The 144,179-nt window shown below is 36.5% G+C and overlaps 2 protein-coding genes across 4 annotated transcripts; both read left to right on the forward strand.

The window, feature by feature from the left end:
- Positions 1-11,277: 11,277 nt before the first annotated feature.
- Positions 11,278-79,934, forward strand: LOC114261296 (formin-like protein 18). 3 transcript variants are annotated; one of them, XM_028201529.2, is made up of 19 exons: positions 11,278-11,701; positions 11,798-11,915; positions 16,359-17,059; positions 18,260-18,481; positions 18,593-20,052; positions 20,164-20,296; positions 21,363-21,434; positions 22,425-22,523; positions 22,674-22,715; positions 22,849-22,929; positions 23,014-23,064; positions 23,161-23,242; positions 46,524-46,618; positions 48,750-48,896; positions 48,998-49,114; positions 61,701-61,769; positions 61,869-61,935; positions 79,291-79,690; positions 79,858-79,934. In XM_028201529.2, exons 2-14 carry the CDS (start codon positions 11,843-11,845, stop codon positions 48,759-48,761), a joined length of 3,123 nt encoding a protein of 1,040 aa, XP_028057330.2. In that variant the 5' UTR covers positions 11,278-11,701; positions 11,798-11,842; the 3' UTR covers positions 48,762-48,896; positions 48,998-49,114; positions 61,701-61,769; positions 61,869-61,935; positions 79,291-79,690; positions 79,858-79,934. The 3 variants fall into 3 exon arrangements, with proteins under 3 accessions (XP_028057330.2, XP_082781083.1, XP_082781084.1); XM_082924957.1 differs by having other exon boundaries at positions 48,825-48,896; XM_082924958.1 differs by lacking the exons at positions 79,291-79,690; positions 79,858-79,934 and adding an exon at positions 71,151-71,377 and having other exon boundaries at positions 48,825-48,896.
- Positions 79,935-131,698: 51,764 nt separating this feature from the next.
- On the forward strand, positions 131,699-141,447 carry LOC114261295 (uncharacterized). The gene is made up of 9 exons (XM_028201526.2): positions 131,699-133,527; positions 133,637-133,726; positions 133,865-133,967; positions 134,222-134,296; positions 134,418-134,568; positions 134,697-134,766; positions 136,299-136,364; positions 139,279-139,401; positions 140,974-141,447. Exons 1-9 carry the CDS (start codon positions 132,294-132,296, stop codon positions 141,153-141,155), a joined length of 2,094 nt encoding a protein of 697 aa, XP_028057327.2. The 5' UTR covers positions 131,699-132,293; the 3' UTR covers positions 141,156-141,447.
- The last annotated feature ends 2,732 nt before the right edge of the window (positions 141,448-144,179 follow it).

The raw sequence follows: 144,179 nt of genomic DNA on the forward strand, positions 1-144,179 counted from the left end.
AAAGTCGTTTTTGCCCCGAACTGCCATCGATGGCCGACAGATGGCTGGCGAGGCTCACTGGTGGCCAGCATGTACCTGGCAGCCTCCTCCTGTGGCCAGTAGGTAGCCGGTGGCCTTCCTTTGAGTCTTGATGTTGTTTTGTGTCTTTGTTTCTCAAGCGATTTTTCTTGTATCTTAGGACGCGTGAAACGCGGTCCTGGGCGGGTTTCACCTCGGGACACATGAAACACAACCCCGAGTGGTTTTATCTCAAGATGCGCGAAGCGCAACCTTGGGCGGGTTTCATTTTGGGACGCGTGAAACGCAAGCCCGAACGATTTTTTTCTCAAGACGCGTGACGCGTGGCCTTGAGTGGGTTTTATCTCGGGAGGCGTAAAATGCAAGCCTAAGCTATTTTTATCCCAGGATGTGTGACGCATGACCCTAGGTGGGTTTCATCTCGAGACGTGCGAAGCACGACCCCGAGGCAGTTTTATCTCAGAACATGTGAAACGTGACCCTAGGCAAGTTTTATCTCGGGACGCGTGAAACGCAAGTCCAAGCGATTTTCTTTGATCTTAGGACGTGCGAAGCACGACCCCAGGCAATTTTATCTCAGGACGCGTAAAACGCGACCCCGATCAGTTTTCGTTTTTTGTTCCTCGGGACGTGTGAAACACGACCCCGAGCAATTTTTGTTCTCAGTTTCTTAGGATGTGTGAAACGCAACCCTGGGCGGTGTTTTCTTTCCTCATCTCTTATTTTGACGTGGTTAGAGTGTGGTTTTATCTTTTGCATGGAACCTGTGTTGGTTTAAGCTTGAAGCTGCTCATTCATGTGTTGTTATCTCGTTATTTTGCTTATCGCATTTTTATTTATTGCTTAGTGCATCGTCTCGCATGATCATGAGTTTTCAAAATAGCCGGCTTCGCAGAGCATGTGAGTCCAACTTTCAAAGTTGCATAGTGCATATCATTTGCATTTTGTCCCAAAACTACGCTGGTTTGATTCCTTGTAAAGGGATACGTAGGCAACGTGCGGGCGCAACCATTTGTTTTTGTCTTGATTGATTGTCCAAGTCTTACAGCCTTGTCAAAATGGGTCGTCTTCGGGCTTTGACATTCATTCATGTCATTTCATGACTCTAAGTTCTGTCAAAGAGGGGCAACTATAGACATCCTATTTTTGACGACCCTTACAACTTGGACGCCATTGTATGCACGCCCGATGATGAGTTTATATGCTCATCCAGTGCTCAAAGTCCTCAGTGGAATACCACAACTTTGAGCCTTTCAAACCCTATACCCCTGTGACCTCATTTTTTTACCAAGCCTTGGTTCTTCAAGCCTGCAACTTCTGGTGGCCTGTCGGCCACCCTTATGGGTTGCCGACCACTGATGTGGCTTGCCGGTTACCAATGACGGCCGGCCGGCCACCAGTGACGGCCGACCGGCCATCAGTTTCTTTTGTAGATATTTTATACCAGCTGTGCCAGCCATTTGCATAAATGTATGCATCTTCCCTACATGTAGGGCTGCATATCCTTGTAGAGAATTCTATATATAGGAGACCTTTTTCTCATGTTTTAAGGTTAGAAAATTTTGGGATCAAAATTTTTCCTCTCTCTCTACAATTCTCTCTCTCTCAAGCAAATCTCTACACTTTTTCCTACAAATCCTTAACCTTTGCCATACACCCTTAACCAAATCTTCTCATCTTTGAGCTGAGGCACTTTTGAGCTTGATTTGAGCTCTTGAAGGGTGTTTTGTCTTGATTTGTTGTTTGAATTGCTTCCTCTCTTCAAAAGATATAAGGCTTTGTCCCTTTACTTGCTTTCTCTACTATTATTCTTGTTGTTTTTCAACTGATTTTGGGCTGTAAAACTTCTGTAATTTTTGCCTGAAATTTGGGTTCTAAGGCCATTAAAGGTTGAGGGGTGTTCTACCATTTTTTGTACCTTGTTTTGAAGACCTTTGTCCTTGTGTTTTCCACCCTTTTACAATCTTTTTCTAAAGTTTTAAACACTAATTTTCAAAGCTTTTTCAATGGCCAAAATCATGTTTTGAAATCCAAATTTAGAGGGATTAGCCTCCCTTTCTTGTGTCTTGCTTACTAGCCTAGTTTGTGCCATGTTTTAGCATATTAAACTAGCTATTTTTAGCTTAATTCCAGCATGTTTTAGGACTGTATTAAAACTGTTTTAGTATTGTTTTTGAGTGATAGTTGCATTTGAGCTTTGTTTTGCATGCTTATATTGTAATGGTCCTCATGAGTTTGGTGTTCTAGGCCTTAGACACCATTTTCTTTGAGTTGATAGCATTTATTTATGCTTTTCTCACTTATTTTCAGCACTAATAATCTCTGCAACCTCCCTCCTTTCTTGGCTTTTTGTTTTGCTTTGAAAGTGGTTCAAATAACTTGTTTGTTTAAGCATGAGATTGAGATGTCATGCTTAATGGTTTAATCCCTTTGGGGGTTCATTACCAATGGTATGGTGTCTCTTTCATGCCTAAAACAACTTTTGGTTTGAGCCTTCTTTCCATTTAGAGGACTTAAACTCACTATTTGAACTCAATTCATTAACGAATGGTTGGTAATTTAAAATGGAGTAAAATTAAGGCTAAAAAATGGAGAAAGATAATAAATTGGTTGTGTTCAATTGGATATTAATTGAACACATGGAAACTTGAACCATTTCATACTCATTAGTGATGAAATGATTCAGTCTCCAAGGTCACTACTTCCCTTGGTCTTCCATGAAAGAGAGGTGGTTTTGAGAGTCTCATTTCATTGTATTTATTGAACTTGCACACATGGTTTCATGAGCCATCATGCATTGAAATTACATCCATTGATGGTTTGTGAACCAAACTTGCTGCTCCTTTGATTTGTTCATGAAAAAGAGGGATGAGTGGTGCAAACAAACCCTTAAAAATACCTTGCATATGCTCTATTTGTCCTTTGTTACAGCAAGGAGAACTAGGCAGCAGTGGCCAGTAGACTACCTTTGATGGCCGACCGGCCATCACTGGTGGCTGGCAATCCTCATCATTGGCCGGTTGACTACTGATGCAAAATTTGGCAGTTTGTTCTTCCGGCAGAGCAGAGTTATTCTAGAAGTGAGCAACAATGTTGATGTTCTATTGTGCAACAGAGGCTCTCCAAAAGCAAAACAGTGGCTTTTCGGGTGGAAACCGAGCACGTGTATGATCATTCCTTACATTTCGAGCTTATTTTAAGTTTAAAGACTTAGCTTAGCCATTCGTTGTAATTATTTAGTTATAGCTAATTAATTTTGTAATGTGTTGTAATAATTAGTTAAGTAGTTTAGCTAATTTCCTTTGTTTTGTAATAAGTAGCTTAGCTTTAATTAGTTAGTTAATGAGCTTAGCTTATTCGGACTTTTCTTTGTGAGAGCGTAATGTTGTGATAATGTGTATGTTTTCCAAACCCACGTTTTTCTTCTTTTTATTTACTAGCTTATGATGGTTAGATTGGGGACATCATGATTCAATTATTATATTTCATGTTTGCATCCATTTGTATTGCATGCACCGAGGCTCGGTTCATCATTCTAACTGTATTGTTAATTCAATACTTCTTTGTATACGTGCTTAGGCCACATGCTATTTAATTGATTCATATGCCACATTAGTAGCCGAGCCTATTAATTGCATATTGCATGTGTTGCATTAGTCATATTGTATAAGGATTGTGCATTTCTCTAACTCTTTTGTTTATTTTGGCTTGGAGTACTAGGTAAGCCTTTACTTGCTTTAGCATAATCGCATGAATGTGATTGTTGCCATGTCTAGCATGCTTGCCATGAGGCTAATTGCTTGAAAGATAAATTGTTTGAATGCCTGTGGATGAAGGTTTGTTGCTTGAATTGGAATAATTTGAGTCATGTTCATATGCGACCACTTTTTCAAGCGGTACATATTCCAAACAATTTTCAAAACAAATCGAAATGTTCCAATTCTTGCAAGTTAGTTTATAGTTGTGTGTGTATCACATAGTAAATACTAGCTTAATAAACCGGAACGAGAGCATATAATGTAAATAAGATGCATATCATGATTAGTAGAGGTCGATCTTTGATTGGGCAAGCGGGAGTGCTCAATTGATGACCATTCCCTCTCGTACCCAAGTTCCCGAGCTAAGACAATCTTGGTGATGACGGCCATGTAGCCTTTGGCACGAGTCATGGGTTTTGTTAAATTTTTCCAAAATAAAATATTTAGGTGGTGATTCTGTATCTGGCAAAGCAGTCCATTTTTGACAATTTGATTCAAAATCGATTTTTCAAAAGATTTGTTGGATTTTGACTCTTTGGTGTTTATCAATTTCACATTGCACTTGTAAGATTAGATTAAGAACCGCGGGAGTCCGAACTGTAGGACTTATTTTGAACTTTCGAAAGGGGGCGCGAAAAAGCTGAGCTATAACAGGATTTTCTCCCCTGCCTGGCTGCACGTATGGCTTGTACAACCGCTCGAGTGGTTTGGCTCCACTTGTATGAAAGTGCGAGCCACTTGAGCGTGCAGAATGGAACTCACCAAAATTGTTTATGTTCTGCTCGTACGGAGCTCGTGGCCGCACGAGTAGTCTAGGCACACATAGATAGTCTGAAAATGACACAAAAATGCAAACTTCCCAAACTAATTTCCAAGTCCAAATCAAAGCAAAACTCATTCGAAAACATGATATACTAGCATGATATAAGTGTAATTTCACTTTAAACATATCAATCTTGCTTCAACATCAAATTCATGGTCTCATCTTTTTCATATCTTCATAAATTACATCATCAAGCTCTAAACACATACAAACATGGTGAACCTTCCAACAAATCTTGGTTATATAAACCATCAAGAGTTTATTTCATGCATAAATCACAAGATTAAGCTCAAACCACACAAAGTTGAAGAGATTTCTTTATTTTATTTCAAACCATTACACAACTCAAAACCCTAGCTCTAAATTCCCAATTTCTTCTTGATTTCATGTCAAAGATGAGCTAAAGACAAAGATTGTAAGTAAATTTCCATACCTTAGCTTCAATCTAGGGTTTGCCCCTTGAATCTCTTGCAAAATTATAGCTTATCCTCTTCCTCTTTCTCTAATTCACTCTCTAGCAAATCTCTCAACATATATGATGAACACAAGAAGCTAGGGATATATAAATTAAGCTATTAAAACATCATTAATCATAATTTTACAAAATTTCACTGTAGGTTCTAAAAATCATGCTAATCACAGATATGAAGTTGGTTTTAGTTTATCGCGCCTTTAAGGCTTTTAATTTCAGTTCAAAGTTGTGATTGTAATAGATATTCCTATATTCAACAGATATTATTTCAAATTCACATAATTCACATACTCAAACTTGCAAATTCATATCAAACACATAATTACATGCGTAATTAAGCATAGTACGGGTTGGGTTATCACAACCACTATCGCCATGCCGTCCACTTACCACCACCATCGCCATTGTTTGGCCGCTAACCGCCGTCATCATTTGGCTGCCAACCGCCATCATCGTTTGGTCACTACCACTGTTGATCAATCATTTCCATTGTTGTCAATCTATACTCTAACATCACTGATCTACACACCACCACCTTCCTCTGTCGCTGTCAATGGCATACACTTCTTACCAATGTCTTTTTCTTTTCTTGCCATCACTAGTAGGGGTCATCAAATGGCTCGCGGACAAAAAATCCGATATTACCCAACTTGACCCACCCAACCCATGGCCCATCCCAGTTCGCTTGAGTACCAAGCCCATCTCAACCTAAAAAAAATGATTTAGGATTTTGGACAAAAATTTGTAACTCGAGCCCACCCATGAACCCGACTCATAAGAGCTCGCATGGGTAAGCCCAACCCAACCATCCCATTAGCTTGACTCAAACTATTCTATACAACTTTTTTTTTTTTATATAAATATGTATCCAAAAAAATAAGCACTGTTCAATTCAAATTTAATCTATTAAAATCCATTAATAATTATATATATATGTGTACATATGTAATGTGCACCCCTCCACACACAATCAATATTTTTTAAAACCCTATTTAGTGATATTATGTGCTGGATTCACAAAAAAAAAAAAAAAAATCAAATGAAATGAAATACAAAGCTATTGAACCATAAATTCATTCATTCCATCTAATTCTATTAAATTCAACCAAACAAACTCTCTTTTTGTCTCTCTTTATATTAAATTCAACCAAACAAACTCTCTTTTTGTCTCTCTTTATATCTAATTGCTCTCTTTCTCTCTCAAATTCTTCTTGAGATATTTTCCCATATATCAAATTCAACAATCATGGTTATTGATTCGATGACCAATGCTTTGATTCCCATGGAGTCCAAGGATTTCGAAAGAGAGACAAAATTTTACTTGAATTATGTCAGAAAGTAAAAAATAAAAATAACAAATAAAAATATTAAAAATACATGAATGAAATGTGTAGAACTTAACAATATAAATCGAATAAAAAATATGTAACTCAGTTCGGTTTGATTTTGGCCTATAAGATTTGGGTTTATGGGTGAGATATGTTTTAATTTTTCAAATAGACCCGACCAGTACCAGCCTGTTAACTGGTCAAAATCCGAAAAATCTAGTTAACATATGAGATTTTGACAAATAATTACAAACTAGATAAACCCAACTCGTCCTAGTGATAACCCTTACACAACATAACTAAGGCTCGTGCTTCTTCGATGACAAATCACTCAAAAATCTAGACGTAGAGGTCATTACTACAAGGAAAAGGTAGTTGACCACTCTCGTAGCCTATGAACTCCCTTGAATGTCAATCTCATCTCTTCTGTACAAGTAACTAACTAAACCGTTGAAGTGAGTGCCTTCCAACCTTCCAATCACTGGTCACGCAATACTAACAATATATGAATTTTTGCAGGAGCTAGAAGGTTTGTGAAAGCTCTTTTACAATCTCTGCAATCTGAGGATTTTCCCTTGCAGAATAATATTTAATCATCACAAGATCTGTTTCCCCCCCCCCCCCCCCCCCCTCCCTCCCTCCCTCCCTCCCTCCCTCCCTCCCTCCTTTCCCCTTCTTTTTATAGTTTAATTAATAAGATTGCGTTTGTGAGAGAAATATAGGTGTATTTGGCATACAATTAAAAAGTCACATTTTAAAATCTTTTTTGTCTTTAGAAATTTTTTTTAAAATTATGTCAAAAAATTTATTTTTCATGTCCATCTTGTGTAAAAAAATCTAAAAATTAATTTTTAAAAAAATCTTAAAAAATGTCATTAAAGATAAAAAGAAAAAGACAAAAAAGCATTTGGTTTTCATTTTTGTCCTTTTTGAACTATTTTTCAACATAAAAAAAAAATAATGTGTGTGTTTGGTTTGAGTTTTTTGAATTAAGTTTTTTAAAAACTGAGTTTTTTTATATTTTTTTTAGTGAATATTTTTAAAATTTTAAGCATTTTTTTTTAAAAAATTTTTAGATGCACCTTACTTAGATATATCTAAAAAGTAAAAAAAATTATGAAAAATTATTTTAAAAAATTAATAAATACATAAAAATATGAAAAATATACTGAATTCTCGTTTTTTTTTTGTATTTTTGGTATTTAGTGAATTTTTAAAAGATTTTTTTCACAAAAATTATACTTTTTATGTGTATTTATGTTAGGTGTGTCTAAAATTAAAAAAATTGCTTAAAATATTAAAACAATTCAGTAAAAATAAAAAACACATGAAAATATAAAAAAGTAGAATTATCTAAAAAGTGTTTTTGAAAAACAAAAAACAAGCAAGTTGATTCGTTTGTCTAGTTGAATATCTTCTACTATTATAAAATTGTGAAAAATTTGTCATATTTTCTACTTTTTTTAAATCTCAATTTTACTCTATCAAATCTATTATATTTTCTAAAAGTTATGAAAAGTCCTATATAAACCAACTATTTCTTTATTTTTAGAGTTGAATACTAAAAAATGATATATCTGCTTTCAAGAGTTCTATATAAATATAAACAATTCGTCTTCCTTCTTATCAAAAATAAATAAATAAAAAAGTCGTTTATTTATTTTTTTACATTGATGATGATTGAAGAATAAAAAATAAATACTCTTTCTTATTTCCTATGTTTGTTTCTATATTAATATACATAATATTTACAATTGTCCATCATAGATCAAATCATTGTGAATCATTTTAGTTGAATTTTAAAGTTGTATGCATACACTTGAATCTAAACAGAGGAAAGCGCATGTGTTTCTAAAACAGAGATTTGTTCTGCATCCCAAAAATTCGCAGGTTATCTTCATGCACTTTTTTTTTTAAATTGTATTTTATGAACTGTAATATTTTACATTGTACTTTAATAATCAATGTATGATGTCAAAATTCTAAATAAAAACCATTTTTGTTGATTTTATTTTTTAATTATGTTTTTTAGTTTTTTATTTTTCATATTTTCTTATTTTGATGATTAAAGATATTAAAATTTCTTCATATATTTTATATTTAAATTATACTTTTATATGAAAATCTAATATCTAATAATCCAAATAGAATTAAAAAGTAAAATATTGGTAAAAAAATTATAAATTCATGCATGTACTATTTTTTTAAAATTATTTTTGTTATTATTATTATTATTTAATATTAACAAAAAAAAAATTCCAAAAAGAATACATGACAAATTATTTTCTAAGTGTATTTAGATTAAGTAAATCTAAATCTAAATCTAAAAGTAAAATTAAAAAATAAAAAGGTATTAAATTAAGTGAATTTAAAAAGAAAATAAAAGGTTATTAAAAAAAAATAGTGTCAAAGACAAAAAAACATGAAAACAAAAAAAATTCAAAACAAAAGTTTGAAAAAACAAACCAAACCAAACGCTCTAAATTTCTTTATATATATATTTGTAAATCTTTCTTCACTAATTTATAATTTTACACAAATTCCTTTCAATTTTTATGTGAATTTGATAATCTAATTAAAAAATGGTACATACACACAAAAATATAACACTAAACATATATTATATTGTTACAAGAGATTTCACATATTACTTTTGTGATATCTTATATTCAATACCTACATATATAAATATATAAAAAAAATATAAATATAAATTTATATATATTACTGTATTCATGCATTGTTAATCTGGAATGCTATATTACAACCGGATACTTTGATTTTCTAACACGTATCGGTTTAGTAATATAGTTATATTTGCTAGGAAAAACTGTGAAATTGTGTATTATTCTCATGCCAACTTATATTCAATACATATATACATACTTGTCATACAAATAAGTGTTCATAACAAACACTTTCAATAACAAACTAAGATTTTACAAAACACCTTTATCACAACAACAATTATACTTTTTTTCCCACAAAAAATCACATTATTGAGAGAAAATGGATTTTGAAATTCATAACAATATGATATCACCTCAAATTCTGACTCATCAAAATATTTTTATTACAATGAATTATAATTGTAAGCAAGAAAAAAAACAAGAAGATGGTGAAACAAACACTACAAAAGATTTATTGCAATATACTCTCCAAGCAAAGTTAGGTGAGCTAAAGCAGAAATTGTCCTATCTGTTGTGAAATTCAAGAAAATAATGTGCCTCATGCACACAATTTAGTCAAATTATAAGGAAAACAAATCAAATAATGTCCAAATATTATCGCAGCAATTCAATGATGTAGAAAGTAAGTATATCAAATAAAAAGTTTCGATCAATTTTTGTCATATATTGATTGCTTACAAATGACATAAAAAAATTATGTAACTTGATAGTTTCATGAAAGTGACTACGCAAGCACTTATAAGTATAGATAAATATCGTGAAAACAATTTATATCGATCGAGATATTAAGTTATAATATCATTCAATTTTTTTTAAAAAACTATTCTACATTTTCTATATAAATGAAAATATATTAATGACTAATGTTATATTTTTCATTATGTAAGATATTTGTGGCACATGAAACGAGATTCAACAACTCTTGATGTATAAAAATATATTATATATTGATATTAATGCATTCTTACACCAATGGTATGCAAATAATATATAATAGTGAGTTCAATGAATTTATATTATGAGATGAACGATAAACAAAATTATGTAATTGTGTAATTAATTTCATACCTTCAATTGTATTATAGGTACAGATTATGAAAATTTGAAGTGAAAAGTTGATAGAAAAAGATTTGTATAATACTATATATGTAAAGAATCAGTTTATTGTTTATTATATAAGATAAGATTGTGATATCAACAATCTAACTATAAATTAATATTTATATTTATAAAATTTATCATTTATCATTTAAATTCTTTAGTCAAGTATGTATTTATTTATTGCTTAGTTGTATTTTATATACAGATTAATTTGCCCATACAAGTCTCCATACTTTGTATACATATCACATACTAATTTAAGAGACACACATAATTACAGCACTAATAGTTGATAAAAAATCACATATCACATGTAACGCAGATGCCCAACCACTAGTAGAATCCAAAAGTGTAAAGTTTTTCAATTTTGTTTTTCAAAATTTGTACTTAAAAACAAAAACAACAACAAAAAAAATTTGAGGGATAAATGGTTTTAATTTTGGCTCAAGCTTCTCTCATTTTAGGTCTCAAAAAAAAAAAAAAAAAAAACAAAAAAAAAACTGGAGTGTACGGTTGGGCTCCGTGGACCCACCATGAAATTCACATCGATGATTAAAATTGTTCAATATTTAAGTCTCATCTAGTTCTTTATCCTTGCAAAAAATTATGTTGATGGGATATATTGGATATTGATATTCATTGACACAAATTTGATCTCATCAAGTGACTATTGATATCCAATCAACATTATTTTTTACAGAGATAAAATACTCAACAAACTCTATACATCGAACGATTTGAATAAACAATATATATTCTATGGTGGAGCCACGGAAGCCTAATAACATGCTTCAATTGATTCCTGAATTTTTATCTTATCCATTTTGAGAACCAAAAAATTGCCCCATAACAATGATAACATTACTCATTTTAGATGATCAATCAAAAGAAGTGGACTCATTAATATGAGGTCACCCTCGTACTACAATCTCTCTCAATATGTAATATATAGTATATATATTGGTGAATAACCAATCTGTTTGTAATATAGTATATAGTATATATTATATATATTGGTGAATAACTAATTTGTTTGTGACTTACACTACAATCTCTCTCAATATATATATATATATATATAGTGTACAGTGTATATATTGGTGAATAACTAATCTGTTTTGTGACGTACACGTCGTCGCTGACGTGGCTTTGAAAGTCAGTCTGTAAATCTGAGTCTGAGCTAATTGTGAGAGACAAAAGAAGTGTTTTGGGCTTCCCTTCACCAAAAAAACCTTGGAAATGAAACGTACAAAACAAATCTCATACTCCTCATCATCCTCAGCAAACGCATAATAATCAACACAACAAACACCACCACCACCATCACCATCACCATCACCATCACCATCACCATCACAGTTTGTTTTTTAGACAGAGAGAGAGAGAGAGAGAAAATCTAGAGAGAGAAGCTCCCCAATTTCACCACCTTCTCTAGCATCTCCGTCAACCGAAAGCCAACTCTAAACTCTAAAATACATACATATATATACATACATCTTTCTTATTTCCAGGTGACGATACTTGTATATGCATACATTGATTTGTCGTGTGGCTTTGAATTGGAGGAAAAAAACCTGACTATTAAATTCTGTGTTTTGGTGTTCTAGGGTTTCGTAAATTGATTTGACTGTGTGGATCACTAGTTCTATTACATGGCATTGTTTCGCAAGTTGTTCTTTCGGAAGCCCCCTGATGGCCTTCTTGAGATCTCTGAAAGAGTTTACGGTATGTTCGTTTTTTTTTTTTTTTTTTTTTAATTTTTTTTTTTTTGGGATTCTCTTTTGGTGTGAAATTGTCTAATACCGCGGATTATCTGTGAAATTTATACATTACTGTCAAATTACTTGTATAATTCTGAATTATACTATACAAATGATAATGGATTTTTGCCTAAAAATTTCAGTAACATTAATATAATTGGGTGCACTTGTGGTAGTGTTTGGTTCACTTGAATGAAATGGAATGGAATGGAATAGAATAATTATTCTATTAAAATGTTCCTTCATATATTTGGTTAGACTCAAACAAATAAAGATGAATGAATTACAAATGAAATCATCTATCACCATATTTAGGGAATGATTGTTCCATAGGAAACCCTAAGAAATTTCCATTCCTTCTTATTCCAATGAACCAAATAGAGTATCAGGGACATCGCAGATCTGCAGGTGAGTGGGGTTCAAATGGGCCGAATTTGATCTCGTCTCAAGCTTGAGTTGAGCTTGATATATTCGGAAGCCTGACTCATTTCTGTTGCTTTTGTGATTATTACTGTATTTGAATTCATTTAAACGAACTCAGGCTAGGTTTTAGCCCACAATAACAACAGCATTAACAATTGAAAAATCTTAGTCCCATGATCTTGTCATTATTAATTTAAAAAGTCCAAAACAAGCATGATCAACTATTAAAGAGAAGATAAAGAAGAAACACAACCACAAAGATTTTTTCATGGAAAACCTATAGTTGGAATCCATCAACATGTGATAAAAACCACGGGCCCTTAGCCATAAGAATAATCCACTATGAAGAAGAGTAGTACAAGAGATTTCTTACAAAGACCAATCCAAGCACACTAGTTTGCTCGAGATCTTCAAGTAGCTCCACCTCTATCCTTCATCTTGTGGATATCCACCTCTGTTATTGAATCCACAACAACGGTGTCGAGTCCACAACAATAACCCACTCACAAAATATTTAAATGATTTTACAACTTGATGATAACTTGAAAGATCTAAAGATACAAACGTATCATCAAGTAAATATGAGAGAAGAATACAAAATAACCTCACTATAGCATTCTCTCAGAAAAGTCAGTCTTTCGAATTAGAATCGCTTGTTGACAAAACAGAATAAGCTCGATATATATAGAGAATCCACCATCGCGGGTGCAAATGTGTCTTTTGTGGGCTGCACAGAAAAAGTTCTAGGAGCTCATTTTGGTCGCGGCCTGCTTGCTGCCTTCTCGCGGCTGCCATTCTTGTTCATTGCGGGCACGAGTCTCTGTTTGTGTGCACAGAGACAGATCCTGAGAAGATACGGGGCACATGTTTTGATTGTGGGCGGTATCGCGGCTTATTCGCGAGCACGATGTCTACACATCGTGGGCACGATGGTCACTGTCGCGGCGCGATGGTGAATGATGACTCCATGGTTATCAGAATTTCGATCAAGATCTTACAATCCTACGGTCCATTTGGGCACAATCGATCCGGATCGTATAAAAAATTCTTTATAGGTAGAATCTTTTGATCTTGGTATTAGGATCTTATAGGACGGTGGAATCCCAATCCAAATCCGATCTTATCTAATCCAATTTACAAGCCTTGTTTTATATTGTATGGCATATTTTATTGTAAATTTTATGTTTATTGTCTAAATACCAATTTATGTGGTCAAAATAAATAATAAAAATTAAGTAGTATTGAATCAAATACACTAAGAAAAACAAACTAGAAAACAAATATTTAAATATTACGGTGATTTAAAAAAACTAACTAGTCGGAAAAATAAACTTAGTTTTAACGGAGTCTGAGGATGGCAAGATGATTGCAACTTTACCCCAATTTTTGGAGAGACTATTTTTGTGACTTGAATTCGCTCTACCAGGGATGCCAAGGACAAACCTTATTATTCAGTTAAACCGCTCTTTTGAGTTCTTAATCTATTTTCATATCTAACTTTGTTAAATATTTTTTCTTCACTTTTTATCCATTATTATAGATTGTACAGTGTTTTGTTATAGAATTCTTCTTATTCACTTTCTTTTTTGATGAAATACAAAGCTTTTACCATTGAGTTTTCTATTGTATAATATTATATGTACATTTTACATGGAGTATTATATTTTTCACAATATCTTCACTTGTTTTTAATAGAATATAGGCTCATTTTGTCTATACTTTTTAAGAAATGTTTATTTAAATTAAATTATTACGTAATTTGTCTTTTTCGGTTGGATCTTACAATCCTTGATCCTATTCTACAATCTGATCCCGTAAACACCTCCAACGATCCAGTGTACGATTCCGATTTTGACAACCTTGGATGACTCAGCTGTTCCTGCAGACTTTTGCCCTAAGCGCACTGCAATACTAGCCCAATCCGTTAGGGAGAAACTCTAGAGTCCGCAAATACCACATCAAGGCTCAATATACATTATTTAGAACTCATACCCACTTAAAAGCTTAAGCCTGTAAGTGGAGAGCCTGTCTAATGTATATTAAGATTCATCACTTTTACTCTTTATCCGATGTAGGACTCTACCTTCACACATGTTCCAACAGTCTCCCTCTCATGTGTGAACCAAACATTAGGCCTCTCTATGCTCTCCCTCGAGTCTTGATCTATCATCAACAAGTTCATTGTAGATCATGACACACTCCCCCTTAATCTTGATCTATAATTCTCCAACATCGAGTCTAGCTTAGGCCACCTGCACACACTCCATCGTGAGCCACCTTACTCCATTAAGAGTCACCTTGTCGCGGTCTAGCCTTGCCATGTGCACCAGAAATTTTCTTTGCTCCATCAAGAGTTGTTATGGATTTTTCTTGCTCTATTGAGAGTCTCCGTGCAAACCCAAGGCTAACAACATCAATGCTCCAGGAGAGCCCACCCATAGATCGTCTACCATCGGCTTTGATACTAGTTGTTAGGGAATTAGGGAGCCCACAAGAGCACAACAATATCGGCCGAATCCATTAAGGAGAAACTCTAGAGTCCACAAATACCACATCAAAGCCCAACATACATTATATGAAACTCATACTCACTTAAAAGCTTAAGCCTATTAGTGGAGAGCCCATCTAATGTATATTGAGGCTCATTTCTTTTACTCTTTCTCCGATGTGGGACTCTACCTTCACACATGCTTCAACAATGATTTCTTTCATCTCTTCAACCCATGCCCTACAACAATAATCACACGACAAACAACCACCTTTAGCCACCTTTCATCCAATCTTGAACCAATACTTTTAGTCAATCTTTCCAAAGACAAACAGCCCCCTTTTTGCATAACTCTGAAAATTCAACTCTGAATTTACAACACTGAATTTGCAATTTCTGAAAAACAACATCATACCTAAAAATAAATCTTGTCAAAAGGTTTCTAATAAGATACATCAAATCTCTTGAATCATTTAATCAAAATAAAAGAACAATTGTTTTGTCAAGAAAGGGATTGCCAAAATATAAACGTTTATTAGGATAAAATCCTAACAGCAATGTTAATAAGAGTAATGAAGAGATAGTCATCCCATCCCACAAGTCATGCTGCACATCATTCAGAACTACTGCCGACTTATGAAACTCATCTGATATATTTGGAAAACCCTATTACAATCCTAAACAACTATTCTATTTTGTTCAAGACTGAAAAAGTTAACAATAGTTGCATTAAACCAGGGTTTTTAAAAATCCTATGAATACACTCTAGGTTATACCCAGGGTTTTTTCAAATTTTTCTTTAAGGGTAAAATGATGTTTGCAAACTAACATAGAGCATTTTACACATAAAATAGGAGTATTAATAGTTATATTGTGAACTCAACCACTTGGGCATTTTGATGGGTGCATGGCCAATTAAGTATGCCGGAGACACATGTTCCATACCTTTACTCAAATATTGAGTATCCTATATGGGTACTAAATAAATTTTAAAAAGTCCATGTAAAATAGTTTATTATTATAGGTTGATTGGACATCAACACATTATTAGGTGTATTATTGGCCACTAGATGATTCTACTCGTATGCTAATAAAATTCAGGGTAAATTACATTGACACCTCCTGAGGTTTATGTTTATTATAGTTTCCCCCCTCACCTTTTGGAAATTACATCCCTCTCCTTAAGGTTTAAAGTTTCATTACAGATTGCCCCCTGAGGTTTAAAGTTGCATAACAGTTCCCTCCCTCATCGTAATGACTATCATACATAAAATTAAATTAATAGGGGGGTCAGTGTAATTTTCCAAATGTGAGAGGGAGAACTGTAATAAACATAAACCTCAAGGGGTGTTAGTGTAATTTACCCTTAAATTCAGATTGATTTTTCTGGCAAGGAACTATTGTGTTAGATTGCAGGCCTTGCATTTCTTTTAGTCAACAAGTACAAAAGAAATTTTTGATTTTTGACTAACAGTTTCATCTTGTGTGTGCTTCTAGTATTTGATAGTTGTTTCACAACTGATGCTTGGGGAGAAGAAGATTATAAAGTCTATGTTGGAGCCATTATTGGTCAACTTCGAGAAAACTATCCTGATGCTTCAATCCTGGTGTTCAATTTCCGTGAGAGCGGGACTGATAGCCTGATTGCTAATGTTTTATCTGAGTATGATATAACCATAATGGACTACCCTCGACACTATGAGGGTTGCCCGTTGCTCACAATGGAGGTGATCCACCATTTTCTAAGGTCAAGTGAAAGTTGGCTTTCCCTTGGGCAGCAAAATGTACTTCTAATGCACTGTGAACGAGGTGGTTGGCCAGTTTTGGCTTTCATGTTAGCTTCTCTCTTGATTTATAGGAAGCAGTATACAGGGGAGCAGAGGACCTTGGACATGATTTATAAGCAGGCCCCACGTGAGCTTTTGCATTTGCTGTCACCTTTGAATCCACTCCCTTCTCAAATAAGGTATTTGCAGTATGTATCAAGGAGAAATGTGGCCTCAGAATGGCCCCCTCTGGATAGGGCTCTCACCTTGGACTGTGTTATTATTAGACTTATTCCTAACTTTGATGGGGAGGGTGGTTGCCGCCCAATATTTCGAATATATGGACAGGATCCTTTCCTTGTTTCTGATCGAACTCCCAAAGTTCTGTTCTCAACTCCAAAAAGGAGCAAAACCGTCCGGCACTACAAGCAGGTATTTATCCCATAATTCTGAATTCTTTAATTCAAATTTTTTTAAAATTCTTGTTAAATCTGGGGGTGGAGGCATAGTTCTTGTTCACCCCCCTCATGTGCATCCTTTGTTTGATATCTTTACACTCCTTACGTAAGACCTTCATAGTTCTTCCTAAGTAGAAGAATCATCATCTGTTGTCCTCATATTTATAGTGGAAAATTTTCAACCTATTCACTCTTGGAGTGGTGATGATGCTGCAGGCTGTTTTACTTGGGCTCGTGGACAGGTGTCATACTTGTATAAATTAGTTGATGTTTCTTATTCATTAACCTTGGCTCTAGAAATATGAGAAAATTGATAAGTGATTGGGGTTTGAAGCTTTCTTTTGTTTAGCTATCTTGTTCCAAAGGTTTTATAGTTCACAACTTTATACAAACCTCAAGTTATTTTTGTTGTCATTTTGCCTTCACTGATACTCTGCACCTCTAAAATGTCATGGTATTTGTTGTTTGTTTCAGAGATCTGTTGTCCATTAATGCTTTGAACCTATTTACTATGTATAGGCCCTTAAAATGTGTTAGTAATTATGCTTGCAATGGAGAGGAAAGGAAAGGATTACATGGTTTGTACTGTTCAATATATACAAATTCTCTCAAAGGGTAGCTGTTCTATTGGAAATTGATTTTAAAAGTTGCATGCTGGGACCATTCTCTCTGTATTTTGTAAAAGAAAATTCACTCTATTTTTTCTTCTTTTAACGTATCAAGGAAATCTGATCCTTTTGCCAATCAATTGTCATTTTGGAGATCTTTTACTTTGGGCTTCAGCAATAAATGGGGATGGTTGAATTAAAATCGATCTCAGGTGCGGATATGAATCCATACAGATAGACACAAATTAGTGTATCATGAGCCTGATTTGTTGGTAAATTAACCCCAGGGCAGAAAAAGCAAAACAAAGAGGTTTGTGTGGTTGACTCTGCTAAGTTTAAACTGAAACTTGGACTACAAACTGAGGTTGCTCCATTTATTACTTTGAGTTTTCAGTTCTGTGGCACCACACCTTTGGAAAAATCTAATTCTCTGTTTTTGTTTTTTCTTCAATTTTTTTATTTGTTTTTTTCTTATGTTCTGTTAGATAAAACACAATTAGTCAATTTCATTTTGGCAACTTCAATATCATGCTGATTGTCTGGAGCTCAATACTGTGTTGTTGCAGGCAGAATGTGAACTAGTTAAGATTGATATCAATTGTCATATTCAAGGTGATGTTGTGCTTGAGTGTATCAGTTTACATGATGACGTGGAACGGGAAGAGATGGTGTTCCGAGTAATGTTCAACACAGCTTTCATCAGGTCAAATATTCTAATTATTAGTCGTGATGAAATCGACATGTTATGGGATGCTAAAGATCAATTTCCAAGAGATTTCAGGGCAGAGGTATGCTTATGTTGTGTTTGAATGACATAACCTTTTGGTAGTATTGTTCCCCCTAACAAGGACCATTTTATTCATTTTTTTTTTCTTTTTTAAATTATCATTTGGATGAAGGTTCTTTTCTCAGACACGGATGCTGCCAATTCTAGAGTTCCCATAGATTTGTCTTGTTTTGAGGAGAAGGATGGCCTTCCAGTGGAGGCATTTGCTAAAGTTCAGGAGATCTTTAGCAGTGTTGACTGGTTAGTTCCGAAGACAGATGCTGCAGTAAATGTTCTCCACCAAATAGCTGCATCAAATGCTGTCCAAGAAAAGTTAGACACACTCAGAGCATTTGGAAGTGATACCGAGAGCTCCACAAACTGGGTCTTAGGTGATCAGTGTGTGCCCTTGCCTGAACCTTCTCCACATGCAGATGGGGCTAGACAGAAGGCTGAGCCTGAACCTGTGTCAATTTCACCCTCAACACCACCTCCATTGCGACCTTATGCTAGGGAACCAGTTGCTTCTCCTCTATCTCCAACTCCACTGCCACTTCATCTTTCAACCTCACAACCTACGCATGATTCACATGGCAAACAGTCTGAGACCTTTCCCGAAGCAGGGCATTCTTCTTTGGTTCCTCAACCTGCTGTTGAAACTCCGCCTTCAGGAACCATTTCCAGTAATTTGTTATCTACTCATTCTCCATCTACAGCCCCTCCAATTGCTTCATCAACTCCACCTCTTCCAGCACTGCCTTTGAAGGAGGATGTAGCTACTGGAACTAAGCCGCCTCCACCACCTCCACCTCCACCTCCATCTGCAAACCCCCCTCCAACTATGCCTTTGAAGGATTCATCTATTGACATTGGGCAGCAAGTAGCCCCATGTCCTTCCCCAACTCCACCTCCTCCAAGTGAGCCTTTGAAGGATAAAACTACTGCTAGAACTGGACCCTGTCCACCCCCACCTCCTCCCCCAAATCTGCCACTGCCGCCTCCTCCTTCGGCTATGTCTTTGAGAGGTAACCAAGCTGTGAGAATTGGATCTCCTTCACCCCCAACTCCACCTCCTCCTCCAACCCCACCTTTAAAGGACAATTCAACTATCAGAACTGCACCACCTCCACCCCCACCTCCTCCTGCAACCCCACCTTTGAAGGAAAATTCAACCATCAGAGCTGGACCTCCTCCGCCTCCGCCTCCTCTTCCTTCTAGGCAAGCTTCAGGGCCTGCAATTTCTGCTTCAGTGCCCCCACCGCCACCTCCACTTGCCCCCAGTTCTTCATCCAAGCTTCTTCAAACTGCACCAGATAGTGCTTCATGCGTCCCATCTGCACCACCCCCTCCTTATCCTTCCGTTAAGGGAAGTATTGGAGATCAGAGTTTGTCCAAGTCTCCCTCTCCTGCACCTCCAACTCCTGCTCCTCCTTTTAGTTCCCCATCTGGTACAAAGGGACGAGGTTTGTCACGTCCTGTAAGTTCAAGAAATAATCAAACGAAGAAGTTGAAGCCATTGCATTGGTTGAAGTTGACAAGAGCAGTGCAAGGAAGTCTGTGGGCTGAGGCACAAAAATCTGGCGAAGCTTCCAAGTGCGTATTGGCAATTATTTATTGGTTTAGGGAGGAAGATTCCTTAATTTTTCTTGCTTTCCAATCCCGTTCAGTTTCATGCATTATATGATTGTCATCTGTGCACATTAGGGCACCAGAGATTGATATGTCAGAACTCGAGAGTCTTTTCTCAGCAGCTGTTCCAAATTCAGATCAAGGGGGAGCAGGCCGCAGATCAGGTTCTCGTTCTTCACTTGGGCAGAAGCCTGATAAAGTGCAACTGGTAATCTAGTTTTCACCTCAGGTGGTGTTGTATATATTGCTAATTATTTTTTATTTCATCTTGTCAACTTTTTAAATCTTGACTTAATTTTGTGATATGGTACATGCAGGCTTATACTTTTATCAATTGAGATGTTTATTATTAGGATAGGTTGTCAGAAGAAATTGTCTAATGTTAACACTTTCTAACACCATGTATGGGGAGCAACACTTGAGTTTTGTATCGCATTGTCTATTATGGGTGTCATATCTTTTTTTAACTTCATTTTGAACTGAATTTTGGCCTGAAGTCCCGATTCAACTATTAATATATCAACACAAATTTGACAGTGCACTTAGTTGGTTCTTGGTTCTTTTTTTTTTTTTTTCTTCTGAGATTAGCATAATTGAATAAAACACCTACCTACTTGCATTCTACAGAAATTTTACAAGCCGGACTATTTCCTATCATTCATAGCATAACAATCTTGATTTCATTCACTTCTCAAAAGCAAACTAAGAAATCCTTCTTTGCTTCTAAATAATGATAACTACGATTCTTCCACTATGCATGCATAATTTACCAATATATGTATATTTCTGTAATATGTGGAATGGGTTTAGGGTTTAGGGTTTATGAAGATTAATTAGATAAAAAAGTGAGAACTCTTCACAAAAATTTGCTTGTAATTTACTGCTATTTGAATATTGCGTAATATTTAAGTGTCTAATGAAGTCCATTAACTTTCTAAAAAAAAATAAAATATGAAGTCCATTAACTAATTTTCAATGTAACAATCATGAGGGATGTGTTTGGATATAAATGTACAAAAGCAATATTTAAACATCATGGGATCATTGTAGTGATTGTTAATATCAAACTATGTAAAGTGTTAATGCCTCATAGACAAGATATAATGGACTTACTTTTTAGTCATTTTCTCTGTAATGGAAGTTTGAAATATTTGTTCATTTAGCACCTCCATCTGGACTGATATTCTGTTTATTGAATGGCTTGCTGATACTGCTGGGTGAAAGAGTCTCATGACCATTAAAACCTGTATTCAGTTTATTCTTTCTTCTTGCAGATTGAACACAGGCGGGCATATAATTGTGAAATTATGCTTTCAAAGGTCAAAGTACCATTGCCCCAGTTGATGGTAAGCTAATAATACTGTCTTCCATTTTCAAATTGTTAAGCTGTACTTTCATTCACTTTAAATCTGTTTAGAATTCGACTCAATAAAATCCTTGCCCCAAGCTTGAGTTGGCTGTATAAATCCCATTCCAATTTCAACACTCCATATGGGGACATATATTTTATTTAGGCATAGTCAATATGTCCCATCATATTGCTCTCACCCTCTGCCCATATGTCATCCTTCATTCTAACAGTATCTTGTAGACATTTTCACTTTCATTGGTCCATTATCTCGTATCCTATCCTTTCTATTACAACTCCATAAAAAAATTTCTCACTGTATTTATCTCGCTATAGAAACATTTCTACTTTGTACATTGTCAATGATTGAACCATGGAATTGAGAATGGATCATCTTTTGGGCATATACTGAACTTATCAACTGAATCTACATTTTTGTCAATTGAATTGAGAAGTAGACCCGTCATTTTATCTGTCTTTCTGTTTATCCGGAATAAAAATTAAACAGCATGTACTGGATGTTGCGTCCAGATGGAAACCTACTACAAGTAACATACAATTATCTCTCCTATTTATTTTATGATAAGAACCTTTATTTTGTCGACTTCTTGTCTAAAATCCAAGGCACTATCTTGTAAGGGAGTTAATTGTATATTTTATTTGACTTCATTTATGCTTCCTTGCAATACTTTTTAAGAGGTTTTTGAAATATTTGAGATTCTGTTTCTTTTCTATTAAGTAAGCATTTAAGTTTTCTTGCAGTTTTGAGGTGGCTATGAAATTATTGAGTCTATTTCCTTAGCTTTTTGTCTCATACTTTTATCCTGAATTAATTCCTGTTGTTCCTCATTATTTTAAGACATTTTTCCAGTTTGTGTAATGTTTGTTTGTATAATTTGTTTTGTACGGTCTTGCTATTTCAGATTATACAATAATGGGTTATTTTCTGATCAGCTATCAGTTATGTAATCTTGTGGAAATGTGACAGAGTTCAGTGCTTGCCTTGGAGGATTCAGCATTAGATGTTGACCAGGTGGATAACCTCATAAAGTTCTGTCCAACAAAAGAGGAGATGGAGCTGCTTAAGGTATGGAGATAGGGTATGGGTTCAATTATAAAGTTGGACTATAATGCTACTCTGCTTAGGTGTGTACCTTCTCTAGAGTCACAGGTAGATCTGGAAAATACAGGTTGCAATTCCTTTTAGTTGTAATTAGACTTATGTTTCCATTTTCAGGGCTACAATGGAGAAAAGGAAAAGCTAGGAAAATGTGAACAGGTTTGTGGGCTTTCACTTCTCCATCTTTAACTGAGTGCTGTAGTCTACTTCTTTTGTTTCAGTTCAGTCATAATTCATTGCCATTCAACGTGACATGACATGGGTTGAGCTTTTTTCTGATTCTTTCAAACAGTTTTTTTTGGAGTTAATGCAAGTACCACGAATAGAATCTAAGCTAAGAGTTTTTTCATTTAAGATGCAGTTCCGTACCCAGGTTAGAAGAAACATTCATCCACCGTCTTGCTTCCAATTTTGGTTTTGTTTTATTATTTGAATGACATATTTTTTAACAATTCAGGTTTCTGACCTTAGAAATAGCCTGAATGTTGTCAATTCAGCAGCAGATCAGGCGAGTTATCCATTTCTACTCAATCATCATTTGTGCTATCTCATATATTCAACTGAAAATTGACATTCCATCACATGTTAATGATGTTCTTACCAGATCAGGTGCTCTGTCAAATTCAAAAGAGTTATGCAGACAATCCTTTCATTAGGAAATGCTTTGAATCAGGGAACTGCCAGGGGTGAGTTCAAGTTTAATTAGTCGGGTTTATTGAAAGTTGCTTGCTATGTACTTATTTGATATGCACTCACATGGCTTCAATATTTTCTGCTGCTACCGGCTGAAATATATCTTGAAATTTAAATGATGCAAAGAGAGAACTTTTGTATCTGTGAGATAGTTAGGGAAGTCCACAAACAAACGTTAAGTGAACCTTTTCTTCCTAAAGGTGGCAAAGAGTTACATGAGGGTGAAAGTTGGAGCATTGTGGGGAGTCACGGGCAAAAACACATAAGAATGCACCTATGAAGCAATGCATGTACTATATGAGTCCATATGATATAATACTTAAGAACAAGGGAAGGTGAAATAATAAAGTTCCTAAAATAAGGGAGAAGGAGATACTCGTGCATGATGACAAGTTTGCACTACTTTTCGTAGAGCAAAACCAATATATAAAATAAGTTAATTTTCACTTCCCAGTTTGATGGTGTAATGCCCCGAAATAATAATGTTAAAATCCACCTACTCTCCACCTACTTCACCCACTTAAACCTACTCCACTAAACCTAACCCACTACACCACTACCACCTCACCTACTCCACTAAACCTAACCCACTACACCACTACCACCTCCACTTCACCTACTCCTTACCTACTACACACTCACCCTCTTCTATATATAGGAATCATGAATCATTGTAATACAACATATCAACAACAATCAATAATAACATACAATTTATCATCTCTCTATCAATTTATCTTACATGGTATCAGAGCTATAGGTTAAACTCTTGGTGTTCTTCGTCTTCCGGCGGGCGGCAACCTTGCCTTGACCGTCCGCCGGGCCTCAACCTATTCTCCTTTTGAACTTGTTGACAGTCGTATCGACAACAACTCTATAATATTGACGCTTGAGTTCACTACTGGGCATGTCTCAAGCCCATGCACCATCATCTTGCTTCTGCACACCAACATTACTGGTTACTCCGTGATCTCCGGCTTAGCCATGGGCATGGAACTCATCTGTTGGGTTTCTCAGTTTGATTTTTGGGTTCTCTCAATGCCAAGATTTGTGCTGCTTCCACCACGTATTGTCGGGCACCTCCATTGTAAAACCCATCTGCGAAAATGCAAATTACAACACTCCTTAGCACTACAAATGAATCAAGTGCCTCTGGGTGTTGACACTCTTCTATGTATGTCCAGCTTCGACATCCTTAGCGTCGCAGACTTCATTTTCATCTACAGGCGAGTCCTCGACCCTACGAAAACCTAGCCCTTAGAGGCCTCACCGAGCTTCCAAGAATGGGGATCGGCCTTGTCATAGCCATCGTGCTGGAACATTTCCACAGCCTTCTCAGCTTCTTCAACAGCCAGCAAACACACACACACACAAAAGAAAAAAAAAAAAAAAAAAAAAAAAAAAAAGAAGGCCAAGTATAACATTTTCATAGCTAATCACAAGCCTGATTGGCCAAAGAGAAACGCTGGGATTGAATAGCAGCAGCTTTTTCAGAGACCAAAGCTTGACTGAGCAGAGTCTTGACCTCCCATGCCGAGTAAGGAAAGCCCTTCCTGGCATACGAGTTGAGCAGAGCAGCACTCGATTCCTTCACAAGACTCGCGAACACGTTCTCAACGTCGTCGTTTCTCGTCGTGGCCTCCAACAGAGTGAGATCGTATCTGTACCGCTCGAACGCTCTCGACCCAAACACCTTCGACACCGTCGATCCCTCTGGCACCATCATAGGCCATGCTTCTCTCCTGCTGCTCCAAAACTGGGGGGTACACCTTCCTCTGTTTCTGGTGTAGAGAAACCCAGGCCTAGAAGATGCTTCTGTTGCAGCTGAGAAGCAAACAAGGAACGGAAGAAGAATAAGGAGTGGACTCAGTGGTAGGGAAGAAGAAACTTGTTTTCTTTAATCTGGGTGGGTACTCTTGTTTTCTTTAATCACCCTCTTTCCAATACTCTGACCAAACCCCACTCGGCTCCCCACTACCCAATTTTAATTTTTAGCTTATTTTATGTATCTCCATATTCTTTTTTTTATTATAAAACCAACACATCCACCGACCCATCCCTCACTTTCTTTAAGCCCCTCTTTCCCTCACATGGGTTTGTCCCCATTCTCCCCTCATATTTTCAACTTTTCTTTCACTTTTTCCCAAAGTCTTTGCTCTGCTAAAGACGTGGCCTCAAACATATACCCAACACCCTATTTCCACTACACTTTTCTTTCCACTCATCTTCTCCATTCCCCACTTTTATTTTCTTATATAATCAACATACCCATCCTTCTTTTCCCCACTCAACTATATTATACTAGCCTTCATTGATTCCACTGGCTTCCAACATTTCATTTTATTTATTTTTTATTATTATTATTATTATTATTTTTACCAAAAAAAAAAAAAAAAAAAAAAAACTACATTCATTCCAGTTGCTTTTTCTGCATTACCACACCTCCCATTCGAGTTTGCACAACAACACAAAATAACACCACAAATATTCCACACCCTTGTCATTTCTTCATGCCGGGGATCAACCCCGATCACCATTTTACACCACAAAACACAAAAAAAAAAATAAAAAATAAAAAAAAAATAAAAATAAAAAAAAATAAAAAAAACACAAACAAAACCCAAACAACCACATCCACAGGCGGGATTTTTCTTCTCTACTCTACTGCAGGTCTCTTCTTCTTACTTTTATCTTGGGTGTCCCGTGCCAGTCCGGTCTCCGTGCTTCCTAGACCACCAAGCAAGTTGCCTCCTCCTGCTCCTCCACTGCAGCATATGGCGGACCTCCGAATCGGAACATCACGGTGGCCTTCCGCATCAGCTCCTTGTTTTCTGCCTTTAGCACACTTATCTCTGCTCGCGCATCCTTATACATGCGTTGGAGCAGAGCCAGCTGGGAGTTTAACTGTTGCACCTCATTTGTCCTGCTCTGCAGCCGGTGCGACAAGTTTGTGACCGCAGTCATGGTTTCCACACATGACTTCAGAGTATACTGATTGGCCTCAATATCAGTTTGCACCGCCATTTTTTGCTCCACCGACCGCATCGGAAAGTTCAACGGAGCAAACACAGAGGTGTTTGGTTGAGGTTCACTGGCCACCGCACCAGTTCTCTCTCTTGTTGACTCATTGAGGTCGGGAAAGAGAGTGAGTAGACCACGGGATGAAGAGGCCATATTCTGGGTAGCTGAACGGGAAGAAGAGGCCATGTTTTTTGGGTTGCTGAGTGTTTTCGAGAAGGGTTGGATACAGAGTATTTACAGATTGTTTCAGAATAACAAGTTCAGAGGTTTCAGTCTGGTTTGGTTTCCTCCGCCTCCGCATTGGTTTATATTGACACAGACGACGCGGCTGACACGCCGCTCTGTCGCTCACGTGCCTCGCCGCGTCTGCGGCTCACCTTTTGATGGCTCGACGCTTTCTGTCGGGCACGACTTTTGATGAAGTGGGCGCGCCTTTTGAGGGCGCAACTTTTGATGGCACGCCTTTTTATGGATTGGGCACGCATTTTGATGGCACGTCTTTTTATGGATTGGGCACGCCTTTTGATGGCACGCCTTTTGAAAGATTGGGCACACATTTTGAGGGTGCAACTTTTCAAGGGTCCGACAAGACTCTGTAAACTGTCTCGACATTGATTCCGGTTAGCTCCTTTAAGGGTCCGACAAGACTCTGTAAACTGTCCCGACATTGATTCCGGTTAGCTTCTTCAAGGGTCCGACAAGACTCTGTAAACTGTCCCGACATTGATTCCGGTTAGTTTCTACAAGGGTCCAGCAAGACTCCGTAAACTGTCACAACAACTGTCACAACAGTGTCTGTTACAACGGTCCGACATGACCCCGTAAACTGTCTTCTACATCGGTCCGACATGACCCCATAAACTGTCTTCTACATCGGTCTGACACGACCACACAGTGTCTGCTACAACGGTCCGACATGACCCCATAAACTGTCTTCTACATCGGTCTGACACCGCCATCCAGTGTCCTCTACACCGTTATGACACCACCATACAGTGTCCTCTACATGGTTATGACACCCCCATACAGTGTCCTCTACAACGTTATGACACCACCATCCAGTGTCTTCACCAATGGTCTGACACGACCATACAGTGTCTCTTATCCTCTTTTATTTTTATGTATTTTCTTGTTTTGTTACTCTCTCCAAACTCAAGTTGGTTAGTTCCTATCCCCCTTGAGTTTGCGGGGGGTTGTTAAAATCCACCTACTCTCCACCTACTTCACCCACTTAAACCTACTCCACTAAACCTAACCCACTACACCACTACCACCTCACCTACTCCACTAAACCTAACCCACTACACCACTACCACCTCCACTTCACCTACTTCTTACCTACTACACACTCACCCTCTTCTATATATAGGAATCATGAATCATTGTAATACAACATATCAACAACAATCAATAATAACATACAATTTATCATCTCTCTATCAATTTATCTTACAAATAACAACAATCCACATCATAATATACCATAGAATGTATCACTAGCATTATATTTAACATTTCATTGATACTCCTCAATCATACAAAAGATGACGTATGCATGTATACATTCATAAATTCTAGATTCTAAATCTATAGCGTATGACATGTGTACACGAATGGGAATAAAAGGAGATACATATAAGCTTATGCTCTAATGGCTTCATCTTTCCAAGTCAATGCTTGGGTACAACATAAATGAGTTCAACTCAATACAGTTAAAGCCCATAGCTTGTACAAAAATAATTACATCAAAAGAAACAAAAGAAGCTCTTGGTTCCAAGTCCTCACAAGCTATGTCCTTGGTGAAGGTATATCATCAGCACCTGAAAGTTATTTTCCACACAGGGTGAGTTAAAGCCCAGTAGAGATACTTCAACACAATGTATAAAACTTGATGAAGTCATAAGGTGAATGCATATGCATGCCATTTGTCAAACGTTTTACATTTCTATCTCAAACAATGCAATGCCAAGATTATATATATATCAATTCATGAAAAAAATATCCTTTTATATCAGAAAACTAGGCAGTGGATACAAACACTAAGAATCTCTAGGTATGTGTCTGCCCGTAAACTATACAAGCACTACTAAAGCCATTTTACTGGTACTAACCGGAAGGATCGGCACCTAACTGCGTGAGTTTCTGGACTTTCACTAAGGACACACATGCCAACATAATAACCACAACCACACCCACACCCACACCCACACCCACACCCACACCCCCTAACAAAATTCACCAGGGTATTCATCAATTTTTCTTAAAACAATGCATTTTCAATGCTTAAGTATGAAACAATGCTCAACGCAAAATGTATGAGTAATTAGTTTCAATTAACATAATCCTCATACAATTTTTACAATAATCAAAACTATCCTTCACCGATAGCCCAAAACAGATATTTCTACTTAATAGATAATTTCCCAACAACAGGTATAATCTCATCATTTTTCGAAATGAGAGTGATACATATATCCAACTCCATCCTCATCATCAACATATACATTCATTTCATTCTTTCAAAAATCCAACATCATTTCTTTTTCCTTCATAAATCAAACATTTGTGATTTTCAAATCACATACCCTTTTCTTCCAAATATATTTCCAAAGAAGATATTTCCAATGTTTCAACATAACTCAACAATAAGCACCTCCCCATAGCCTTTCTCAAGAACCCATTTGAAAACCCCTCTTTTACATTTCAAAATCAAACCCTAGGTTTAACCCAAAATCTCCAAATCACTAAACCTTTTCAATGAGCAAATAAATAGGCTAAGAATCATACCAAAGGTTGAAGAAATCCCTACCTCAAGAGTAGAAAAGGAAGAGAGCAACAGTAAAACTTTGACGAAGCCAAAAACAAGATCCTCTCCGATTAGAATGAAGCTTTTGACGATCTCTACCTTTTCTCCAAAGATCAATAGTGGAGAAATCAATAGGTAAGGGTGTATTTGGGGTTTTAAGGTAAGAACTAGAGAGAGAGAGAGAGAAAGAAGAAATTAGGGTTTGAAATGTTTTAGAGAGAAAGTGAAAAAGTGATAAAATTTCTCTTTTTCAGATTTGATATACGCACAGACCGCTCGAACAACCAAACTACCGCTCAAGCGTCAGACACAATAAGTGACATCGCTCGAGCGCACAATGTCCCCCTTCCAGAAGTTCAGATCTGTAAAAGACTGTTCGAGTACAAGAAATACCGCTGGAGCGAAGATCACCCTACTCCCAGAAGTTTTGCAGACTTGCAAAATACTGGGAGATCTCAAAGACCGCTCGAGCGACCAAAACACTACTCGAGCAAACAAGAAGAAAACTGGACAATAACTCTATTGAAAAACTAACTCCCAACCTAATGCTTTATTCACTTGACTTTTATTGATTTATGGTTTGCATTGACTATTACTTCATGGGGGTCACCATCTGAATTTGTTTGAAGCAGTTTCAATTTCTTTTACTTTGTTAAACAAGTAAAGCCCATGTGTACTCGGTACCATGAGAGTTTACAGGGGAAAAGTTCAGAACTGAGGATTGAGCAGAAGATTATCATCATTTAGATTGATGAGGAGTCAAGAGGGGGGTTTGTAGAGATCATTGAGAGAAATCGGTTACGAAGCTTTTCCTTGAAGATTGACTTGGGAGGAGTTTTTTGGGCAATGCAAACTTTGAGAGAAGCATGGGGAAAGATTAGTGAAGGCAGACTTTTTAGCAAATATAGTAGTAGTTCAGCAGTTTTCTGTTTACAAAGATTCAACAATAAGAAAGGGTTCTTTATTGAGATATATCCAAATGGGTGGTGTTGGAATGTATCCCACATCGCCTGGAGTTGCCCCATCTGTGCTAGTTATAAGGTTTCAGTTTCCCTTTCCTTAATACTTGGGTTTTAAGGAGAAGTGTGGGCTGTGCTTTTCAATTTGGTATTAGAGCTTGGTTGGGCCTATGATTGGTGTGCCATTTGTCCGGCTAGTATATGTTGTGCTGGAAATTGTGTTCATGCATATAATATGATAGTGGTGTTGGTGGTAGATAGTGGCATGTATAGAATATGATAGTGGTGTTGGTGGTAGATAGTGGTATGTATAGAATATGATAGTGGTGTTGGTTGTAGATAGTGGCATGTATAGAATATGATAGTGGTGTTGGTGGTAGATAGTGGCATGTATATAATATGATAGTGGTAGATAGTGGTAATATATAATATGTAAGTGGCATATAATGGGTTATGATGATGTTTGTAATATCTCCTATATAAGGAGTGTCATTTGGTCTTGTAAGATAAGAAGTTTTGAATATAACTGAAATATATTCCTTCTTCCTCATATTTTTCGGAGTTCTTCTTCTTCATATTTTCTAAGTTGGTATCAGAGCAACAAAAAACACAGCAGCCCTAAAACCGTCATAGCCATGTCGGAAGTCACGTCCGGAACCACTTCAACCCCTGCCGCTGCCATTCCGGTGAAAACGTCCAACTCTCACTCTGTCCAAATCACCACCATCCGCCTAAATGGTGATAATTTTCTCCGCTGGTCACAATCTGTCCGGATGTATATCCGTGGGCAAGGAAAGATCGGTTACATCACTGGTGACAAGAAGGCTCCTGCTGTTAATGATCCGTTGTTCGACAATTGGGACGCTGAAAACTCCATGGTTATGACATGGTTGGTCAATTCCATGGAGGAGGATATAAGCTCTAATTACATGTGCTATACTACTGCACAAGAATTGTGGGATAATGTTAGTCAGATGTATTCTGACCTAAGAAATCAATCTCAAGTTTTCGAATTAACTTTGAAGTTGGGAGAGATTCGTCAAGGAGATGATTCCGTCACCAAATATTTCAATTCGTTGAAAAGTTGTGGCAGGATCTTGACATCTTCAACACATACGAATGGAAATCGGTTGACACCACCACAAGAAAACTGTGGAAGACAGCCGTATTTACAAGTTTCTTGCCGGCCTCAACATTGAGTTCGATGAAGTGCGAGGAAGAATTATTGGCAGACCTCCTCTCCCATCCATTGGCGAAGTATTTGCTGAAGTCAGAAGGGAAGAGAGCCGAAGGAGCGTCATGCTTAAGAAAAAAGGTAATGGTGAATCAATTGAAATTTCTGCTTTAATTAGCGATGCTGCGGCCAACAAGGCTGCAAATTACCAGCGCAGGTTTGATGATAAGCCACGGGTCTGGTGTGATTTTTGCAACAAGCCTCGCCATACACGCGAAACGTGTTGGAAGATTCATGGCAAACCTGTCAACTGGAAAAGCAGCAAACAAGGAGAGAAGAATCGTGGCTTTCCTACCGCTAATGAAGCCGATTCAGGTCCCTTCAACAAAGAGCAGATTGATCAACTCTTAAAGCTGATAAAATCCAACTCCTCATCCGGTACTCCTAGTGTTTTGTTGGCACAAACAGGTAGAAATCCTAAAGCCTTCTCTTGCCTAAACTTCTCTCCGTGGATCATAGATTCCGGTGCCTCTGATCACATGACTAGTTTTTCCCATTTATTTAGTACCTATTTCCCTTGTTCCGGTCATGACAAAATCAGAATAGCCGATGGTAGTTTTTCACCTATTGCAGGAAAAGAATTTATTAAACTAACTGAGAAAATTAATCTCAATGCTGTTCTTCACGTCCCCAACTTAGCCTGTAACCTTTTGTCTGTCAGTAAACTATCTAAGGATTCTAATTGTCGTGTTACATTTTTTGAATCCCATTGTGAATTTCAGGACCAGAACTCGGGGATGATGATTGGGCGTGCTAGGATGCTTGAAGGTCTTTACTACTTTGATGAAGTACCTGTTAGTAATAAAAAAGCTCAGAGCTTTAATAGTACTAGTTCAATCTCTGTTCGAGAAAAAATAATGCTATGGCACTATAGGCTAGGACATCCTAGTTTTCTTTATCTGAAACATTTATTTTCAGAATTATTTAAAGGGATTGATTCTTCTTCTTTTCATTGTGAAAGTTGCATTTTTGCAAAATTTCATCGCTCTACTTATTTGCCAAAACCTTACCAGGCTTCCAAACCTTTTTATTTGATTCATAGTGATGTTTGGGGCCCTTCTAAAATCACTACTCTTTCTGGTAAAAGATGGTTTGTTACATTTATTGATGACCATACCCGCTTATGTTGGATTTATTTGATGAATAAAAAATCTGACGTGAAAAATTTATTCACAAATTTTTACAATATGATTGAAAACCAATTTCACACCAAAATTGGTATTTTACATTCTGATAATGGAACAGAATATTTCAATGAGCAGTTGGGTGAGTTTTTGGAAAAAAATGGGATTTTTCATCAATCTACATGTCGGGATACCCCTCAACAAAATGGCATTGCAGAACGAAAAAATAAACATCTACTTGAAGTAGCACGTGCTATAATGTTTTACATGCATGTTCCTAAATATTTATGGGGTGAAGCAATTTTAACAGCCTCTTATTTGATAAACAGGATGCCTACAAAGGTGTTAACATACAAAACACCTTTTGATTGTCTCAAAACTTTTTTTCCTGACACGAGGTTGTTTTCTGATTTACCCGCCAAAGTTTTTGGATGTACTGCCTATGTTCATGTTCCTAGTCAATTTCGTTCAAAACTTGACCCCCGTGCTATAAAATGTGTTTTTTTGGGTTATTCCTCAAACAAAAAGGGGTATAAGTGCTTCGATCCTCAAAACAAGAAATTTCATGTGAGTATGGATGTGTCATTTGTGGAAACAAAATCCTATTTCCCCAACACTTCTCTTCAGGGGGAGACAAGTGGAGTAGAAGACCGTTTTTGGGATATTTCTATCCCGCTCCCCAATGTCATTTATCCTACACAAAAATCACATCTGTCTGATAATGATCACTTAGGAGAACCAAGTTCTATGGTGCCTAGTCAAGAAGATTCTTGTTTAGGGGGAGAAGTACTACAAAATGATCTAAATCCTGAGCTTCAGGTTTATACTAGGAAGCGATTTCATCTGAGGAATAATGACCCGAATGTCCATTCTAATGACCCGAATGTCCACCCGAGTTCTGGCATCGAAATTTTAGGTAATCCTATTCCTTCTATTTCCGACCTTGATGTACCTATAGCAATTAGGAAAGGTGTCCGAAATTGCATTAAACATCCTATTGCAAATTACCTCTCCTATCAAAGACTGTCTAAAAACCATAGAGCTTTCACATCTAGGATTTCACACTTGTTTGTTCCAAGGAATATACAGGAAGCATTGGATGATCCGAATTGGAAATTAGCAGTCATGGAGGAGATGAATGCTTTAAGGAGAAGTGGTACTTGGGAGATAGTTGATCTACCCAAAGACAAGAAAACAGTTGGGTGTAAATGGGTGTTTACGATAAAATGTAACGCAGATGGAAGCGTTGAGAGATACAAGGCGAGACTGGTAGCTAAAGGCTTCACTCAAACTTATGGGATCGACTATCAGGAGACGTTTGCTCCTGTTGCTAAAATAAATTCCATCAGAGTACTGTTATCTCTTGCAGTAAATTCAGATTGGCCTCTACATCAACTTGACATTAAAAATGCATTTCTCAATGGTGATCTTGAAGAGGAGGTGTTCATGAGCCTACCGCCGGGATTTGAGCAGAGACTTGGAAGTGACAGAGTATGCAGATTGAACAAGTCATTATACGGACTCAAACAATCACCAAGAGCGTGGTTTGAACGCTTTGGGAAGGCAGTTATCAGTTGTGGCTTCTCGCAGAGTCAAGCAGATCACACAATATTTTATAAACATTCAAAAAACAGTAAAATTGCAATTTTGATTGTTTATGTTGATGACATCATTTTAACTGGTAATGATGAAGCAGAGTTAGCAGCCCTCAAAGAGAAACTCGCAAAAGAATTTCACATTAAGGATCTGGGAGCCCTCAAGTATTTCCTCGGAATGGAATTTGCAAGATCCAAGGAAGGTATATTCGTTAATCAGAGAAAATATGTTCTTGATCTCCTTGGAGAAACAGGTATGCTTGGTTGTAAGATGGCAGAGACTCCGATCGAGCCTAACTTGAAGCTACAAGCTGCTAAGGCTGAAGAAGTCAAAGAGAGAGAACAATATCAGCGACTTGTAGGGAAATTGATTTACTTGTCTCATACGCGGCCTGATATTGCCTTTGCAGTCAGCATGGTAAGTCAGTTCATGCACTCACCAGGGGCAGAGCACTTTGAGGCCGTTTATAAGATCTTAAGATATTTGAAAGGAACTCCAGGGAGAGGCTTACTATTCAAGAAACATGGACATCTTCAAGTTGAAGTATACACAGATGCAGACTGGGCAGGAAGTGTTACAGACAGGAGATCAACATCCGGATACTGCTCCTTTGTAGGTGGGAACCTAGTTACTTGGCGGAGTAAAAAACAGAATGTGGTAGCTAGAAGTAGTGCAGAAGCAGAGTTCAGAGCTGTTGCCCATGGAATCTGTGAAGTAATGTGGATTAAAAGAATTCTTGAAGAATTAAAGCTTTCTCACCCGACACTTATGAAGGTCTATTGTGACAACAAAGCAGCTATATCTATAGCTCATAATCCAGTTCTACATGATCGCACCAAACATATAGAAGTGGATAAACATTTCATCAAGGAGAAAATCAATGCTGGCATAATCTGTATAACCTACCTTCCAACAGGTGAACAATTAGCTGATGTGCTAACGAAGGGACTACACAAGAAGCAATTTGATAAGCTGACTAGGAAGCTGGCTATGGAAGATATCTTCAAACCAGCTTGAGGGGGAGTGCTGGAAATTGTGTTCATGCATATAATATGATAGTGGTGTTGGTGGTAGATAGTGGCATGTATAGAATATGATAGTGGTGTTGGTGGTAGATAGTGGTATGTATAGAATATGATAGTGGTGTTGGTTGTAGATAGTGGCATGTATAGAATATGATAGTGGTGTTGGTGGTAGATAGTGGCATGTATATAATATGATAGTGGTAGATAGTGGTAATATATAATATGTAAGTGGCATATAATGGGTTATGATGATGTTTGTAATATCTCCTATATAAGGAGTGTCATTTGGTCTTGTAAGATAAGAAGTTTTGAATATAACTGAAATATATTCCTTCTTCCTCATATTTTTCGGAGTTCTTCTTCTTCATATTTTCTAAGTTGTTGTGGTTCAGGAAGGTGTGTTGAAATGTGTCCCATATCGCCTGGAGTTGCCCATCTGTGCTAGTTATAAGGGTTCAGTTTCCCTTTCCTTAATACCTGGGTTTTAAGGAGAAGGGTGGGCTGGGCTGGGCTGGGCTTTTCAATTGGTGGCAGGGGAGAAACGAAGCAATATCATTGTTCCGGCAGGGAGTAATGGTTGTGGTTGGGCAGACATGGCTTAGATGCTTGGAAATGCCATTAATAGGGACCTCAGTGACAAGAGGAATAAGGGAGAGATGAGGAGGAGGGGCAGGGAAGGTACGAGGCAGAGAGAGGTTGCAAAGGATTGGGCTTATAGTGGAGGACCTCGCGTCGAAATGGTAGAAGGTCAGAATATAGGGATGACCTCCTTTATTTGCCCATCGATCGACCACCCAAGGGTGATCCAACCTCCTTTATTTGCCTGCTTCTGCTGTTGTTTCGGTTATTTGTTTCTGAACAAATAAGAAATGTTTGGTTACCTATTCCTAAACAAATAAACAATGTTTAGGTCTGTGTTTCCGAATTTCAATCATATGTTCTGGAGTTTAGTCTAGAAAAAATGACGAACAATTTTTATTATTTTTGTCATTTTTTTTCAAGAAACTTACCATTACAAGGCCAATCTTTTCTGAGCTAAAAATACCATCAAAGCTAGGAATCTTTTCTAACCTTTTATTATTGTACTTCTCTCATCTCATAGAGTTGTGGTTGTCAAAAAAACTTCTACTCATTGTCATACTGGAGAAGTGTATGTAAACAAATGGTTGCCGCCGGAATATTGCCGCCAAAGAGTTTTCAAGATTTTGAGGGTGGGTAGGTTTTAAAGGTGGGATTTGGGAAAGATGGATGGGTGGTGATGGGGGTGGGTGCTCTCGTAAACCCTAACTCATGATGTAGTGGGTATGTGGGCTTAATTGTGAGATGGGGTATCCCAAAATTATTCAGTGTGTTTTGTTTGAGTTTTTTGAATTAAGTTTTTTGAAAACTTAGTTTTTTGGTTTTCTTGTTTTTTTGTTTTTAGTGAATTTTTTAAAATTTTAAACATTTTTTTTTTACTTTTTTAGATGCACCTTACTTAGATGTATCTAAAAAGTAAAAAATTTGTGAAAAAATATTTTAAAAATTTAATAAATACATAAAAATACAAAAAATGTACTGAATTCTCGTTTTTTTTTTTTTTGTATTTTTTGTATTTAGTGAATTTTTAAAAGGTTTTTTTCACAAAATTTTTACTTTTTAAGTATATTTATGTTAGGTATGTTTAAAAAGTAAAAAAAAATTGCTTAAAATATTAAAAAAATTTATTAGAAACAAAAAAATACAAAAAATAAGAAAGTAGAATTTTCTGGAAAGTGTTTTTGAAAAACACAACCAAGCAAGCTGATTATCTTTTTTAGTAATTTCACTTGAGGTTATTGTTGTAATAAAAAAAAGCTGAAAAATGGGGGATCCAAAGTAATTGATGGGGTGCTTGTAGTAGCACTCATATACAGGATCTCACACCCTTTCATTTGGCAATAGGTATATCAAGATTAGTAGGCTCAAGAGTAGTAATATCAGTGGACTCAAGGGGAACACGAGGGTTACCTGGACTCTCACCAGGAGAAGGAGATAGCAGTGGATGATCAGAAATAGTCTCTTGCGTCCAAGTAACTTTCTGTTTTTCTTTGTCCTTGACATAGATTTGCCCTTCCTTGTCCTTGATGACATTAGATTTTGTATTGTTAGTAACATTTAGTTCACCTTGGATAGTCTCCACAACTGGTAATGATCCAAGAGCAACAAGAACAATAGGAATCTCTTCATACCAAGGCTTCCCTTAAAAGGATGACCGTGACATCATACAAGACAAGAAGATGACATCCAGGGAGACAAACCACTCACGAGATGGAGGGTGATAACACTTATACTCCATTTGAGTTGGCAAGTATCCCAGCAAAACACATTTGAGAGAGTGAGGATCCAACTTATCCCAAGTAGGGGAATGATTGTGGACAAAACAGACACAATCAAAGATTTTAGGAGAAATGAAAAATAGAGACTCGGAACCTAAGAGGACCTGGAGAGGAGCTTGTTTATGCAACACTTGGGTAGGAAGATGATTTATGAGATATGCAGCGGTGAGAACAACCTTGCCCCAGTGGGACCGAGGCACACCCATAGGGAAACACATACAGTGAGCCATATCAAGAAGATGACGATTCTTCCGTTTGGCAACCCCATTTTGCTGAGGTGTGTCGGTGCAAGAAGTCTGATGGATAATGCCATGTGTGGAAAAATATCTCACTAAACCTGAATTAATGTATTCACCACCGTTATCAAAACGCAATATTTTTACAGCTGCACCAAATTGAGTATCAATCATTTTATGAAAATTTTGGAACACAGAAAAAACCTCACTCTTTTCTTTCATAAGCTACAAAGTAGTACGAGAAAAGTTATCTATAAAGTGACAAACCATCTATGACCTTTCAAAGGTACAACACTTGATGGACCCCAAACATCAGAATGTATTAAGGAAAATGGTACTAAACTTTTATTAAGAGTAGAAGCAAAAAAAGCTTTCTGTTGTTTGCCAAGTTGACACGACTCACAATGAAACTCAAAAACATTATTTTTGGTAAAAACAGAGGGAAATAAATGCCTATGTAATAAAAAAGACAGATGCCCAAGAAGCCGATGCCACAGCCACAAGTCTTCCTTAGTGGTTGGAAACTGGACAGAATGATGAGCCAGCTTGTCTGTCTGATCTAGGATATAGAGACCATGTTCCATTCTACCACTGCCAATCATCCTCCTCGTGATAAGGTCTTGAAACAAACAATGATCAGGGAAAAAAGTCAAACTATAGTTCAAATCCCGAGTAAGACAACTCAATGATAAAAGATTAACAGAGAAATTTGGAACAAGTAAAACAGATGACAAAGGTATAGAAGGAGTGGCACGGATTAAACCTTTCCCAGAAACACAAGAAATAGTATCATCTGCAATCCTAACTTTGTTTTGACCAGAAGAGGGCTTATAGTTCAACCAGACATATGATCTGAGACACTAGAATCAATAATCTATGGTAAAGACTTATGGGACAGAAAAGTATTTGGAGAAGAGACTAAGTTACCTGAGCGGGCAAACGAAGAGGAAGATGCACCAATAGGAGTAGTAGAATACCGGCGGTCCAGCAAGTGACGCAAGACATCCTCAAGCTTAGAAGTAGACAAGTTGGACATAGCATTAGAAGGCTGAACACCCAAAGCAGAGTCATGTGAGTCAATTGCACTAGACTAATGGGCATTAGAGTTAGATCCACGTCCTTTAGATTGGCCTAATCTACCTCCTCTATTACCAGAGCGATCACCATGACCCCCTGATGGAGCACCGTGAAGCTTCTAACATGACTCACTAGTATGTCTTGGCCGGCGACAATAACCACGAAACAGATTATCCTTTGTGGAAGGATTGGGAGTGAGAGGCAAATTGGTCCCATCCCTAGGAGGAGCAGAAAGTAAGGTAGAGCATTTTGTAGAAGTAGGTGGCATCATAGCAGAATGATGACTCTCCTCATTCTGTACATAAACAAAGGCCTCTTGAAGAGAGGGAAGAGTATCATGCCAAGGACACGACTTCGAACCGGATCAAACTCTTAGTTGAGATCCTCTAGAAACTTGAAGACCCGTTCTTGTGCAATAAACTTCCGATATCCAACTGAATCAGTTGTGCAGACCGGTTTATAATCCTACAAGTGATCAAGTTGTTTCCAGCCATTATTCAAAAAAGTAATGTACTGAAGAACAGTCTACTCCCCCTACATTGAGCGCTCAATAGATTGGCGCAACTCAAAAATCTATGAAAAATTTCTCTTTTGGGAATAGGTAGTGGCCATAGTATTCCAAATATCCTAGACAGTCTCCATAGACAAGTAGCCCTTACCAATAACTAGGACCATGGAATGGATGAGCCATCCCATAATCAAAGAGTTGGTAATCTCTCATTGGTCATAACCAGGATCAGTGATTCCTGGTGCTTGGACTCGCCTATCATCATAACCCATCTTCTCCCTACTCTTTAGAAAAAAGTGTTAGACTAACGTAATTCTAACCATCAGGTGGTGATTTTGACTAGGATTCTGGTTCTCAGGTGTAGTAGTCATAATGAGACTCTCCCCTTTAGGTGGGTGAGTAGTAGTGGTAGATTCACCAGACGGGTCAGCCATTTATACTCTACTATCACAACCAAAAAATTCTGCACTAATCACAATGATGGGAAGATGAAATGGACTGAATTGGAACTAGCAATATCAAATAGAGATCACTATGGGAGCATAACAATCAAAATTATGGGGCCATATAATGACCCCAAAAAAAAAAAAAAAAATTTAAATTAAAGGAGAACCGAACCTCCAATCAAAACAGTAGTCTGAATAGAACCCAAGAAGTCAACAACAACGCCAAACGGAACAAGTGCACAATAGGTCAATCAAGGCATTGGTGGAAGGTGTCAGGGCTGAGAGAGGTCACAGAGAATGATCACGATGGTTGGGTGAGCCTCAGGAGATGTCGTGACACACAACCAAGGCTGTGGATGAGGTGTGACACGCAGCGGAGGGTCGTGAGTGACTTACGAACCCTAGGCTGGCATGAGACAGCCTCGACACAACCTGTGGATGAGTTGAAAGTTGATGCATAGCTCCGGCAAGGGTAGTTGATGCCTTCCGACTACCAAAAAGGTGATGGGTAGGAGGGTAGGTCTATCGGAATTGGTTGGGTAGGTCAAATCGGCTCTAATACCATGTTTGTTTAGGTGAAATCAAACTTTAAGGGATGATAATGATATCTCACCCTTTTATATTAATCAACCAAAGCTGTTACAAAGAAAGCCCTATGGCACTAATTAAGGAATTACAATATAATCTAAATAAGAAAACAAATAATAGAATAATTCTAACATATATTCTAACACACACCTCAAACTCGAAGGTGTTTTAAAAATGAAATGCTTAAAATCTTTTTTGTGCCTCCCAATTGGAAGGTTACAACCATTGCAAGATTAGGTTTTTAACGGATTTTGCAGGGATTGAGACAAAAAGAAGTAGGGGAACCCTTAAAACCATTACTTCCCTTCAAAATCATCGCATTTGCAAATCTAAATCAATATAACCACCAATCAAGAGAATCTATCATTGAACCAGATATCTGAATGCATATATAGTGGCAGGTTTGCTTAACACTGGTAATGATTGAATCCATGTGTTTCCCTAAAGTTTTCACTGTTTCTGCTGGAAATTTGTGTTAATGCATATAATAAGATAGTGGCATATGATAGTGGTGTTGGTGGTAGATAGTGGCATGTATAGAATATGATAGTGGTGTTGGTGGTAGATAGTGGCATGTATAGAATATGATAGTGGTGTTGGTGGTAGATAGTGGCATGTATATAATATGATAGTGGTAGATAGTGGTAATATATAATATGTAAGTGGCATATAATGGGTTATAATGATGTTTGTAATATCTCCTATATAAGGAGTGTCATTTGGTCTTGTAAAATAAGAAGTTTTGAATATAACAGAAATATATTCCTTCTTCCTCATATTTTCGGAGTTCTTCTTCCTCATATTTTCTAAGTTGGTATCAGAGCTACAAAAAACACAGCAGCCCTAAAACCGTCATAGCCATGTCGGAAGTCACGTCCGAAGTCACGTCCGAAACCACTTCAACCCCTGCCGCTGCCATTCCGTTGAAAACATCAAACTCTCACTCTGTCCAAATCACCACCATCCGCCTAAATGGTGATAATTTTCTCCGCTGGTCACAATCTGTCCGGATGTATATCCGTGGGCAAGGAAAGATCGGTTACATCACTGGTGACAAGAAGGCTCCTGCTGTTAATGATCCGCTGTTCGACAGTTGGGACGCTGAAAACTCCATGGTTATGACATGGTTGGTCAATTCCATGGAGGAGGATATAAGCTCTAATTACATGTGCTATCCTACTGCACAAGAATTGTGGGATAATGTTAGTCAGATGTATTCTGACCTAGGAAATCAATCTCAAGTTTTCGAATTAACTTTGAAGTTGGGAGAGATTCGTCAAGGAGATGATTCCGTCACCAAATATTTCAATTCGTTGAAAAGGTTGTGGCAGGATCTTGACATCTTCAACACATACGAATGGAAATCGGTTGACGACTGCAACCACCACAAGAAAACTGTGGAAGACAGCCGTATTTACAAGTTTCTTGCCGGCCTCAACATTAAGTTTGATGAAGTGCGAGGAAGAATTATTGGCAGACCTCCTCTCCCATCCATTGGCGAAGTATTTGCCGAAGTCAGAAGGGAAGAGAGCCGAAGGAGCGTCATGCTTAAGAAAAAAGGTACTGGTGAATCAATTGAAATTTCTGCTTTAATTAGCGATGCTGCGGCCAACAAGGCTGCAAATTACCAGCGCAGGTTTGATGATAAGCCACGGGTCTGGTGTGATTTTTGCAACAAGCCTCGCCATACACGTGAAACGTGTTGGAAGATCCATGGCAAACCTGTCAACTGGAAAAGCAGCAAACAAGGAGAGAAGAATCGTGGCTTTCCTACCGCTAATGAAGCCGATTCAGGTCCCTTCAACAAAGAGCAGATTGATCAACTCTTAAAGCTGATAAAATCCAACTCCTCATCCGGTACTCCTAGTGTTTTGTTGGCACAAACAGGTAGAAATCCTAAAGCCTTCTCTTGCCTAAACTTCTCTCCGTGGATCATAGATTCCGGTGCCTCCGATCACATGACTAGTTTTTCCCATTTATTTAGTACCTATTTCCCTTGTTCCGGTCATGACAAAATCAGAATAGCCGATGGTAGTTTTTCACCTATTGCAGGAAAAGGATTTATTAAACTAACTGAGAAAATTAATCTCAATGCTGTTCTTCACGTCCCCAACTTAGCCTGTAACCTTTTGTCTGTCAGTAAACTATCTAAGGATTCTAATTGTCGTGTTACATTTTTTGAATCCCATTGTGAATTTCAGGACCAGAACTCGGGGATGATGATTGGGCGTGCTAGGATGCTTGAAGGTCTTTACTACTTTGATGAAGTACCTGTTAGTAATAAAAAAGCTCAGAGCTTTAATAGTACTAGTTCAATCTCTGTTCGAGAAAAAATAATGCTATGGCACTATAGGCTAGGACATCCTAGTTTTCTTTATCTGAAACATTTATTTCCAGAATTATTTAAAGGGATTGATTCTTCTTCTTTTCATTGTGAAAGTTGCATTTTTGCAAAATTTCATCGCTCTACTTATTTGCCAAAACCTTACCAGGCTTCCAAACCTTTTTATTTGATTCATAGTGATGTTTGGGGCCCTTCTAAAATCACTACTCTTTCTGGTAAAAGATGGTTTGTTACATTTATTGATGACCATACCCGCTTATGTTGGATTTATTTGATGAATAAAAAATCTGACGTGAAAAATTTATTCACAAATTTTTACAATATGATTGAAAACCAATTTCAAACCAAAATTGGTATTTTACATTCTGATAATGGAACAGAATATTTCAATGAGCAGTTGGGTGAGTTTTTGGAAAAAAATGGAATTTTTCATCAATCTACATGTCGGGATACCCCTCAACAAAATGGCATTGCAGAACGAAAAAATAAACATCTACTTGAAGTAGCACGTGCTATAATGTTTTACATGCATGTTCCTAAATATTTATGGGGTGAAGCAATTTTAACAGCCTCTTATTTGATAAACAGGATGCCTACAAAGGTGTTAACATACAAAACACCTTTCGATTGTCTCAAAACTTTTTTTCCTGACACGAGGTTGTTTTCTGATTTACCCGCCAAAGTTTTTGGATGTACTGCCTATGTTCATGTTCCTAGTCAATTTCGTTCAAAACTTGACCCCCGTGCTATAAAATGTGTTTTTTTGGGTTATTCCTCAAACAAAAAGGGATATAAGTGTTTCGATCCTCAAACCAAGAAATTTCATGTGAGTATGGATGTGTCATTTGTGGAAACAAAATCCTATTTCCCCAACACTTCTCTTCAGGGGGAGACAAGTGGAGTAGAAGACCGTTTTTGGGATATTTCTATCCCGCTCCCCAATGTCATTTATCCTACACAAAGACCACATCTGTCTGATAATGATCACTTAGGAGAACCAAGTTCTATGGTGCCTAGTCAAGAAGATTCTTGTTTAGGGGGAGAAGTACTACAAAATGATCTAAATCCTGAGCTTCAGGTTTATACTAGGAAGCGATTTCATCTGAGGAATAATGACCCGAATGTCCATCCTAATGACCCGAATGTCCACCCGAGTTCTGGCATCGAAATTTTAGGTAATCCTATTCCTTCTATTTCCGACCTTGATGTTCCTATAGCAATTAGGAAAGGTGTCCGAAATTGCATTAAACATCCTATTGCAAATTACCTCTCCTATCAAAGACTGTCTAAAAACCATAGAGCTTTCACATCTAGGATTTCACACTTGTTTGTTCCAAGGAATATACAGGAAGCATTGGATGATCCGAATTGGAAATTAGCAGTCATGGAGGAGATGAATGCTTTAAGGAGAAGTGGTAGTTGGGAGATAGTTGATCTACCCAAAGACAAGAAAACAGTTGGGTGTAAATAGGTGTTTACGATAAAATGTAACGCAGATGGAAGCGTTGAGAGATACAAGGCGAGACTGGTGGCTAAAGGCTTCACTCAAACTTATGGGATCGACTATCAGGAGACGTTTGCTCCTGTTGCTAAAATAAATTCCATCAGAGTACTGTTATCTCTTGCAGTAAATTCAGATTGGCCTCTACATCAACTTGACATTAAAAATGCATTTCTCAATGGTGATCTTGAAGAGGAGGTGTTCATGAGCCTACCGCCGGGATTTGAGCAGAGACTTGGAAGCGACAGAGTATGCAGATTGAACAAGTCATTATACGGACTCAAACAATCACCAAGAGCATGGTTTGAACGCTTTGGGAAGGAAGTTATCAGTTGTGGCTTCTCGCAGAGTCAAGCAGATCACACAATATTTTATAAACATTCAAAAAACAGTAAAATTGCAATTTTGATTGTTTATGTTGATGACATCATTTTAACTGGTAATGATGAAGCAGAGTTAGCAGCCCTCAAAGAGAAACTCGCAAAAGAATTTCACATTAAAGATCTGGGAGCCCTCAAGTATTTCCTCGGAATGGAATTTGCAAGATCCAAGGAAGGTATATTCGTTAATCAGAGAAAATATGTTCTTGATCTCCTTGGAGAAACAGGTATGCTTGGTTGTAAGATGGTGGAGACTCCGATCGAGCCTAACTTGAAGTTACAAGCTGCTAAGGCTGAAGAAGTCAAAGAGAGGGAACAATATCAGCGACTTGTCGGGAAATTGATTTACTTGTCTCATACGCGGCCTGATATTGCCTTTGCAGTCAGCATGGTAAGTCAGTTCATGCACTCACCAGGGGCAGAGCACTTTGAGGCCGTTTATAAGATCTTAAGATATTTGAAAGGAACTCCAGGGAGAGGCTTATTGTTCAAGAAACATGGACATCTTCAAGTTGAAGTATACACAGATGCAGACTGGGCAGGAAGTGTTACAGACAGGAGATCAACATCCGGATACTGCTCCTTTGTAGGTGGGAACCTAGTTACATGGCGGAGTAAAAAACAGAATGTGGTAGCTAGAAGTAGTGCAGAAGCAGAGTTCAGAGCTGTTGCCCATGGAATCTGTGAAGTAATGTGGATTAAAAGAATTCTTGAAGAATTAAAGCTTTCTCACCCGACACCTATGAAGGTCTATTGTGACAACAAAGCAGCTATATCTATAGCTCATAATCCAGTTCTACATGATCGCACAAAACATATAGAAGTGGATAAACATTTCATCAAGGAGAAAATCAATGCTGGCATAATCTGTATGACCTACCTTCCAACAGGTGAACAATTAGCTGATGTGCTAACGAAGGGACTACACAAGAAGCAATTTGATAAGCTGACTAGCAAGCTGGCTATGGAAGATATCTTCAAACCAGCTTGAGGGGGAGTGTTGGAAATTTGTGTTAATGCATATAATAAGATAGTGGCATATGATAGTGGTGTTGGTGGTAGATAGTGGCATGTATAGAATATGATAGTGGTGTTGGTGGTAGATAGTGGCATGTATAGAATATGATAGTGGTGTTGGTGGTAGATAGTGGCATGTATATAATATGATAGTGGTAGATAGTGGTAATATATAATATGTAAGTGGCATATAATGGGTTATAATGATGTTTGTAATATCTCCTATATAAGGAGTGTCATTTGGTCTTGTAAAATAAGAAGTTTTGAATATAACAGAAATATATTCCTTCTTCCTCATATTTTCGGAGTTCTTCTTCCTCATATTTTCTAAGTGTTTCCTTGTTACATTTTGTACTGGTTTGACTATAACTTGAAATTTATTCCACGACAACGTCATATTTTTACATCAAGTAGCATTGAAACTTAATAGTTGATACTTGATGACTTGAAAATTTAATCAGTCTAACAGTATATATTTGAAATGTAATGAGTGTACATGTCTCTGATCACTATACATGTCTGACACAACTTCACATTTGAAATTAACTTAGAATATGTTCAGATATTCCAAGCCTGTACCATCATCTTGATGTAAGATGCATTTAATGTAAGATGCTTTCTTATTGATGTTATTTTTTTATCTCATGACCACTTAAAGTCGAACCAGCCACTTATCGACCACCATTAGCAGGTTAATTTCTCATTGATGATTTGTTCCTGTGGAGACAGCTGTGCTAATTGGAGGCATTTCTCTCTTCAGTAACTTAGTTATACAACATAAGTTCACAGAGATGATGTCGCTTTAGATTGAGCTAAATTTGAAAGGGGTCTATAATTCATGTGGCAATTTTGAATTAGGATAAGATAGTGTTAGCTTGAGTTGAGTAAATGTATTTGTACTTTGCTTCCAGTTTTCTTGCTCTTCTTGTAGTGGCTCCTTGCGTAGATTCTCATATGAGGGACTAAACATGTTGCACTTGAACTATACTTATTCATATCCGCTGGCATTCTTAATTTTGTACATATAGCTGAGTTATTCCTGATGCTTCTTTTAGGCTCTGCTATTGGGTTCAGGTTGGATAGCCTCCTTAAACTTACTGAAACACGTGCCCGGAACAACAAGATGACTCTCATGCATTATCTTTGTAAGGTACAAAGTTCTTAGAACTCTGTGGATAAATAGAAGGTCTTAGAACTCTGTGGATAAATAGAAGTTCTTGAAACTTCTTCATGTGAACTATTTTCTAGCATCTACTCAAATTTGTCTGCATGTAATGTGTTTGTCATGCATTTTAGGTTCATGAATGTAAAGAGAACATGTGGAGGAATTGCATTTCTTTTTTTCTTATGTACTTGCCTAGTGTACGGTTTCCCGTGAGTGTGAACAAAAGTGATGCGGAGTATAAAAAGCTCAAGGAAGGCTAAATTCAAAGAAGCAATGATATTTGGACGTTGGCATGATGTCAAAGAGAAATTGATAAGAATCTCATATAATTTTGTTTATAGTATTATTGAAGTCTTATTTTATAATTATATTTATGTTTTCTAGGATTTTAAACTTAGGGGTATTTTGGTAATTTGCAGAATTTCTGGGTATGGGTTGTAGGGGTCACCCATGGGTTGTCTTGTGGGTTAAGTTATTTAATTAGGTTTTATTTATGTTTTTTATTTGGTCCTAGATTAGTTTTTTATTTGGTCCTAGATTAGTTTTAGAAGTTGAGAATATTGTAATAGTTTCCTTTTTTTTATTATAGTTGGTTTAAGAAGTCTCTTAGTTCTATATAAAGCCATGTAATGCTAATAATTCAATGGAGTTGATATTTTAAAGAAAAATGAGAGCTTTGAAGCTTCCTTATGGATTGCGTGATGCAATAAAACTCTAGGTATGATGTCTAAGGGATTCTATGAGTGATTCCTAGGCCTATCTTCTTCTTCTTCTCCTTCCTTTCTTTTTTTCTTTCTTAAATTTTAGCACTTTCACAGACCCAGAACAGCCCTTACAGCGCTGTCCTGCGTCAAAGCCAAATATTTTGAGGTAGTGGATATGTGCTTCAAGAGAGTTAATAAATGATGAGGCAACCGAATAACCAAGAATGATTTATGGTTCAAATTACTAGGCCGTCAAGAAACATCTACATACAATACATGATCGATGAAATGAATAGGTGAGGTGGAAGAGATGAAGATAATTTATGGTAAAACTCTAAATGGTTGTATTTGTTAAGAGTTTGGGGAAGTAACAAAAGTTGAGAATAAGTGAGAGAAATGAAGACCAATGACTACATTGGCAATTGTTGATATCCCTAGCCATATAGCTTTGCATATAATACATCCAATATACATTGTTTGCACACCCTTTGCGTTCCAATGATATAAGGTTCTTTAGTTGTGTAACAGGACTTCTCTTGGGAACTTTCTCTATTTTATAGGGAATTTGGATTCTTTCATTCATGTATATAAGCTTAAAGGTTTTTAGTATTTGTATTTATCCAAAAAAAAAAAAAAAGGGTTTGAGTATTTGTAATAGACATATAGATAGTTCCCTCTTTGGTGCCTTTCATAAACAAAGTTTTACTTATGAATTTGTATCAACATACAGAAAAACATGTTGCACATCATACATGTATGTAAGATGCAATCAGCATACCAGAAGTGTTGGTGACTTGAGGCGGGTCCAACAAGGGTCTAGGGGGGTTCATCTAAGAATTTTTTTTCACATATATCCCCTTTATTAAAACATTTAATTGTGTTTTTCTTTCCCAATCCTATGTATGTAAATTAGTTAAAAAAACATAGTAGTACATTTACATTTTCTGTTTAAATCAGTGTTGCCAAAAATCACTAATGCCCTAGTGACTTATGTATTGGCACACACATTTCCAAACATGATACATTTTTGTTCCAAAACGGTGAATTTAGCTATTCAAGGTGATCTCAATTTTTTTCCATAAAGGTTTCCTTAGAAGGCAAAATAATATATGTAATGAACTAAAATATAGAGAGTGGAATTTTGGCGGGATAAAATGCAAAATGTGCACCATAATGCCCTTACAAATGTGCTTTTACATGATTAATTGTTTAAGAAGAAAAGGGTCTAGAATTACCTTAAATTCCAATAATGTAACCTATACAAGTCTACTCCTATCGTATTACATTTTAGAGCATGTGATGTACTACGCTCCCCTTCCCGTTTCACGTTCCACATGTTAGAATGATTTGTATTCCAAGTAACACAGGTTAATATTTCTCTATATTTCATGTTTTGGCCGTGGTGCTGGTAGCTTCCTCACTAGTCTAGTACTTCTCCGTTGAAAAGTTTAGGCTTGGGTCATGTTGCTTCTGCCTGATTTCTCCAGGTGCTTGCTGATAAACTTCCCGAACTTCTTGATTTTTCAAAAGATCTTGCCAGCTTGGAATCTGCGTCAAAGGTATCTTTGCTTGTTAATGCCAATAATAATAATATTAATCATCTTAAGAATATTTTAGAGCATATGGCTTCTATTGATTGCACTGTCTAATTTCCCTCCAGATACAACTGAAATTTTTGGCAGAGGAAATGCAAGCCATTAGCAAAGGACTGGAGAAAGTTGTACAGGAATTGTCCATGTCTGAAAATGATGGTCCTGTTTCAGAAGAATTCTGTATGGTATGAACAATTAATAAGTATAATTTCATGGTGTGAACATTAATTAACCATAATTTTTGCTTCTATCTCCTACAAATAGATAAATAAGTTATTATACATTCAAATATATAGATAAAATTAATTTAGTACTTATATCCCATTTGTATGTGTCACGGAAGCACGACCACTTTAAGTTGAGCATTGTATCATCTGCTATTACAAAAGTAGTTCTCTGAGCACATCATGGTGTTTTACATGTTGATCATGGAACATATTTCACTTATCTAGTATGGTTTGTGCATAAATTTTTTTTATTGCAGCAAGCGTGTATACCTGGATACTATGAAGCACGGACACGGACATGGACACAGACACGGGAAATGTTAATTTAAAAAAAATGGGGATATAGACACGGCAGAGGACACGACAATTTTTTTTTAAAATTTATTTATATATATGTGCTATATAGATTAATATTATGTTACTAAACAATCAAAATTAATAAAAACTAACATTAATTCAATATATATACAAAAATCACTACGTCTAAACAAATTAATAGATCATCTATATTTGGGCACGCGTGTCCCTGGTGTGTCCCTTGCAAAAAATAAAAAATAAAAAATTAAAGGGACACGCCGTTTGGCTTGTCCCTATTGTGTCCGCTGCAAAAAAATAATAAATTTAAGGGTCATGCCAAATGTTGTGTCCAGTATGTGTCCTCGACGTGTCCTCGGCATGTCCGACACTACTACGATGCCTATTTTGAAGTGTCCGTGCTTCATAGCCTGGATATATGCAATTTATATAACAAATCATCATCAAATGTGGGGTAGGCTACAGGGATCAATTTTCACATTTTTGCCAAGTTTGGGCAACTTATCAACCTCATGGGCAATCCTATATGTTTCACAGCCTCAATCCATGTTCTTCTTTCTCTTCCCCTTCCCTCTATAGCTTCTCGTATCGCTCCTTCGCTACTAGTGAAATAATGCTTTTGTTACCAATCATGTTACGTGGCTTTGGTATGAGTATTGGGTGTGGAGTTCGAGTGTCAGACCTTCATAAATTTTAGGATGTAGTTCAGTGTTTTAAAAAGCTCTAGGCACATCGGGGCGCCAAGGTCACCTGGAGCCTAAGCGCCGAGGCGCGAGGTGAGGCGTGCACTCACCAAAGCGAAGCGCAAATTATAGAAGTTAAGCAAAATATCAATATAGCACAATATATGGCGCAATTTTCAACATAAGCAAATATTTATAGAATTCCAAAATGAACAAAACAGTTTTCAATATTCCAAAAACCATGAAAGTAACATCAAACAACAAACATAAGAACTTAATAATAATCCACAAAGTTGAAAACAACTAAACATCTAGTGACTAGTTCCATGGATGCATTGTCCTAAGAACTTCATAATAAGCGTCATCTCCATCATCTCCTTCATCATCATTGGATTTATATCCCTCCACATCCCCCGCTTCTTCCTCATCTGAATCTACATCTTCCCATTCCTCTTCCTCATCTACAAGTCGACGTGAGCTTGAACCAATTGGAGTTGTCCTAGTTGTGGTTGATCTAGTTCTTTGGCTACTTTCCTCAACTCCAACAGCTACAGCAACATCATCCCACCTCAAAGAATTATCATCATCATCAAACACAAGCTCATTCTCCATCCTCCCAATCAGCTATTCATTGCTTTCATCAATATCTTTCAAAGATATGGGATCAAATTTGCCATGTGAAATGTATTGACGTTTCAATGCTCTATCAGACTTGACAAACACCAAATCATTGAGATATTTTTGAGCTAGCCTATTTCTTTTTTTGCTATGAAGCTGCAACAATAAATTAAAAAACATTTAAATTCATATATAACTAAAAAAAATTTGGAAAAAAATTTTAGAGTTCCCCAAATTTGACAATGGATACTCACATGTTCAAACACACTCCAATTCCGCTCACAACTAGATGAATTACAAGTAAGACTAAGAACTTTGATGGCAAATTGTTGCAACTTAGGAGCATCATGACCATAAGAACTCCACCAATCAGCTGTAAATGATTATTAGTTAACACTTCACAAATAATTAAATTATAAGGAATTGACTACTAACTTAATTTTGTGGATGAACATAGATCACCTGGTACCCTTGTAGTTCTTTGTCTAATTGCCATAGGTATTCCAAAAAGTCCTTTAGCATTTTCATATTTTTTCAAGTCTGCAGTAACTTTATCTTGGACCTCTAGTACTGGGATCAACCTTGATATACATTGATATAGGCCTGATACGATTTCTTTGTGCTTTGCAGCCCTTGGATCTTTGTAAAAAAATTCTGGATTTAAATAAAACCCAGCTGCATGTAAAGGGCGATGCAATTGAGCATTCCACCTTTGGTCAATGATTTGAAACACATCTTTGTACTTCTCTACATTTCCATTGAAGCTATTTGCAATAGCTTCCTTAGCCCTATCCATAGCCTCATAAATGTAACCCATTGGAGGCTTTTCTTCACCATCAACCTTTCTTAGTACATAAACAAGAGGTCATGAAAATTGGAGGGCAAGGTGACAATGGTTCAAAATGAAGGCGTTAGTAGTATTTGAGCTGTCTTCTTACCCCGTGACTCCTTTGCCCATTTGCTTTTAGTCCACTCCTCTGAAGTGAACATCTTTCTCAAATTGTTCCTTTGTTGATAAACCCTTTGTAAAGTTAAGAAAGCCGTTGAAAATATAGTTTTGGCAGGCTTAACTAACTCCTTCAACTGAGTAAAATGCCTCATCATATTCAACAAAGATGGTCGGTTATAAATGTAACCATGCATCCCAATTGCCCTGTCAAATGTCTTCTTAAAATTGGATAATTTGAAGATATCTTTTAACATCAAATCCAAACAATGGACTGCACAAGGCGTCCAATACAAGTGGGGTCTCTTTGTCTCCAAAAACTTCCCTATTAGAAGTAACAACCAGAACACAAAATTCATGATATGAAACAAAATGATTTATGTTGCAAACTAATAACATAATAAGTTTTTCTAAAGATTTTTACTTGCCAACACATTTGCTGCCGCACTATCCGTGATGACTTGGATCACATTAGCTTTTCCAATTTTCTCCACAAAATTATCAAGCAAATTAAACATTTTATTTCCATCCTTTGAGTAACTAGATACATCAATGGATTCAATAAACATGGTGCCTCTCGGAAAATTCACTAAGAAATTAAGCAAAGTCCTATTTCTCTTATCTGTCCAACTATCGCACATTATGGAACATCCATACTTTGCCCAATCGTCTCTATTTTCCTTCATCAATTTGTTAACGTGATTCACTTCTTTTTTGAGGTAAAGAACTCGTATCATGTAGTAAGTTGGTGGTTTCAATCCAGGACCAAATTGTCCTATAGCGTCAATCATTGGCCCAAAATTGTCATAATTCACTGCATGGAAAGGAATCCCAGCGTCATACATCCATCTTGCAATTCTAACACATGCCCGTTCCATTAACTCTTTCCTATAGAGATCATTTTCATCAATTTTACTTTGCTTCCCCTTGCCTTTTTGTTTTTGCGCCACCACATCTGGATCAGGTGTGAAGAAACAATCCATAGGCCCTATCTTCCTAGGCCTTTTAAGTTTGGATTGAACAGAACTAGAGCTGGTTCTTTGAGTAGAACCTTGAGTAGGAGTGGACTTTTTACCATGCTGAGGGAGTTCTACAAGATCATCCTCATCCTCAAAATCTTCTTCATCAACCATATCATCAAAATCGGGCATCAAGTTGATTTGCTCCTTAACTTGCTTTTTTTTAGCCATAAACTCAGAAATCTCATCTCTAACCTCAGTTGGGCATCTAACACATTTAGTCACATTCCTATACTCTCTTAACAAGATGTTGCTTAACTCGACAAACACCCCCATTCATATCTTTTCTACAGAAATTGCATTTGAGCTTACTTAGGTTTCTAAGATTTACCATTGTTGAATGCTTCCATACTGGATCTTTCTTTCCACTTTCAGCACTCAACATTTGACTCAACAAGATGTTTATTATTATTATTATTTTTTTACAGGATAAGAAAAGGCAAGAAAAAAAAACAAAGACTAGAGAAGAGAAGAATAAAAAAATGAAGAAGAAAGAATTTAAAAAAAAAAAATTGAATAAGAAACCAACGAAGAGAAGAAAAGATAGACGAAAGAAGAGGAGAAAAACTGAAAAACAGAGAAGAAGAAGAAGAAGAAGAAGAAGAAGAAGAAGAGAAGAGAGAAGAAGAAACGAAAGAGACGAACCTGAAGACAACATCGATGTCGAGGCTCACGTCGATGTCGAAGCTCAAATTTTGGTCGCAATAGATTTAGGGCTTCATTGATTCGAAATTTTGGTCACAACAGATTTAGGGCTTCATCGATTCGCACAAGCTCACTAACAAATTTGTATTGTATAAGAGTTTTAATCCTATGTGGCTAGTACACAAACACAAAACAGGTCAGGCCTAGCTGAAGCCCATGAAGTGTGCACTTTGAGCCTAGGTGAAAGGCACACGCCTCAGCGCCTTACGTGCACTTCTCGCAATGCGTCTCGCTTCGTCTGCTTCGAGCGCCGACTCTGCGCCTCGCCTCGCCTCGCTTCGCTTAGCGCCTAGGTGCACTTTTTAAAACACTAATGTAGTTGAATATGGATGGGTACAAGGATGCATCATGGACATGTATAAATGTTTCATATTGTATAATATTCTTAGATAAGATATTGTAAATGTAGTTGAATTTACAAGACTTGGGAAAAATATGGGATTTCTCTCTCTCATCCATTTGAGAGGCTGGAAATGTTTTTTTACTAGCAAATGTGAGTTTCTTTCTAAATTGAGTACTAATGTCGGACATATATCCCACACTCTTACCCCTTGTCATATCCATTAGGCATCGGGGAATAGAAGAGTGCCAAAAAAATAATTATTATTATTTTTGTTAATTGGGCCTATAAGTAATGTTCTTGTGCTTCTATTAGTCCATGTTAAGCTATCTTTTTTTTTTCTTTTTTCTTTTTTTTTTTTAGTTCAGTGACAAGTTGCTTGAAGACTTTGCATTATGTAGGTTCACTTGCAGACCAGCATACATAGGAATAAATTTAATCATATTATTATTAACAAAAAAACTCTATTGTTTTTGCCTTCATTGTCTGTTGAATATAGAAATTAGAGTATATAGAATCTTTTTATTTTTAGTATTATGTATATAATTTGTAATTGTGTCGATCATTGATTTAGTGTTGTTTCCTTATTTATATCATTTCCTAAATTGTATCATGAATCTATTAGCCTCTACCTCATTCAGGGGTAAGCCAAATCATTCTTTGCATCCTTTTTGGTATCAGAGCTAGAGCACAGAAACCCTAGCTAGAGGCCCAACCACTGTCTCATCTTCTTCCTTACTCCTTGAGCGCTGATAGTCCTCTTCCAACCCTTTATTTCACCTAACAGCCCCACTCAGCCAGTCTAGACCCCCCAAAACCACCTACCCAACCCTCTACACCTCTCGACAGGCTGCCCTAGTGCTGCCGAGAGTCTTGTTGGTTATCGACCAAGGTGTTTCCTGGCCATAGATGCTTCGACAGCTCTTCTGAGGCAGTTCAATTCCTGTTTTTTTCCCTTTCTAGGGTGTGGTGCTAATGTATTAAGCACTTTTTGACCTTTTTTTATTTAGTGGACTACCAGATTTATTCGGTAGCATTTATTTGGTCTAGCCTTTGAGTTTTTTCCACCTTATATTTTTCTGGACTGTGTTGCTATGATTTTATGTTTTCTAGTCTTTATTAATCCACTATAACTGACTCATCCCATGTTGATTCCAATATGCCCACCAAACCTGTACTAGTGACTTCTGATTTTTTTTTTCTCATCACACTCCTGTTCATCGCATTACGAGTGTGGTGTTCAATGAGAAATTTTTTGTTGCTTGGGGCCGTTTCCTTAAACTCTATTTAAGGGGAAAGGGAAAGACCCATTGGCTCTCATCTTCTATTCAGCCTGCAACGACTGATCCTACACGTGCCCAGTGGGACATAGATAATTGCACTATTCTAGGATGGATGTTCAACTCCACGGAGGACCATATTTACCACATGTTTCTTTGTTGCGACACTATTTCGAGTCTTTGGCGTACCTTGTCTCAGATGTATACCCATGCTCATAATGATGCTCGCATCTTTGAGCTCTATCAAGACATTGCTTGTGCATCCCAGTCTGCTTTGGGTCTCTTTGTGTCAGAGTTCTTTGGATATCTTCAAGCTCGTTGGAAGGAATTGGCTCAATATGAACCCTTGACTGAGTTACCAGCAGATGCTGCTGCTCTTGTCTCCAGCCGTCTTGCTCGCCAGCATACTTATCAATTTCTGATGGGTTTAAATTCTGAATTTGAATATCTTCGAACTCAGATTTTAAACACATAGCCCATGCCATCCCTCTATGAGACCTTTGCCACCATTGATAGTGATGAGCGTCGTCATCGTCTAGTTCCGCACACCACTACTCCAGTGACTCCTGTCTTATCTGACCAGATGGCCCTTGCCGCAAACTCTAGTTCTCGGGGTTTTACTGGTTTAGTTACCTGTCTTCATTGTGGGGCTCCTGGTCATGTCAAGGCTCGCTGCTTAAAACTTCATCCTAAGTTAAGGCAACGATCTTCTCACCCTCATGGTTCTTGCACACCTCGCACTGCTGCTTTAGTGGAGGCCTCTCATGTGTTTGGGTCTCCGAGTGTTCCTATTTCACAGCAGTTACAGACTCAAATTGGCCAGCTTCAAACTCAACTTGGGACTGACTAATAGTTCTACTGGCCCATCCTCCTTTACTACTGTTGCTCTCGCTACATGTACTTCTACTGCTTTTCATGTTCGGTCTGCTGGCCCCTCATGGGTTTTGGATTCTGGGCTAATGATCATATGACAGGTCAGTTTTTCCTTCTTTCATCTCCAGTTCCTACTATTATAGACCAATCTGTTTGTCTTGTTGATGGGTCTTTCTCCTCAGTTCGCCATAAGGGTCAAGTGTCTTTATCTCTTGATATTACTCTATCCTTTGTTTTGCATATTCCTAATTTTGCATATAATCTATTATTCGTTAGTTGGCTTGCAAAGTCCTTCAATTGTGCTGTTATTTTCTTACCTTCTTCGTGTCTGTTATAGGACTTGATGATATGAGCGTGATAGACTTTACTACTTGGGGATCCACCAGACTGACCTCCTACTTTAGCTAGTTTCCAGGCGTTTGTTTTGTTTGCTTCTATATCTTGTGTTTTTAATGTTCAAACTTTAGAATTGTAGCGGACACGTATGGGTCATGTTAATTTTCAATACTTATGTCAACTTTTTCCTTATTAAATAAAGCTTGCAAAGATTCTGAGTTTCATTGTATGGTTTGCGAATTATCTAAACATTCTTGTACCAGTTACATACCTCATGTGACTCGTGCCCCTAGTGCTTTTGACCTTATACATTCCTATGTTTGGGGTCTGTCTCTTGTTCCTGCTTTTTCTGGCCATCGATATTATGTCACCTTTATTGATGACTATACTAGATGCACTTGGTTATATTTGCTCCGTCGTAAAGTTTGACGTGTTTCCCATTTTTGTTCAGTTTTTGCAAATGGTTAAGACTCAGTTTTATACAGTTAGGAATATCTGTTTTGATAATGGTGGGGAATATATTTCCAATGCTTTTTGCTCCCATCTTAATCAGACTAGTATTCTTCAACAACTTACCTGTCCACGGACTCCTAAGCAAAATGGTGTAGTTGAACGTAAAAATCGTCATATTATGTCTGTTGTGCGGTGTCTCCTTTGTGGTATAAGTGTTCCCAAGTCCTATTGGCATATGGCTGTCCTCACCGCTATCTATCTTATTAATAAGACCCCTAGCCATGTGTTGTAGGGTCTTACTCTGTTTTATGTTCTTATACCCAACACTACTCTATTTCCTCTCCTACCCCGTGTCTTTAGGTGTACCTTTTTGTTCAGGATCAGAGTCCCACTCGTACCAAGTTAGATGACACATCTATTTGTTGTGTCTTTTTGGGGTATTCTTCAATGTCAAAAGGATATAGGTGTTTTGATCCTGTGTCTCGTCACTTTCACCACACTTTGGATGTTACTTTTTGTGAGGATCTCCCTTTTTTTAGTACTAACCTGCCTTTGCAGACTTCCACTCCCGTTCCTTCTAGTGTTTGCCCTATTCCTACTTTGGACGAGGTTATAGATGAAGTTGTCCTCTCTCCTCATTCTCCACCTTTGCCTCCTTCAACCCTTCCCCCCCCCCCCCCAATTGCAGGTATACTCTCGTTGCCCTCGTTCTCAGCTCTCCCTGCCGCCTCTCCGGTCTTTGGGTTAGGTACTTCTTCTCCTTTACATACATCCCCTCCTCCTCCTCGTCATAATCTCCCTCGGGATCAACATCCTCCAAATTGTTGGGGTTATTTGAGTAGTACTAATCATCCCATTTCTCAATATCTTTCATATGACAGGGTCTCCCCTATCTATCGCTCTTTTCTTGGCAAGCTTGAATCCGAGACCATTCCTCGTTCTGTGTCAAAGACCCTTTAAAATCCAAAATGGGTGGAGGCTATGCAAGTTGAGGTGATAGCTTTAGAATAGAATCGTACTTGGGATTTGGTTCCTTTACCTTCTGGAGAGAGTACTGTGGGTTGCAAATGGGTCTTCACTATTAAGTATCTAGTTGATGGCTTCGTTGACCGTTATAAAGCCGGCTTGGTGGCCAAGGGCTTCACCCAGGTTCCTGGCAAGGATTTTGGAGCCACTTTTGCACCTGTTGCCAAGCTTACCTCGGTTCGTCTTCTCATCTCTCTTGCAGCATCCCATTCTTGGCCTCTTCATCAACTTGATGTCAAGAATGCATTTCTTCATGGGGATCTTCTTGAGACGATTTATATGGCACCTCCTCTTAGTTTTCGGGCTGAGGGAGAGTATTCAGGAAAAGGGTGTCGATTGCGCAGGTCTTTGTATGGCTTGAAACAGTTTCCACGAGCTTGGTTTGGTCATTTCAGTTCTGTCATCATCTTCATGGGGTTTGTTCAGTGCCACTCCGACCATACTTGCTTCATCCGTTGTAATTTAACCGGTCAATGTATAGTCTTGTTGGTTTATGTGAATGATATTTTTCTCACAGGTGATGATTTTGTAGGCATTGATTAAGTAAAAAAGGATTTGAGACACACCTTTGATATTAAAGATTTGGGGAGTCTCAAGTATTTTCTTGGGATTGAGGTAGCTCGCTCACGGTAGGGAATTTCCTTATCTTAGAGAAAGTACACTCTTGACTTACTTCAGAATATTGGTATGTTAGGGTGTAAACCTGCTTCTACTCCCACGGATCCCAATGTCAAGCTCGCATCCGAGTCTGGCGAGTTGTTGAGGACCCAGACATGTATCAGCGTCTTGTTGGACGTTTAATTTATTTGACCAACACTAGACCTGACTTGACATTTGTAGTTAGTGTTGTTAGTCAATTCATGCATGCATCTCATACAGAATATCTTGATGCGGTTTATCACATTTTGAAATATTTGAAGACCTCTCCTGCCTTAGAATTATTCTTTACAGCCGCTCCTCAATCTGGGCTCTCTTGTTTCACTGATGTTGGCTGTGCAGGATCTAGAATTGATCGACATTCTACTTCTGGCTTCTGTACTTTCTATGGTGATCATTTTATATCATGGAAGAGTAAGAAGCAGACAGTTGTTTCTAGATCTTCTACAGAAGCTAAGTATTGAGCTATGGCACAAGGAACATGTGAGATTCTATGGCTTCGTTCTATCCTAGCAGAGTTGGGTTTTGAAGAGACTGGTCCTGCGTCCTTATTTTGTGACAAGAAGTCTACTATTATACTGTCCTCTGATTTTGTCCTTCATGAGCGTACTAAGCATATAGACGTTGATATTCATTTCATTCGAGAAAATGTTCGGATTGGTATTGTGAGTCCATCCTTTGTCTCTTCCTCTTAGCAATTAGCAGATATGTTCACAAAGTCTGTAGGACCAACATTACTCCAGTCATCCATTGGCAAGCTGCGATTGTTGAATATTTTCACACCAGCTTGAGGGGAGTGTTGAATATAGAAATTAGAGTATATAGAATCTTTTTATTTTGAATATTATGTATATAATTTGTGATTGTCAATCACTTCCTTATTTATATCGTTTCCTAAATTGTATCATGAATCTATTATATATACATAGTTTCTACCTTATTCATGGGCAAGCCAAATCAATCTTTTCATCCCTTTTTGTCTTCATTATATAATTGTTCTTGGGTGGTGAAAAAAACTTTTAGAAATACTAAGAAGTAGAAAAAGTTGAGATCTGCTTGAAGATATGAGCAAAGTAAAGAGACATCAAAAAGTAATGCTCCTATAAAGGCTTTCCACTGCATTGGGTCCCTTCATAGCTAGGTCTAAGCAGGATTTTGGGTCACGTTGTGGGGGGTTTATCACTATTTACTATTGTATGTCTGCTAACTTCTTTTTGTGGTCTGTCTATCAATTTTAAGTTTCCTTGACAAAGGAAATGGCTGAATTGACATGGATTCCACCCATTAAGGGTTAAATGTAATTTGGTTAAGATTTGTGGCTAAATTCAATTGACGTGGATTTCACCCATTAGGGGTGATTGCCATTTAGTATTGTATATCTGTTAACTGCTTTTTTGTGGTTGGTCTAACAATTTTAAGTTCCCCCAACAGAGGAACATTTGAATTGACATGTATTTCACCCATTAGGGGTTAATGTAATTTGGTTCAGATTTAGAGCAGACTGACCATTACAAGATTAACATGGTAGAAAAGGGTTCTACTCCAAGATGATGGCTATGGAACACTCTCATGTAATATTGTAGTCAATAATAATTAGCTTTTATGGCTGAAAGGCAAGTAAGATTGTTGGGCCTCGGGATTCGTAAGGATGCATAAAATGGTAACAATTGAACTAATGTCTTGGGCACAATCAACCAGTGTTTTAAAAGGAGCGCGTGCTTAAGCGCGAGACGCAACGAGGCACAACCTTGCAATTCAAACAGGTCGAGGCGAGGCACAATAAGCAAGGTGCAACTTAGGCATTGGGGCGAGGGCTTTTTTTCGAGGCGTGAAGCGCGGGCTTCATGGACTTTATCTATTTTTCTACTCCAACGGTTGATTGAGTGCTTTTTTTGTGGGTATACTCATAGGGAATCAAAACTCTTCAATATAAATGACCAAATGTGGTCAAAAGAGACAGAAAGTAATTAAAAAAAACTCTAGGTGGGGAAAATTAAAAAAAGCGATCATAAAATAAGAAGACGACACGACCTCGACTTCTTCTTCAAGTTCTCTTCTTCTCTTCTTTGATGGGTTTTCTTGGTTGGGTTATCTCTCTGCCTCTTTTTTCTTCCTTTATTTTTCTTCTCTTCTTCCTTTCTTCTTTTCTTCTCCTCTTCTTCGATGGATTCTCTTCATGGGTTTGCCTCTGTTTTTTCTTTCCTTATTTTTCTTCTCTTCTTCCTCTTCTTCTTTTCTTCACCTGCTTCTTCATTGGGTTATCTTTCTGTTTTTTCTTCTCCGTTATGCTTGTGAAGCTTGCTTTATAATTTTTGGAATCTTATATATATTTGTTATGTTGAAAAATATGCCTATTTTATAATTTTGCTTTTCTTCTACTACTTGTGCCTCGCTTTGGTGACGCACGCACCTCACCTCGCACCTAGCGCATAGGCTATAGGAGACCTTATTGCCTTGGTGTACCTAGAGCCTTTTAAAACACTGCAATGAACTATCAAAAAAATAAAATGGAACCAATTTTGAGCAGGGGCAGAACTAGAATTTTTAAATTGGGTGTGCTAAAGTAGTGGGGATTTCACAGATATTTTCATATGACAAGGGCTTTAAAAAATATTTAGGGTCACCAGGCCCCTGCTGGCCACCCCCCCTCCATTGATTTTGAGGTTTTATTAGGTCCATTTTGGCACTGCTCTAGAGCTGTGGCCACTACCTGATGATTGAGTTGTTGAAGGAAGGAATGACGTAGTGTTGTTTTGGGAGTAATTAGTTGGTGAGATATTTTGAGAGTGCTGCTGGAATTTCTAGACAATGTCTACTTTGGATTTGAGTATTAGGGGAAGAAAAAAAAGGTTTATGTTGTATGGGAAGGATAAAATAAACTTTAGGTTGAAGGGTTGGATTTGATTAAATTAAATTTATCAAAAAAAAAAAAAACTAGTAAACCATTAAAGGGATCCATTGGGCTTCATACGTAAGGTTGGAATTGCATCATACAATCCCAAGACGGCTTCAAAGCTTTTGAAAGTTCACTAAGACTAATGTCCATTGAATTTGAAGTATTGTGCATGTGCAGAGTTTTAAGCAACGTCCATGAATTTGCAGTGTTCCTACAACTACTGTTTGTAAAGAAATAAGTAAAACCCATATTAATATACTGAACCTCATTAATAGAAATCTAATAACTGCTTATGTTACCCGTAGAGCCGATCTTATATTTGTATTATTTACTTTAATATATCACTATCCACATATAGCTGATCTCTTTTCTTTTCTTTTTTTCTCCGGTTACTCAGATTTTAAAGGTGTTCCTTTCTTTTGCTGAAGCTGAAGTGAGGTCTTTGGCTTTACTTTATTCTGGGGTGGTATGGCCTCACTTTTTCTTATAAAAATACGATGACATTCACCATATCATATGGTGTTGGTCCTTACCTAACATCTCTTTAATATTGGATTCATTGCAGGGTAGAAATGTTGATGCCTTGATTTTGTACTTTGGTGAAGATCCATCCCGTTGCACATTTGAACAAGGTAATTGATAAATAAAGTTGTTTTATGAAGCTGTTGACAATATCAATGGTGCTTTGATGGAAGAGAAAGAAAAACTGCCATGCTCATCAGTTTGTTTAATAGATGTGACAAATAATGAATATAATATTGGTGCTTTATGGTGTTTCCTCTGTTGTTGTAGTAGTGTTGTTATGTGCTTAGCCATGTGCAATATTGTGTAATCTTTTCTTATCAAACTTTTCTCAGGAGTGACACTAATATATACTCCAGTTCACTGAACAACACCCTTTTTGCAAACTTTACAATGTTTCAAAGGGTGAACTCTGCCTATTTTTGAGCTATTAGAAAGGCTATTAAGAAATCCGTTCTGTTCTTCAATTGATTCAAAACCAGAAAATATGGAGAATGATTCTGACCAAAAAAAAAAAAAAAAAGAAGAAGAAGAAGAAGAAGAAGAAAGAAAACCAAGATTCAAGAAGAAAAGAATTTTCCAAGAGAAGAACATGGGCCACAGCCCTATACACAAAAGTCACAACTTTTCTCAACTCAAATTCACTAATCAACTCTAACAAATTACAATGTCAAAACCTTTATTTATAGGCTAAAAAAAACCCTTATAATTTGAAGGAAAGTAAAATTCTTGATGACTAAGAAACATACTAAAAGGAAACAAATCCTGAGAATCCTAATTAAAAATCCTTGATCACTAAGAAACATACTACAAGAAAACAAATCCTAGCAATCTTAATTAACTATAATTAAGACGTTAAAAGTGAATTTTCGGCATGAGATCTTCTGTACCCCTTCATTTGAAATCATGGCCTTGAAATTGCTGGGCTTGTGATTCAGTTCCACTCTGAAGAAGTGGTCAAAGTTCAACTTGTTTCAGAAGCTTCAGTATGGTCTAGTATTAATAAATAACAAGTTGGAGGTGAGTTAGTACTATAACCAACAAAAATTAGGTGTGGTAGGTGAGATATAACAGCTAGCAAATGGAACATACTCTAGGTGTAAATTAAGCTTCAATTACTGACAACAAAATGGTAATTTCCTGGCTCCATTTCAGCCATTTCTGGTGGAGTCTGGGCAAACTGAAATGCAATGTTATTTCATAGATACATACTTGGAGGTGGGTGTCTGGCAGTATAAATTAACAGAAGTAGGATGCTTTTTTCTGAACTGGGAAGACAGTTGTGTTTATTGGCCGCTTATTTTATTTTATTTTAATGTTTGTATTCTTATTTGCAACGTCTTTAACATGTAGATTTTTTGGAAAAGTGGAACTTCAAGGTGCTGATAATTTAAATAATAGATCTATGCTGCATCATAAATTTTGCAAAGCTCTGGGGTGTTTGCAAAGCTAAATGTACTAGAGTAATTAATTGATTGTAGAGTGGTATGTGTGAGAATAAACTTGTGGTAGTTATTTAGCTTGGGAGAAGAACAAAAAGAAAGACACATTAAGTCTTTAAATCACAAGATTGCACATTTGTCCATCATTGTATTGCATTTTGAAGAAATTTGTTTTAATTATATTGCATCAAGTTTGATTGTTTGTACTAGTAGTTGCTTTGTTGAACTAACCACCAACTCATCTAAAAACTTAACTTGTTAAAGAGAGGGGTAACTTTATTAGTTATTATTTATATCCTCTTTTTTATTTCATTTTTTGAGCATCAACAAAGAAAGTTTTATTAATAAAAAGAACATGAAACAAAGAGAGGACAAGGAATCCTCAAACAACAAAAGAAAACTAAACAAAAATTGGCAATGCAAAATTGGAAAAATAGTCCAAACAGGGTTATTAATATCCTCAACATGCCCCCTCATGTATGGCCAAGCTTTGCTCCATAAGTAGACCAAACACATGTAAGTATTATAATAATCACGTAGGTGGTGAGGCTTGAACACATCATCTATTTTCTGATCTGACACGTTTCATCTAAAAGCTTAAGCCAACGTCTTTATCATCAAATATGACTTGGGAGATGCATTCAAGGTCATCTAGAAGTGTAGTCTTATACCAATACTGACCATTTGATGCTCTCATTCTGCAAAAGGGAAAGGATTTTCCACCTGAGCTATGTATTGCAAACCTTATTATCTAGTACTAGCTACTCCTTTTTAGTTATATAAAAAATTTACTCTCAATATACTTTTTGCCAAAAGAATATAGGGAGTATGATTCCGACGTAATGTTCTCAGCAGAACAAGGAATTGGCCCTCGTCAGAGAATTCTCTTCTTAGGGGGCCGCTCTTTTGACCTTGAGGAGATTGAGGAGGATCGGATTGGCCACTGCCGTTTGTCAATTGTGAAGCGTGGGCAGGGGCTTCGGAGGGCAATTATTTTTAGGGGTGTTGAGGTGGGTTGGCTTGTCGTGAAGCTCCAGAAGGCCTCACGAGAACCAGGTCGGTTGACTTATCTAGGTAGACTCATTGGTGGCTGCCGAACTGTGGCAGCGTGGGTCTAAGGAGAGGAGACTGGCGGGTTGTCGGTGCAGATTGTGGCCATGACAAGAAGCAAAAGGGAATAGATTTTCCTTCCAGAGTCCAATTTTGGGAATGGGTGAAAGGGGCTTGCACTAGTCATCGAGGGTTTTGGTTTTGGGGATGGTTAGGCCAAGGTTAGGAGGACTCTGAAGCGTGAGGCGACAACATAGAGAGTGCCACAAACAAGGTTGCAAGAACCTCAGAACGATGCGAGTAATGACGTGGTGGTATCAGGAGGAGGCGAAGGGGGATGGCTTCGGTTGCTTGATAGGGCTTTGGTGGGCAGGGTGGGGAAGGAAGGAGAGATGGGGCTAGGGATCTCATTTGTCACCGATTGGGTGAATCGCTGGTGGAGAGCATTGGGGAATGTGAAGGTGTTGGGTGTTGGAGGTCACTATTTCTTATTCGTCTTCCCGTTGAGTAGAGAAGCAGTGTCGGTGCTGCAACGGAAGTGGACCATTGCTGGGCGTGACTTGGTTTTGGATTGGTGGTTGCTGATTGCTTTCTGTGGCCGACAAAAGGCGCCGACAAAGGCACAGAGTAACTGGATTCAAGTGATAGGCCTCCCTATTCATCTTCATGGGTTAGTAGCATATCAAGCCATTGGGAATAGGTGTGGAGGTTTTCTAGAGGTTGACGAGACGACGGATCTTCTGGGTTGTGTTCGTTTGAAGGTCCGAGGGTTGGCGATAGGGATTCTGCCACGGATTTCACTCCGATGGGGCTTATGGCATTACTCACTGCCTGTTTGGTCGGAGATATGGCTGACGGTGGAATCGGCCTCACTGACGGCAGCAACGTGGGGTGGGAGTGGGACGAGAAAGGAAGGTGCGGATTTGGTGCAGCGTAATCGATGAATCTAGCGGAGATTAGGGGATTAACCAAATGTGCAGAGATTTGGGGGCAAGATTTGGGGAAATCAACATGTTCTGCCTATGGGGAGGTCAACGTTTGAAAGAGAGGTTTAGGGCAAACAGGCCTTGGGTTTGGGCCCAGTAGAGACAGTATTAAATAAAAGGGCCCAAGCTAAGGCTTTTAAGAGTCAAACGGGGGAGGGGGATCAGTTGGGCCTGGCTTTGATAAGGCCCAAGGATTTATGGGGCTGCAGTGGATGTTTCTGGGGTTAGGTTGAATAATGGGCCCAATGGGTCAACCTCTTAGCTAATGGGTCAGGCAACGGATCCCCTAATGTGGCGGGCGTTCGAAGTTCTGCATAACAGTGTGGTTTGGACCCGTCGCCTGTGGATCAGGCTGCTTCTAAATCAGTGACGATGGAACATAGGTTGCCAACAAATAAGGAAGGTGGTTAAATGAGGAGAGAGAAAGGTGGGTCATCGACGACGAAGTCAGTTAGGTTGGCGGCAAGGCACGGTTCTAGGTCATCGGACAAATCAGGCAATTTGGACACTGTTGCAGGGGTTGTGGAGCAGTTGGAATGGGGGGTGTCGACTTCGGGGCTCGAGATAATAGAGCGACGTGAGGTGAGCACCGCAGCGACTGACTCTGGGTATCCTTTAGAGGCTGATGGTTGCAACTGTCAATTTGTGTCTTCATTCTTTGGAGACGACGAAGAGCGACCTGGATGGAATCAGTTTGATGGGTCATTACGGGAAGATAGGGCGGCTTTCGGTTCTAAGGATGGTCAGATTTACTTGTCGATGATGGTACAACCATTGGGCGTGGATGCCGGTGATCAAGGGTCTTCATAGATCGGAATCATCAAAGGTCTCACAGTGGTGAAGAACCGGGTAGTATTGGGTACCTTCGGCTGAGGAAGTCTCAGATTGGGTGCTAGCACAAATTAGTGATGTTAGTTGTTTATTGGGATTGTCTTTTGAAGGCCATGAGAAGGAAGCATTACGTCTGTTCTTAGCAGTAGATGAGTTGTGGAGGAGGGGGTCAATTCATTAGCAAATGGTCGTAAGGGGAAACGGGAGCTTAAAAATATGGAATGCTCCATTAATTATGAACAGGGAGGTTTGAAGGCCAGACATGACTCTTGGAGAACTCGTGGGGGACTACTTATGTTGTAATTAGGATAAAAATTCTCTTGGAATGTGCGGGGCATAAATAATAGAGATAAAAGGATGGCAGTGAAAGCGGTGTTACGTAGTGCAAAAGCTGATGCGGTGTGCTTACAGGAGACAAAGATGGAAGTGCTAGGGAAAGAGGTGGTGCGTGATATTTGGGGAAGGAGATTTGTGGGGTGATTACATTTGTCAGCCGTTGGTACAGCAGGTGGGATGCTTCTGTGTTGGGATTCCAAGGCAATGGTAAAGGAGGAGGAGGTGGGTGGTTTCTCTATGTCATGTTTGTTTCGGTGTGCGGAGGACCAGTTTCGGTGGGTGTTTACTGGGGTGTATGGTCCAATACAAGATGCTGACCGAGGCGAGTTCCTATTAGAGTTAGAAAATGTGGCATTTCGATGGTCGGAGTCTTGGTGTGTAGGGGGTGATTCTAATATAGTGAGGTGGTCGGTAGAGAGGGTGGGGAGCGCTAGAGAGTCGAGGTGGATACGGGTTTTCTATTCCTTTATTGGCGAGATGCAGCTAATTGATTTGCCTCTTCAGGGGGGGAGTTTCACTTGGTCAAATGGGCAGAGTTTGTCTCGGATTGATCGATTTCTGATTTCTAGAGGTTGGGAGGAGCATTTCCCGAATGCTATTCAAATTCGTTTATCAAGCCCAGTGTCGGATCATTGGCCCATTTTACTTGACAGTGGGGGGGGGGGGGGTTCGGAGGGGCCCAACACCTTTTCGTTTTGAGAAATGTGGTTGCAATAAGATGGTTTCTTGGAGAGGATTCAAGGATTGTGGACTAGTTACATGGTTACAAGTTCGCCTAGTTGTATGTTGGCTCAGAAATTGAAACTGCTTAAAACGGATCTGAAAGGTTGGAATAAGGAGGTGTTTGGCCATTAGAAGGCTAAAAGGTAGTGGTGGTGTCTATACTTCAGTCCTTAGATGACATAGAGGCTAATGGGGGTTTGGCACCTGATGACGACGCCAAAAAGGAGGCAGCTAGACAGGATTATATCTGTATTTCTCGTATAGAGGAGGTGAGTTTCAGGCAGCAGTCCCGATGTTTGTGGTTAAAGGATGGGGACTGGAATACAAAGTTCTTCCATCGGATGGCTAACGCACATCGTTGGGTGAATCAGATCAGCAGGTTGCGGGTGGATGGTTGAGATCTAGATACGGATGAGGAGACTAAGGAGGGAATTGTGGCTGATTATTAGCATTTGTTTTGGCCACACGTAGGGGAGTGGCGGCCAGGGTTGGCAGGGGTTTAGTTTGACATGATATCAATAGAGGACAATGAGGCTTTGGAGCGTGCTGTTACGGAAGATAAGGTGCTTGGGGCTCTGCGGGCAATGTTTGGGGATAAGGCGCCAAGTTCGGATGGCTTTAAGACAAATGTGATGGCAACTTTAGAGGCTTTTTTTGCGTCGGGGCATTTTGAGAAAGGTTTTAATGTGACTTTCTTGGCTTTGAAAAGATGGGGGAGGGGGGGATATTCAGGATTTTAGGCTTATTAGTCTGCTTCAAAGTATGTATAAGCTTTTAGCTAAAGTTTTGGCAAATAGGCTTTGAGGGGTTTTACAGGTGGTGGTGTCTGAGTCCCAAAATGCTTTTGTGGGGGGTCACCAGATTTTGGATGCAGTGTTGGTGGCTAATGAGTGTGTGGATTCCCAGATTTGACAGGGGCAACGAGGTTTGATTTGTAAGCTGGATATTGAAAAGGCTTATGATAATGTACAGTGGGAGTTTTTGCTATATGTTTTAGAGCGCATAGGCTTTGGCGAGACTTGGTGTAAATGGATTCAGTTTTGTATTTCTACTGTGTAGATGTCTGTTTTGGTAAATGGTACGCCAACAGGTTTTTTTCCGACCCATCGAGGTCTTCGTCAAGGGGATCCTTTGTCTCCATTACTGTTCATTTTAGTGATGGAGGCATTGAGTAAACTGTTGGATAAGGCTGTCCATGAAGGTGTATTGGAGGGTTTTTTGGTGGGTCCTCTTACTGGGGCACCTATTTGTGTTTCCCATTTGCTTTATGCTGATGATGCCTTGATCTTTTGTGGGGTTATGGCAGAGTAGGTAGGCTATTTGAGATGTGTCTTGTTGTGTTTTGTGGCAATTTTAGGTCTGTGGGTGAATTTGAGAAAGTCGGAGATGGTTCCGGTGGGGAAAGTGGAGAGATTGCAGTTTTAGTGGCAGTGCTGGGTTGTAGGGTGTCGGCTTTGCCCGCTACCTATTTGGGTTTGCCTTTGGGGGCATCATTTAAGGTCAAAGGGGTGTGGGATGGAGTGGTGGAGCGGATTCAGCGCTTACTGGCGGGCTAGAAGAGGCAATATCTTTCGAAAGGGGGTAGGTTGACTTTGATCAAGAGTGTGTTTAGTAGCATTCCGACGTATTTTATGTCTTTGCATGTTATTCCGGTGTCGGTGGCGCAGCGGATGGAGAAACTTCAGCGAGATTTTCGGTGGGGCAGTGGAGGGGATGACTTCCGTTATCATTTGGTGGACTATGGAAGGATTTGTCAACCAAAAGAGACCGGAGGTTTGGGGGTTCAAAGCTTGGTGACTTTCAACAATGCTTTGTTGGGTAAGTGGCTGTGGCGCTTTGCTTTGGAGCTAGAGTGGGTATGGAGATAGGTGGTGGCAACTAAGTATGGGATGGCTAGGGGGGAGTAGTGGTCACAGGATGTGGTTGGATCTTATGGTTGTGGTTTATAGAAAGGCATTGGGTTGAGGCGAGTGGAGTATTGGGAGAGGGTGAGGTTTCGAGTGGGGGATGGGAGGAGGATGCGTTTTTGGAAGGATAGGTGGTGTGGTGAGCCTTTGCTAGTAGATCAGTTTCCTTTGATTTTCGGAATTGTGGGGAATCAGGAAGCCTTGGTGGCATCTTATTTGGGGGGTGGGGATATGATAGTTTGGGATATTCATTTGCGGCAGCCGGTTCAAGGCTGGGAGGTGGACCAATTGTTGCAATTATGGGGATATTTGTATGGTTTCGGTGTGATTGTGGTGGGAGAAGATGTCTTGGGGTGGAATGTTGCTGGAAATTTGTGTTAATGCATATAATAAGATAGTGGCATATGATAGTGGTGTTAGTGGTAGATAGTGGCATGTATAGAATATGATAGTGGTGTTGGTGGTAGATAGTGGCATGTATATAATATGATAGTGGTAGATAGTGGTAATATATAATATGTAAGTGGCATATAATGGGTTATAATGATGTTTGTAATATCTCCTATATAAGGAGTGTCATTTGGTCTTGTAAAATAAGAAGTTTTGAATATAACAGAAACATATTCCTTCTTCCTCATATTTTCGGAGTTCTTCTTCCTCATATTTTCTAAGTTGGTATCAGAGCTACAAAAAACACAACAGCCCTAAAACCGTCATAGCCATGTCGGAAGTCACGTTCGAAACCACTTCAACCCCTGCCGCTGTCATTCCGGTGAAAACGTCAAACTCTCACTCTGTCCAAATCACCACCATCCGCCTAAATGGTGATAATTTTCTCCGCTGGTCACAATCTGTCCGGATGTATATCCGTGGGCAAGGAAAGATCGGTTACATCACTGGTGACAAGAAGACTCCTGCTGTTAATGATCCGCTGTTCGACAGTTGGGACGCTGAAAACTCCATGGTTATGACATGGTTGGTCAATTCTATGGAGGAGGATATAAGCTCTAATTACATGTGCTATCCTACTGCACAAGAATTGTGGGATAATGTTAGTCAGATGTATTCTGACCTAGGAAATCAATCTCAAGTTTTCGAATTAACTTTGAAGTTGGGAGAGATTCGTCAAGGAGATGATTCCGTCACCAAATATTTCAATTCGTTGAAAAGGTTGTGGCAGGATCTTGACATCTTCAACACATACGAATGGAAATCGGTTGACGACTTCAACCACCACAAGAAAACTGTGGAAGACAGCCGTATTTACAAGTTTCTTGCCGGCCTCAATATTGAGTTCGATGAAGTGCGAAGAAGAATTATTGGCAGACCTCCTCTCTCATCCATTGGCGAAGTATTTGCCGAAGTCAGAAGGGAAGAGAGCCGAAGGAGCGTCATGCTTAAGAAAAAAGGTACTGGTGAATCAATTGAAATTTCTGCTTTAATTAGCGATGCTGCGGCTAACAAGGCTACAAATTACCAGCGCAGGTTTGATGATAAGCCACGGGTCTGGTGTGATTTTTGCAACAAGCCTCGCCATACACGCGAAACGTGTTGGAAGATCCATGGCAAACCTGTCAACTGGAAAAGCAGCAAACAAGGAGAGAAGAATCGTGGCTTTCCTACCGCTAATGAAGCCAATTCAGGTCCCTTTAACAAAGAGCAGATTGATCAACTCTTAAAGCTGATAAAATCCAACTCCTCATCCGGTACTCCTAGTGTTTTGTTGGCACAAACAGGTAGAAATCCTAAAGCCTTCTCTTGCCTAAACTTCTCTCCGTGGATCATAGATTCCGGTGCCTCCGATCACATGACTAGTTTTTCCCATTTATTTAGTACCTATTTCCCTTGTTCTGGTCATGACAAAATCAGAATAGCCGATGGTAGTTTTTCACCTATTGCAGGAAAAGGATTTATTAAACTAACTGAGAAAATTAATCTCAATGCTGTTCTTCACGTCTCCAACTTAGCCTGTAACCTTTTGTCTGTCAGTAAACTATCTAAGGATTCTAATTGTCGTGTTACATTTTTTGAATCCCATTGTGAATTTCAGGACCAGAACTCGGGGATGATGATTGGGCGTGCTAGGATGCTTGAAGGTCTTTACTACTTTGATGAAGTACCTGTTAGTAATAAAAAAGCTCAGAGCTTTAATAGTACTAGTTCAATCTCTGTTCGAGAAAAAATAATGCTATGGCACTATAGGCTAGGACATCCTAGTTTTCTTTATCTGAAACATTTATTTCCAGAATTATTTAAAGGGATTGATTGTTCTTCTTTTCATTGTGAAAGTTGCATTTTTGCAAAATTTCATCGCTCTACTTATTTGCCAAAACCTTACCAGGCTTCCAAACCTTTTTATTTGATTCATAGTGATGTTTGGGGCCCTTCTAAAATCACTACTCTTTCTGGTAAAAGATGGTTTGTTACATTTATTGATGACCATACCCGCTTATGTTGGATTTATTTGATGAATAAAAAATCTGACGTGAAAAATTTATTCACAAATTTTTACAATATGATTGAAAACCAATTTCAAACCAAAATTGGTATTTTACATTCTGATAATGGAACAGAATATTTCAATGAGCAGTTGGGTGAGTTTTTGAAAAAAAAGGGGATTTTTCATCAATCTACATGTCGGGATACCCCTCAACAAAATGGCATTGCAGAACGAAAAAATAAACATCTACTTGAAGTAGCACGTGCTATAATGTTTTACATGCATGTTCCTAAATATTTATGGGGTGAAGCAATTTTAACAGCCTCTTATTTGATAAACAGGATGCCTACAAAGGTGTTAACATACAAAACACCTTTCGATTGTCTCAAAACTTTTTTTCCTGACACGAGGTTGTTTTCTGATTTACCCGCCAAAGTTTTTGGATGTACTGCCTATGTTCATGTTCCTAGTCAATTTCGTTCAAAACTTGACCCCCGTGCTATAAAATGTGTTTTTTTGGGTTATTCCTCAAACAAAAAGGGGTATAAGTGTTTCGATCCTCAAACTAAGAAATTTCATGTGAGTATGGATGTGTCATTTGTGGAAACAAAATCCTATTTCCCCAACACTTCTCTTCAGGGGGAGACAAGTGGAGTAGAAGACCGTTTTTGGGATATTTCTATCCCGCTCCCCAATGTCATTTATCCTACACAAAAACCACATCTGTCTGATAATGATCACTTAGGAGAACCAAGTTCTATGGTGCCTAGTCAAGAAGATTCTTGTTTAGGGGGAGAAGTACTACAAAATGATCTAAATCCTGAGCTTCAGGTTTATACTAGGAAGCGATTTCATCTGAGGAATAATGACCCGAATGTCCATCCTAATGACCCGAATGTCCACCCGAGTTCTGGCATCGAAATTTTAGGTAATCCTATTCCTTCTATTTCCGACCTTGATGTTCCTATAGCAATTAGGAAAGGTGTCCGAAATTGCATTAAACATCCTATTGCAAATTACCTCTCCTATCAAAGACTGTCTAAAAACCATAGAGCTTTCACATCTAGGATTTCACACTTGTTTGTTCCAAGGAATATACAGGAAGCATTGGATGATCCGAATTGGAAATTACCAGTCATGGAGGAGATGAATGCTTTAAGGAGAAGTGGTACTTGGGAGATAGTTGATCTACCCAAAGACAAGAAAATAGTTGGGTGTAAATGGGTGTTTACGATAAAATGTAACGCAGATGGAAGCGTTGAGAGATACAAGGCGAGACTGGTGGCTAAAGGCTTCACTCAAACTTATGGGATTGACTATCAGGAGACGTTTGCTCCTGTTGCTAAAATAAATTCCATCAGAGTACTGTTATCTCTTGCAGTAAATTCAAATTGGCCTCTACATCAACTTGACATTAAAAATGCATTTCTCAATGGTGATCTTGAAGAGGAGGTGTTCATGAGCCTACCGCCGGGATTTGAGCAGAGACTTGGAAGCGACAGAGTATGCAGATTGAACAAGTCGTTATACGGACTCAAACAATCACTAAGAGCATGGTTTGAACGCTTTGGGAAGGCAGTTATCAGTTGTGGCTTCTCGCAGAGTCAAGCAGATCACACAATATTTTATAAACATTCAAAAAACAGTAAAATTGCAATTTTGATTGTTTATGTTGATGACATCATTTTAACTGGTAATGATGAAGCAGAGTTAGCAGCCCTCAAAGAGAAACTCGCAAAAGAATTTCACATTAAGGATCTGGGAGCCCTCAAGTATTTCCTCGGAATGGAATTTGCAAGATCCAAGGAAGGTATATTCGTTAATCAGAGAAAATATATTCTTGATCTCCTTGGAGAAACAGGTATGCTTGGTTGTAAGATGGTGGAGACTCCGAGCGAGCCTAACTTGAAGTTACAAGCTGCTAAGGCTGAAGAAATCAAAGAGAGGGAACAATATCAGCGACTTGTCGGGAAATTGATTTACTTGTCTCATACGCGGCCTGATATTGCCTTTGCAGTCAGCATGGTAAGTCAGTTCATGCACTCACCAGGGGCAGAGCACTTTGAGGCCGTTTATAAGATCTTAAGATATTTGAAAGGAACTCCAGGGAGAGGCTTACTGTTCAAGAAACATGGACATCTTCAAGTTGAAGTATACACAGATGCAGACTGGGCAGGAAGTGTTACAGACAGGAGATCAACATCCAGATACTGCTCCTTTGTAGGTGGGAACCTAGTTACATGGCGGAGTAAAAAACAGAATGTGGTAGCTAGAAGTAGTGCAAAAGCAGAGTTCAGAGCTGTTGCCCATGGAATCTGTGAAGTAATGTGGATTAAAAGAATTCTTGAAGAATTAAAGCTTTCTCACCCGACACCTATGAAGGTCTATTGTGACAACAAAGCAGCTATATCTATAGCTCATAATCCAGTTCTACATGATCGCACAAAACATATAGAAGTGGATAAACATTTCATTAAGGAGAAAATCAATGTTGTCATAATCTGTATGACCTACCTTCCAACAGGTGAACAATTAGCTGATGTGCTAACGAAGGGACTACACAAGAAGTAATTTGATAAGCTGACTAGCAAGCTGGCTATGGAAGATATCTTCAAACCAGCTTGAGGGGGAGTGCTGGAAATTTGTGTTAATGCATATAATAAGATAGTGGCATATGATAGTGGTGTTAGTGGTAGATAGTGGCATGTATAGAATATGATAGTGGTGTTGGTGGTAGATAGTGGCATGTATATAATATGATAGTGGTAGATAGTGGTAATATATAATATGTAAGTGGCATATAATGGGTTATAATGATGTTTGTAATATCTCCTATATAAGGAGTGTCATTTGGTCTTGTAAAATAAGAAGTTTTGAATATAACAGAAATATATTCCTTCTTCCTCATATTTTCGGAGTTCTTCTTCCTCATATTTTCTAAGTAATGTTGTAGGGGCTAAGGGGCACTTCTCGGTTTCGTCTTTTTACAGGAGCTTAGTGGGGGAGGTGAGGTAGGATTTTTCTTGGAAGAGTATTTGGGTGCCGGGGGTTCCTTCTAAGGTGGCTTTCTTTATATGGACGGCGGCCTTAGGACGGAATCTTACAATTGGCAATTTGATGCGGCGTGGTCATATTTTAGTAAATCGGTGTTGTATGTGTTGTGCCGATTCCGAGTCGGTTGATCATTTGTTTTTGCATTGTCTTGTGGCCATCCGTTTGTGGGGACTTATGTGCTCTCTTTTTGGGATTGTTTGGGTTTAGCCGTGGAGAGTGATGGATATGTTGTGGAGTTGGCGGGGAGCTCGGATTGGTCATTGGCGGCGGCGCGTGTGGTCATTGGTGCCTTTTTGTTTGAAGTGGTTGCTTTGGTTAGAGCGTAACAGGCAAACTTTTCAAGAGGTTCATCATAATGTTTCTTGGCTTGAGAGTCGTCTTCTTATAGTTTTGTATTGTTGGATAGAGCCGTTTGATCCGGATTTGTTTGTTTTGTCAGACTTTTTAGATGATATTCTTGGTTAGGAGTTGACAACTTCTCTTTGGAGTTCTATATTCTTTGCATCTTCTTGATGCTCTTGCAATAAAGTTTATTTATTCATCAAAAAGAAAAATATATGACTTGGGAGGCAAATGTACAAGATGACTTCGAAGGAAAATGTTATGCACATTAAATACTTGAGACTCACCGATATTAGTTCGCAAGTGCCAAAAACCATTGTCACGACTCCATTCTACCCCAAATGAGATAGTGTGATAACCAACCAATAGTTATAGACTACCAAAGGCCTTGTTAAACAAGGGCAAGTTGGACTCGTGATAATTACGGTAAAATTTATTTTTTGTGGATTTAATCCATTTGAGTCATCCATTCAAGGCATGTGCATAAGTATATGAAATGAAGCATACAATAGTTACACTTCTTCGATATTACACAAGTGTACAAAGCTTACAAAATCCTTCTTCCAAAGCTAATAATTACAAAGCCTTTTAAACTCCGACAAGTATGGCTTGCAACTAGTTTTCATATGCCCAAAACTATGATCTCTTTAAGCCTAATCTTCTTCTTCACCTACATACATATAGGAAGAGGAAGTAATCCAAAGCCCAGTGAATAGTATTATAACAAAGTGGTACAATAAATAAATATCAATAGCTTTTTCAAAACATTAGGGTTATTGAAGCAAGAGTTTTTTACAATCCAAAGCCCAGTGAATAGTATTATAACAAAGTGGTACAATAAATAAATATCAATAGCTTTTTCAAAACATTAGGGTTATTGAAACAAGAGTTTTTTACAATTCAAAACATATGCTTTCATGAGCTTTAATCAAAACTTGTCGTATCTTATCAAGAGCTTCAACTTTTCATACATGATAATACACATCCACCAGAGCAAGACAAGACAAGGGAACTAACCGGCCGGAGCCAACTAGAGGAACCCGCCCTTAGGTGGCAAGTGAGATCTCTAACATCACTCTACTAGCACACTTAGGGTCCTCTAGTGGCTAGGACTAACCCAAGGATGCCATCTTATAAATTTGATACAAGAATATAGGATATCCATTCATAATGAAACATTTCAATGTCTAGTAAAACATAGCATAGTTGATATTTAAGACATGAGTTTGAACATAACTTCGAAATAATACTACTCACCAATGGATTTTAGGGATGGGATAGTACTCAAGCTTACAACCAACACAAGTACAAATGCAATTTTCATTGAGATGTAGCTCAAGCCAATGCAATACTAAGTTGTTTGTGCCTATTTCTAGTGTTCCATCTCTAATTCAATCTCTTCCCTTAAACCATATGTTTTTAAGTTAATTTTTAAGCATCGTCTAGGTTCAATGCAAGTTCTAAACATCCAAATTGAGGCCCGGTGTGTGTAGGTATGAAAAACAAGTGAAACAAGGCTATCGAGCCTGTGTTGCATGTGTGGATTGTTGCAGGCCCTTCAGGGCATTGGGTCGCACTTGCAGGCCCTTCAAGTGAAACTCAAGAGCTGAGATTTCTATTTAAAAACTTTAAATTTCATCATTCAAAAGCATGGAAGAGCTTGCAACAATTCGCATGTAACAATTCGCACATGTGGCACAGACAAGATAGCCTTGTTTCACTTGTTTTTGATACCTACACACACCGGTCCTCAATTTGGATGTTTAGAACTTGTATTGAACCTAGAGGAGGGTCAAAAAATAACTTAAAAACAAATGGTTAAAGGAAAGAAATTGAATTAGAAATGGAACACTTGAAATAGGCACAAACAACTTAGTATTGCATATGCTTCAGCTACATCTCAATGAAAATTGCATTTTTACTTGTGTTGGTTGTAATCTTGAGTACTATCCCATCCCTAAAATCCATTGGTGAGTAGTATTATTTCGAAGTTTTGTCCGAACTCATGTATTAAATATCAACTATGCTATGTTTTACTATACATTGACATGTTTCATTATGAATGGATATCCTATATTCTTGTATCAAATTTATAAAGATGGCATCCTTGGGTTAGTCCTAGCGACTAGAGGATCCTAAGTGTGCAAGTAGCGCAATGTTAGAGATCTCATTTGCCACCTGAGGGCGGGTTCGTCTAGTCGGTTTTGGGCCAGTTAGTTCCCTTGCCTTGTCTTGCTCTGTTGGATGTGCATTATCATGTATGGAAAGTTAAAGCTCTTGATAAGATACAACTTGTTTTGATTAAAGCTCATGAAAGCATATGTTTTGAATTGTATAAAACTCTTGTTTCAATAACCCTAGTGTTTTGAAAAAAACTATTGATGTTTATTCATTGTACCACTTTGTTATAATACTATTCACTGGACTTTGGATCACCCCCTCTTCCTATATGTATGTAGGTGAAGAAGAAGATTAGGCTTGAAGAGATCATAGTTGTGGGCATATGAAAACTAGTTGCAAGCCATACTTGTCGGAGTTTAAAAGGCCTAAAAGCCTTGTAATTATTAGCTTTGGAAGAAGGATAAACTATCTTGTAGGCGGTTGCATTTTTGTAAGCTTTGTACACACGTGTAATATTGAAGAAGTTAATGTAACTATTGTATGCTTCATTTCATATACTTATGCACATGCTCTGAATGGATGACTCAAATGGATTAAATCCACAAAAAAGAAATTTTAGGTATCAAAAACAAGTGAAACAGGGCTATCCAGTCTGTGCCCGCATGTGCAGATTGTTGCAGGCCCTTCAGGGAATTGGGTTGCACTTGCAGACCCTTCAAGTGAAACTCAAGTGCTGAGATTTCCATTAAAAAACTTTAGATTTCATCATTCAAAAGCATGGATTTTCACTCAATTCTTCTTAACCTAGCCTCATTTCTTCCATTTCTTTCATTCAATTCTTATTCAATCGCAAGTCTTACATAGATTTCCTTAAGAGTGATGATATCTTCATGAAATACGGGAGAAAATCTTACCTTGGTGTGATTTTTAGTTGATTTTTGAGTTAGGATTTGAGCTCTCTCTCTTGGTTCTTCTGCTTCCTCTTCCTTCTTCTGTCTCTCTTCTTCTCTCCTCTCCTCTCTATTTTGCTCCGGCAGAATTCTTCCTCTCCTAGAACTCGTTTCTCTCTTCTAAGCTTTTTTTTTTTCCTTCTTATTTTATAACTAAGGGAGACACTTGTTTCTCTTGGGCCTGTCTTTATCCCTCCAAGTAAGGAGGTGTGCAAAACTAAACGATGGTGTGTGTGGTCTCGCCTAGGTGCATGCTTCACCTACCTCTTTAATCCTCTCTCATTAGCATAGTCAATCAAGCTTAGTTCTAATTAATCAAGGGTAATCTCTAATCTTTCATTAAGTTAATTAATCTTATTTAGGTTTAATTAAAGCAAAAGCACAAAAATGAGAAAAAATTTAAGGGAGACAAGTTGGCTAATGAAGAGGTTAAAAGGACAATTTGAGATGCCAAGTTAAAAGCCTATGGCAATCTTTATGCTAGATTAAACAAAAGACTTTAATCAGGTTAAAGTATATAAAAAATTGAGTATTTAAGGGTGGTAGCGAGTAATCTGGATCTTGAAAAACTTTAAGGTATTATTAGGGAGGCAAGCTTTAGAGTAGGGGCAAGGTCACCATACTAAAGGCGGTCCCTGAGCAGAGGTTTGATGTAGATGGCTGAATCAATTGGAGGTTGCCACACAGGTGGTATTTGATAGAACCCATAGGACCATCATCGAGGCAACCCTTAAAAGGACCAAGCATGAACCACATGCTAAAGCAAATGCAAGACAGACATGTCATGATCCATATGGAAAGCAAAAAATACAAGATGGATTTTTCATCACGTGTGGACCCATTATATTATGACACATGTTACAATCAGCCAACTGTTCCGTATCATAATTAATTCCACCCTGATAATTAAGGCATGGTGATTCACTGGGCCAGCTTCTGGCTTGACCTGGCTGAAAATTGTCACCTTGGACCTTGTTCTTGTATATCTCTGGTAGATTTGTCCATTATCACCAGAGTTGTTTACCTTATCTGTGACACGAGCTTATTATGCCGATTAACTCATCTCCAGTTTTTCTCACTGTAGTTATACCTCTGCCAAACATGTTCTTTCTGTCACATCAAGTATATCTATCTGATGCACTTTATGTTGATTAATAATTCAAATTCCATTTGATATCTGTATTCTACTTACAGCAATACAAACTCTTCTTGTTCAATGAGCCGACATTGATGTATGTCTGGTTACACAACTGTCTCATTATATATCTGTTTTTATCTTGCAGTTATTTCTACCCTACTCAACTTTGTTAAAATGTTTAATCGTTCACATGACGAGAACTGTAAGCAGCTGGAGCTTGACAAAAAGAAAGCCGAGAAAGAATCAGAAAGTGAGAAGTTGAAGACACATGCTTCACAGAAGAACTCTGAACACTTGTTACAATCCCAAATCAAGAGTATCAAATAATTTGATGATGTTACTTTTCTCCTTCTGCTACTCTTTCTTTCTCTTCCTAATGAATAAATATTATCGTCTGCTCGGTAAAAAGAAATGCAGCTGGGAAATAGGAGTGGGAGGGATAGTGCGAGTGCGAGGAGTTTGTATATTTGGGCTGAGATGTTAGGTGTAGAGTTGTAAATGCCACAATCTGCAGCAAAGTAGAGCCTCGATCATTATTTCAACAGGTATACCTATTACTGTTCCCTCCCTTCAATTGCTTGTATTTTTGTTTAATGAAAACAGAATGTTTTTTTTCTTCCTGTTTCTCTTCTTTTCTTTTCTTTTCTTTTAATGCCTTTTGTTCCATAATTTATTAATTGTATCCTTTTTTTGTTTTTTAATGTTTTGGCAGGGGAGTTAATGCGATCCCGTCGCAACTTGTAAATTATTTACTGACAAATTGCAAAAGTATTTAGTTCTTCCATATCATCCTTTTGTGGTTTTTCTATTTTGCAGCGTTTTCCTAATTTTCATAGTTATCATGTACATTATAATCTCTCTCTCTCTCTCTCTCTCTCTCTCTCTGAGTTAACTTGGAGCAATATTTTTCTCTTCTTGAGTATGGTTTCAGGGCAGCAATTAGTTATATAGAAAAGGTTTTATACATTACCGAATTTTCTGGTATTTTGAAGGAAGTTGGGAGTTGCTAATTGTGCATGTACTTTTCTTCCACTAAATTAAAGAGATTTCTTCAGACAAGCTCTAGTGATTTTTTTAAGTAAAAATGTTTTTGTTTTTTTTGTCAGAACATGAAAACATTTATATTAAAACAACAATATACCGAAATAAGACATCAAAGGGTCATACAAGCTATACAACAAAACGGAAAAAATAAATAAATAAACAAACAAAAAAATAACAAATCTGTCAAAAAAAATTAGTTACGATTTAGAAAAAATCAGTGATCTTCTCAAAGATGTGATTGAAAAGCAAGATTTGTATCAAATCAAACAAGATTTGTTTGAAAGTTAGTCGTCGCTGTCAACGTCATTTGTGTTGTCGCTGTCTAACTTTGCCATCATCGTCGTCGTATTTTGAACATTGCCAAAAATTACAGTAAAAAAGGAAGGATATCTACAGTGGGAAAATACTTGAAAGTGAAGGGAACTATTGTGAGCGTCGAAGATTCAAAAATCTATGTCGAAATTGAGAGAAAAAACTCTCAAATTCTATTTTAGACATAAAAAGTTTAGATCTATACTCGAAAATTATAAATCTATATTTTAAGACTATAAATATATATTTTAAAAGTGTAAAAAGAGTCATCGGAGCATCGTTCAAATATTGTCAAAAATGTCCTGAAAAAAGAAGCTCTGTCCTCTATCTAACCATGTTTTTTGTATGTAAAAATGTAATATAAACAAGAAACGCCGAAAGAGACACAATCGTGATGCATAAAATGTAACAACTTGTACGGAACTCGCTGGGGTTACCCCCTGGTCTTCCACTCTCCTACAGCTCGGCAGATAATGAAAGTGGAGTCACCATAAACTTCGATATCTCGTATTCCCACAGGGATGCTTGGAGACCTATAATGAATGCTTCAGACTCGGTTACTTGGTGCAAGCGAACCTCAGTTTCACTGCAATTGGGGAAATTGTAGCTCCCAAGATCTGCAAAAGAATCCCTTACCTATTACTGCTACGGCACCAAAAAAAAATTTATCTTTTATTTTTTATGATGGGTGTCCATCTCTTAAATCACTTACAAACCATCTTTAAGTAAATACTTCGTCACTAACAAGCAAGGGTTTGAACTTAGAATCTTTGCATTTACAGCTTGGTCAAGCACAATACAAACCATCTATAATAGTTAAGTACATACTTTGTCACTAGTAAGTAAGTGTTTGAACTAAGAATGTTTGCATTTACAGCTTGGTTTGTGCTGAGTAACACAAATTGAATGTTACTTTCAGCTTTCTCTTGTGCTTGTGATTTCATCAAAAATGCGTAAGGCAACATCGGTAAGAGTAACACCCATTATCATCTTTATTAAAAACTAAAGTCCTAACAAGCAAAAATGTTCCTACTAAAAATTAAAAGTTCATCTTTTCTCTTTTAACTTCTTTTTTTTATTTATTCACTCAATTAAAGATTGTAACTTGTAAGTATTTTATTTGATTTTGTTTTGTTTTGTTTTGCTTTGTTTTTTTTTTTTTTTTTTGAGAAACGTAAATTGTATGTTGTGTTATTTGTATTACTTGAAAATGAAAATTGCTAAAATAACAACAATGATATTCAAATTACTTCTTTGAACATATGTAGCTTGCAAATTTGAACCACTATAACAAGTCTATAATTATTAATAAAAAAATAAATGATAAAGTGGTGCATTATAAATTTATGACACATAAATGGTTGTTTTGGGAAGTTGGTAAAAAATTAACTTTTGACTTTTTACTAAGTTTTTTGGCTTTTTGGAAGTGATTTGGGAAGTTAGTAAAAGCTGGCTTTTTGCTTTTTAGTTTAATATTTATTTATAGTGTCAAATCAAATTAAAATGACCAAAATATCCTTACCCAACATAAGAGATTTATTTTTTTATTTTTTTATTTTTTTTTCATAGGCCCTAATTTGTAATTTTAGGGCTGCGTTTTTGGCACTTTCCAAAAGGATTTTGTTGCGTTTTTGGCAGCCCCGTTTTTGAACAAAATGTCTAAAAAGTGGCTTTTTACTATGTTCCCAAAATGACACAAAAGGACTTTTTATTAATAAATCTCATTTAGAAGTGTTCTAACTCAAGAAGTCCATGAAGGAATTTTTTAACCCATTTAGTCCTATGTATTTATACTTTTATTCTATAAGGTCCTTTTTCTTGATTTACATTATTTTCTTAGACTCTTATGTCTTTATATTTAATATTGATATTTAATGTTGGGGGAGGAGAGAAAAGAGAAAGGACCAAGACATAAAAAATTTCATACATAAATAAAATAATTTCAATGTTATTATTTTATATTATTATATAATGTGAATATATTTTTAATTGACAACATATTGTAAATAATGTGAACATTTTCTCTCATCTGATGTAAATATATTTTTAATTGACAACATATTAAAAATATTATGAACATTCTCTTTCATCTGATGTGAACGTTCACAGCACTTTTTCAAGAAATTCTCTCTCATCTAATATAGTGATGTAAACGTTTACAACATGTGAACCTTTTTATTTTTAATTGATAATACATTAAAATAATGTTCATTATATTTTTAATTGACAACACATTCTTGTTCACAATATGTAGTTATGTGAACATTCATAATATGTAGTGATATGAACATTCATAACATGTGAACATTCTCTGTCATCTAACATAATGATGCGAACGTTCACATTCGTATGTTTTAGTATGAATATTCACATCATATAATTAACAAAACAATGACAAAAATTTATTTCAAATTAATATGAAAATAATGATGTGAATATTCATTTCAATTAAATGATGTGAATATTCACATCATGTAATTGACAACACAATAACAAAAATTCATTTCAAATTAATATGAATATAATGATAGTCAATATCTTGATGCATGGAAACTACTAAAACATAATAACAATTAACATTAAATATCAATATTAATAGGGGGTATGAGAAATTAAGAGTATTTTGGTCTTCTTACCTCAAATAGGACCTAATGGAATAGTAAAAAATAATATGAGTTAGATAGAATAAAACTCTTAGAAAGAGAATTTATCAAAAAAAACTCTCCACATAAAATCATTATATATTTTTAAAAAATATGATATTGAAATAAAAATGTGTATTAGTAAGTTTTTGTAAAATTGTATGAAAGTAAAATATTTTATAGATATAATTGTTGCTACCGTTAGTTACATTTCGCAACTATATAAATGCCATCATTATCATTACAACACCTTACTTATGCTTGTTTAATATGAAATATTGATTTGAATATGCATGGACCCTCATAATTAGACCTCCAATTATGTTATGAGATTAATTATTATAAGACATTTATTTACAATAGTGTTGTGATATCGTTCAAGAAGATTACCCAACCCCTTTATATATATATAATTTAAAGCAATACTCTTTGTTAATAAAACAAAACATATTTATAAGTTTGTTGACCCGTTGTCAGTAATAATTTAATCTATCTATCTAAATCTATTAACCTTTGCCTAATCAAATCTTTGTTAGTTGAAATGGCCACTGTCTAAGCCCCCTACACTTCAACAACTTCGGAGTTAGTAGCGATAGAGGCCAATGGCCATGTTTCATTACTTTCATTGGATTAACAATCGGAAGGAAGTAAACCATGTTTGGACTTGAAAATACAATTATTAAATTGTATTTGGATTATAAATTTAAGAACTAAAAAAAAATTGAGATAAATATGAATGAAATATAAATTAATTTTTTTTTCCATCTCCATTTTCCTTTTCAAATCTCTATTCAAATTCATCATCTAAACATGGCATACAAGAAAATTATTCGGTACCCATGAGACATCATGTGGCACATTTCACACACCAATCACAAACTATTAGTATGTGTTGCTATTTTTTTAGAGATAGACTCTCTTTCATATCTTATTTCTTCATATATTTTTGTACGGGAAAGAAATATTCCTTCTCATATAATCCTGTTGAATAAGTCTGCGCTCCTCCGTACGACGTCGCTTTGTCACCTGAAAACACGAACGTGAACTAGCCGGCGGGTGTGTGCCGGAAACCTCTCCGATGCCTAAGTCAGCAAACTTGACAAATAGACAAAGCTCAATGTATTCAGAAAGCAAAATTGTGTGTTGTGTTACCTCCTCCAAGGTGATGTTTGTGAGCTTTTATAGGTTTCGAGTGGCACAATCCTAGTAGGACTTTTATTTCTCCACGCAGAGTCCTCATAGGATTCATACTCCTATAGGATAATGCTTATCCTTTTACACCTCCCCCACTGCTTAAACCAAGTGGGATGGTTTTTACCATGGCTGAACTACCATTTGACCGAAGTAAACTGGCTATGCTGAGCCACAAAGTAGGCCGAACTATCCTTAGTTCGGCCCTTCCTTTTACTCCTCATCTCGGTTCTCTCATGTTCAACCCATGGTGTGTTTGGACCGAGCTACCGAGTAGCAAGGCTCTGACCAATATATCCAGAATACGTCATGACCGGACTAACTCAGACCGGTCTTACTCCAAGTTATCCGGACCGAAGTAACTCAACATCTATTTTGGGCCGGAGTAACTTCGTTTCTCTTGAGCCGGAGTAACTTTTCGGCCCTTCTTACCCAGTCCTTCATACTTTGGGCCATAAAGTCCAACTCATAGGCTCGGCCCAATTTTTACCAAAAATTACCCTCTCAATTGCCCCTTAATTCCATCTGCACAGCATGATTTGGGATTACCTGTCTACCAGCCGAGCTGAAGTTTTTTAAGCCTTTTAAGCCTTTCCAGCCGAACTAAAAAACCGTTTAGCCTCTCCAGCCGAGCTTATTTCACTCCGGCTCTACTCATTCGGTCAAAGCGTCTCTTCAATCACAGTGACTGTAACGCTTCACTTTCCAATGACACGTGGCAGGCTCTGATAAGCTGTGGGCAGCTGTCACGCCGCCCTCGTACTACGAAAATTTTGAACAGTTCCCACTTTTTCTCTTTCGTCCTTTTCACAAAACAGCCCCTCTATCCTTGAATCATTCACCTTCTCTGTTCATCTTCTTCTCTCTTCGTGCCTCTGCTTTTCCAACCTCTGAGTTCCCTGAGTTTGTGTTATGCGCTGGTGCTGTTGCTTCCCTCTTCAGCTTCATCTTCCTCTGGTAAGCTTTACGAAGCCTGTTTTGTTTTTCTTCTTTCTGTTTTCTATGTTTTTGCAAAACATGCTTGTTCATTTTTGTTTTTTTTTTGCTTCTGAACTTTCATGGAAAAACATTAGCAGAACTCATGCGTGTATGAACTATTCTGTAGAAAACTAGTCTTGGATCCAAAATCATGTAGCAACCGAACTAGGATACTGTTTGTCCTATATAGGTAGATCACTTTCGACAATAACCGAACTAGAACTTGTAGAAATAACAGCAGTTTTAGTAGGTTACCAACGCTCGAATTACTCTGGCCGAGATAAGCCCACCGAACGAAGTTTGAACTCATTAAATTAGGAACCTCGGTCTTTAACCGAGCTAAGCCTTTGGGGCTAAACCAGCTTTCCTAGTTTCTGAACTAAACTCAGAAAGCTGCCCCTAGAGGCTCAACCGAAGTAACAAAAACTCATAGTTCAACCGATTTAGGCCTTTGGGGCTAAACCAGCTTTCTTAGTTTATTAGACCGATCTCAGAAAGCTGCCCTTAGATGATGAGCCGGTCTAGCAAAATTGTTTCCAAAGCCAGTATGCCGAGATGCTTGCCAAGATCTGGCAAATAAGAACCCTGCTCAAACCAAGCTATGAAGCATTTTACTGAACCGAGATAGATCCTGTCCATAAAACCGAAGTAGGGCTCTTTTACCTTGCTTTTAATTTGTAGCACGGTCCAATGATCTGTGCTTAACCCCTCTGTTTTCTACTTTGCAGACTTAGGTTGCCCAGGCACTCCTGCGTGCGCTCAACCGAGCTACTGAGCACAATTTTTGCACCGATATAACTTATTCGTAAATTATACAACAAATGGGTAAGTCTAGGCACCTAGTAAATACTCCGGGCGGCTTAGCCGAATTCAAGAAAGACTACAATATACCTGATGATGTCCATTTGATCTTAGCCGAAAAAGACGTCATTCCCTGGGATAATGAAGGCTTTGTCCCCTTCACCCTCTTGTCAATTGTTGAAACCGGACTGCGATTTCCAGTCCAACCTTTAATCTGTGAGTTTCTTAGGCAAACTAGATTATGCCCTACCCAACTATCCACCAATTCATACCGCATCATCATGGGAATAGCCGAACTGAGCCGCCAAGCCGGACTAAACCTTGGCCTGGCGAAAATCTTCCACCAATATTCAATTGGTTCAAAAGAAAATGGGTGGGTCTATTATCTTAGAATACGTCGCCGCCGAGAGAAGATAATAAAATATACACCGGACAAAGACTTAAATGACGACTATTTTTTCTGGGTCTCTGGAAACTTTGAGGATTTTCAAGCCCAAAATCCTGGCCGTCCTATAAATTGGAAAAAAATGAGAGCCCGGTAATTTAACTTCGGTCTTCTTCCTTGCATTTTTTTTTATTTCGGTTTGTTAGTCTATCAACCGAACTAACAGTTCTTCTTTCGCAGATTTTGCCCACCTTCATTCTTTATACAGTTATCCAAACCTTGCAACTTTGCGAGCCGCACTACGATATCCTGAACGTAGTTGGGCCAAATTGCTGAAATTCGAGCCAACCTACCGATACAGTGGACGCTGGAAAGCCAGAGTAACTGACTTTCTTCTTGAAGAGGCCCCAGAACCGGACCCATCCTTACCTGAGATTACACTGATCCCACTAACAGCTGAAGAGGAGATGGCAAAAAAGAACAGAGTCAGGGCGCTTTTAACCGAGACAACCAGGCCCGAAGTAACGCCACCAAGCCAATCGCAGCCTGCTGTTATGGCCCTCCCTTCTCAACAGCCGTCCTCTTCCCGCCGAACCAAGCGTGCCCGGACTGCCGAAACCGAACGAAGTTTGGTTGATGAAGAAGAATCTGCTCTTCCACCGAGCTTGCCACCGAGCCCCCAACCGGAGCCTTCTGACCGAACTACCGGTAGCTGGGTACCAAAACTTACTTTCAACAACCGAGACATCCAAGACTCAGACTCGGTTGTTGCTGAGAAAGACCACCAGTTGGCCTTCAACCTGGCCAAGAGTGTGTGCCTCCCCAAAGACATGGAGCACCACCAAAAACAACTAAACACCGAACTGAAGGCCATCCGGTCTTCGACAAAATGCATGATCCTGGTAAGTAGCTTCGTCCGTTTTTCTTTGTAGTTTTCTCTGGCTTTCACTTCGGCTCAACGGGAAGTCTTTGTCTTGTCAGGCCATTCAGAAAAACAACGTCACTCACAAAAAAGTGTTAGAACTCAGGAAAACTACGAGGCAAGCCATGGCAGAGGCCGAAGCGAAAACGGCCGAGCTAGAGGAGGCCAGAAAGCAAATGGCCGAGCTCCGAGCTGAGAACGGCCGACTGGCCGGATTGGTTAGTTCGGCCGAGGCAGAAAAGCAGAAGGCTGCCATTGCTCTAAAGGACAAGTACCTGCGCGAGCTGGTGAAGCTTGAAAAGAAGAAAGATACCGAGATAAACCAGCTGAAAGAGAGCGTAAAAGGAGTCGAAAAGAAAGGCTTCAAGAAGGCAGAGGATGTATACGTCAAGCAGTGTGAAGCCGCTAAGGAACTGTTCTTTAAGTGCGGCTGGAGGGCAGCCGTTGAGAAGCTCGGTCATGATCCACAGACCGAGCTTTTCAACCCTCCAGCCTACTTCATACCGAACTCCCTTGTGGAGTATGCTAATGCCATGCAACAGCAGTTTCTTGAAGGCTCAGATTCTGATGAAGACTCTGTCTCTAACGATACTCCGGTTGTCAATGTGGATGAGACAGTTCGGTTGGAGCCCATGGTGGAAGACCTGACTATTGAACGTCCAGGGAAAACCGTGGTTCCGACCGAAACCACCCTTGCGACCGTGAGTGAGCTTCCGTCTGAAACCGGTCTTCATGTTGATGCCGATGCAGCTTTTGATGCCGAAATTGAAGACCTTTTCGCTTGATTTTGTACTTTTTTCTCTTTTTTGTTACCTTTTGTCTTTGTAACCGGGCTATGCCCCTCTGTAATTGCTTTTCAATGAATGAAAATTTTGCTTGAACTCTTATTCCGGTTTTGATGTGTGCTTGCACTTGTAATGTCTTCTATTATTCCAACTGCTATTCCGGTTTTAAATGGTTAAACTAACTATGCTTATCAGCCAACCACTCCTTAGCCGACATAAGTACTTCGGCTGAGGACTACTCAGAGTTGGTTTAATCCAGCCAACCACCCTTCGGCCATACCCTTACTTCGGCTGAAGAGTAATAGGAGTTGGTTTATTCCAACCAACCACTCCTTAGCCGACATAATTACTTCGACTGAGGAGTACAATGAGTTGGTTTTTTAGCCAACCACTTTTCAGCTATACCCATACTTCGGCTGAAGAGTACCAAGAGTTGGTTTATTCCAGCCAACCACTCTTCAGCCATACTCATACTTCGGCTGAAGAGTATCAAGAGTTGGTTTATTCCAGCCAACCACTCTTCAGCCATACTCATACTTCGGCTAAGGAGTACAAAGAGTTGGTTTTTAGCCAACCACTCTTCAGCCATACCCATACTTCGGCTGAAGAGTATCAAGAGTTGGTTTTTAGCCAACCACTCTTCAGCTATACCCATACTTCGGCTGAAGAGTACCAAGAGTTGGTTTATTCCAGCCAACCACTCTTCAGCCATACTCATACTTCGGCTGAGGAGTACAAAGAGTTGGTTTAATCCAGCCAACCACTCTTCAGCCATCCCCATACTTCGGCTGAAGAGTACTAAGAGTTGGTTTATTCCAGCCAACCTCTAAGTTAGTTTTTTCCAGCTAACTTAGAACATTGTTTGATTATTCCGACCAAACGTCCTGCAGCCTGGATCCTTATCCTGGGCTTATGAAGGGTGTTGGTTTATTCCAGCCAACCTCTAAGTTAGTTTTTTCCAGCTAACTTAGAACAATTTTTGGTTATTCCGACCAAACGTCCTGCAGCCTGGATCCTTATCCTGGGCTTAGGAAGGGTGTTGGTTTATTCCAGCCAACCTCTAAGTTAGTTTTTCTAGCCAACTTAGAATAAAAGGTTTGCAATATTCCTAACTTCACTAAAGCTAACTCTTACAGAGAACAACGCATGCTGAAAAGAATTGATTGTCTTATTGAGAAAAAAGAAAAAATTACATATGTTTGAAAGAGAAAAGTTAAAAATAAAACAACTTGAGATTGGCCGTGTTCCATGGCCTAGGGATTGCTTTGCCGTCCTTGTCTTCTAGGTGGTATGCCCCTTTGCCTGCTAACCCAACCACTTTGTAAGGACCTTCCCAGTTTGGCCCTAACTTGCCATCTCCTGGTACCAAGGTGTTTCCCATTACTTTGCGCAGTACCCAATCACCGATCTTGAATTATCTTGGATGCACCTTTTTGTTGTATTTTCTAATTAACTCTCGTTGGTATGAAGCAATGTGAACCAGTGCTCTTTCTCTTCTTTCTTCTGCAAGGTCGAGTTCCAATGTTATGGCTTCTCCATTTAAGTCTGGATCAAAATTTTCGCTTCGAATTGTGGGGAGGCCAACTTCCAGTGGGATTACTACTTCTATTCTGTAGGCTAAGGAGAATGGTGTCTCTCTCGTTGATCGTCGAGGTGTGGTGCGGTAAGCCCATAAGACATGAGGAAGTTCGTCCGCCCACTTGCCTTTTGTCTTCTCTAACCTTTTCTTCAATCCATCCAAGACGACTTTATTTGATGCTTCTGCTTGGCCATTTGCTTGAGGATATGCCAGTGTAGAATTGTAGAACTCTATCTTGTACTCTTCACAAAAGCCTCTGAAGATTCTACCGTCGAACTGAGTGCCATTGTCTGAGATTAGGGCTTTTGGTATGCCAAACCGAGTGATGATACTCTGCCAAACGAACTTCTTCACATCTTTTTCTTTGATTGATGCCAATGCTTCTGCTTCCACCCACTTTGTGAAGTAGGCAGTTGTTGCGAGAAAGAACTTTCTGTTGCCGGGTGCTGTTGGAAGTGGTCCTACTATGTCCAAGCCCCACATTGCGAAAGGCCATGGGCTAGTTAATGGTAGGAGTTCTCTTGCTGGTTGATGTATTTGGTGTGCGAATTTTTGGCATTTCTCACATTTCTTCACATATTTTTCTGAGTCTGCCTACATGTATGGCCACCAGTATCCTTGTGAAATGGCCCTGTAAGCTAGTGACCTTCCTCCTTGATGGCTTCCGTACACCCCTTCGTATATCTCGTACAAGAATGCTTCCACTTTGCTGGGATGTACACACTTTAGGTAGGGTCCTGAGAATGACTTCTTGTATAATGCCAAGGATGGAGAGAGCCAAAATCGCTGCGACTTAGCTCTTATTCTGTTGGCTTCTTTTTTCTCTTCTGGTAGGATGCCGTCTTTTAAGAACAGGATGATGGGATCCATCCAAGAGGGTCCTAGTTCTGTGCAACATACTTCTTCTGCTTCGGGGTCTTCTATGCTTGGTCTAGGTAGGTAGTCGATTAGTAGTGGATGAGGTATGGAGGAATCTGCCATTGAGGCGAAGCCTGCTAGTTCATCTGCTCTGCTGTTTTCCTCCCTGCCGATTTGCTCTATCCTGACTACTTCAAATTTCTTGATCTCTGTTCTGACCAACTCTTGGTACTTGGCCATCCTATCATCCTTTGCTTCATAGTCACCAGAGATTTGATTTACCACCAGCTATGAGTTGCTGTAGACCATTAGTTCGGTGGCCTTCATGTAGTATGCTGATTTGAGTCCTGCGAGAAGTGCTTCATACTCCGCTTCGTTGTTTGATGCTGGGAAGCCAAGGTTGATTGCTTGCTCTATAACCAGGCCGTCTGGGGAGATGAGGACTATGCCAAGTCCTGCACCATGCCGGTTAGATGCTCCATCCACAAAGAGCTTCCACATCTCTCCAACGAACAACTTCCAGCAAGTGGAGGGGTCAGATGATGTCGTGGGGTCAAGAATGGTGTTTTCTTCAAGGTCCATGCTTGCTGGCTGTCCCTCGCCATCTGATTGTACTGTTGGTGAGCCTCGGTTTATTTCTTCCTTGTTGTCTGTAGTCTGGTCTGCCTTGGAGTCTGACTGAGTTCCTTCTACTAGGGGTTGAACTATTCCGGCGTCAACTTCCGTCCCTAGTTCGGTTGTGTCAGTTAGGTCGACTGGGCAGATATGATGACTTCCAGGTGTAAACTCTGCGACGAAGTCTGCCAAAGATTGGGCTTTTATTGCGGTCCTGGGTTGGAACTTGATGTCGAATTGTCCCAACTCTACTGCCCACTTCAAGATTCGCCCAGAAAAGTTCGCCCTCTCAAACAAAGCTTTTAGTGGGAAAGCTGTGAGGACGACTATGGTGTGGGCGTGAAAGTAGTGTGCCAATTTCCTGGAGGCCATCATCAAGGCTAATGCCAGTTTTTCCAGTGGCAAATACCTTGTTTCGGCTCCCAATAATGTCTTGCTGACATAATAGATGGGCAAGTGTTGGATTCCTTCTGCACGAACCAACACTGCGCTAACTGCGTGCTGAGAGACTGCCAGGTACAAGAAGAGTTCTTCACCAGGTACTGGGGTAACAAGCAGTGGAGGGGAAGACATATACTCCTTCAGGTTTTCCAGAGCTTGGTCGCATTCTTCATCCCATTCAAACTTGGCTTTTAAGGCATGAAAAAATGGTCGTAGTTTGTCTGATGACCGGCTGATAAATCGGTTGAGTGCAGCCGCCATGCCGGTGAGATGCTGCACTTCTTTCACAGAGTTTGGTCTTTCCAAATCTTGGATTGCTTTGATTTGGGAGGGGTCTGCTTCTATACCTCGGTTGGTCACCAGGAAGCCCAAGAATTTGCCAGATCCTACTCCGAATGCGCACTTGGATGTGTTGAGGCGCAACTTGTGTTTCTTCAAGATTTTAAACATCTCTCCTAAGTCCTTGAGATGGTCATTCTCATCTTTGCTTTTGACCACCATGTCGTCAGTGTAAGCCTCCATTGTTCTGCCTAACAATGGTTCAAACATCTTGGTGACCATCCGTTGGAATGTTGCCCCTGCGTTCTTCAGGCCAAAGGGCATGACCTTGTAACAGTATAGTCCTCTTGGAGTCGTAAAGGACGTGACCTCCTGGTCTGGTTCATGCATGACGATCTGGTGGTAGCCTCTGTATGCATCTAGGAAGCTAAGTCGGTTGTGTCCCGCCGTTAGGTCTACCAGTTGATCTATCCGTGGTAGAGGAAAGCTGTCTTTTAGGCATGCCTTGTTGACTGTTTTGTAGTCGACGCAGACACGCCATTTGCCATTCTTCTTTGGCACTACGACCGTGTTGGAGATCCATCTTGGGTGGTGCATTTCTCTAATTGCTCCTGCCTCCAGCAGGTTACCTACTTCTTCCGTCACTATTTCGGCATGGTGAAGTGCCGATCGGCGAGTGCGTTGAATGACCGGCCTGGTGGATGGGTGGACATTGAGTTGGTGACTGATGAAGTTTGGATCAATGCTTGGCATGTCGTAGGGTGTCCAGGCAAACACTTCGATGTTAGAGGTCAAGAATTCCAAGACCTCTAACCTCTCAGTGCTGGACAACGACGAGCCGATCAAGAAGAACTTATCCGGGTTCTTTTCATCTATTTTTATCTCCACCAAGTCCTCCACTGCTTTCTGATCAGCCTCTTTGCCGACGTCCGCGAATAGTTCATTGCTTTCAGGTTCTTCCACCGAATGAACGTATCCTTTGGCAGCGCGACTGCAATTTACCGTGGCGAAACATTGTTTTGACATGATCTGATCTCCATAGACTTCTTCAATTATACCGGTGTCGTTGGGGAACCGCATTACCTGGTGGTAGGATGACGCCATCGAACGCATGGCATGCAGCCATGTTCTGCCCAAGATAATGTTGTAAGTGGAGGGGACCTTCAATACCCAGAACTCCACTTGTTTTGTTACGCTTCCTGCTCTGACTGGAAGAATTATTTTGCCGACGGGCCATTCTGGCATGGAGTTGAATCCAATTAGGGGGGATACTGCAGGCGCCAAGTCTTTGTCTTGTAGCTTCAGTTGTTTAAATGTTTCGTAGTACATGATCTCACATGAACTACCCTGGTCAATCAGAATCCGCTTGACGTCAAAATCCTTGACTCGGAGAGTGACGACCAGAGCATCATTGTGAGGACAGTATATTCGATCCAATTCCTTATCTGAAAAAGACATGACGTTTGCTGCCTCTGTCTTTCCCTTCTTGATGGCAGGTTGGGCACTTAACACCTCTCTAAAGTGCTCAGCCTTTTTGATTGATCCCCTGAGCTCGCATACACGCTCAGGTTCAAAGACTCCATGTATTACATTGATAATGCCTTGAGGTGGGGCGTCGATTGGCATTCCGTTGGGGTTGTTGTGATCCTGGGGTGCTGGTTGCGTCCCCCCTTCAATGTACTTGTCTAAGTGGCCTGCTGCCACCAACTCTTCCAGGTGTTGTCTCAATGGTGTGCAATTCTCCGTGCGGTGTCCCTTTTCTTTGTGGAAGGTGCACTGCGATCTTTCGTCATAGTCCTTCTGGGCTTCCCCTAGCTTGGCTGGCCATTTGACGAAAGGCTCATCTCTTATTTCGCTCAGAATCCGATATATCGATTTTTTGAACACCGTGGTTATGGCAGTGCGGATTCTCAACCATCTTTTATCGGGGTCTTCTCCGTTATCTCATCTGTCACATCCGTTTCTGTTACTTCGATCTACCGTGTTCACCTTGGCTGAGGTTTTCTTTTCTGGTACTGCGGTCGCACCAGATTTTGCTTTGGCACGTGCGCCATCCTCTTCTACCCTGATGTGCTGGTGCACTCTTTCCATCAGGGCTTCCATGGTGAGGGGTGGCATCATGGTGATTAAGTCCCTTAATCTGTTCCCGACTGGAAGGCCTCTTTTATACTGTGCAATGGCGAGATTGGTGGGCAGTCCCCAATCTGATTGAATGTCTCCCAGTAGCGACTGTTGTAGGATCTTAGGGTCTCTTTATCACCCATGTCGATGGAGAGTAGCTGATCGATCTCCACCGGGGTTTTAGTGTTTGTTCGGAACCTTGTTACGAATGCTTCTGCCAATTGTGCCCAGGAGGCTATGCTGCCCTCTGGAAGTTTCTCGAACCAAGTCAAGCCTAGGTCACCAAGACTTGATGGGAAGAGTATGCACATTAAGGTCTCGTTTCGCCTGTATACAGCCATGACTTGGCGAAAGTGGCTTAAGTGTGAGTAGGGATCCGTCTTCCCTTCATATGTGGTGAATTTAGACTGAAGGAAGCCTGATGGTAGGGGCGCGTTTTCGATCGCTGGAACAAATGGCGAAGTCTGAAGTCTTGCCAATGCCTTGTCCGTTGGTTCGTAGGCAGGGCGCGGTATTGGCATTCCAACCTCGACGCTTCCATGCGTCCGAGGAGCCAACCGCTGTAAGGCAGAAACTCTGTGCGGATCCCGCGCCCTGGCATCCTCCTTGCATCGTGCTTTCTCTTCTAGCACGGTTCGTAAGTCGGATGATCTGGGTAATTCCGTCTGTCTAGATCTAGTTTGATGCGAATGAGAGGGCCAGTATGTGCTTCCTTCAGTGTATGATCTTTCAGACTTCATCCTCTCAGACCTGGAGTGACGAGTTCTGGAAGACCATGATTGAGTATCGCCTGTCCTGAGGCTTCTACTCTCTCCTTGTGAGGGTGTAGTATTCCTACTACGATTTTCTGAGTGGCGAGAGGGCGTCTTGTTTTTGCGCCCCTCTCCTGTCGCCACTTCTTTTTTCTTCATCTGGCGTTTCAAAGCCTCCATGTCCGCCGCCATCTTTCTTATCAATTCATCTTGCTCTTTCACGCGGTCTTCCAGAGCTTGAGGGTCAATCCTCCGTCTTCGCCCGTCAGGACTTTGTGAATGAGAGCGATGGGGGTTGTTATTTCGCCTTCCCCTAGCATCCCTCCTGGAGGTATGTCGTTGGGGCTCCAAGTCCGCCATGGGAGGGACAGAAGGCAATCCTTCGCGCCTTGCGCCCCCATCTGGAGTTAGTCCGTCGACGGCGGACTGCGGCAATTCTTCAATGTGTGCCATTGATTGTAAAGGGGAGAAGCTTTAATCAAGAGGTTTTGTTCTGTTTGTTATTCCCACAGACGGCGCCAATTGTACGGGAAAGAAATATTCCTTCTCGTATAATCCTGTTGAATAAGTCCGCGCTCCTCCGTATGACGTCGCTTTGTCACCTGAAAACACGAACGTGAGCTAGCCGGCGGGTGTGTGCCGGAAACCTCTCCGATGCCTAAGTCAGCAAACTTGACAAATAGACAAAGCTCAATGTATTCAGAAAGAAAAATTGTGTGTTGTGTTACCTCCTCCAAGGTGATGTTTGTGAGCTTTTATCGGTTTCGAGTGGCACAATCCTAGTAGGACTTTTATTTCTCCACGCAGAGTCCTCATAGGATTCATACTCCTATAGGATAATGCTTATCCTTTTACACCTCCCCCACTGCTTAAACCAAGTGGGATGGTTTTTACTATGGCTGAACTACCATTTGACCGAAGTAAACTGGCTATGCTGAGCCACAAAGTAGGCCGAACTATCCTTAGTTCGGCCCTTCCTTTTACTCCTCATCTCAGTTCTCTCATGTTCAACCCATGGTGTGTTTGGACCGAGCTACCGAGTAGCAAGGCTCTGACCAATATATCCAGAATACGTCATGACCGGACTAACTCAGACCGGTCTTACTCCAAGTTATCCGGACCGAAGCAACTCAACATCTATTCTGGGCCGGAGTAACTTCGTTTCTCTTGGGCCGGAGTAACTTTTCGGCCCTTCTTACCCAGTCCTTCATACTTTGGGCCATAAAGTCCAACTCATAGGCTCGGCCCAATTTTTACCAAAAATTACCCTCTCAATTTCCATACTCTTCTTGTGGGGATTAATTTTAAACATGTACTGATCTTCTGAACCATCTTCTATCTCCTCGAATCGGTACAAGTTTAGAATTGAACCCTACAAAAAGAGTATAAAAAAAATATAAAAAGATGAAGTACAAGGAACCTATCCTCTGATAATATATATATCTAATTATTTACCTTGGAGTGTTCTTTCGGAATTTGTGTTTGCTGCCTCTTCTCTTCTGCGTATGAGGCTAACGCAAGTCACGTGCCGTCAACGGACTGCAATGTTCGCCTGAAGCTTTGTTTCCATTTATTTGTTTACTTATTTATTATTATTATTATTATTATTTTAATTTGATGATATAACTGATTACACAAGTTGAAATGATTCTTTCCACAATCCCAATGCCTTAATGCCTGCAAATTATGAATGAAAATCCCAACACTCGTCTATACAAATCCCCCCAAAATAAAACTGACAACTGCAAGTTATTCTGTGCCAAAAAAAAAAAATGTTACATAAATCAATAAAATTTATAAGAAAAAAGTGTTATATTACAATAAAATTTTAAAAATTAAAACATGATTGATTTTAATGAAATGATAACAATTATATTAATAAATAAACAAAGTTAATTAGATGTCTTAATTTATATTGTGTGTTTTTTATAAAAAAAAAAATTAAACTATTCATGATTGAGATATTTATTTTAAGAGTTTTAATAGTGAGTCTCGGCACTTCATGACCATATTAACAAGGGTTACTTATTGAAGAAAAATACATAATATTTATGATCAATTTTCTTATTGAAGGGAATTAAAGAATTGAATACACAATAGTGAAAAGAAAAAAAGAAAAAAAAAAGAAAAAAAAAGGGAGTAATATATGGTGAACATCCTTATTGAAATCTACAAATGATATGAGGATTAAAGATTCACAATTTCTATTGCATCTTCATATTACATCAAAAGATAAAATAATTAAGTGACAATAACATCATATACCATCATATGAGAACTCGAATTTAAGATCTCAACAATTTAATTAGTATCTAAATCGAACAAATATATACCATCAAACACAAAAAGTATCCACAATTGCTAGCCTTATTGATTAATTTAGTAGAAATTTTGATAAATCCTTTAGGGTTTTAGTATTTTCAGACTTTTTTGAATGTGTTTAGTGAGTGATGGCAAGAAATTAAGTGTTAAAATAAGTAGTTAAGAATGTGTATGACAAAGGTTGTTTAATGAGTTGCCATGTGAGCAATAATAAATAAACAAATAAAAACGTTGGATGTATTTCATAGACAAGCTGGATTACTGATTAATTATAAACATTTTTTTTAACTTTGTTAAATATAAAATAAAAATAAAGAAAAAGAAAAACACAAAGGAATCAAGCATTGTATTCTTTGACCTAATACCCACAATGTTCGAGAGAGAGTAATTATATACATGTAAAATATAATATGAAACAAATTATTAGTCTAATAATATATAATTAAAAAATGAATTGAAGGAAAAAGTTACGGGTAATTATATTACCTAAAGCGGAAATGATTTTAATTGGATTTCTTAAATTACGAGTCTTGTCTGGAAAATCTTTCGTCAATTGAGAAGCTACCAGATTATCAATGTTTTTTTTGTTTTTTTTGTTTTTTGGTTATATTGAAAAGAAAACTACAATCAAAGGGCTAAGCCCATTCACTAGAGATTCCGATCATGTCTTTCACTAACAAGCTTCCAATTTTAGCTAGCAGTTCATTCACCGCCAACATTTCTTCAGGTTGTTCTGCACCTAGTTTAGCCAAAGCGTCTATACATAAATTTCCTTTCTTTCCAAATTTGCTGAATAGTGCATTCACATCCTTTGAAGAGTATTTTGGCATCTTCCACCAAGTTTCTAAAGGGGCATTTGTCCCCAGTTTGTTCTTCCATCAGCTTTACTACTTGGGCTGCATTCATTTCTATCATCACATTGTTCAGGACCTTTTGTAGTGTGACAGTGAGGCCCTTCTACAATGCCTACAGCTCAGCTTCTAGGCTTGTTCCCATTTACATTCTGCCATAGTAGCCGCATACCTAAGCCCCTCTTTCATCACAAAGTAGTTGTTATATCCGTACTCCAAATCCCTAGGTTTAACTATGGTAACCTAGGAGGGAAGAACAAAGAGAGAAAATAAGAGATTTTTTGGGTAAACTCCCACACTAAGAATATGTATCTATATTTCTCTATATCATATATATTATATAAAATATATCTCTACAGATAGAAGTGGAGTGATAGACTCCTACAATAACTCAAACACTTCATCAAATAATTTCATTAATTATCTTCTATTATAAATCATGCGAATTACTTATAGCCCATGTGGATGCTCCATGGGTTATGGATCGGGTCAAATCCGACCCAATTTCCAACATCTCCCACTTGTCCACATCATTGGTTATATTCACAATTGTCATTTCTTAATCTCTCATTCAATCCACTTCTCATACAGAAAAATAGAGCGTACGACCTAACGAGAATGTATAAGGTAGGAGTGCTATATTAAACCACCATGAACTAACACAGCACATCACTCAAAATGTCTCATCTACACCCCAGATTCATTGGATCACACCAAATCGAACATTTTAAAACCCCTCGCGAGTCATAGCTCATAAACATATCTGACCTTAACATTGTATATGTACTCATGATTATATCGTAATCTCCAATCCAACATAATTTCCCAAGTAATGAGCTATAATACAAGGTTATGATTTCCAACAATCTTCTCTAGCCACTCATGTTAATTCACTCAAACTTTTCCACTTTCTTAGACACTGTCCTCTGGGTTGTATTCATCATGACCCTTGGATGACATGCTAAAGTAGCGACATCAAATCATCATTTCATGACATAGCTCTAGATTCAAGGGAATAGAGTAGGCTTATTATAGGCCTAACAGGGCTCACACAATGCTAGAGTAGGGATTCATCTAGCCACTCCCTTAACTGGTCGACGGTAGCACATATAGTATGATATGTATGCTACGGTGGAGCTCCCATTAAATTGGGTCTGTCACTCTGTAACGCCATACAAATCTTAGTCTAGTCGCTATATGAGCGCCTAACTTGAGTTTCTTAGCATATTCGCTCACCAAGAGCCCATCTATGACCTCACATTCGCTTATATTCGGGCTTTATGAAGCTGTGGATAACTTCATGTTCGCCTTTTTAAAGTCTCATCTTAGCCAATGCTAATTCGACATATTATAATAAATCAGTTTTGTTCACTTCTTAAGTTACAAAACATTTACCCCTCTCGTTCTCCAAGAGCCAAGATAATTAATGTCTCATTCCGTTCGCTCTACAAGCGCCAGGGTGATCGCCAGTGTAAGAAGGCCAATCTTAGCTTGGTAACATCATATATAATGTGTGCTAATAGTATCAATTACGCCATAAAACCACATGAATAAATAATTATGAATAAGATACTCATAAAATATCCAACAAAGTCAATGAGGTATCCAAAATATATCAAATCCTACAAAGTCCTAAATTTCTAACATGAGTCTTGAAAGTGGGGATGTGCACGGGTTGAGTCGGCTCGGTTTTATCAATAATCCATCACCCGACGCAACCAGCTCGAATTAGAAAAAAACTCACCATTTTCTCACTGATGTATGGTTCAAAACCACACAAATCAATTTAATCAGTTTGGTGGTCAAATTAGACAAAATCGACTTCTGACGATCCCCCCTCCTCCCCTCCCTAAAAAAAAAAAGAGAAAATGACCATGCTAACAATTGCAGATTTGACTTTGGTATGATCCCAAAAGATCAGCAATGAATTTGAAGGGCGGGGGGGGGGGGGGGAAACATTCATTACATAGATTTGAAAATATAAAAATATATTTCAAAAATGAAAAAAATGAAAGAGAGATCTGAAAAATTGCAAAGGTTATTGGAAGGTTCTTGCTTGTAGGTCTTCAAATACATATATAAAAAACATTGTAGAGATAAGAGTTGCATAACCATATTCGTCGGTGATGGAAACAATAGAGCCATAATCATCTCTAGGGGTGCTTGCGGATTGGTTTTTGACAATTCGGTTTGCGGTTTGGATCAGCCTGCATGTCTTCGATTTGGGAAAATTTAAACCCCCAACCGTATTCAGTGCGAGTTGCGGTTTGTGCAGATAGGGTTCGCCGATGTGCGGGCGGTTTGTGGATTGGACTTTTTCTTTTAAAAATTTATTCACTATCTAGTACCCAACAACACAATTAAAGTAAAACCATTCAAAATCCTAAACTTGTCTAAATGTAATTCTTCATTAACTTTTACATTCATCCAAAAATCAAAATGCAATAATAATTAGTTGCGAACCAAAATAAATTGTTGTCAAACTTCATCCAAACCCATAAAATAAAATAAAATAAAAATATTTACAAACTCGCAATCTCCACAGAAAATGAAAAACTATATAATTTATCTAATATTCAATCTTCACAAAAAAAATTCAGTACTCTTTCTAAGATTTTTCTAGAAAAAGAAAAAAAATAAAGGTTTTATACCCCTATTTTGTGGTGTAGAAAGCAAAGAAAATAATTTATGAAACAAACCTTAAAACTTTGTCCAAAGACAACAGAGAACTCGAATGCTAAGAAGAATTGTGAGATAGAAAAAACTTGCCACCAACTTTATCTTTCCCTTTAACAAAACTTACAAGAAAATCTGACGGTCCAGATTTTTAAAAAAAAATGTATAAAGATACGGGTGGGTGAGTGTGGGTGCGAGTAAAATCCGTAACCTACAAAATAAGAAAATCCTAACCCACATACGACCCTAACAATTCTGCGAAACCTTCCAAATAGGTGTAGACGGTTTGGGTTAGTCGATTTTTACGGATCGGATAATCATATGCCTAGCTCTAATAATCTCCCATGAAAATAGCAAAGTCTTATTCGGCAGAGATGACCTTCACTATATTCGTTGGAGAAGGAACTTTGATCAATGAAGATAATGGGGCTGGGATTTTGTTATTTAGGAATTTTGTGATTCTAGAAAGAAATGAAAGAAATTGAATGAGTGAAAGACAAAAGATGAGAGAGATCTATAAATTTGAAATTCTTTGTAGAGTATTGTTTAGGGATTTTGGAAATAGGCAAGTCCTAGTGTTTATGAGAGAGAAGAGTTTGTGTGTGTATATGTGTGTGTGTGTGTGTGTGCGTGTGTGTGTGTGTGTGTGTGAGAGAGAGAGAGAGAGAGAGAGAGAGAGAAAGAGAGCATCAGTGGTGTAAGTAATGTGGAGTCTCAAACAAAAATAAAAATAACTATGGAGCCAAAAGGTCACGTCTTGTTTATTGTCTTAGGAAAACAAAAGGATACAGAGCCATATGAAGTATTGTCTTTAGGAAGATAAAAAAACAAATAAATAATCACCTTCTGGCTTAGAGATGTGAATTATATATATATATAATTATATATTTATTGGTCAGTTCGGTTTAAATCATTTTTTTTTTCCTTACAAATTGTCACTTGACAAAAATTAAACAAATTTGAAGAATTTTCAACTGCAGCCAACCGTATACACTGTCAAAACTATCCATGAAGCCTTTGGGTCAGTCGATTCAGATCAGATTCATCGGGTATCAATTACTTGCACACCCCTACTCGAAAGTATCTCTAGCAATGGATCAGCCACAATCCTATTAGTGGAGATATGTTGTAGGACTACCTGCCCTCATGCAATCACATCTAAAACAAAGTGAAATCGAATGTCAATGTGTTTGGTCTTACCACGATACTTAGGATCCCTAGGATATGCGAAAGCTGCCATGCTATCAATATGGATCATAACGGCTTCATTTGCAAGAGTCGTGATCCCAAGGCATCGTAGGAATCTCCTCAACTAAACAGTTTCCAGTATTATTGCTAAACAAACAACGTACTCTGACTCCATCGTGCTCAAAGATAGAAAAAAAATCATCTTCATTGCTTGTTAGTGAACAAGTCCTGAGTTACTCTAGTAATGACTGACCACACCCACTGTAAAACGTATGTTTGGTCGAGTACACATCATAGCGCACATCAGACTACCAACTGCACTTGCATAGGGAACCTTTTGCCATTTGTTTCTTTTCCTCATCTATTCTTAGGGCAAGAGTCAATGCTTACAATACATCCCTTCTCAATTGGAGTGTCAATGGGTTTGGAATAGTACATCTGAAACCATTCTAATATCCTCTTAATGTAAATCTCTTAAATACAAATAGAGAAGTCTCTTAAAGCAATCTCTCAGGATCTTAACTTCGAGCATATAATTTACCTCTTCCATGTCCTTCATTTCAAAATTAGAGGACAGCCAACCCTGAGTAGCAACAATCATCTCCATGTTATTTCCAGCTAATAAGATGTCATCAACATGCAATGATACAATGGTCTTCCTCCATCATCTCAAACCCAGCCGAAACGATAGCTTTTATGGAATTTAAAATACCATTGTCTAGACGATTGCTTTAGGCTATAAATGGAACGTTTGAGACAGCGTGCTTTGTGCTTTTGTCCATTGACCTCAAAGCCGTTGATCCCTATAAATCTTCTCATCTAGTTCTTCATTGAGAAATATAGTCATAACATCTATTTGGAAAAGCTCCAAATCCAAATGTACGACAATAGCTAGAATTAGGCAAATAGAAGCAAATCTTACCACTGGAGAGAATGTCTCATCATAATCTATACCCTCTTTTTAGGTATGGCCTTCACAATGAGATAGACTTTTGACCCATCAGCCTTGCACTTAACTTCTAAGACCCACTTGTTGCCAATGGTCTTGCGCTTGGGTAGAAAGTCAACCAACTCCCAAACTTGGTTCCGAGCCATAAAACTCATTTCATCATTCATAGTATGCATCCACTCACTAGCATTTAGTGAAACTAACGCTTGCTCAGAGGAAGCACGCTCATCAAGTTCCAACGGAGCACACAATAAATATTTCCTCTCAATTTCATAACAACGACGAGGAATGATTCCACGTTCGCTTCTACGTAATTGAGATCCTTATTGAGTCATTTTCTAGTGGAACACTCCCAGTAGAAGGTAAATCACTCCATCTATCTTTGGTGATTTCAAGATGAGTCTCTAATTCTCCACTCTCGCCAAAAGATTGTGTGACTTCTTCAGACTCCTGCAACTCAAATAGCACAAGATATTTCTTTACTTCACTAATACTGAAAAATTCACTCTCAATGGTGTGACTTCCTCAGACTCCTGCAACTCACTTTCAGTCATTCCACTATAAGAATGTTCACTATACATTACATAACCCTTTGAGCATTCTGAGTATCTAACTAACACTTGTTTATTTGCTCCAAGGCCTAACTTCCCATGCTTATGAGAAGTACTATGAACAAAAACTGCACAATCTTAAGGCCCTAAATGCTTCAAATTGGGTTTTGCGCCTTTCTATAATTCATATGGAGTTGTTGGAACTGACTTTGAAGGCACACAATTAAGGATGTAGGCAGCAGTCAAAAGAGTATCCCCCCAAAAGGATATAGGGAGGTTGGCTTGCATCATCATCGACCTAACCATTTCAAGCAAAATGCGATTCTGTCTTGCTGCTACACCATTTTGTTACGAAGTGCCTGGAATCATTGACTGCCAACGTATCCCATTTTCTTCACACAATCCCTAGAACTAATGTGATAAATATTCACGCACTTGGTCTGTTCGAAGGATTTTCAATTTAATGTTTATCTGATTCTCAACCAGTACAATAAAGCGTTTGAAGCAATCCAATACCTCAAAGCGATGTGAGATCAAATCGATATAGTTGAATAGCGAATAGTCATCAATAAATGTAAAGAAATAAGAAGCGCCATGGCATGCCTTTACTTTCATAGGTTCGCAAATGTCAGAATGAACTAACTCTGGAGGATATAAAGTCCTAAGTGCCATTCCAAAAGGCTTCCTACTGGCCTTTCATGCCAAACAAGGCTCACGCACATGAAAACTTACATTAGCAAAATGCCCCAACATGTCTTCTTTAGCTAGTCTAATCATTCTATCTTTTCCTCTATGACCAAGTCTAGCATGCTGTAGACTGCCCGAACGTCCCGAGAGAATCCCGTTTTGTTCATTAGGGCTTACTACAGTTCGGACTCAAATGTCACGGTTCTAAATCTAATCTCGCAAAGTGCAATGTGAGACCGATAAATCAACAAAGAGTCCAAATCCGGCAAATCGTTTTAGAAAACTGATTTTTGAGAAAGAAGTGCCAAACATGGACTGCTTTGCCAGATACAGAGTCGCCATCTAAATATTTATTTGGGGGGGAATTTAGGAAACCCTGACTCGTGCCTAAGGCTACGTGTCCGTCATCACCAAAGATGCCTCGGCTCGGAAACTTGGGTACGAGAGGGGAAGGTCATGCAATGAGCACCCCCGCTTGCCCGATCAAAGATCGGCTTGTACTAAACATGATATCTTGTTTTTGAAAACACATGCGTTCTTATTCCGGTTAATTAGCTAGAATTACTATGTGATGTGTACAACACACAAGTATAGACTAGATCGCCTAATTTAGAACAAAGCATCGCATATCCGTTTGTTTGGAAATGGTTTGAAGTTTACTACTTGCAAGTAGGCTAAAACAAGAATTTCAATGAATCGTTCCAATTCAAGTAATCCAACCTTCACCCACAGGCATTCAGGCAGTTATATCACATAAGCAATTAGCCTCATGGCAAGCATGCTGTCATGTTAACATTTACACACATGCAAGATGCTAAAGCATAAACACTCATAGTGTACTCCGAGCCAAAACAAAGAACTAGGTAGTAATCAATGCATGATCCTAGTTCATGTCAAGATGGGGTATGCAACACATGCAAAATGCAACTAGAATAGGCTCGGCTATTCTAAGATGGCATATGAGATGCGACAATTCGATACATGTATTCAAGTAGGGATTGAAATACAATACAGTTAATATGATGCGCCGAGCCTGGTGCATGCAATACAGATGAATGGATGCAAACATGCGAGCATAAGGTATGCTAAATGAAATATGCCCTAAAACTAACCATTGTAAGCGGTTAAGTAAAAGGGAGAAAGAAATGGGGGTTGGAAAATATGCATCACACACACGCACGCTTATTACACCAATTGGCTCTCTCGAGGGAGAGACCGAAAGAATAATACAAACCATCTAATTAACTAACTAACAAGCTAATTAATTATTACACAATCAAATGAATAATTAGCTACAACTAATTATTACAACACTTAAATAATTAACAAATTAATTAAGCTACGAAAAATAGTAAAGGGGCCTCGAGAAGAGGGACAAATGCATGCTCGGTCGGCTTCGCTCGGAAATCCGTTGCCATGCCTCATGTTGCCTCTGTTTGCACTGCTCTGCACCTCTGCAAAGTGTGAAAATTCCCAACGCACTTATGATTCACCCCATGGGCACTGTGGGAGGCCATTGGCCAAAAATCATGGTCATCGGCCAAGAAATAGGGGTCATCGACCACATATGAAGCCATCGGCCAAACACTTTTAGCCGATCGGCACTGAAGATAGCCAATCGGCCATCTCTTCCTATAAAATGCTCTTTTGCTGCAGCAGAGGACAAACAGAGCATGGCAATGCATTTACAAGACAATGTTTGCAACTACACCCCTTATCATGTTTAAGGCTCAAAAGTGTGTAGTTTTCGACCCTCGGACCACCAATCACGCATTTCAATGCATGATGGCCAAAAGAGTTAAGTGTGCAATTCAATATCAAATGAAATGCACAAAACACATAAGGGACCGTAACCTCTATCATGTGTGATCAAGAGGCAAGGCAATGCACACACAATGCTATGCAAACTAAGCATGCAAGCAAGCATGCAACAACATGCAACAATATCATGCAATGCAAATAATATGCAATAGGTATACAACCTAAACATGTAAAGATGCATAGCATAGATATGTGACAACAATACCAACAACAAGCATGTGACAACATGTAATGTAACAAGTATGCAAGATGGATGAGCATGCAACAATATGTCAATTAGCAAGCATGTGACAACATGCAATGTGACAAGCATGCAACAAGCATGTAAGCATGATGTAAAGTAGCAACTTTCAACAACATGGTAAATGGACTTAAACTAAAGATGGACAGACCTCAGCCATGCCCAAAATTAGTGACCAAAATGATGAATTAGAAGCATGAAAATGCAAAACGAGCATGCACATGTAAATGGTCCAACACCTAGGCATAGGAGGGAAACTTTCAAGAGCACTTAAAAGGGGACAAATATGGACATGTGACAAACATTGTAAGCTCTGAAATCATGCATGGAAAGATGTCAAACCAACTAAACAAAGCACGCAAAGCATACAAGAAAGCCCAAAGTTTAAAGCTAACCAAGGGATTCAAACCATGGCCGCAAGAATCAAGCCCCAAAGGGCCAAGGGCATCCAAAACAGTCTCAAGGCAGGTCAAGACAAGACCAAAAACATGCTCGAAACTAGCCAACACAAGCTAGAATATAACTCCAAAAGGCATGAGGCATACAAGGCTACAAAGGGGTGTTGCACTACACCTATTACAACCAAACATGGCATGACTTAAACAATGAAAAACAGAGTTATGACATATCAAAATAAGCCCAAAAACCCACTTAGATGGCATCCCAAAGACCTAAGCATGGAGGCATACACAATGGTCCATTAATGAGGCATGAGACATCAACTCTTTAAAGCATTAAAAAAGTGATAAATGCAAGTGTATGAGCATGAAACATGGACTGAAATAACATAACAAATGATACCAAATCATTGAAATGAGCCAAGTAATGCATGCTAGAGGACTTGGACACTCAAAGCTAACAAGCTAGAATGCCTTATGGCTATACAAAGCAAGTCATACATGACTAAGACAATACAAAACAGAGCTCAAGCATGGTAAAACAAGGCTAAAAGCTTCTTTGAGTTGAGCCAAAACATGCAAGAATGGTAGTCTAAACCCAAGATGAATGTTAAGGCAAATGAGAGGATTGCAAGACAAGTACATGAAGCATGTAAGAGCCAACTAAACCCACCCAAAATAGAGTCATGGCATGCTTAAACAACACCAAAAATCCACTGAAATGGAGTCAACATAACCTAGAAAGACATGCTCAAACATGAAGTATATAAGACTAGTTTGTGTGATTTACACTACAAGTGTATTAGGCATGCATGGAGTGACAAAACCAAGAAAAAATAGTGTTATATCATGGCAAAACAAATCCTAATACATACTGAAATGAAGCTAAAACAAGCTAAGTAAACATGCTACCACCATAAGCCATTTATGCTAGCATACAAGACAACAAGGAGAGGGGATGACCCTCTCCGATTTAAGACCTCGAAACTACCTTTCCACCACTGAACATTTTCTAGATTTCAGTGGTAGAAAGGTCATGCAAAGTCAAGAACAAGGGCCAAAAGGGATGGCCTAAAACAAGGCCTAAGAGGGGGTAGATCACCCCCAACCTCAAAATGACCTTAAACAAAGATCTAAAGCATGTAAAAAAAGAACTTTTATCAGTTAAGAGTTAAGCTTAAAACAATAAGCAAGTAGGTCTAAAATCTAAAACAAGAATGGGGGTTTAAAAGCAAGTTTGCTCACCCTTGAAGAACACCTTCAAGAACAAAGCTCCAGTAGGTTTTCCAGGCTTAAACCACCTTGAGAACTCTAAAATCAACCTCAAGGGACCTCAGCTCCAAGATGATGGTGTTCTAGTGTGTGTTTATGTACAATAGTAAGGCAAAATGACACTTTTAAGCACAAAATAAGAACAAACAAGAAGATATAAATACAAAGCTATATGTATCACTCAACCCTAAATTTTCTGAACCTCTAGAAAGGGAGGAGGATCTCCCTCTTTATAGAAGTTCAATTTCTAAGCTTGTTGAGCAAGCTAAGCAATTGAACTAAATCACTCCATACACGTGTATAGAGGATGTGAATTATGCATGTTAGCTATGGCAGCTAGCATAAAATATCTGCATAAAGTAGATGAATAGGGCTCGGCTAGAAAACAAGGCCGATCGACCAACACAAGGGCCGATCGACTAAAAAGAGTGCCGATCGGCCAACACTTTCGGCCGATGGCAAGAAAACAAGGCCGATGGCTTCATGCTTTGGCCGATGGGTTGAAGGGATGGCCAACAAGCCACCCTCTTCCCTCAGAAGCAAAAACACAAGTCCCTGGTCCACAACCAAGCACAAAACAGACAAGTTGAGAGATCTTGAGGCAAGGCGCGCGGCCGAGACCTCCGGGAACTCAAAATGAACACGAACATGGATGATCATCGAGTGCTCAAACGATGACGTCCAAGTCTTGAGAACGGTCAAAAATGGGGTGTCTACACATGCTAATTAACAAAATTTAATGTATCATTATCATAAGGCATATAAAAATATGAGGAAAAATCTAAATCTGGCAAAAAGAAACTATTATAAAGAAAATCATGTCCTTGCAAGATCTAAATAGGAATCCAACTGACTACCTTTAAAACCAAATCCTAGCAAAACAATAACTGATGAAAGATTACATTAGACACCAGGTGCATCATCATGGAGGAGTAAAATGCGTCCTAGACCCGTCTTGAGCTGATAAGAACCAACTCCAAGGACATCCTCTCGAGTTCCATTACCCAAAGTAATGTACTACTTGCCCATAGGTATCTTTCTATAATCCATGAACTCAACTCTTTCTTTGACTGTGTGGTGGGTTGCTTCTGAGTCTTCTTTGCATCAAGGCATTCCCAAGCAAAGTGACCTTACTTTCCATAGTTATAGCACTTGACTTTGGTCTTCTTCTTTTCTTTTTTTTTTCTTTTCTCCAGCGCGCTTTCCTTGACGACACTTTCTTACATTACTTTTCTTAGGACCGAGATTACCAGCTGCGCCACCACGTTTTCTTTGTTTGTTACGCTTAAGCCTAAATACCTGATGCTGCCCTGCATAGGCGACATGGACAATGCCGTGGGGCATCCCTAGGTGCTTCACTTCAAACTCAATTTGCTTAAATTTCAAAATAAGAGTACGCAGCTTGGTTGTAGGTGTGGTCCCATAAGTACTATTCAGTTGGTTCCACATGTCATGAGCAATGGGGTTTGTTTCAAACTTCCCAGTGAGGCATGCTGCTAAGTATAGTATAGCGCTCGCACCGATCTCCCTTGACCAAATGTTGATAGGTCTTCATGTTACAACGATGTTAGACAGTGGTCCATTCTTCAAATCGGATCTTAAGGGTGGTCAATTTTTCTATGAGTTCTTGTTCATTAAGCAAATATTGGATTTCATCTTTGTTGAGGTCAGTAACAACATTCTTACAGGTCGTTTCACTACATTGATTGCACATGGTTTGACATTAGCACACTTTAAAAAAAATTATTCTCAAAAACATAATTGGCTTACAATATTTTCGCTTACATGGAGAGATTGAAAATTTCGCTAACCTCATAATCATCTCCCTCTATTTGAGCTAAAATATCCAATTAAGTTTGAATAAAATTATGTAAGAGGCAAAACCATCTCTTAATTCCACAACATTAAATCATACATAATATATACGAGTCCAAAAATGTGCCATACAATTTTGTGCATGGGCTCCACTTGAAGCCTTGTTGGTAATATGGTGCAATATGTTAAGGCAACCTTAAAATGTATTGGTGACAGTGAAGCACATCTCCTAATATGGCTATGGAAAAATACATCCAAAAAATAAATAATTCCGACCCAAAAGAATCCTAATACATTGACTCTAATAAAATGAAAATAACTTGCCATTTCACCAATACATTTGTGGGGTCTACCTCTAACAATACAAAATAAATAAACAAACACGTGCACACAAAATTATCAACATTACCTCCATCCATCCAAATATACATCAACAATCAAATGGAGCAATAAATTAAATGGCCATTGGATAGAGGTGAAACCACAATTCCTACTAAGGAAAATAGTAAGGTCATAAAAATTTAGGATATATATGTATGTATATATTAGTTCTCAACTAACATATATTAAACAATAAATAAATTGACTCCAAAATTTAATAGAACAAAATATAAAAGCTAATACTACTAATAGGAGTCAACTAATTATGCATAATAATTAATCTAACAGAAAAATAATTTTTCAAAATTTTCTTAATTCCTAGTATTTTTTTTAATTTTTCTGTAATTTTCAGAATTTAAAAAAATATAAACATATAAGAATATCCAAAGAAAATTTCAAAACAAAAATAATTCTGAAAACAATAGGCCAAACCGGTTACACAAAAAAATAGAATAGGTTGTGAGGATCGCCTATGCGCTTGGGAATATCGCCTACGTGCCAGCACGCGCCTAATGGCTGTTGGTCTGCATGTGCAAGGCACAGGCATAGACATGTCCACGCACCACGTGCAACACGTGTCCTGCCTTGTGCGCGCCTTGCACGTTAATGACGTGAACCGCGCGCAATGCACTGACGTCATCGATGCCGACATCACACTGACATCATGTCACAGTGCTTAGGTGCGCTGAGCTGAGCTGCGTTGGTTTTCGACTTCTCTGATTCTCATGTTTTCCCAAATTTCTCAGAAACAACGATTTCAACCCAAAAAAAACTTTGAAAAGTCATAATTTTTTCAATTTAACTCCGATTAAAACCCATTTTATATGGATGAAAAGCTCACGAATAATACTTTCAAAATATGTAAATTTTAGTTGCAAAAAATGAAAAATTTATACTATTTTTTTGAGATCAAATATATGCTCTTATGGAGTTTTTCAAAAAAAAAAAAAAGTGTTTTTAAAATCCCTTTCAACATGCCATGATAATCAATAATATTTAAATAGATAATATTTAGATTAACATGAATAAATCTAATCTATGGCATGTAAATCATATGAGGCAAAAACAAGTAATACAACTCTGATACCATTGAAGGAAAAAGATACGTGTAATCATATTATCTCAAGCGAAAGGGTTTTGGTTGGATGACTTGAATTACGAGTCTCGTCTGGAAAACCTTTTGTCAATTGAGAACTTACTAGAGTTTCTCAATGTTATATCTACACTCCAAATCCCTAGGTTCAACTATGGTGAGCTAGAAGGGAAGAACAGAGAAAGAAAATTGTCACGACCCAAACCCGCCCCTATGGGTTTAGCACCGTAACCGACCAGTAATCCGAGATTACCGAAGGTCTGCTTAACAGTAAAACAGTAATATAGAGTACAGGGGCTGGCAGAAGCCAAAACAGTAAAAAAAAGATGTCCAATGAGCTGTGACAGTCTGTATGCAAAAAGACTTTTCATAACATATTCACATTCAGAAACAAAACAATATATACATACATATACAATCATCCAGGACAGGGATCTAATCCCTATTAGAATAGTACAGTACAGGTACAGTCAGTCTATACAAAACCAGAGACAGAAATGGAAAATCTAAAACACCCCAAAAAGCCCTAGCTTGAAGGACTTAGAACCTCTCAATGAGGCACAGTGGTTGGCTTGACAAAAAGGGAGTTAAACCCAACGCTCCTAGCTCCGATCCGGTGCCTGGACACCTACATATATATATATATATATATATATATACATATAAACAGTGAGCTAAAGCCCAGTGAATAACATATGCATAAAGAGGTTAAGAATGAATGTCCTTTCAGTATTTAAAACAATCATTTGAACAGTATATCAGTTATTCGATCATAGCAGTCATAAGTGGTACATCCAATAGCAAACAGTACAGTAGGTCTTAACAGACCGAACAGTCAGTTGATGGTCATTATATCAGTAAACGGTAGTGGTTCCAAACATGGGAACCGACAGAGATCTCTGTGACAGTAGCAGTACAGTACAATAACAGTAAATTGCTATGGATGCCACGAATACAGTTCGCAAATAGGACAAGTATTCATTCAGTAAACAGTATACTTCAGAAAACAGTACAGTTAATTGTTCAGGAAATAATCATCATTGAACATATCTTTAAAACATTGTTACTCACAGAGTTCTGGGCCACAGATAGGCTAGTGAGCGTCCTCAAATGCCAACCTTATAGTTACGGAATGAACACACACTAAGCTGCACAGTTGGGAAATAATAACTTAATCCCTAATTTGCCTCGGTATGGTTTTATAGCATTATTCTCATTAAGATGCCTTAAACTAGGCCTAGGAATGCTTAGGATGGAATGAGGATGCAAAGATGCACTTTAAAACACTTTTCAAAGTTTACTGAAACAGGGGTCCACACTCGAGCGTGGCTTTCTACGCTCGAGCGGACTGTAAAACATGACAAGAATGCTGGATGCATGAAATTCACGCTCGATGGGCGCTCGACCTCCGCTCGAGCGTGAGACACAAGTCCTCGCTCGAGCGTGCATTCTCCCGCTCGAGCGAACTGTAAACACATGCAAAGTACTGGATACACGTATTTCCCGCTCGAGCGTCACTTTCCCCGCTCAAGCGGACTGCATGAACTCAGAGTGTACGCTCGAGTGTGGAGTTCCCCGCTCGAGTGTGGATCCAAAATCTGGAATTTCCAGATTTGTCTCCAAGCATGAAACTCAACATTCAAAGCATCAAATTCGATCCTTTTGGGCTAATTTTCTGGAAAACACTTTAAAACTTATAATATGACATGTTTCAAAGATCAATTTGCAAAATCAAAGCCCAAAGATAATTCAATTAAACACATTTTCAAAGAAGTTTTCATGAACACGAAGAACATATGACATGCATGAATTCTAATGAATTCTAATGCCTCAAAACATGATCCAAAGCAAGATTAAACTCAAAACCATGATGAGCTCGTGGACTAGAACAAGAATGTAAACTTGCATGCAAGATTTCATGAAAATCAACTTCAAAATGCAAAAATATGTACATGCATGCATGATTCAAGCTTCAATTAACAATTTAAGCTATAACTTGGCTCTAAACTCCAACAATCCTCTAAACCATGCAAGAACCAACCCAAAATATAAACAAGAAGGTAAATTCTCTACCTTAAGTCTCCAATTTCAAATGTATAAGCTCAATATGCAAGGAATCCTTCAATCTCCTAAGCCTCCAAGCCAATTTTTGGTTGAAATCAATCTATCTCCTATCTCTCTCTCTCTCTAGTCGGCTTGGTATAAGGAAAGGGCTGAGAATAAAGTGTCAAAAGCTCCTAATCAAGTCCCAAATATTGATGTAGAGAAAGGCCACTCAATGGCAACTAGGTAAATAAAGCCAACTTATGTAATTTAACATTATTAAATCTAATTAAATCATACCAAATTACATTTCAATTAAATTTATCATAAAATCACATAAATTCCAACTAGCATAAAACATTAATCAATTTCGGATTCGGCCGCCGATAAAGCCTTCAATTTGCAGTTTAAACATAATACATGAACAGATAGACATGCATTTATAATTAATACACTCAATTAATCAGTTCAGAATTTCAGTCAATCAGTCAGTTAACATGCTTAATCAGAGATTAGCACTAATCAGTGGTGAGGGTTGTCAAAAAAATAAACTGCAAATATTTTTCTAGCAAACTTTCACACTTAGAATACGTATCTATATTTCTCTGTATCATATATATTATATAGAATATATCTCTATAGATAGAAGTGGAGTTGTAGACTCCCACAACAACTCAAACACTTCATTAAATAATTTCATTAATTATCATCTATTATAAATCATGTGAATTATTTATAACCCATGTAAATACTGCATGGATTATGAGTTGGATCAAATCCGACCCAATTTCCAACAACAAAGTCTAACAATTCAATCAGTAAGTCCTAGCCCAACAACCTGCATACATTCCCATAATCGATGAGAAATATACACCGCAAAGAACTCAAATTCTTTTCAATAAGTGTTGAATTTGTAATCCCACACCATAAAATGAGTACTACATTAATATGACATTTTACTAGAATGTATAGCATAATATTCTCTTCATATATACATATATTAGACCATGTTGGAAAAATGGTTAATATAGGCATATTTTGGGCCGACTTTGAGCCCAAAATTGAGTGGGCCCCGAACGTCTTTTGGGGCGGGTCCGAAGAGGTGAAGTGTTCCTTGCCGCGTGGCAAGTCACACGGTGAAGACGGTTCGTCAAAACCATTTATGTGTGAATGGGAACATGACGTCGTTTTCAGATTCGTGGAATTGAACATTTAAGTTTTGAATGTGGGTTTCCTTGTGAGGCTTGTCCCACATTGAAACTTGAAGAGAGTTTTGTTGAGTTTATAAGCTCTAGCCTACAATACTTGGGTTGGGCCCTAAGGGGCACCCTAAGTTTGTAGAAGGGGGGAGTTATGGACAAAGTGAACCTTAGCTCAAACCACCACACGCGCGCGCGCCGCCGCCGGCTGTCCGGCCGTGCCAGGCGCGAGTGTGGGTTGTGGGTCGGGTCGATTCTTGTATTAATTTTTTGGACAATTCTTTTGGATTTTTCAAAAATTATTGCGGGAATTTAATTCAAATTTGAATTTAAATTTTTTGTCCAAACAAACTTGTTCCTGTCTAAATATTCCACAACAGATTTTCAGTTTCAAACAGATTTTTCTAACTATTTTAAACCGGACAGTTTCTTAACAGTCTGGACAGGTTTTGTTCCAAATCTGTTTGAATTTGAATGACATCTGTTCAATTCAAAAAGCATATGTTCACTTCTTTTTTACACCTGTTCGGGTCTATATATTCAGGACTGGTTTCTGCAGATAGGGGTTGATAAAAACACATCCAAAATTTTGTCCAGACTTGTTTCAATCTGTTAAAAATCGGACAGATTCAAGATTTGTCCAATTTTCATTTTGAATCTGTACAGAACAGTTTCATATCTGTACAGGAAGAAACTTATCTGTTCGGACAGAGATATTTGCCTATATCTACCATACATTTTCCAGCAGTCTTCAGGGTTGAAAAACAATCAGAAAAATTTCATTTTTCTATCCATTTTGCTTCTTTGCATTTTATATTCTTCATTCTAGTTTTAGAATAAATAGAGGGAGTATAAGAACACAGGTTTCGTTCGCCGTACAAATTTGTTTGAAGTGTTCTACAAGTTTGTGAAGATCATTGTATCCTAGGAGATAGACGCCACTCAACCGTAAGCACCGTAACGGGGCGAATCTGTCTTAAGGACAGAGTGTCACACACTCGACTTGGTCTTAATTTTAATTCGGTTCGATAAATAAATCTGGTATGTTATTTATTTATTTTGTTTGAATTTATTTCAAGTTATTTTATTTACACAGAAAATTGTTCCAACAATCTTAAGACAGACTCGAATTATTCTGTTTACAGAATTTTTCGTTGTTTTCCTTTTTCATTCTTCGTAAATAATTTCGGAAGAAAATTATTTTCTGTGGATTTACAAAATAATATTCTGGTTGGAAAAACAAATAGTGATTATATGCTATTTGACAGATAATAGTAATATACTATCTCTTTTCTTTGACAACAACTAATAGTACGATACTGGTGTCATTAACAATTTAGAATATATTTTTGTGGAACTTTTTCAGAAATTAATTTTGGGTTTTAGAAATTATTTTCAAAGTTTTCATTACTTAAAATTCTGTTTTAGTATTTTAATTATTGAAGTGTTGCAGAAATTAATTTTTTGTATGGAATTAATTTGATTGAATAAAATTTTACTTTATTTCCAAATTAATTGGAAAATAAAAGTTACATTCTTGTTTCTTTTATTTTTACAGAATTTAAATTCTGTGAATTTGGATTAGTTTTCTATGTGGAATTAATTTGGTTAAATAAAATTTTATTTTATTTTATTTTCAAATTAATTGAAAATAAAAGTTACATTTTGTTTTGTTTCTTTTATTTTAACAGAATTTATTTCTGTAGTTTTGGTTTAATTTATTTAAATAAAATTTTATTTTATTTTCAAATTAATTGGAAGTAAAAGATATAATTCTTATTTTTTTTATTTTTACAGAATTTAGAATTCTATGTTTATGGTTTAATTTTCTGTGTAGTATTAAATTCTTATTATAATTGTGGTTTATAATTTAGAATTTATGGCTACTAAAACTGGTCAAACTTATGTTCAAACCAGTACTGGTATGGTGATTGTCATTACGCCAACCTCTCCTTATGTTGGGACTGTGCCAGTGAATCATGGTGAAAAACCAGAGAAGTTCTTAGGAACTGTCTTTAAAAGCTGGTAGAAGAGAATGTTGTCTAAAGGAGAGGAAATTTACAAGTTTAATGGCATGTGTTACATTTGTAACAAAGAGGGACATCGGGCCAAAGATAGCTGTTACAAACGTAAAGGCAAAGGAAGATCAAGTAAGAAGGTTGCTAAAGCCAAAATGACCGAAATGGATAAAATTTCCAATGGTGTAGATGTCATAAATCTTTCTGCAGTTGTTTCCGAGGCAAATCTTGTCGGAAATCCTAAAGAATGGTGGGTGGACACTGGTGCTACTCGCCATATCTGTGCCGACAAAAAGATATTCACATCTTATTCTACAGTGGACAATGGTGAACAACTTTTTATGGCCAACTCCTCAACTTCCAAAGTTGAAGGACAAGGAAAGATTGTACTTAAGATGACATCTGGAAAGGAACTCACTCTCAACAATGTGCTGCATGTACCGGACATTCACAAGAATCTTGTTTCCGGATCTTTGTTGAGTAAGAATAGGTTTAGGCTAGTTTTTTAAAGTAACAAGTTTGTACTTGCCAAAAACGGGATGCATGTAGGAAAATGTTACATGTCTGATGGCCTTTTCAAAATGAATGTTATGACTGTTGTACCCTCAGTTATTAATAATAACACATCTTCTTCTTACTTGCTAGAGTCTTCAAATTTATGGCATGGTAAACTAGGACATGTTAATTATGGATCTTTACGTAGATTAATTAATATGGAATGTTTACCTAAATTTGACATTGATTCAAATCATAAATGTGAAATTTGTATTGAGGCAAAATTATCTAAAACTCCTTTTTGTTCAAGTGAAAGAAGTATGGAACCACTTGAATTAATTCATAGTAACATTTGTGATTTTAAATCAATTCAAACTAGAGGTGGGAAAAAGTATTTTATCACTTTTATAGATGACTATACTAGATATAGTTATGTTTATTTAATTCGAACCAAGGATGAAACTTTGGAAACTTTCATTCAATATAAGAATGAAGTTGAAAATCAACTTGGTAAGAAAATCAAGAAACTTAGAAGTGATAGAGGTGGTGAATATGAATCACCTTTTGGTAAATTTTGTAAAGAACATGGAATAATTCATCAAACCACCGCTCCTTACTCACCTCAGCAAAATGGAATTGCTGAAAGGAAAAATAAGACTTTAAAAGAAATGATGAATGCCATGTTAATCAGTTTTGGATTACCTCAGAACTTGTGGGGGGAAGCAATACTTTCTGCTAATTATATACTTAATAAAGTACCTCGAAAGAAAGCGAATCAAACACCTTATGAATTGTGGCATGGAAGAGTATCATCCTACAAATACTTAAAAGTGTGGAGGTGTTTGGCTAAAGTGGCTATTCTTAGTCCTAAAAAGATTAAGATAGGTCCTAAGACCATTGATTGCATTTTCATTGGTTATGCCAAGAATAGTAGTGCATATCGATTTTTGATTCATAAATCAGAACATTCCGAAATGCATGTAAATACTATTATTGAATCTCGAAATACATCTTTCTTTGAACATGTATTTCCAAATAAGACTGGACAAGAGGCTAGTAATAATAAGAGATGTTTTGATGCTATTACTAGTAATGATCAAGAACATGATCAAGAGCAAGAGTTAGATCAAAATGAGGAAGAGGAACCTAGGCGTAGTAAACGTGCTAGAATCTCAAAATCTTTTGGTCTAGATTTTCTAACATATTTGTTAGAAGATGAGCCTTTAACTTTTAAAGAGGCTATGTCCAGTCCTGAAGCTCCTTTATGGAAAGAAGCTGTCAACAGTGAAGTTGAATCCATCTTACAAAATCACACTTGGGAATTGGTGGATTTGCCACCAGGTTGTAAACCTCTTGGGTACAAGTGGATTTTCAAAAGAAAAATTAAAGCAGATGGATCAATTGACAAATACAAGGCAAGACTTGTGGTAAAAGATTTTAGACAAAAAAAAGATTTTGATTACTTTGACACATACTCACCGGTTACTAGAATAACATCCATTAGAATGCTAATTGCCATTGCATCTCTATGCAATCTAGACATTCATCAAATGGATGTGAAAACCGCTTTCTTAAATGGTGAGTTACATGAAGAAATTTACATAGAATAACCAAAAGGTTTTTCTGTTCCAGGAAAAGAAAAGAAAGTGTGTAAATTGATTAAATCATTATATGGTTTAAAACAGGAGCCAAAGCAATGGCATGAGAAATTTGACAGGGCAATGATGTCAAATGGATTTAAAATTAATAAGTGTGACAAATGTGTTTATATTAAAAACACAGACAAAGGTTATGTCATTGTATGTCTTTATGTAGATGATATGCTCATCATATGTAGTAATAATGACATGATTACAATTACCAATAAAATGTTGAATAAACATTTTGACATGAAAGACATGGGCATTGCTGATGTAATTCTTGGTATGAAAATTACCAAAACATCAGAAGGTTATGCTTTGTCACAATCTCATTACATTGAGAAAATACTTGACAAATTCAGCAAAGATGATGATCATCTTGCTAGAACACCTGTAGATGTTAATTTGTATCTTTCTAAAAATGTACAGGAAAGTATTTCTCAATTAGAGTATGCCCAAATTATTGGAAGCTTAATGTACTTGATGAACTGCACTCGCCCAGATATAGCTTATGCAGTAAGTAAATTAAGTAGATATACGAGTAATCCGGGAGTAGAACACTAGAAAGCAATTATAAGGGTTCTTAGATATCTCCGATTTACTCGTAACATTGGGCGTAACTATACTAGATATCCAGCAGTACTTGAAGGATACTGTGATGCAAATTGGATATCGGATACTAGAGACTAGAAGTCCACCAGTGGGTATGTCTATACTCTTGGTGGGGCGGCTGTGTCTTGAAAATCTTCCAAACAGACTTGTATTGCTAGGTCTACCATGGAATCTGAATTCATAGCTTTAGACAAAGCAGGGGAAGAGGCAGAATGGCTTCGCCACTTCCTTGAAGATATTCCAATTTGGCCAAAACCGGTGCCTGCTATATGCATACATTGCGATAGTCAATCAGCTATAGGTAGAGCACAGAGTCATATGTATAACGGTAAGTCATGACACATTCGTCGTCGACATAACACCGTGAGACAACTACTCTTTAATGAAATTATTTCCATAGAATATGTTAAGTCTAAAGACAACATAGCGGATCCACTAACCAAAGGGTTAGCAAGAGAGCTAGTTGAGAATTCATTGAGGGGAATGGGACTTAAGCCTATTAAATAAGAGTTACCACAACGGTAACCCAACCTAGTTGACTGGAGATCCCAAGATCTAGGTTCAAAGGGACAACCGAGTTGTGAATGACTCAGAAGGATCACTGGGGAGTCCAAGTCCTACCCATTTCTTTGATAAAATAGTGATGTCTGCAGCGTTTGAGGTTAAGTAAAATTTTAATGATTCTTATATCTAGGTAAACCTAGTGGAGTATGGCAGGATACTCTTCATGAGAATCACCTATGTGAGTGTGAACTAGGCTAGTTCTATAAGATTTGTAAAGGGTTACAAGTCTTTAGAGCACTCATGGAAGACCAGGTTGTTCAGGGCCAAAATGAACATAATAGTGAGAACTAAACTGTGTTTGGGAATATACTGTGTAAGTTCTATTGTCTTGGTTTACACAAACTGCTGAACAGTTCAAGACATCATGTTCACTGGTTAGCTAGTAAATCCGATAGTGTCTCACAAGGGAAGGTTCAAAGCCAAAAAGCTACCTATCCTTTGCAAAATATTTTCAATTTCTGTACTCTTTGTAATTAGATCATGTTGTTGCATTTTCTCTCCGTCAAATTCCATTCATGTGGGGGATTGTTGGAAAAAATGGTTAATATAGGCATATTTTGGGTCGACTTTGAGCCCAAAATTGAGTGGGCCCCAAACGTCTTTTAGGGCGTGTTCGAAAAGGTGAAGTGTTCCTTGCCGCGTGGCAAGTCACACGGTGAAGACGGTTCGTCAAAACCATTTATGAGTGAATGGGAACATGACGTCATTTTTGAGTTCGTGGAATTGAACATTTAAGTTTTGAATGTGGGTTTCCTTGTGAGGCTTGTCCCACATTGAAACTTGAAGAGAGTTTTGTTGAGTTTATAAGCTCTAGCCTACAATACTTGAGTTGGGCCCTAAAGGGCACCACAAATTTGTAGAAGGAAGGAGTTATGAACAAAGTAAACCTTAGCCCAAACCACCACACACGCGCGCGCCGCCGTCGGCTGTCCGGCCGAACCGAGCCGTGCCGGGTGTGGGTTGTGGGTCGGGTCGGTTCTTGTATTAATTTTTTGGACAAAATTCTTTTTGGATTTTTTCAAAAATTATTGCGGGAATTTAATTCAAATTTGAATTTAAATTTTTTGTCCAAACAAACTTTTTCCTGTCTAAATATTCCACAACAGATTTTCAGTTTCAAACAGATTTTTCTAACTGTTTTAAACCGGACAGTTTCTTAACAGTCTGGACAGGTTTTGTTCCAAATCTGTTTGAATTTGAATGACATCTGTTCAATTCAAAAAGCATTTGTTCACTTCTTTTTTATACTTGTTCGGGTCTATATATTCAGGACCGGTTTCTGCAGATAGGGGTTGATAAAAACACATCCAAAATTCTGTCCAGACTTGTTTGAATCTGTTAAAATTTGGACAGATTCAAGATCTGTCCAGTTTCCATTTTGAATCTGTACAGAACAGTTTCATATCTGTACAGGAAGAAACTTATATGTTCGGACAAAGATATTTGCCTATATCTACCATACATTTTCCAGCAGTCTTCAAGGTTGAAAAACAGTTAGAAAAATTTCATTTTTCTATCCATTTTGCTTCTTTGCATTTTATATTCTTCATTCTAGTTTTAGAATAAAATAGAGAGAGTATAAGAACACAGGTTTCGTTCGCCGTACAAATTTGTTTGAAGTGCTTCTACAAGTTTGTGAAGATCATTGTATCTTGGGAGATAGACGCCACTCAACCGTAAGCACCGTAGCGGGGCGAATCTGTCTTAATGACAGAGTGTCACACACTCAACTTGGTCTTAATTTTAATTCGGTTCAATAAATAAATTCGGTATGTTATTTATTTATTTTGTTTGGATTTATTTCAAGTTATTTTATTTATACAGAAAATTGTTCCAACAGACCACATGAAAAATTCTATGGTACACCGCTATGTACCGTCTATATCTCTAGTTTCGACTTTTGTGATTTTTAGTTATAATATAAAATATTAGAGTGTTAGTTATGACTTATTGTGATGTTGGTTATGACCTTATTTTGGTTATAATTCAAAATGTTTTTAGTTATACCTTATGTGATGTTCGATTATAACTCATATATATATATATATATATTAATTGTGACTCTCATAAGATTTATTATAATATTTGAGATAATCAACCCTACAAATGTTATAACTTAAATATTACACACCTTTTTAAAAGTGTGTACATAGTAGTACCGTAGACCACATTATGTGGGTGTGCAGTTATAAGATTCATAGGTTTATGAATGTGCAGTTACAGAAGGGTGGCTATTCTGGGGTATTTTGAAGAAGAAAAAAAAAATCAACAACAACAACGTTGCATCTAGGGTGGCACCGGATTGGATTTTTTGGATTTCACGCGTGAATTTTTATTTTTAAATTTAATTATTTTAGTGATAAATACATATTTTATTATACATTTTACAGTTTTAATCTACCTATTTTACCCTACCCAATTAACGCTTCTATTTCAAACCATTTTTATTAAAATTGAGTTGGAACATATAGAATCAGGAAATTTTGCTATTCCTAATTGCATCGACACTAAGTTTGGTGTTTATTTTGTATAATGACATAAACAGTGTATGTATAGAAGAGCATTAATATTATTATTATATGGGTTGAGTGAGTGTAAATTTATTTAGTGGTATTCGAGGACGTACACGCAGTATCTTAATTTGTATTTTATTGATTAAAACAATATAATTTGTCATTTTTATGTTGAATTTTAAAAAATAAGAAGATATGTGTCACATATTAAATGGTGGGAAACATCGTTTATAGAAATCACTTCATAATATATGTGGGTATATTATTTCGCAATTATTTTTATTTATTTATTTGTTTTTTTTTTTTTAATGATGAAATCATTTTTCTCCTAGGTACCATTTCAAAACCTTAAAAATCACAATATGTCAACTTTGATGGGATGAACCAAATGAACATTAATACAATTGTATGACTAATGACTGAACAAGCAACATTGAATAAAGAAAAGATATTTGCTAGGCACACAAGATTAAACACTGAAAAAATATTGCAACTCACAATTTTATTTGTAATGACATAATAATTTATGTGTCAATTTTTTATTTGTCATAAATTCAATTATATAAGGCTAAACTCTCTTATTATGTCATTGCGGATAAATTATGAGACTTAAATTGTGGATCTCTAACATTTCACATTAAACAGAAGCAAACGTGTATGCCAGATTTGTTAACCAACTTAGGCAGTAATATGGCTATAGGTTTCGCTTCTTTAGTGCAGCTCTCACTTGTATTTTTAATCAATTGAATATCAGAGAAAATTCTTGTAACAGACTTATTTAATTTCTATGAAGTACGTTATTAATCTCACAAACACACACAAAAAAGAATTTCACATCAATAATTTTTTTATTTTTTTAATTTTATTCCAAATGATTCCTAACAAACTCTCTTTCTAGTTTTCACTATTGCCCTATTTATCCCCAAAAAGAAAAAGAAAAATAGAAAGGAGAGTTATTTGTTACTCCATTCTTTGTATAATTACACTTATTTTTTATCTTTATTTTGTGAGATTATAATAATGCCCCAGGCTGGGGCAATTATTTTTGGTTTTTACCTGTGGTAAAGAGACAAGATGGGGGTATTATTATAAGCCTGTATAATAAAGACAAAAGAAAAAAAAAACAAAAATAAAAACAAAACAAAAAACAAAAAAGCAAAACAAAACAAAGTGAGATAATTATTTATATAAAAAAAAGTATGATAAAGACAGAAAAATGAGTTTATTAAATAAAGTGAGAAAATTTGAGAGTGTCCATTTGCCTTCTTGTTTTGTGCTATATTTAATGTGCTGATGAAGTTCTCTACATTGAGGTTTGTGTCGGTGAGATATGCAGAGGCAACTTTTGTCGCAATCCAAACACAACCTCACGTTCCATTTGGCCTCACCTCCCCAACCCCTCATCCCCATGGCAAAATTAAAATAAAAAATATATATATATATATATATATAAATAAAATAAAATAAAGAGTGGTGGGTCTCTCTTTTAATCCAAAAAAAAAGAGGTGTGGGGTGCCCACGGGACCACCTAATCTCAAGCTCTCTTCATCAAACATCCCAATATAATATGATCCATGTTCCCAAACATATCCCAAATAGTTGGGAAGTTCTTTGTAGATTTGCAAGTGAATGAAGTCAAGTTGTTAAAATTTGTTTAATTTTGATTCATTTGAGATTGATTAATTTGTTAAATTAGGAATCAAGTTGAATTCGAGTAGAAGTTGAATTTGAGTAGAGCTAAACTTAGCCCAAACATGATTATGAACATAAACGTAGGTCTATAAACAAATCAAGTCCATTCGTTCAACAAAGAGAGAGAGACGCAGTCTTCTATTCCCTCAACATCTAATGCCTTTGATGTCCTTGGTGATATGAACGAGTTAGGAAATGGAGATTCAAGTCAAGAGTTGAGAAATAGAGGGAGTCCATCTCCAAGTGATCCTAGTTATGGGGAGACTTCAAAAGAGGATAACAGAAGAAAACTTAAAGCGAAACTTCTTGACTTGAAAAATGCCAGAAGGAAATTCTGAATCCTTGTTTTGTTGGGAATGTTGTGCTTGTTTTCTATAAGCTCAGTTTGTTTTTTGATGGAGTAGTTATTTTGTTTATTTTTGTGCTCCCATCAAAAGCTGTGTGTTGAACTTCATTGTATATTTTTCTTTTTTGGTTATAATATGACTTACTTATCCAAAAAAAAAAAAAAAATCCATTCGTATAATTTGCTTGAGTTTGACCGGTTTAAAATTTGTTTAAATTCGGTTCATTTATTAAATTAACTATTTAATTTTAGACTCGTTTAGTAATCAAAACTCAAGTAAAACCAAACTCGACTTGAATAGGTTGTGAATGTGTGTATATATATTTGTTTTAATAATGTATTAAGTATATTTTATTTTTTGTTTGTGAAAATTTACATATTTGATTAAAGAAACTTAATAATATTATCAATATTTTTTTTTGTGTTTTGTTCATATTGTTCTCTCTCATTTTTTTTTTTAATGTACATGTTAATTTGAGCTTGATTTGAGCATGACTCAAGTTCAAGTTAACACTAACTCACCTCGACTTGTTTGCAGCCTTATTCTTTCACATGGTCTTGTGTTTGTGTTTGTGTTTGTTCAATAATGAAGGACATGTTATAATTTTTTTGATAAAAATAGGGACAAAATGACCACATGATCACGTGTCATTACATACCACGATAGAATTTCTGATCTATCTAATAATTTTTTTCAAATATAGCCTCATAATTTGGGGCTTTGTTTTAGGTCACTCTACACCCTTCAAAGTTTTCACAGAAGATTTTTGTGTAAAAAGTTATTTTCCTTAAAAAGATTAGAAAAAAAAAAAAGGAAAAGAAAAGAAACAAAAAAATGCATTTTTGTAAAACAGTTTTTTGATGTGTTCCATTTGTTTTTGGAAATTTTCTTGCAAGCTCTCATGAATTTTTTTCCAAAATGTCTGAGTAAGTGTTTCTCATTGTGTGATAGTTCTTGCAATTAAACATTTGAAGAAGTGGAGTACAAGTTTTTGTTTATGGGAAAAACGGGTGGCTGGTTGTGCTTTCCTTTTTTTTTTTTTTTTTTGATTTATGAAAAAAATACATAAAATTTGTTTCGTGAATTATTATTTAAAATATTTTTCTATAATTTTCAAAAAATAATCCACTTTTTTCTTATTTAAAAAAAAAATTAGCTTGTTATTTTCGAAACTTTGAAAACTATTTTCATATAACCCATGTAAGCAATATGTATTTTTGAGAGAGAATAAAAACACAACCAAACATAAATAATTATACATTAGCTAGAAAGAGTTTAAACTAGATATATATAAATGTTCACACAATGGTGGTGCAGAAAATACTTAATTTTAATTGCAATATATTATCCAAAGAAAAATAGAGTGACAAGTACTCAATAAAAGTGAACCTTTTTTTGATTTTTTTTTTTTTGTTTTTGGTATAAAAAGCGAATCCATTAATTGAAACAATTAAAAAAGTCACATTTTTCTTTTCTTTTTTTATTGTTAGTAATTTTTTAAGAAAACTATATATGTGTGTATATATATATATATATATTTAACTGTTCAAATCCTTCTATTCTGGAAGGGTCTAAAAATTTTTAAAAAATAAATAAAAATTTCAACCAAAAAAAAAAACTCACTAAAATAAAATAAAAAAATAATTATTTTTTTTAAAAAAAAAAATCTTTAGTAGACTTGAAGAATCCCCATTTTTCATTTTCTTTTCAGGACCTAGGTTTGAAGAATCTAAGAAATTTAAAAAGTGAAAAATTCTAAAAAAATATCATTAAAAATATTTAAAAAATCAAATTTTAAGATTTTTTTTAATCTTTAATGCACTTTTTACAAAAAATAAAATAAAACTTTCAGATTTTCTAGTAGAATCTAAAAGTGAAATAAAAAAAAATTATGACAAACAAAAAAAAATTGCAAAAAAACAATTGAAACTGAATTATTTGACGTTAGGATCACAATCTTGAGTTGGGGCCCTAAGCCTCTAACTTGGAATCTAAGCCAGGCTTGGTGATGATTTTTTGATTTTTTAATTATTTTAATTTGGGGTTAAAAATATTATTTAATTTGAATTTTTTAGTTTTTTAAACTTTTGTGAAACAAAAAAAGTAAAATGATTATGGTTTAAATATGATATTTTATCTTATTTATTTTTATCTTTTTGTAATTATTTTAACTGAAAAAACCTCTCAACCCAATATGCCAAACGAGGCATTGTGGCAAAAACACTAGCATAGACTAGCATCTTCAAGATCAAGTGACTTTTAAGCAACCTAACTAAAGCTTTAATCATGAAATGCGCCTCAACTTTGTACTATGTTAGAAAAAAGTAAGCGTTATCTTTTAAACAAATTAAAATTAAGTAAGCAAAACAATAGTAAGAGGAATAAGAAAAAGTAAGAAAGAATCTAATCATGTCTAATGTTAAAACTATATATATTGTGCATATATAAAATCATGTTTATTATTCAAATTTTGTTCAAGTTAATCATGCACACCATTATATACTAAATGCCAATTTTGTTTTGGTGTGGTCATGATGGCCATTAAGAATTGAATATAACAAAAGGATTTAACAATAAAAAATAAATAAATTAAATTAAAAATTAATTCTTGGAAGAGAGAAGATAATTCGGAGGAACATTATTTATATCAAAATATGGTATTAGTTACGTGTTTTTTAGTCTAATCCTTCACGGGGTTTGACATTTTACTGTTTTCGTGATTTTTTTTCAATTTAAAAAAAATATGATGTGTTAGAAAAATGTTAAAATGTTGCTTTTTTTGTTTCTATGATGTGGATTTTTTTGATTTTTTTGATTTTTAAAACTTTTTTCAAATAGATTTTTGCTTCTTGACTTTAATAACAAAGAAGTTATTTTTAGCTAATCTAAAAAATGATTAACTTCTAGAAGAAATTGTAAATTAGTGGAGTCTTCTCAAAATAATTACAAATTAGAGGAATACTTCATCAATTTTAATAATTAAAGTCATAATTTTTTTCATGAATTTGTAATTATTTTGAGAAGACCCCACTGAATTGTAATTTTTTTTTCTAATTTCTATTAGTTGTATTAAACATTCAACTAATTCGATGCAAACAAACAGAAATGCTGTAATTTCAATTTTCTTAAATCAACTTAAGAAAACAAGAATTTTTTAAATGACCAATAAAGCAATGTTTGCATAATTTCAGTAGTGGGATAAGATTTGGTGTCAAAAATAGGGAGAATTACACAACAGTGAGAAATGTAAAAAATATTTACAAAAAAAGTAGAAAAGTTTATAATTTTAATTAATGTTTATCACTTTTTGTTAAATATATTTTGTATTCCCCCTAATATGTAACTCCCTCTTAAAAATAACGTTGAGTTTCTTTCAAAATTTAAATAGAATTTGAGAGAACTTGAGCGGTTCGGTAAGGCTCACCATGGGTTTCATTTTGAAAATCAAAACTATTCATTTTATAGGGCTTTCTATGTATATAATTCATGAAAAAAATGAATCGATTCGATAATCGTGCCTTTCATTTTATTATGTTTGTCTTAAAAAAAATGAATGGTCTATTTTAAAAAATATTTATGAGTTCATTTTTTTGGAAATAAAGTGACAAAATGTTATAATTATTAGATTGACCTAATTTATTTATTTATTTATTAATGATATACATTGAATATTTTATAAAATGAACGATTTGAATTATCAAAACAAAACTCATATTGCATTCAACATAGGTCTCAAATTTAAATTTGAACTCTAAAAATTACAATCTTAAAAACATTACAAAGACGGTGCATCACATCATGTATCTATCAATTAAAAGAAACAAAAGTATGATTAATGACAAGTAAAATAGACCCCCAAAAATGAGTATTCCTTTTACCTTTTGTGACTAAACAACTAATGGACCCCCAAAAATGAATCAATAGCATGCATAGTAAAACAACAAAGGCATCTCATTTTCATTTTGCCAAGTAGTGCCCACATCAAAGCATTAACTGTAGTTAGAAATGCACCTCTCTCTTCCAAACACCATGTCACCGGTGGAAGAAAAGTGATATTAGGATGGGTTATTTACACAGACTCCTCTAAATTATTAGAGGTCAGGTCCTGTTTGTTTTCAGAAATAGAATGAAAGAGATTGATAATGTGGGGATTAATAGTGAGAATATTGTATAAGTAACCCTATTAGGATAGAAAATTAGACATTCAATTATTTATATATAAATATATATATATATATGTATAAGTTTTTTTATATTTAATTTCGGAGATTTTTTTGTATGTTTTATTTAATCATATGTATTATAGTTGTAGTAATATAATATTGATCTTTCTTATATAATTTAATACAATAATACTATAAGATCTACATTTGTGTATCAAATTTTTTTTTTTTTTTAATCATATTAAGTTTCATCATTGTAGTGGTGACAGAATGATAAATCATTTTTCATACACAAATATAATAATTATAAGATTATTGAATTTATTGTCCAATTTATTAACATAAAGTTTTATAATTATTACAAATTTTCTTATGCTACTTAACAAAAAAAAAAAAAAAAAAAACAATAAAAAAATATGATTAGTTAACACATAAATTAAAGTGCCATGCAATTGAGATATATACATTATTAATGATGATTCATAGTATTATCTCATTGGACCCCAAACTGCGTCACAAACCAAACTATAATATCTCTTATTAAATACTTGTACCAACCCCACTATATGTTATAATGAAGGGAGTGGATTGTCACTAGTTGGCTTGGTAAATTAGATTGTCCAGTTTTCTTTAATGTAAGTTTGTTTTGGACCTATGTTAAAAGATTTGAATTTTTTATTTTGTAAAGTTCGCTGAAAAGATCTTTCATATTAAAAAATAAATTTATCAAATATCGGTAATTATATGATTGTATTACATTTATCTGAAAATCAATTACCGAATAAAATGATTTTGAAAGTAATCAATTTATTTTGTTTTAGACAAACATGATCTAATCAAATAGCTACCGAAAACAAATCAACTAATATTTTTGATATTGTGTGAGCCGAGTATAACAATTACACATTCAGCAAACAAAGCGCTCCTAAGCCCATCAGTGATGGGCCCAAGTCTAACCATGCCCATTGCCAACTAAGCTCATTGAATTACAGAGGTTCAACGCCGAATAACCTCTTCACCAATTAGGCGCCACGCTGAGTGAGTAGTGCCAACAAGATCAAAGAACATTCATGCCGAGTTCTAGAAGAAATTCAACAAACTATCGCAATCAAAGTGGGCCCAAATTGTCTCTTTTCGAAGGTGTAATAGGGACATGGGCCTTGACACTGTGATGATTATGATGAGAAGATCAAATCACGTGAAAAAATATCTATGCAAAACCTCTATATAAAGAAGGTAACTAAAAAAAATGTATTGCCACCCAAAATTTTTACATTTCTTGATTCATCAAACCTATTCTCACTCTTAACCAATCTCTAACTTGATTGTCAGAATGTTAATTCTGACACCTCCGCTCAAAGTGTTTCTTATTTCAGACACCGAAACAAGAATTCATTAAAAATCTATTTGATACAAAAGAATATTATAAAACCACCCCTCACATATATAAATAATTCGTTCAGTTATTCAAATTGTCAAAATTAACCCATCGTGACTTAAACTAGACTGTCAACTAAAGATAATTGAGACAATATAATCAAATGATAAAATAATCACCCCCACCAAATTTTCCAAGTCACCAAAGACACGCGACTAATGTATAATTGTGTATATATTCACCCTTTTTTAAAATAAAAATATAGTAGAATAAAATAAAATAAAAATAAAAAAGGCATTTTGTGGGACTTTAAGGGCTGTGTGGGTATTTCAATCGAAGAGCAAGAGCAACTTCGCCAAAAGAGGTAGTGTGGTACGTCCTTTACTTGGTGGAACAGTCTACGACAAGTTAAGTCCCCTTTTTTTTTTTTTTTCTTCCTCTTTTTTTTATATATATATATATATATAAAAAAAAAAAAAACCCGTACAATTAGGTTGTTTTTTAACTATTATACACCTCATTCAATCTTTAGTCGTGAGATTGAAAATTATGTGTCATGATTTTAATTATCTTATCTTTTCCGTATCTCGCATACTCGTTATCCCTTTATGCTGTGTTCAGTTGAGAGATTTGAAAAAAAAAATAAAAAAGAAAATCAAAAAGGTGTGTGAAATTAGATTAAATGAAAGTATATTTTATTCATATTTCACCTAATTTTTTCTCTTCTATTTTCAAATCCCTTCACAAAAACTCCAACCAAACATAACATTAGTAGATTTGTAATATTCAAAGTGAGAACAAATGTGCCAATATAGAAAGTGGGGGTAATTTGATTATTTAACTATTTTCATTAATGATATCAAAGGCGTATGACATTTTTATAGTTGAAAAAGTTAATTATATGTTTTTATAGTTGAAGGGGGTAAAATTATATTCAACAATGCTAGAGGGCCACAATATTTGGGACCACAATGGCTCAAAACTGCCAAAATGACGTCGTTTTGGCATGTTTTGCACCCAAAACGACGTCGTTTTGGCAGTTTTGAGCTATTGTGGCTACAAAAATTGTGGCCCTCAAACATTTTCCAATTATATTTTATGATAGTTTAAGAGAATAAAGTAATTTTCAAGATAATTTAGAGAAGTAAAATGATATAAGGAATGTGGGACATTTTAATAATTAAATATGTTATGTTAACGTAGTTAAAGAGTTTTACAATAGCAATAGTTTAAAGAATTAGTTTGTATAATTTTTTTTAATTCAGAGAGTTAAAATGATACTTGACATAGTTTAAGAATCTCTGTCTAAATTTCCCTTTTATTTTTGCATACCACAAATTGTGTTATGTCGTAGTATTTTTATTATATAATATTTTGAATAAAAAGCAGTTGTCCGACAACGAGTGAATTTTATTAATTCAGAAGTTGATATTTTTAGAAAATATTTGAGACTCCTAAAAGGTTATAAGTTTTAACTTTTGATTTGTTACAACTTATACACCCATTGATATAAAAATTAACTCTTTTATTATATCATTACAAGTGAATTTATGAAAATGAATCTGATGCCTAAATTAGATGGAAAAAAAAAAAAAACTCAAAAATTAATTTTTAAAGAAAAAAAATGTAAATCGCAAACCGCCTGCAACCGCCCTCACATCTGTAAACTATAGCCGCACAAACCGCAAACCGCACTGTGGGCGGATACGGATTGACTTTTTTCCAAACTGCATAAATGCGGGCGGGTCAAAACTGAACCGCAAATCGCATTAAACCGATCCGCAAACACCCCTACCAAATAGTACGTAAACCAAATTGTGCATATCCTAATTTACATATAAAATAATAAATAAATAAATAAATAACAAGTTCATTAGATATTTTGAAAATTAATTATAAATTTATTAATAAATTTATAATAATTTTGTGAAACCACACTGATAATTTCCCCCAAATTCCGCTCTCTCTCTCTCACTCACTCTCTCTTAAATCTCATGTGACTGAAGCAGGTGTTACTGGTCATGCACCATGCATGTGAGTCTAATGAACTTTTGGACTTTCTTGGTAACAGTATTTACTACCTTATTAGGTATCCTTTTACACAAAAAGTGAGGGAACAAATTGATTTTAATAACCAAAAAAAGCTCACCACATCCCAAAAACCTAATCATTCATCCCCACATTACCCACCCACCCCAGATTTCTCATCTTTCACTCTTTTTCTCACTTTCATACACATACACATACACATACAATATAGTATATTTGTACGTATATAAGTACAATTTATGCAAACAAAAATTAAATAAAAAGACCCAAATCCAAATCCAAATCCAAATCCAAATCCTTACGAGGGTCTAATAAATTCTCTCTCTCTAGAAATTCCAATGCTGCATGATTTCATCACACCCACCGCCATTTCTTCAGCTCAAAGGCTCTAATCCATTGATAACAATCACTCTGTCCCCATTGTACTCATTACAGTGTGGAGAGAGAAACTAGAGAGAGAGAGAGGGATTGTGGTGTATAAAATCATGGAGGTGGGTAGAAGGTGCACAGCAAGAAATGGTGGTGTAGTGTCAGGGTCTGTTTGGGAGAGCAGAATGAAGAGTGATGAAGTCAAAGGAGGTATCAAAGTCTTCAATGGCGAAGAAACAACCTCTGAAGAAAATAATGTTGACAAAAAGCCTAGACCCAAACAGAGCCTTGTTGGGGTTAGTGGGAAGAGGAAGACATGGAAATCTGAGAATCTTGAAGGAGCTGAGAAAAACCCAATTCAGATTGTGAGGCAAAGATCTGAACAAACCAAGAATTTGGGTGAACAATGTAAGGAATTGAGTGTATCTGCTGATGGAATCAAGAAAAGCCCAGTAGTTCAGCAGAAGAAGACGAGATCTGAGGTGGGTAAGGAGCTTAGAATGTCTGTTGATGGAATTGAGAGAAGCCCAATTCAGAAAATGAAGACGAGATCTGAAGATTCTAAGGAGCTCAATGTGATTGTTGATAAGACTGAGAGAAACCCAATTCAGATTCGCAAGGCAAAGTCTGAATCCCAAAAGTTGGTTGGTCAATCTCCTCGTGAATCTGGTGGTGATGGTGATGGTGATGGAATTGAGAAGAATTCAATTCAGTTGAGGAAAGTGAAGTCAGAGTCCAATAAGGTTTTGGATGAATCTGTTGATGTCAATGAGAGGAATCCAGGTCCATTGACCAAATCAAAATCTGTGTCCAACAAAGTCTTGGAAGAGAGGAATTCAACTGAATCGAAGGAGGCGATATCGGAGTCGAAGGAGGCAGTTGATGAGTCTAATGAGGTTCCAGATGAGACGGTTGAGGCAATTGAGAAGAACCCAGTTGAAATTGAGAAGATTGGATCTGATGAAAATTGTAAAGAGGTTGATGTGTGTGAAGAAAAGGTCATTTCTAGTGATTTGAGCAATATGGATCAGGTCAAATCCGCTCCACAATTGGAGGTGGCTGATGATGGTGATGTTGATGTTGATGGTGATGGTGATGAAGAAGATTGGGATGAGGAATTTGATGAAGAGGTGGATGAGGAAATTGAGATGGAGATAGAGAAAAAGAGCTTCGATGTTAAGGAAATTGACATAACAGAACAAAAGCCTAAACTGGTTGTTGTGAAAGAAGAGAAAAAGATACATCCAGTCCAAGAAAGAAAACTACCCATCTCACCAATTGTGAAAAAACAGGCTCCTCCACTAGTGAACCATTCAAGAATTCATCCAATTCCCACAAAACACAAAGCAAGTAAGTCTGTTTCATTAGTAATATCTCACTGATTTCTAACTTTTATTTATTTATTTATTATGTTTGTTGTGTTGATCTTTGATGTTTTTTAATTTTGGTGTCTTTGTAGGTCCTGTTTCAAATGGATTCCAAAAGGCTCCTGAAACCCATACTGAATACCAGAGTATTCCTGATACCCATAGCAAATTGCAGAGTTTAGGTGAGTTTTAATTAATGGGTGGAGTATTTTTTTTTAAAAAAATTATTATTATTATTTTTTTACTGTTTTGCTGCTTTAACAATTACAGTTATTCATGTTTAAGCATCCATTTTATGGTGTTTTTAAACCTTTTCTCAGTTGATTTGGTGATGTGGAGAGATGCTTCGAAATCGGCATTTGTGTTCGGATTGGGAACATTCATCATAATCTCATCCTCTTACACTAAAGATCTCAATATTAGGTCAGCAACAATAGTCCAAGAGCACATCTGTTTGGTTGTCATTTTATTATCTTCATTTTCGTTTTCCGTGATTTCATATGATTTCTATTTTTGTGTGAAAACAGTTGGAAATAACCTTTTGCTGTTTGTTTCCTAATACATGGGTTAATTCCAAAACAAGTCAACAAAAACACAACAACCAAACAGTATTGTACTCATCCCCTGTTTCAAAACAGAGCACATATTAAAAATCTCACTTAAATTTTTTTTTACAGCTTGATTTCTGTGGTTTCCTATCTGGGTCTTGTGTATCTTGCTGCAATCTTCTTTTTCAGATCCATTATTTGCAGGTATTTTCTTGATCTCATTTTATTCTTTTTCTTAAATGGGAAAGCTCATTTTGCAGAATAGGTGGCAATTAAAGACATATTTTGATAGTATTTTTTTTCCCTCCCCATATTTCTGAAACAGAGGAGTTATGGGTGGAGAAGATGCAAGCCAAGACTATGTTGTTGGGGAAGAAGAAGCAATCTGGTTACTAGAATTGGTTCTTCCTTATTTGAATGAGTTTCTTCTAAAACTTAGAGCCCTTTTTTCTGGAGATCCAGTGACCACAATGAAGGTGAATTTCCTCCCTCTCTCTCTCTCTCTCTCTCTCTCTCTCTCTCTCTCTCATTTTCTAATTTTTATTTTTACTTTTTAACCTCATTGGGGAAATTATTAAACATTGTCAAAATGTGATAATGTCAGTTGGCAGTGCTGCTGTTTGTTTTAGCGAGGTGTGGGAATTCCATAACTATATGGAAGATGGCCAAATTGGGTGAGTTTGATTTGATTTATACATGCAAGGTTTATATATAAATTGTCAATTAATTAATTTCTCTTTCATATCTTTAATATATATAAACATACTAAGAGCATCTTCAATGCACTAAGCATATAATATTTGTTAGTTAAAATGCCTAGTGTGATTCATTTTTTTCAATTCCAATGCACTAGGCATATAATTAGGCATTTTGGCTCAACTCATATTCACTAGCTACATGTAGCTAGCCTTCAACGCTAGGCAAAATGTATTCAATCATTAGGATCATTTTCCTCCACCTTTGTTGTTGACTTGGCACTCTATTAAATTAATAGTATTTGGATAAACAGCTAAAATAAAGAGTATGGTTGGAGTAAAAACATAAAACAGTTAATAGGCAAAATAAAATATATACTTTATAGTAATATTTAGATAGGTAAAATACCTACTACCGCTGGAGATGCTCTAAACCTTTTCTACCAAATTGAACTAGTAAACTACAATAATTTTACCAAATTGTATTAGTCTAGTAAATTACTGATTTGGGAAACATTATGCATCTTCTAATTAAATAATAAAAAAAAACATAATTTAATAAAAAAAATTGTCATAACTATATACAACATGAGATATAACTAAAAACTCATGAATCATAACTTTGTTTGGCAATAGGCTTTTTTGGCTAAATTAATCACAAAAAGACAAAATAAGTTAAAAGGTCAATAAGACAAAATATCACATATAAACCATAATTATTTTATTTTTTTCTCAAACAAAAGTTAAAAAATCAAATAAAACAAACTTTTTAGCCAAAGCTAAAATAGCAAAAAGTTAACTAAAAAAGCCAATTGCCAAACGGCAACTAAAATAATGTCATAACTAATAAAGAAAATCAGTTATAATTAAAAAAAAATGACATAATTAAGCATGCATATGATACATTTTATATTAAAATTTTCTTACTTATTTAGGGTTCCTTTGAGAAGAGATTTTTTAGCTTGACTTGTTAGCTTTTTGTCTAATTTAGCTTGGCTAAATTAGTTTTGTTTAAAAAGAATTTTTTTGTTTTTTTTTTTGAAAAAAAAAAAATAATTATAGTTTAAATGTAACATTTTATTTTATTGATTTATTTAATCTATTTTACATTTTTGTATTTTTTTAGTCTCGGTTCAAACCCAACCCTAGATACATGATTGTTGAAATTTTGAGTCCGGGTCCGTGTCATTTTAAATTTGTCATGTCTATTAAATTAAAAAAACAAAAAAACAACTTTTGTTATACTCAGCAATTGTAGTGTACAACGGTACAATAGATCGAAGCATTTGCTCTTTGAGGTGGAACTATTGCCAGAGTAATTATAATTACTGCCAGAACAACGTGCAACTATCAAAAGCTTTTGGAGGTTGTACTTGTTCTGGAAACAGCCATATTACCAGGGTTAATGGCTCAGGCTTTTTTGTGAGATAGTCACTTCAATTTTCTCGGGAACCAAACAGTGTTAATTTTTCTGAACGTTCTTTTCTTTCCTCAACTGGCTCTCACTGCAGGCTTTTTTGGAGTATTCACCGTACCAAAAATCTGCTCTTCGTATTCCGCTCAGTTAACTGCTTGCGGTAAAATTCTGAATCCCATGCATTTCATTTTCCAATATTTATTTGAACAACTTAGAATTTATCCTAATTTTTAATAATAAAAAAACTTAGAATTTAAAAAAAAAAAAGAATTTGAACATTGTAATAAAATTTATCCTAAATTTTTAATTTTGTCAATTTAAATCATAAGTTGTTTTTTTATATTTATTTTCAATTTAAACTATCTGTTTATTTGTGTTGAGTAAAATCAATAAAAATTATAATATTTTAATCATTGAATTCAATGAAAAAGAGTATTTGAAACATTTTATGTACATCTACATTAATACTGTGTTTAGTTGGGAGATTTTGAGAGAAATTTAGAAATGAAAAGGGAAAATGTATGTGAAACTAAGTGAAATGTAGGTATATTTTATTTTTATTTTACTTACAATTCACTTTCATTTTCCAAATTTCAAATCTCTTATCATATCTTCAAACCAAACACAACTTAAGTTTAATGTCTAAAATATCTTTTTTTTTGTCGGTTTTACTCAATAAAAATAGACGGATAGTTTATATTAAAATCAATTTAAAAATTTAGAATTTAAATTGATGAAATTAAAAATTTATTTTGTTATAAGGTAAAATTTTAAGTTTTTTTTTTTTTTTAAATTTTCTGAAAAAAGAAATGATAGTGTACCGTTAGTGTGGAGGGACCACAATACACGTGGTTTTACCAAGGGTATTAGATGCTCTACAGTCGCAGTATGTGGTGGGTCCATTTTCATACCTAACTTTAATTGGTTGGACATTTGATGAATCAACGTAACGGCTCTCTTTTTATTATTTGATGGCATGTGCAATGGGGTAGAATTAATGGGTCCCATAGAAATAGATAAACTTATATGCATTGGATCCATTATTTTCCCTTATGTTTGGACATTAGGTCCATATCTATCACCATTTGAAATTATTATCACCATCTATCTTTAGTTAATTTGGTGTCTTGATGGTTAACCTTAAAATAGAATACAAAATGAATGCATAATATGAATGGAACATTTTTTTTTTTTTTTTTTTTTGAGGGTTAGGTAATGCTAGTATATTTTCAAGAATTTTTAAATGCTTTTAGATAATTTATTTACATGTACATTGATTCCTTTTTTCTCTAAAAGTCAAAAAGCAGCCGTTTTAGTAAGGTCAAAAAGTTACTAAAAACGTCAAAAAGCTTATAACCTGTACCGAAATGTCAAAGATTTATTTTTCTCTCTACTTTTTACACATCTTTTCGTAAAAAATTAAAAAGTCACATCAAACATACTAGTTTTTCTTACTTCATATTTTAGCTAAAAAATCAAAAAGTTACTAAAATAGCCTGTTTTCAAACGAGGCTGAGATTAAGGGTGGTCATTGGCATTTTTTTTCCAATGGTTCGATCGTTATAATTTCGTTTATTTTTATAGAAAATATATATATATATATATATATATATATATATATATATATATATATATTATTTTTGGCATTGTGTTACGATTAAAAACAAAAATTAATGAAAAACTTATGAGCTCCTTTTGGCAGATTTTTTTCACCCTACTTTCCGAACCTAGTGAGATAATCCAAAATCTTAGCACCATCCCCACCAGTACCGCGATCAACCCACCACCATTCACAACACCATTGTCACAACTATTAAAATCATTATTTTCAAAGTTACAATTAAACATAGAAAAACAATTTATATTGAAAACATTTAAAAAAAATATTTTCCACTGAAATAAAAACCAAATGTAAGAATTTGGATCCTAGATACGTCTCCATGATCTAGGCTTCTCTAAGTTGCACGATATAATAGGAAGGCATTGTGTAACTGTTGAGAGAGACCTAAGATTTATTTTCGAACAAAAGATTTTTTGTTTTCCTTCTCTAAGTAGAATTGTAATAAAAATTCTGTCAATGGATTCCATGCTAGGGCTAATCATTCTATGGTTAATTTTCTAAAACTTTAGTTTGTTTTGTACCAAAATAAGATAGAATTCTAAAACTTGAACAAGTCCAATGTAGGGTTGTTGTTGATGGGGCTCATGTCCATGTGAAGTTTCATATCTTTCTATCTAGTAACATGCCATCACTTTGTACTACCTTACTTTAATGCACATAATAGTCATTGGCTTTTATTACAAGTTTGGTGGGATGTCCCAATCATATTAGGTAATTTGATGTAGTGATAATAGTTAAAGTAAAGCATCTCAATTGTAGTTAATTGACAATGATTAACAACTTAACAATTGATTTCTTTCTTGACAAGAATTCTATAAAAAGTATATATATATTAATAAATTGAAAATGATTATATATTTTTTACTGTAAGAAGTTTCATAAACAATGTATAATCATTTTTAGTTTATTAACAAATATCTCTTTTAATAAAATTCTGATATATGATTTTTTTTTCTCCCTTTTTTCTCTAAATCATTTAACAGTTGTGAAACATGAATTTTCAAAAAATTGTCAATAGGGACTAAATTGACACACTGTGGAAAATACAATGACCAAATTGACATATTGTTTGATTTTTCGTTAAATTAACTTAACAGCTATTATTTATTGGATTAAAATGACACAATTCGTTAAATTAAGAGACAAAATCGAACAAATTGAAACTATAGGGACCAAATTCACACATCGTGTAAATTACATGGACTATTTGCATAATTTTTCCAAAATTTATCATTATTTATTCTAACGACTGCCATATGATTTGTCATTAAAATTAGAATCTCAATGTACTTTCGATATATTCTCAAATATTTTAATATAATTTTTACACAACTAAAAATTATCAACACAACATTATTATTTTCAGAATATTTGAGTACAAAAATTCAAGAACATTTTAATTTTTTGATCAAAATATGTGTTGATATATAAGTTGGGGAATGAATGCATGAAGGTACATTTTGGATTCGACGATTCCGAGATGCTTGGGAGTCATGCTCTCACAAGAAAGCTGTGGCTTTTGGCATTTTCACACTCGGATGGAATCTCTCCTCAGTCGTAGCTCGCATTTGGGCAGGTAAGCAAGCAAAAATCCCCCCTTTCTTGTTTCTTCCATATATATCTAGCTGCATAATTACATACAATATAGTATATTATTATTAATTTAATAATACTCACGCTTCGAACTCTTAATTTTGTTTTAGTTTTTTATTACGATGTCAACTTTGTGAATTTTTATTTCATGAGATCTTCTTTTAATTTGGTTTATCTCCGTAATAAAGTATAATGCATGCTGATTGTCATTTGTCAATATGTTCTGCTCGCAAAATCAATGTGTTTGGTTTCAGTTTTTTTAATTCAATTTTTTAAAAGTTGAGTTTTTTATTTTTTGTATTTTTTGTTTTTAGTAAATATTTTTAAAATTTTAAGCAATTTTTTTATTTATTTAGATGTACCTTACTTACTTAGATGTATTTAAGTAGTAAAATATTTGTGAAAAAATATTTTTAAAAATTAAAAAATACACAAAAATATGAAAAATGTATTGTATTTTCATTTTTTTTGTATTTTTTGGTATTTAGTGTATTTTTTAAATATTTTTTTCATAAATATTATACTTTTAAGTGTATTTATGTTGGGTGTGTCTAACAATTAAAACAAATTGTTTAAAATATTAAAAAAAAAAACCATTGAAAACATTAAAATACGAAAAATAAAAAGTAGAATTTTCTGAAAACTGTTTTCAGAAAATCAGAACCAAACAAATAGTTCTACAAATAAAAAATAAAAAACAAAAATCCAAAAAATGAGGTCTAGAATGGCCGATTATACAATTCTATTAAATTATTGTATATTTTTCATTTATCTTTGAAAATATATAATTATTTTAAACTTGTTAACACGTGTAATTTCATTAACAAAATCCCAAAATTAAACTCATCCTTTACAGGTACATTCGTTCGAGACTGGCTTTTAAGCCAATTTTTTGTCCGCCTTTTTTCATTTATGAATTGTTTTCAATTTTTTCTCAATTCTTGTTTTCAATTTTTTCTCAATTCTTTTTCCCTTTTAGGTGTTCCTAGAAAAAAAAATAATTTAATTACTAAAGAAATTTTTTTAAAAAATTAATCTGGGGCCAAATAATTAAAATTTAAGATTGTTGTATACTTATTTACAAAAGATAGAGAAAACATAAATAAATAAATAAATAAAAATTTAAAAACTATAGTCTTGGATTGTTATACATTTATTAACAAATAAAATATATTGTAAAAAGAAACAAACAAATGGACTCTAGGTGTAAATTATAGGGGTATTTACGTGTAGATCCTAATATATAGACTTATTGTCTAATAGGTCCTATGAAAAAAATTTGTCATAAAAAAAAGTCACTAATTGTAAGTTTTAGCGACAATTTATAAAAATCATGACAAAAAAAAGTCACTAATTGTCAATTTTAACGGCATATATAAAAAGTTGTCACAAAAAAATTATTTTTAGCGACAATTTTATCAAGGCTTATTTTCAATAAGACTTAATGGGAATTAAGTCTAACTAGTAGGACCTATTGGTAGTTTATCCTAAATTTTTTATACTTATTTGGAGGGTTTTGCTAACCTGCATTATTGATGTACTACATCCCATGCAGTGTTCATGCTATTTGTGGCGTTTAGATATTATCATCAGTCAGTGATGAGAGAAGATGATTTGGTAGTGGAGGAGGAAGAATCAAAATGCGAGACATCGTGGCAAGGACAGATTGGAGGACACAGACGAAGGCGTGTGCCCATCACCACAGTGGATATAAAGAAAGACAAGAAAAGATTTTGATGAAAATGCACACAATAGGACTACATGGTACCCACTTATGATATATATACACCATAATAATAATAATAATAATAATAATAATAATAATAATAGCCTTTTTTTAATTCTTTTTCAATTCTTACTATTACCTTTTCTTTCTTGTACAAATTTTGTTTGGTGACACTTTGAATAAAAAGAGTTCTCAACTAACCAGTTCTGTAAACCTTGGTTTGGGCTTGCATGGCCAATAAATTTTCTATATGTACCATTTTGTGGAAATGGAAAAGAAAAACATATATATTTGGTTGTCTTATTGATATTGATATATCTTGTCTTGTGGTTATTTTTTAGAAATTCATAAGCATTGTCACAATAATGTGTCATGTTATTTTGATGTGTTGTGGTCCACGGCGTGATGGAGTTGGTTAAGTTAATTGAGTAAAGGATAGTCTCAATGTACAAGATTTTTGTTACTTAAAGATCTTAGAAGATTAAATTTACCGGAGGAGAGATTCTTTTCGTAATTTGAATTCATTTTATTTTAGTCGAATAGGTTTTAAAATATGAATTTTATGAAAAACTATTGTATAGAACAAAAATTATAGAATGTCAAAGTTTTGAAATAAAAAAATAATCGTTTTTAAGTGGGTGATGCGTGACCGTTGTTAGGTTAAGGAATATTTTGTGAGGCTTATGCTCTGTTTGTTTTGGCATGTTTAGCATTTTCTAGTACATGGAATGATAGAACATAAAACATTTTTTGTAATCAACAAAAAAAACAAGTTTTATTCAAGCGAAAAAATGTTTTTTTCATTTTTAAAAGGTGAAAAAGAACTATCTTTATATCATAAGTCCAACAAGAACTATCTTTATGTCAATTTAAGTACAAAGTTAATAATTTTTATTTTTCATTTGACGTTATTGATATTTTATTTAATATATAAGTATATTTTACAAGCTTGGGATTAAAATATAATTTTAGGGCCAAGCTTGGGCCATAAATTTTAAGCTCGATATTGGGCTGGGCACAAAATTACTTTGTTTTTTTTAGTATCGGTCTTGTTTAATTGATGCCCACCCCTAACTATTACCACAACTAACATTATTATTATCGTTACCACTGTTACTTTACAACTACCATCACTTTACTATAGTCGTTGTTCCGCCATCGTTTTTGCCACCCCATCTAAGGGGAACATGGGGAGGATGTTGTGAGTCCGTGGAAGTATTTTCAGAATATGTTTCTATAATATGAACTGTTCATATTATTGGGTTCATTGAGTAAATTATCCATGAAAAAAATCAAGTCAATTAGACATCTATAACCCATAACAAGACTACATTTATGTTTAAAAAAAAAAAAAGTAAACTACCAATAAGTCCTAATAGTTGGACTTAATTCTCATCAAATCCTATTGAAAATAAGTCTTGGTAAAATTGTTGTTAAAAATAATTTTTTTGTGACAATTTTTTACATATGCCGCTAAAAATTGACAATTAGTGACTTTTTTTGTCATGATTTTTATAAATTGTCGCTAAAACTTACAATTAGTGACTTTTTTATGACAAATTTTTCCCATAGGACCTATTAGACAATAAGTCTACTTATTAGGACCTACATGTAAGTGTCCCTAAAAAAAATAAATAGTTAACATAATTTTGATAATTTTTTTGAAAAAACAATTAGTATTTGGTCGTGGGTGTATGAATGTCTGATTAACTTTATTTTTTGTATAAATAATATACTTGACAAATCTTATAATATCAATGGTTTGAATTATCAAAATAAAATTGAAACAAATCTCAATTAGGGCATTACAATTGGTGTTGTGACAGCGCCCTCCCTTTATCCATGGCTTTTGATCTCAAATAGAAGTCTTTTAATATTGCTAATTCATTTAATCTTTTGTGTGACATAATTAGTTTGTACAAAATTAACTTGTCAATTATATTCCGTAGGCAATGCGTTCATCCAGAAAAGATTCTTGTTTTTAATATTAATTTTGTATTTTAATTAGAATCTTCTTCTTCTTTTGTTTGTATAACTTCTTTTAAAATGTTATTTTTAAAGACAAATCTAAACCATGGATACTATTAAAAATGTCATTTTTTTTTTTTTTTGAGATGAAGATAGTTTTTTAACAACCATAATTTAATGATTTTACTTTTAAAATTATTTAGAAAACTAAAACTGTCTTCATACAATTGAAATTGTTAAAACATATCAATTTAAGAAAAAGCATAATATATATATATAAGAATTTTTTTTTAAAATTATATAAAATTCAGTAAATTGTGTATCTCATTATTTGCATTTCCATCAAATTATTTCTTTTTACAAATTAAATGTGTGTGTGTGTATTTTTTAAATACAGGATTGATTTCCATTTTTGTTTTTCAATCTCTATCATTTTATATATAATTTTTGAATTTAACTGTTCTAAAATAAGCATTCCTTCTTTATTTGAAATATTATATCACATGTTTTTTTTAAAAAATTTTATTTATACAAATACAACCCCAGCGTTTGACCCTGTATCAAAATAAACTATGTAAATCATAATATTTTTATTTATTTTCAATTTAAATTATCTGTCTACTTTTGTTAAGTAAAACTGGTGACAAAAATAGTATTTTAGTAGGTATACAAAAAATATCTAATGGGGCGTTCGGTTGATAAATACAATTTTAGATTTTCTTTGTCCGAGGATCCAGACACTAAAATGCTTTATCCATAAAGACAAGCTCCTATAAAATGACGAAATTACCTCTCCATTTACTCCGCTATTCTCACACATTGATTTTATATAAGATCTATCTATCTACCTCTCTCTCTCTAAAGACAAGCTCCTGTAAAATGATGAAATTACCCCTTCATTTACTCCACACATTGATTTTATATAAGATCTCTCTCTCTCTCTCTCTCTCTCTCGGTAATGCCCCAAAATAATAACAATAATCCCACATCATAATATTCCATTTATACGTATTGATCATACAAAAGATGACATATGCGTGTATAAATTCATGAATCCTAGATCCTGA

Source organism: Camellia sinensis, chromosome 4 (assembly GCF_055761805.1).
Source record: "Camellia sinensis isolate YWXY chromosome 4, ASM5576180v1, whole genome shotgun sequence".
NCBI classification, from domain to species: Eukaryota; Viridiplantae; Streptophyta; class Magnoliopsida; order Ericales; family Theaceae; genus Camellia; species Camellia sinensis.

Bases quoted from the DNA above. Each gene is read 5' to 3' on its own strand.
- LOC114261296 (XM_082924957.1), top strand. From the start codon at position 11,843: ATGGCATTGTTTCGCAAGTTGTTCTTTCGGAAGCCCCCTGATGGCCTT. The intron at 21,435-22,424 runs GTAAGCTAATAA...GAAATGTGACAG, and splicing joins TACCATTGCCCCAGTTGATG to AGTTCAGTGCTTGCCTTGGA. The intron at 61,936-79,290 runs GTAATTGATAAA...TTTATCTTGCAG, and splicing joins CCGTTGCACATTTGAACAAG to TTATTTCTACCCTACTCAAC.
- LOC114261295 (XM_028201526.2), top strand. From the start codon at position 132,294: ATGGAGGTGGGTAGAAGGTGCACAGCAAGAAATGGTGGTGTAGTGTCA. The intron at 133,727-133,864 runs GTGAGTTTTAAT...ACCTTTTCTCAG, and splicing joins TAGCAAATTGCAGAGTTTAG to TTGATTTGGTGATGTGGAGA. The intron at 134,569-134,696 runs GTGAATTTCCTC...TGATAATGTCAG, and splicing joins ATCCAGTGACCACAATGAAG to TTGGCAGTGCTGCTGTTTGT.